The 142,300-nt window shown below is 50.9% G+C and overlaps 2 protein-coding genes across 3 annotated transcripts; one reads left to right on the top strand and one right to left on the bottom strand.

The window, feature by feature from the left end:
- The first annotated feature begins 24,750 nt into the window (after positions 1-24,750).
- Positions 24,751-70,159, top strand: PTPN1 (protein tyrosine phosphatase non-receptor type 1). 2 transcript variants are annotated; one of them, XM_080924774.1, is made up of 9 exons: positions 24,751-24,919; positions 53,330-53,420; positions 55,602-55,702; positions 58,360-58,458; positions 62,678-62,815; positions 65,150-65,359; positions 65,704-65,865; positions 66,328-66,551; positions 67,461-70,159. In XM_080924774.1, exons 1-9 carry the CDS (start codon positions 24,857-24,859, stop codon positions 67,672-67,674), a joined length of 1,302 nt encoding a protein of 433 aa, XP_080780900.1. In that variant the 5' UTR covers positions 24,751-24,856; the 3' UTR covers positions 67,675-70,159. The 2 variants fall into 2 exon arrangements, with proteins under 2 accessions (XP_080780900.1, XP_080780899.1); XM_080924773.1 differs by having other exon boundaries at positions 66,322-66,551.
- Positions 70,160-71,626: 1,467 nt separating this feature from the next.
- On the bottom strand, positions 71,627-135,676 carry RIPOR3 (RIPOR family member 3). The gene is made up of 22 exons (XM_080925335.1): positions 135,541-135,676; positions 96,074-96,192; positions 89,396-89,542; positions 87,203-87,281; positions 84,509-84,532; positions 84,204-84,257; positions 83,106-83,255; positions 82,956-83,019; positions 82,638-82,681; positions 82,392-82,517; positions 82,169-82,314; positions 81,030-81,159; positions 79,295-79,846; positions 77,088-77,218; positions 76,297-76,420; positions 75,768-75,903; positions 75,175-75,336; positions 74,386-74,547; positions 73,688-73,890; positions 73,420-73,503; positions 72,020-72,110; positions 71,627-71,733 (listed from the first exon to the last, which is right to left on the bottom strand). Exons 2-22 carry the CDS (start codon positions 96,181-96,183, stop codon positions 71,636-71,638), a joined length of 2,817 nt encoding a protein of 938 aa, XP_080781461.1. The 5' UTR covers positions 96,184-96,192; positions 135,541-135,676; the 3' UTR covers positions 71,627-71,635.
- Between the last annotated feature and the right edge of the window lie 6,624 nt (positions 135,677-142,300).

The following is a 142,300-nucleotide window of genomic DNA, read 5'->3' as shown; positions in this document are numbered from 1 at the left end:
AGATCCAAACTTCTCTCGCTCACACACAGCAACTCTTTACCCCCCCCCCCCAGCCCCCATAACATCTTCTAACAAAGGGGCATGTAGAACCAAGCCGTTTTCCTCAGGCCAACTTTTAACTCAAGTGACTTTTCCCGGAAAGCCTCCCAGCGGGAGAGAAAGGCGCTGCTAGAGACTCAAAAGCCTACCCTGAGGACTCCACTCCGTTCCAGTGAGAGTCACTTTCTACGAAATGCAACAAAGGAGCCCCTTCGAGGGTGAGGGCGAGGCTAAGGACGTGGGAAAGCAGGAGTGTGTTAACGGAAAACACCCTGGCCTAGACTGGTTGTGTGTGTGTGTGTGTGTGTGTGTGTGTGTGTGTGTGTGTGTTCACGTGCACGTGCATGTCCGTGTCTGAGCGCATGAGTGTTTGTGTGTGTTCATGGGGTGGAGGGGTGTTGGAGGGGTGCATGCTCACGAAGGTTAGAGGTCAGTTGCTCCCAACATTACTTTCTAGGCAGGATTTTTTGAACCTGGAGCTTACCTATTGGACTACTCCAGGTGAGTAGAGGATCCTCCTGTCTGTCACCCCAGCACTGGGATCACAGGTATGCAGCCCCATGCCTGGCTTTCTCCTGTGGGTACTGGCCATCCCGGTTCAGGTCATACTGTGGAACAAGCACTCTGCTCGCTGAGTGATCACCCAGCCTCATGCTATTCTTTCGGACAAAACTACAGCAGGGTAAGAGGACGTGAAGAGTCTCCAACATTGGACCACTGAAGCAGGAAGGTTGAGAGTTCAAAGCCAGCCTGGCTGCCAGTGAGACCCCACCTCAAACACCCACAGTCTTTGTAGTTCCCTCTAGCTGACACCTGGCTTGGCTGAGACCCCCAGGTGTTGGTAGGGTTTCCCTCCGCCTCCAGTTCATTCAAGGCACAGGAAGACAAAACTCCAGTGGGGAGGACAGCAAGCCGCAGAAGGCAGGTGCCTGGCTATTGGGCAAGTTATGGTGGTAACCAGGTCTCAGCCTCCTGCCTTGGGGGTCAGGGTTGAGGGAACTTCCACACTGGGTAAACCGTCACCTCACAGCTGGAGGGAGAAAAGGCTTTTCTTCTGTGTTCTAGGCCATTCACCCCAACAGTCAGAAAGAGAAAGCAAAACACCATCTCAATACAACAAGACCTTCGGCAGAAAGGGGCAGGTGCTAGAAGGTGCCGGGCGCACACACACCTTTGATCCTCGCACTTGGCAGGCAGATGAACTCAGGTCTCTGTGATTGGAGCCAGCCCAGTCCACAGAGTGGGAAAAAGAGAAGAGGCAAGAAGGTAAGAAACCACCATTTCAGGTACTTGGCATTGTGGGCACAGTGAATTTCGTTGTGTGATTCCCGTTTTGCTGATGAGAAAGCTGAGGCATGCAGAGGGGAGAGTAAAGGGGCAGGACAAGAATTTCCACCCAAGAGCCATTCTTCTCTTCCCCCCTTTCTTTCCCCCTTTTCTCCCTGCCCCCTCCCCTTTCTGCTTTTCTTCCTTCCTCCTTTCTTTTACCCCCCCCTTTACCCGCTCCTCCTGTCTCTCTTCTAACACATTTTCCCCCAAATAGCATTTGAAAACTTGTGAAGATGGAAACAGATGAGCTTCTGGGGTCCTCGGATGAAGGACCCTTCCTAACGAGCAACCTCATTTAAGCATATTTATTAAGCACCTGTGATAGCCACAGACCGAGAACGGCTCAGACACAGCCTGGCCCTCAGGCCTCACGCCAGATACAGGATGGAAGAGTTGGCAGCCAGTGGGGGGAGGGGCGGGGTCAGAGGCAGAACCCAGATCCCAGGTTTCTGTGGGTTTCTAAGCTCAGCTCTGCTGACCTTGTGACCTGCCTAAATATTTCTCCATGCTAGAAACTGACCTGTCAGTGACAGGAAGTTCAACAATGTCCGAGGCCTTCACTCACTGGAGACCAGTACCAAATCCCTGACAACCATTATAAACGAAACATCTCTCAGACATTGCCAAATGTTCTCTGGGCGAGCCTCCCCAATCTGTTGTAAGAACCAATTGAGAAAGGCAGAGGAGAGCATTAAAAAAAAAAAAACAGTGAAAAGGGTTCAGATCCCAACCTGAAGCCCATTTGACATCAGCACACAGACAGTGTGAAGAGATGCTTGAGTGTAGACAGCATGTGCAAAGGTCCTGTGGTGAGATCCAATGGACAACGGCAGCCAGAGAGTGGGCTCAGTCATACAGGGAATGGAGTCTGGGTTGCAGGTTTTAAATGTATCCGTGGTCACTTTTACCTGCCGAATTGCTTTCTAGATGGTCACCTGTAAATGGCTGGTGATAGTTGTCAATCTAGAGTCACCTGGAAAGAGAGTCTCGTCGGGGGTTATCTAGATTCGGCGGGTCCGCAGGCTTGTCTATGTGAGACTGTCTTCCTTAGGTATTTGATGTGGGCAGACCTACCTGCGACGTGTCCCAGGCTGGATGAAAAGGAGACCGTCAGCTGCGCGCCAGCCTGCATCTCTGCTCTTTGGCTGTGTATTCGATGCGACCAGCAGCTTTAAGTTCCTGCTGCCTCAGTCTCCCCTCGGTGACCCATGTGACCCAGAGCTGTGAGCCAGATAAACCTCTTCTCCCTCACGCTGAAATGAAGACAGCTTCTTTGGAAGACACCTCAGGAGACTGGTGGTTTTTTGAGACAGTCTTGCTATGTAGCCCAGGCTAGCCTCACACTTGCCTTGCTGCCTCTTTCAAGTGCTAGGGTTATAAATGTGCACCACCTCAGCCAACTAACTCTCTGTTTCTTTTTAATGAAGTTAAAGCATGCAGACCACGTGCCCTTCCCCCAACACACATGCAAATACTTTTTAGAAAGATGGCCAGACATGATGGTGCACACCTTTAATCCCAGCACTTGGAGGCAGCGGCAGGCAGATCTTTGGCTTGAGGCGAGCCTGGTCTACAGAGTGAGTCCCATGCCAGCTAGAGCTAGTGAGATCAGTCTCAAGAGAAAAGAGAACAGTACAGGAAGGCAGCACACACTGACCTACACAGTGCAAGTGAAGGAGTGACATCAGAGTAAAAGTCTGCAGTCGAGGAGCCAGGCCTGGTAGTGCATGCACAAAACACCAGCACTCGGGGCTGGGGCAGGAAGACCAAGAGTTCAAGACCAGCCTTTGCTACATAGGGAGATCCTACCTCAGGAAGGAAGGGAAGGAGGGAGGGAAGGAGGGAGAGAGGAAGGGAGGGAAGGGAGAAAGGAAGGAAAGAAGGCAGGAAGGAAAGAAGGAAGGGAGGGAGGGAGGAAGGGAGGGAGGGAAGGGAGAAAGGAAGGAAGGAAGGCAAGAAGGAAGGAAGGAAGGAAGGAAGGAAGGAAGGGAGGGAAGGAGGAAGGGAGGGAGGGAGGGAGGGAAGGGAGAAAGGAAGGAAGGGAGAAAGGGAGGAAAGAAGGAAGGAAGGAAGGAAGGAAGGAAGGTAGGAAAGAAGCTAGCTCTTTATAGGGCTTCGTCAGTTGTGTGCTGAGGGAGGGAGACCTATGAAGCAAACATCAACCTTGGTTAGGGAGCTGGAAAGCCAAGCTATGGTCAAACCGGACCTTTGGGGCAGCACCCACCAGGAAGCTACTGGAGGGGACTGCAAGTTCAGGATGCATAGATATTTGCCAAACACGGCAAGGCCAAAGCCCTCCGGGGGGCCTCGGGGCCTCGGCGACCTTTCTGAGCTCAGAAGACACACAGCCTGGCCAAGGGAAAGAATCCTGCTTGCTCCGGTTCTTGGATCCCTCTCAGATGGTCATATTTAATTCTGACTCTTGTCTTCAAACCTTCAGAGACTTTTCTGAAGCTGGAGACAAGCTAACAGCTGAGGTCCAGGCAGGTCATCCACAGGCCCTGGTCCATGTGGTCCCTGGAGCATGCTGGATGTCATGTCTACTGAGGGAAATCTTTGGTGGCATTAACAGAAGGGAGTGTTGGATCAGCCAGCACCCCATGATTTCAACACTGTGGTTTTCGTCTTACAACTGTGGGGACTTCCATAGAAGTTCCAATGTCACTACCAAGAAACATGATCAAAGAAAACGGGCCAAGAGAATGGGCAGAAACCAGTGTCTCGTTTCCAGGAGTCCCCATGGTATTTCTCAGTAAAAGCTGTGGATGTCAGGCCTCAGCCCTTAGCTGCTCTGTGTCCCCAGAAGGCCCCAGGTACCTCTGAGCCCCAGTTCATCAGTTTCTCACCTCTACCATGAAGGTGACACCCCGCAGGCCAAAAGGCGGCAAACAGCTGCTACTCAGGCAGATGGTCTCAGACACTGTGGCTTAAAGCCATGGTGCATAATCTTACAGTCATGGGAGCTGTGACCAGCAAGGTGGGTACATAACCATTGTCTTCAAAAGCCAAGCCCAGCATCCTCCGGTCTCTAACTCTGCCTTCTTCCTCCTATCACCTTCTCTGACCTTGACCTCCATGCCTCAAATTGCAGAATTACCTTCATCACTTTGGTCTCTGGCCATGTCTGTGCGAGGTTGTCTTGATGGATGATTGACGTGGGAAGGCCCAGCCCACTGTGGGCGGCACCATCCCTAGGCAAGTAGGTCATGGCTGTATATAAAACATAGCTGAGGGGCTGGAGAGAAGGCACAGCTGTTAAGAGGATCTAATGCCATCTTTTGTCTTCTGCAGGCTCCAGACACACAGACAGTATGCAAACAGACACATAGGCAAAACATTCATACACATAATTTAAAAAAAACAAAAAAGGGTCTGATCATGTGCCGGTGAGCGACCTAGTCAACGTGGTTTCTGCTCCAGATTCCTGCTTGAGTATCTTTCCTGGTGTCCCTCAGAAATGGGCTGTGACCTGGAAGTGTAAGACAGAAAATTAACCCTTTCATCCCCAAGTTGCCTTTGCTCATGGTGCTCATCACAACAACAAAAAATCAAACTAATAGAGAGGCTTAAAGCCCACAGCTTAGCAGAGGGTGTCGCTGGTCTACAGTCACAGAACTCAGAAGGCTGAGACAAGAAGTTTTCAGTCAGTCCTGGGACGCTAGACTGGCCTGTACAACACAAGAGCCCATCTCCACAAAGAAAAAAAGATTCCTCGGTACCACCCACTGTTCTGTGGGTCATCTGGGCTCAACTCGGGGACTCTCGGATTTGGGAATTCTGAGGCTGGTCTTAAGCAGGTGGTCAAAAGACATGACATCATCGGGATCTAGACTGAACCTCACACATGGGGTTGGGAACTGGAGTTCAGAACTGACCCAGCACCAGCCCCATGGTGCTCTGTTTGTCCTAATGAAGTCAATGAAGGCTGGCCCAGTTCAAAGCTGTTGAAATAGACTGTTCGTCCAGGGAAATTGTTGTGCCTGTGGTGGGAATGAGTGACAAAATCCTCATGACCAGGGATGTGATTCCACAGGTAGAGTGCCTGGAGCACTTGCCTAGGATGCTCAGAGCTCTGCTTTCCAGATCCAGCACCATGGACCTTGGTGTGGTGGCCCAAGTCTGTCATCCCAACATTAGGAAGAGAGAAGGAGGATCAAGAGTTCAAGGCCGGCCTCAGCTATGTTAGAAATTTAAGGCCAGCCTGGAGTACACAAAGACATGGTTTCTGTTAAAGGCTGCAGAGATTGTTCCGTGGTTAAGACTGGATATTGTTCTTACAGTGAACCTGGTTTCAGTTCCCAGCACCTCCATCAAGAAAAGTACAACCGCCTGTAACTGGAGCTCCCGGAGATCTGGTGCTTCTCTGGTCTGTAGGTATGAACACATAAATAAGAACTTTATAATATATTTTTTAGAATGTGGCTGAAGAAAAATTTGACTGGATGTCTGGCTTGATGGCTTGATGTTCAAAACTCTCGAAGAGGACCTGGGTTTGTTTCCTAAAGTCATACCTGGTGTAGCCAACAAATGTGGGATATTTAATCACATTGTGAACCTCAAGGTTGTGTTATTTACTGAAAGAAGAAAAAAAAAAACTGCTTTTGGTTGTGGTGTGGCTCACCCTTAGCACACACCTTTGATCCCTCTGGCTAGAATACAGACATGCCCTTAGTACTTACCTTTAATCCCCAACAAGGAAGGCAAAGTTAGTTTGTAGAGAAAGCACACCTTTCAAAGTGATGTCTAATTGGGTGGCAGAATCTGGAGTTCTCTGTAAAAGTAACATTTATTCTCCTGTTACAATTACTGTCTGCTAGTCTGACAACCTAGACCTGGTCCTGGAAGCTTCTGGTCTCCGTACAATCTAATCTAGGCCGAGAAATGGTCTCGGCCTCTGACAGTTAATGCTGAGTATGCTCACCAAAGTGATGAATCAGAGAAAGATCTGACAGAATGAGATCTGCCCAACTCTCACCAGAAGAGAGAGGAAAGACAGCACAGAGAGGGAGAAACAGGCAGGTTTACCAGGACAGCTATACAGAGACAGGTCACAGAGAGAACAAACTAGACACAGGTGAAGACAGGAGGAGCCAGAGAAGGAGCCAGAAGATTAGAAGAGATTATCGGAGTTAGTTTGAGGCCGTGCAGAGCCATTCAGTGAGAAACTGAGAGAAGCCAGGTTGGAGAGAAGTTTGAGCCAGAACAACTGATTTGAACCAGCCAGCCAGAGCTCAGAAAGAGCTAGAAAAGGTGAGCCACAGGAGAATGTCACTTTTGCAGAAAACTCCAGATCTAGCAATCTGGCGCCCTCTTCTGGCCACCAGCAGCGCCTGCATAGACACGGTGTACATCTATGCACATCAGGTACACACACAAAGCAAATAAGTAACTTTTAAAATCTCCATATACTAATATTAGAGTGTCTAAAATCAAAACCAAGGGAGCACGCCCACTCACAAAACACACAACAGCCATGCCAAAATAATGAGAGAGAAGTTAAACCGTGTGTTTCGTTTTGCTTTCTGTTAGTGTGATACAACACTGACCAAAAGTAACTCAGAGGAGGAAGACTTATTTTAGATCTAGGGAACAGTGCATTATCGGAGGGAGCCAAGGCAGGAACCCGGAGACAGAGCCTGAAGCACGGGCCACGCGGGACGCTCTTTACCTCTGGCTGTCACTCTGCCTCTGCTCACTCTCCACATGCCAGGTTTTTAGGGACGGTGCCACCCACCGTGTTCTGAGCCTCCTACATCAGCCAGTCAACACAGTTCCTCACAGCCACAGCCTCAGGCCAATCTGATGGAGATAATTCTTGAATTTAGGCTTCTTCTTCCCAGGTGACTCTTGGTTGTATCAAATTGACAATAAAAACTCACCAGGACTAAGGAAGCAAAAGATCTTTATAATAGCATGTTGATGACAGGAATTGGGGAGGACACACACACACCACATACACCACACACACACCACATACACCACACACACACCACATACACCACACACACACACACACACACCACACACACATGCATCACATATACATATTCATACACATGCCACATACACAGTACACATATACACATACCACATAATACACATACAATACACACACAAACACTACCAATACACATATATCATACACATACACACTACATACACTCATACACCATATACATATATCACACAAACACACACATCACACACATGCCCATATACCACATACCCTACATATACACTACATACATGTATGCATATACACATACACACCACACACACATATATATTACACACACACATACACATATCACACACATATAGTCACACATACACACATACCACACACACATACACACAGCACACATCACACATACATACACATACCACACACATATAGTCACACATACACACATACCACACACACATACACACAGCACACATCACACATACATACACATACTACACACATACACATATACACAGCACACACCAAACACACATACACATACCACACAAATACACCACACACACACAGACACACATACACATACCATAACAGCACACAGCACACACACATATAGACACACATACACATACACAACCACACACACACATTTACATATGCACACATACCACACACACATACACATATACGCACCGCACACACATACATATATACACACCACATACCACACACACATACCACACACATACACACAGCACACACACACACATCACATTTACATATGCACACACAAGAGAAAAAACAAGAGGAAAGAAGCTGTAGCTGTGGAGACAGACTCACTCCAGTAGGTTTAAAATAATCTCACCATGTGGCCGTGTATAAAAACATCACATAGCCTAGCCGATACTTAAAATTTTAACATTTTCATCTATCAATTTAAAATAAATTTCAATTAAAAAATTTCTTCAGACTGAAGAGACTGCTCAGCGGTGAAGCACTGAGTGTTCTTCCGGAGGACCCAGGTTCAATTCCCCGCACACACGATGGTAGTTCACACCTGTTTTAACTCCAGGATCCAACACCTTCACACTGACACACATTCAGACAAAACACCAATGCACATAAAATAAAAATTATTTTTAAAAAGTCTTCCCATGTTTGTCACATGCTCCATCAAGCTAAAACCCACCTTGCTGTCTTTTGGATAAGGGGTTTGGGGTGTACTAGCTTAAGGTAGTTTGGGACCAGTGAGACCTCCGTAGATTGGAGGACTTATGGTAGCAGGTGCCCTTATACTCTCCACTGGACATTTTAACAAATGACAACTTGTTATATTTAAACCTCACAACCCCAGTTAGGAGCAGGAGCCACGGGAAGTGGCTTCTGGGTAAAGCCTCCAGGTAGACTGTGGAGGCCTTGGCTTCCCAACTGCTTTCTCTCACTTTCAAATCCACCAGCCTGGGTCCTGCCCTTCCAAACAGCCTTGGCTGAGTTTTCCCATGCACACACACCCCAGTCTATCCTGGGCAGCTGACCTCGGAGAACTCTATTTAACAAACAAAATCAAGATTCCTCTGGGAGCCAGGCTGTGGTGGTGCCAGGCTGTAGTGGTGCCAGGCTGCGGTGGTACCAGGCTGTGGTGGTACATCCCTTTAGCCATTACACAGATCCCTTTGAACTTTGTGAGTTCAAAGCCAACTTCGTCTACAGAGCTAGTTCCAGGGCAGTTAAGACTACATGGAGAAACCCTATCACAAAACAAAACAGAACAAAACAATCCCCCCCCCCCCACACACACACAAATTCCCCAGGACATGTCACAAGGCCTATGTCTACTTCTTCTCAAGCTTGGTTCTAGAACATTCTCATGTGTACAAAGCTCATTCTAAAAATATTTTGTCATTCTAAAAAACTCCTTTCCATTCCTGTTATCCAGAGCCAGAGAAAAGTGCAGTGAAAAGCACTGGAAAATTCTTGTTGCTCTGGCGGTAAATTTCGTCATAAGATGCCAGACTTCCTACCTGCCTCTCTACCATGAGCTACAGGGAAACCTGTTTGCTGTGCCCAGCATCTGCAGCTCACCAGGTGCTGCTGCCAAAGCCCACAGGGAAGACCAAACCTAATGGGAACAGGCCAGGGAGTAAATCAGCTTGGAACACATATTTTTTAAAGATTTATTTGTTTTATGAATATGAGTAGACTATAAATAAAACAGACTGACTGTCTTCAGTCACACCAGAAGAGGGCATCAGATCCCATTGCAGATGGTTGTGAGCCACCATGTGGTTGCTGGGATTTGAACTCAGGACCTCTGGAAGAGCAGTCAGTGCTCTTAGCCACTGAGCCATCTCTCCAGCCCTTGGAACATATTCTAGGGTCGCATCCATGTGTGTGTGTGTGTGTGTGTGTGTGTGAGAGAGAGAGAGAGAGAGAGAGAGAGAGAAAGAAAGACCGGGGTTTCTTTTATCTCAGGCTGGTATTGAACTCACCATGTAGCAAAGATGACCAGGAACTTCTGCTCCTCCTGCCTCTGCCTCCCCAGTGCTGGGACTAAGGATGTTTACCACCACACCACCTTTGTTATGCAGAGTTGGAGATGGAACTCTGGGCTTTGGGCACACTAGGTAAGCCCTCTACTATTGACATCACAACCCGGCCCATATCCTAGGTAGCACCACAAAGGGACTGTGTCACTAACAGCTACATGGGAGTCAACACTATCACCCCCAAGAACCAAAAGCCCCGCGAAGAGATGAGAATTAGGCAAATGGGAAAAACAGCCTGGCACCGTTGGGGGTCACCCGTGTTCCTGGCTGCAAGCATCCTTTGTGGTCCTTTGTGGTCCTTTGTAAGCTGTGACACAGTTGCCTCATTTTTCAAAGGAGAATCATTTTAGCTTCTCGGGGGCGAATGCAAACCTGAGCAGTAAAGACGCAGGTCTGACTGGATCACTGATGTGTTTCAACTCGTGGAGTTGATTTCGTTTTTATAGTAGTTGGTACCCAATATTCTCTGTTGAAACCTCTGCCTTCCCTCTGGGCAGAAGTAAAGAGAGTAGGAGTTGGGGTGGCAGAAGCTGACACAGAGCAGCTCCTGCACAACTCTCCGCCCTCACCCGGTCCTCCATGAGCTCAGGAGGAAAGACTCAGTATTTGTCTAGATCTTACAAACCCAGAGCCTGGAGTTCGTGAGCATGCTCCAAGACAGGCAACCTTGAGAATGAACTTCCTTCTACTTTACTCAGATTCCACAACCTGCCAGGTTCTCCAGACACAACTCTGAAGTTTCCAAACTGTGGGAGAACTAGAGAGGTGGCTCACTGGTTTAGATTTGATTCCTACTTTTCTAGAGGACTTGAGTTCAATTCCCAGCTCCTACACTGAGCAGCTAACAGCCCCTGTCACTCCAGCTCCTGGTGATCCATTCGATGCTGGTTTCTGGCTTCTGAGGGCACCCACATACATGTAGCTTACAGACCCACACATACTGGTTACATTAGCAGACTCAGTTTGCAGAAAATTTCAAACTGTGTATTAATATGTGATATGCCATACATATATTAATATGTACACATATACATATTACCATGAGATATATACATATATAAATACACATGTATATACATGTTTCTATATGTTCTTTAATTCAAGAAAGTATTTCCAGGGTTGGGGAGATGGCTTGGTGCCTGCCTCGAACAAGCCTGATGACCTAGAACTCACATAAAAAGTAAAAGCTCAGTAGTACAAGCTCCTAGCGTCCCAGTGATCTTACAAGAAAGCAGAAACAGGACAATCTCAGGACACTTGCGGGCCAGCTAGCCTGGCTTACGCAGAGATAGAGACCCTATCTCAGAGAAGGCGGAAAGGCAGTGACTGACACCTGAGGGTGACCCTCTGACCCCAGTGAGTACACCATCCTCATTCACACCAGTGGAGCTATGCATACACCTCTACAGCACACATCTCGCACAGGCAGAATTCCAAGCTTGAAGCCATCCCGGGCTACACTGGATGTCCAGGCCTGGTCCTCAGCTACAGGACCAGCATGTCAAAGGAGAAAATAAAATCATTTGAACATGATTGTCATTTTGAATTTGTTTTTCTTTGAGAAGTACTTGAGTCTTAGACTTGGTTCAGAGTTTGTAGGCTGCCTGCCTCCCCCTCTCCACTGTAGTTGGACTGCAAGGGGTGGAGAGGCAGCGGACAGCCCTGCCCTCACTTCTCAGAGCCACATGGAGGGAGCAGGTGGAGAGTCTGCTTGATGACTTCCCGTGGGCCCTGCAGGGAGGTGGCTGGCCCCGCTGACCTTTACACTTAGCCTGGGGAACTCCAGGGACCGCTCCCAGAGGAGGCGTCATAGGGCATCCGGGGTGGGAATCTCAAACCTCGTTTAGCTCCAGGACTCGATGCTGCTATTTTAGAGGGGGATGGGAGTGTTTGGGTTCTGAGTTCCAAAGAAGACACTTCCGTTGGACAGCTTGGTTAGGGGAAAGATAAACCTGCAGCCTTCTGTCTTCTGCTGAGGTCCTTGGAGCTGTGTCCTCTAAGGCAGGACTGGATGGGAGGACCCTGCCTGAGGCCCCAGTGGTGGCAGTGGTGGGAGATATTGAAGGAAGAAAGAGACATTATGAGTAGCTTCTCATTGGTCAAATTTAGCTCAGTTCATGAGACTTCCCTGGTCACCTGTCTGAGTTCCTATCCTTTGCAGCAGGTTGGTAGGCTGGTGACCACCCCATCCTGTGCCTGCAGCATTGGATGCTATGGGGTGTTCCTGGTGGCTGAGTCCCCACTCTCCTGTCAGGGCCCTAAGGATGGAGCAGGGTCTACTCCGGGGCCTGAGCAGGTAAGTGCCCAGCCACAGAGCTATGGGGAAATTGCTGAGGGCTGCAGGTAGGTTAGCTGCTGCATCAGTGCCCACCTGGTCCTGCATAGCTCATTCTGCAGGGAAGATAAGCCCCAGGTTGTGGGAGCTGCTGACAATCCAATGTAGCCGAAAGTAACCCTCTGTCATTATCTTTCTCAAGACCAGGTCTCAGGTAGTCCAGGCTAGCCCCCAACTCAACCTATCCAAGGATGACCTTTAATCTCTGATCTTCTGATTCTGTCTCCCAAGGGCTCAGATTACAGGCATGCCTGGCCTGGCCTGGCTCACATGGTGCCGCGGGCAGGACTCAGGGCTTTCCCACTTGCTAGACAAGAGCTCTGCCAACCAAACTGCATCCTCGGGCCCAAAAAGCATTCCTGAGAAGGGCAGAGGGAGGCGGAGAGTGAATCAGCCACAACTCAGGGCAAGAACAGACAAGTGACAAGCAGTGCTCAGGGACAATATATCCAGACTTCTCAGAAATGCCTGTGGGGAGACGACTTGTTTTTCAGTTGTGTCCAAAGATGGGGATTGGACCACACAGTGTGGTTGGTGAGGAGAGGGCAGACCAACCTCTCTGATGTCTGCTGGGGACACACACACATACACACACAGAGAGAGAGAGAGAGAGAGAGAGAGAGAGAGAGAGAGAGAGAGAAAGGGAGAGGGAGAGAGGGAGAGAGGGAGGAGAGAGAGAGAGAGAGAGAGAGAGAGAGAGAGAGAGAGAGAGAAGGGAGAGGGAGAGAGGGAGAGAGGGAGGAGAGAGAGAGAGGGAGAGAGGGAGAGAGGGAGAGAGGGAGAGAGGGAGAGAGGGAGAGAGGGAGAGAGGGAGAGAGGGAGAGAGGGGCAGACAAACAGACCAGACAGAGAGACAGAGAGAGGAAAATATTCCAGGGTTGGGGATGTATCTTGAGACAGGTGAGGAATCAGGAATCCAGGACAATGTTGAAACAGGCTGTCACCTCAGCACTTGGGAATCCGAGGCAGGAGGACTTGAGTTTGAGTCGTCTCTGGGTTTCACGATGAGACCTAGTGTCAACACATGCTCACCAAACTGTCAGCGTGGACTGCAGAGGAGGAGAGCACACCGGGCGTCTCCCCTGCCCGAGTTCCCAACTGTCATTGTATGTCACACTGCAATCAGAAAGAAAAACAAATTAAGAAAACAAGACACGCCTAACCTCAAAAGGCTGGAGGCTCGTCCATGGTCTCCAAGTCCCCTTCCAGCTTGCCTGCTTCCTTTGCCCAGGATGTCCTGGGTCAGGGCTGGGTCAGCTGTGGAGGACGGGTGTGGGGGTTGGGGTTGGGGGGGGAGTTCTAAAGGGATTGGACCCTGGAGGTGTGCATGATGTCACTTCCCCCTGCTCATTCTCCGAAAGAGCCATCTTGTCCTGGATGACGCGGGAGGGTGGTGGGGTGGGAGACCAGCTGTGTTCAGGGACTCATTAAACTGGGTCTGGATGACTCATTTAGTGTGTTCCTTCAGCCCGAACTCGGGAGATGCCTCCTCTCACCAGACCCTTCCTGGGGCCCTGAGGTGTGTGCCCACAGAGTTGTTGTCTTCCAACAAGGCTGAGTCTTACCTCCAAGAGAAAGGGTTGTGGGAACAACCGAGGCTCCCAGGAAGGCTGGAGTTTTGTTTTGAGGCCTCTCTACCCGGATCTCCTGAAATGAAGAAGTCAGAAGTGATGAGGGAGATTCTGACTTAGAAAGGCGGAGTGACAGGGTGACTCGGGTTCTTTCCAAATGAGTGTTCTTAACTTGCAGAACCAGGGATGGGGGGGGTGCGGGGGAGATGGAACGCCCGGAGGAAGGTATTGAGAGGCCAAAGACAAAAGTCACAGGGGATTTGGGCTGGGCCTTAGTTGTTGGAGAGCTTGCCTAGTATGTACAAGGCTCTGGATTCCATCCCCAGTACCACATAAACCAGGTGTGGTAACACATGCCCGTAACCCCAAGTACTCAGGTACCGGAGACAGGAGGGTCAGAAGTTCAAGGCCATTCTTGGCTACCTGGGACCCTGTCTCAAAAATAAATAAATAAATAGTCATAGGTCACTAGCATGTTGCCGGCCACAAGTAAGCAAAGAACCAAGCCCATGGTGCAGAAGATGTGAAGAGGCCATGGTCTCCACCAACAGGACAGTGGCTTTGCTCTCTGGTGTTTTCTTGGCTGCAGATGTTTCCTTCCCTCTCCCTGTCACGCCAGCATCCCTCCTGTTCGTATGTCTCTTTTACAAAAGGGGCAACGCTCTCAAGAAAGCCCTCAGCAGACTGCCTCCCGCCCCCGCCCGGGCATTGCCCAACATGTCCAAGCCCTGATGCCAAGAAGCCCTGGAAAGGGGCCACTTCCCTTCTCCAGCCTCTGCTAGGATGCTGCTGTGGGCGAGAAAGGTGGAAAGACAACAGAGAAGATGTGGGCAGCCAAGTCGGGGGTAGCCTGTTCCAAGCCAAGCTGCCCCCCCCCGAAATTCCTTTAGTCCCTGATCCCAGGGCTCTAGGACCCAGGTGCAGTCAGGGTCTTTCCCCAGCTGCTCAGGATCTCAGGGAGGTTGACCAGTCTTATTTGGTACCAGACACCGTTGCTGCTACAGGCCCTCTGCCTTTGTCTCCCATCTCTTCACCTTTTCCCCAGGGAGCTCCTCGAACCCCCAGAACCCTGTGGCTCGGGTCACCCGGCTCCGGAAGCGGTACCCAGCCCTTTCCTTTGACCAGCTATCATCAACGTGGCCGGGGTGGGAGAATAACACGGGTCTCACTACCATGAAGCACCTGAACAAAGGCCATTGTCTATGTCTCTTTGTTTGCTTATGTGCCTGGATGTTTTGTGTGTGCCCGGTGCCCATGGAGGCTGGACGAGGGCATCGGATCCCCTGGAACTAGAGTTACAGACTTGCGAGCCGCCATGGGGGTGTAGTGAATGGAACCGAGATCCTCGGCAAGAACCACTGAGCCCACTCTCCTGCTGCAGCAGAGGTCACTGTGACAATGAGGATATACCTGGAAGCCCTGGGAGGCAGGGAGAGGAACGAGGCTCGGTGGCTGCGTGTGGGTCCTTTGGACTTTGCTCTTACATAAGCAGCTGGGTGTGGTCCGTGTGAGACTGAAAAAGGTCTTCCTGTCCATCCTCCCACTAGGTTGTTGTCTGAACAGTTCAAACTCGTGCTCAGTATATTATATTCCAAGAAGAATAATGGGGGGAAGGTAAGGAAGAAATGAAGGGATAGCTGGGCCCCCCATATCACCCCCCACGCTCGTCCCCGCACCATTAGGGTCTGGATTTGGAAGTGGCTCACACGAAGTTCTCTCACGGTCTTAGTACCAAAGCGGCATGTTTAGCAGCAAAGGATGCTGGGAGTGTAGTCTGTAACTGGATGGGCCAGCATCCAGCTTCAAACCCATCTGTGTGAAAGGTCCAACTAGGATCTGACTCAATAGCTGGGATGAACTTATGGCTGCAATTGTCTGGAGCTATCAGGGTGGCACCAGGTAGATAAAGGAGCCGCTGCACAGTGAAGTTGTCCACAGTTCCATCCACAAGGTCGCAGGTCCCGTCTAGGGCCATGTTGTGTTTCCTGCCTTCCTGCAGGCCTCAAGTTCCCAATATTAGCTGATAATTTGTGGCAGCCAGTCTGTGTCTTAGAGAGACTGCTCTAAGCCCCCTTCTTTCTCTCTGTCTCTCTACCCTCAATACAACAAAAGCTCCTACCCTGCCCGCTAAGAGTCTGGCTTCCTCTCCTACCTCAGGTCATGGGCAGCAGGGACAGCCAAAGCCCTTGGCACATAGCTCCTGTCTTACGTGGTTCTTTTTCTGCAATCTGGGTGAGGTCATCTGGAGTGTTACAAATACATTCCCCAAGTTCTGGTCCTTCTGTCTTCACCTATCCCACATGAGAATTCACTGTGGCTTCCTCCATCACCAAGGAATGCAAATTGTACTCACTGGGGATCTCGGACAGGAGTCATCTCCATCTCCAAATGCTCAGAGCTGGGCACGGGCACACCCATCTGTGATCCCAGCACCGAAGAGGCTGAAGCAAGAAAGAAGCATCAAGAGTTCCAAGTCTGCCAGGCAGTGGTGGCTCATCCCTTTAATCCCAGCACCCAGGAGGCAGAGGCAGGGGGATCTCTGAGTTTGAGGCCAGCCTGGAATACAGAGTGAGTTCCAGGACAGCCAGGAAAATCCAGTCTCAAAAAACAACCAAAACAAAAGAACCCCAAACCCAAACCAACCATCAACCACCACCAAGACAAAAAGCTCAAGGTCATCCTGAGCTTGGACTGAGGGTGGAGAGGAAGACACTGTCTCAGAATAAAAGGCTGAGAAGATGACTCAGTGCTGTATCTTGCCAGCATGAGAACCTGAGTTTAATCTCCAGAACCCAGGCGGTTGCAGACAAGGGGGCGAGAAATGCAGGCCGAGCACTATGCTTTTGTAATTCCAACACTGGGAAGACAGACAGCCAATCGCTGACCTTCCAGCCCTGACTCCTTGGTGTGTTCCAGACCAGTAAGATGCCTCCGGGACAAGGAAGCCAGCTGACACCCAAATTTCCCTCGGGCCTCCACCACGTGCCCACCCCTGGACATGCACACAAACAGAACAAGGGCCCAGGCCGACCACAGGTCTGCCCATCCCCTTGCTACCATGTAACAGAAGACCCATCACAAGACAACACCAGGCGCCAGCTTCCTCCCACTGGCTCACTGCAGAGAACTAGAGAGCGGCTCACTTAGCCCTGAAGCTGGCCCGAGGTTTATGCCCAGTACGTGTAGCCATTCCAGTAACAATTCTTATTCCTGGGTCAGTTAGACTGCACTGTGGGTAAAGGCACTGATGACCCGAGTTCAATCCCCAGGACCCACTGACTCCTGCAAGCTGCACTTCTCTCTTCCAGAATGGCAGGGCAAGACTATTCTATTTTCAAAGACAGAAACTCCTCCAACAGTGTTCTGGTTTGGGGTTCTAATAAAATGTCCCCCAGAGCCTTGTGTGTTTGGACACTTGGCTCCCAGCTAGTGACGTTATTTGGGTGTCGTGGGACTGGGGAGATATAGTCAGACTGGTGAAGATCAGATGTGGGGTGGGCATTGTGGGTGTCATATATAACTTGGCCTTGTTTTAGGTCCTGTCTCTGTTTCCTGATTTGCTAAGAAGTAAGAAGCTGAACTCCCATTGTCCAGTATGAAGCCACTTCAGGATGCCTCTGCTGTTTTCTTTCTTGGAATCATGTGCCGCAAATAAAATAAAATAAAATAAAATAAAATAAAATAAAATAAAATAAACCACTACCAACAAAACCTCTCATGGCTCTTAAATTGCTTCTGTCATGTGTTCTCTCTCAGAAAAAGAAGAGTTGCTAAGACAATACCTTTCAAAACCATGACCATTAGTCCACCCCTCTAAAACCAGCTATTTGAAGAGGGATAGTGACCTAGCTTAGTGGGATTGCCCTTGTGTAATGTGCACAATTCTGAGTTCAATTGTCCAACACTGGGGGTTAAAACAAACAAACAAACAAACAAACAAAAAAAAAACAAAGACAAGAAACAATATATGATTTATAATTTCAAGGCAACGAAAGTACAGTCCACCAAGGCTAGGGGTGGGGCTGAGCATTTGCACAGGTTGCATATACACCCATTGAGCCTCCCCCAATCCCCCCAACTTCACGTGCTCGCCAGGATGTAAGGTATAGCATACATTAGGACCTAGCCGACATCCTGCATGCTTGATATCATAAGAACCCAATTTATGAAGCCTTTGCTGCTAACTCGAGAGAGCAGAGCACTGGACACGCCTGTTCATTTAACTAAATCCTCCTCGCTTACGTAAGCCAGAATAGGGTGAGAAACTGGCTTGCCCAAGAGCACTCTTGCACAAGCCATTCAGGTTCCAGGATCCGGACCCAGAACCACTGTCTCTGGGTGGGGAAGTGCCCTGACCCTGACAGGGAGGGTGGGGAAGTGCCCTGGCCTCTAGCAACCCTCCCAGACTTGCTTTTGCTGAAAGCGTGAGGCCAAACCTCATTTCCATCTCTGGGTTCCACTTCTCTCCTGGAACCCCCCCACCCCCCATGCCTTTCTGCAGCTTTTCTCAGCACACACGTGACTCCCCCAGTTCCCCTAAATGCCGCCTCCTCTCGTCTGTTCTTACGAGACGGCCAGCTTGGGATTATATTTGTGTGTTTATTTATAATGGCTTGGAATCAAGTCTGAAATGTTTTCCGGCAGTGGTGAGGTGGGAGAGTCTCTTTTAAGAGTTTGAAGAGCCCAGCGAGGACGTGAGCGGGGCGGAGCTTCGGGTAGCACCGCCTTCCTTCCGGAAAGAATGCAGAACTCACATTCACTGAACTTCAGAACCAGAAGTTCAAGTCCTTTGCAATTGTGGGCAAATTGCTTAACTTCTCTGTGCTGCAGTTCAAATGGGGTACCTAATAGTGTAGGCTTTCACAGTGTTAGGTTAGAAGATAAAATAACATAAAAATTTCAGGCAGGGTCTCATGTAGCTCAGATTGAATTTGAACCCTCTGTATAGCCAAGGATGACACCGAACCTCTGGACTGTCTGCCTTCACTCCCTAGTTCTAAGATTACAGGCGTGTGCCACCACGCCTGGTTTTTAAAGTAATAGGTGTCACCATGATTGGCATTTTCAGGGCCTCTTGTGCTATTTTTAGAGCTAATGGGACTTTCTGGGGAGACTGTACAGTGTCCCAGAGGAGGGCACAGGTACTTCAGTCAGATGTCCGTCCACAATCAAACCCTGTTCTACCCTTCCAGCTACAAGGCCTTTGTTAAGTGATTGACGCTGTGAGCCTTGATTGCTTCTCTTGTCTACAGAGAACAGCTTAGAGAAGGCATGTGTCCTCCCTCCCTCCACAGGACTTAGGAGACTACACATCAGGACATCTGCTGGAAGACAAGCATGCTGGGCTATCCCTGTTATCTGCAGGAGAGAGCCTTCCCAGGACCAAAGCCAGCACAGGGGAAGAGAAAAGGGGCTGAGGCTATACAGAGTGACACAGACATTGCTTGAGCCCCTAGATCACGCCATGCCTGAATCAGGCCGCTTTTAGATGTCCTGTTTTCATCAGCCAATAAGCTTTCCCATTCTGCCAAAGCCACTTCAGTTGGGTTTTCTCAAAGGAGATTATCTAGGCCAATGCTGAGAGAGGTTAAGCAAGTTGGTACAGGCACACAAGCTGTCAGAGACAGACTCTGGGCTCGGTCTCTGAAGTAACAGCCATGCACGTCTCTGACCCAGGCCCGCTGTTGCACCGGGACGTGCAGATTGTACCTCTTTATCCTCCCTGAGAAAGTGAAACAGTTCAGAAAACTCAGAAGGACTCTGGAGTTTAATTGATGCCCAGGCAGCTGCAGGCTGAAGCCCATGTCTCCTGCTGCCAGCACTCTGGCTTCCCCGGACTGGACAAGGTCAGCAAGGTCAGCAAGTGGCCTGGACAGGGACGTGGGTCTATGAGTAGCAGTTCTCAGAGCTAAGAATCCAAAGTAACTGATGAGCTAGGATTCTAATGTCATTGCATCTCTGGGACTGGCCAGCCAAACAGTCCAAGTGCTTGAATGTGGCCAGGAAATCCAGTCTTGAGGTTCAGGGAGATGAGACCATGCCCTTCCTGCCTCAGGGCTCCCAGCACTGGGTGGCTGAGCTGTTTGTTCCGAGGGGCTCAGTTTATGAGAGGCTAAGAAGCCCTTGTCATCCTGACTCCTAAAACCTCCCAAGGACTGGTGGGGGTTTGGGGAAAATGACTTGCAGACTTCCAGCTCAAGGGGTGGTGGTGTTGGGCAACACAATCCGGCCCCACTTATTCACAAAGTGTACACTTAATGGCCAAGAGGTGACAAACAGGTCACGCAGACATGTGGTGTCATGGCACGTAGTAAAGGGATGGGGTAGGGGTGGGCATTATCAGGAGAGGAGCGGGAATGTCCCAGATGGAGTGACATTAGAATCCTAGCTCATCAGTTACCTTGGCTCCTTAGTTTGGAGATATGCTACTCATAGGCTCATGTCCCTCCCTGTCCAGGCCACTTGCTGTCCTCGTCCAGTCAGGGGTCAGCAACAGCCCACGCTTTGAAAACAGCTGCCCCATTCTATCTGCAAGTCCTGGGATGATTACAAAGTTGGCTGATCACTGATTTACAGTATTGACTTCTCCTCTTAGTGCAGTGGCTAATTCTGTGACCCTTTAATATACTTCCTCATGCTGTGGTTACTCTCAACCATCACATTATTTTCATTGTACTTCATAACTAATTTTGCTACTGTTATGAATCCTAATGCAAGCATTTCGGTTTTCCTATGGTCTTAAGGCGACCCCTGGAAGGATTGAGAACCGCTACCTCAGTAGAACCTACAAAGAGAAAGTCCAGAACCTGAGTGAGGTTGTTGGGACATTTCACAGGCTTGCCTGGCCACCCATGGCTGCCTTGTTTACTTTTTAATCAGTCACGGCCATAGTCATGTTTGGGGAGCCTCCAGGGCAGGCTGGTTTTGTCCATAGGGCTTGGGAGTGGGGGAAGCTGACACTTAGGTCATAGCAGTCTCTGTTCTCAGCAAATGTCAGGTGCTTGGAACATGGGGAAGGAGAGATCCTGCTCTACTGGAACAGGGCTGCCAGCAAACAGGCACAGCAGAGGACGACAGGAGACTTCCCCTCCCCAGGCAGGTGACAGTCACAGGAGACTTGAAGGGAGAGAAGACGCACAAACAGAGGACCCTGGTCAATACCGGATGGCACACAGAGCCTATGGCAGAAGTCAACCACACATACTGGGAAGAGAACCAAAATGGAGGGAGGCAGACAATGGAAAGAGAGGGAGGAGAGGCAGATGGCCAGTCACCAGGGTCATCTGGGTATGGGAGCCAGGGCTAGGAATGGATCTTTATTCTTTTAAAAAATATATACGCATTTGTTTATTTTAACTGTTTTGTGCACACATGTGGCATGTGTGTGCATGTGTCTGAGTGTGTCTGTTTGTGTACCTGCACCTATTTTGGGTGCGCATGAACATGCAAGGGCACACCTGTGTGCGCAAAAACGCATATGTGCATGTGAGTGGTGTGTGTGTATGTGTGTGTATTTACCAGTGTGTTCACACGCATGCCTGAAGAGGCATTGATCCCCCAGAATTGGAATTACAGATGTTTGTGAGCCGCCTTGTGGGTGCTGGGGACCAAGCTGTGGTCCTCTGCAAGAACAGTAACCACAACACCATCTCTCTATCTCCTGAGCGGGGCTTTTTTCTAAGCAGAATGAGAAAGCCAGTGTTTTCCTCTGGAAGGCATCACCATGTCCAGTGCTGATATATGGGCAGTGCATGTGAGACACTGGTACTTGGCCTCATCTTCAGGGCTAGTACTTCCCATGGGGTTTCACTGTCTGCCCACTCAGAAGTCACATCACCAGATCCTATTTGGGGAAATGGTCTTGGCAAATGTCATCGACTCAGAGGCCTCAGGAGGAGATCTGGATCTACTGGACGGGTCACTTACATCTGGGACATAGTGACAAGCATTCTTACAGAATAGATAGGTTTGTCAGACAGGAGGAGCTAGAAAGGCCCTGTGAGGGTAAGGCAAGGGTGATGAGCTACAGCCAAGGAAAGACAGCCTGTCAGAGCTAGGAGAGGCAGAGAAGGCCCTGGTGCATCAGGAGTACCACCATGTCAGTCAGCCCTGGGGCCTTATAGACAATGACCAGTTGGGCCTGGTGGCACAGGCCTGTCATCTCAGCTATTCAGGAGGCTGAGGATCAAAAGTTCAAGGTCGGAGGAGGCACTTTAGTGAAAGTGTGTCAAAGAAAAAAAAATAATAAAAAGAGGTGCCAGGGTATGAAGCTCAGGGTTAAGTGGCTGCCAAGCATGCGGGGCCCCTGGGCTATGTCCTGAGTATGGGAAGAAAGAGAAAGACATGAAGGGGGTCCAGTCCCTGGAGGGGGGTGCGCACTGGGCAAAACTGAGTAACATTTGAGCTACTGGAACCCCATCTGCCCAGAGTTGCTTACAGAGGCACCTACTTCAGTTAGGCAGCCTCCAAATGTTGGGTCCCCACATTTTTCACCAGAATGGTCAACTTTAATTTTCTTAGTGGAGCACTCTATTTCTCCATTTTGCGATGTTGTTTAACAGACCAGCTGTCTTTATCCAGCAAGAATAAATGGGCTCACTGGGCAAATCTGCTTTGCAGCCAGATCTGGGGACTTGAGTCCGAGTCCCTGGGTCTCACACAGTGGAAGGAGACAATCGATTCTAGCAAGCTGTTCTCTGACCTCAAAATGTGTCCTGTGGTGCACATATAACTAATTTTAATGAGGAAAGAAAGAAATTAAATCTACCTACCTGTCTGCTGCTATTTGAAAAATGACTGAGCTTCTCCATACAGTAAGCCCCTCTTCTGAGGTAGGTAGTCATTTCTCTTTCACAGTGGAGAAAACCAAGATGCAGATGTTTAACAGGAATTCACCCCAGGCTGCATCATGGATCTTAGAACCTGAGGTTAGCACAACCCCCCATCCCCCTATGCAAAAGATCTTCTGGTGGTCAGACTGGAGCCCAGCCCTCCTTTCCATGTGCAAGACTGCTTTGTCTGTGGCTTTTTGAGACAGGGTTTTACTCTGTACTAGGAACTTACCAAGTAGACAAGGCTGGCCCCGAATTCTCCATGATCCTCCTGCCTCGGCTTTTCAAGTGCTAGGATTACAGACATGTTCAGATGCTAGCCCTGCTTGGGCAACGCTGCCTTAGACAAGTGCTTTGTCTCTGCGCTTTGCTCTTGTCAACCCTAAGACGGGAATCAAAATGACTCTGAGAGGGTGGTTGTGGAGAAGAAATGAACACAGGGCCTTTGCCTACCACAGCGTGCGCGCACACACACACACACACACACACACACACACACACACACACACACACTCTGAGAGCAAGCTGGAAGTCACTCCTTCACACGAGAAGCTAGCACTGGGCACAGGACACTGATCCACCTAAGTCTCCCTTTCAATTCCTACGGTGAGTCCAGAATGGATGTTTACAACTCCAAGTTCCAGTAAAGTTTCTCCAGGGAGGCAACCCCAGCTTTCACATATACTTCAAGGAGTCCCGTGCGTTAGAACCAACACTCAATGCCCACCCTGGGCAGTCTGAACATACCACCAAATTTGCACATTGAAGACTTCAGTGAGGAAGGGTTTTTTTTTTTTTTTTTTTTTTTTTTTCTTTTTTTAAGCATGATTTTTAGATTTGTATGACAGTTTTGTATGCATGTATGTACAGTAGCATGGTATCACATGTATACCCTGTACCCTTGAAGGTCAGAAGAGGGCCTGGAACTGGAGTGTAACTGGAGTGAGGACAGTTATGAGCCACCATCAAGCACCAGGGAAGATTTTCCTTTTTTGTTTGTATTGTTTGAGACAGCGTCTGACTATGTAAAACTGGCTGACCTGGAACTCACTATGTAGACCAGGCTGTCCTGGGACTCAGAGACTCCTTGCCTACATCTGGAGAGTAAAGAGTTTAAAGGCAAGTGCCACCACATCTTGTCAGGATCTTCTTCATATTTCGGAAAGACAGAAAACTAGCACAGGTCCCATCGGTTCATGGTGTCTGTGTAAAAAAAAATCTCTTGGCCTTCCCAAAGTTTCAGGAGATCAGAATGGGTAGTTGGATGTTGGCACTTGTCCAAAACTCAGGAGACTGAGGCAGATCCGGAGCTGGAGGCTGGCCTGGGCTACGTAGTGAATTCCAGGCTACCAAGTGATTCACTATCTAAAACAAACACTGCTTGCTGGGATGTGGCCCGAGTGCGTCCTAGCACGCATGGTGCTCTGGTTTATCCTCCACAATGCATGTCTGAGATTCCAAGACGTGGGAGGTGGAGGCAGGAGGATCATCCTCTGCCTGACAGCAAATAAGAGGTTATCCTTGGCCTGACAACAAGTGGGAGGCCAGCCTGGAATAGCGTGACCCTGAGTTAAAAATAAAGAACGGAGCCCGAAGTGATGGGACACACCTTTAATCCCATCACTCTGGAAAAGAGACAGCGGATTTATGAGTTCAAGGCCAGTCTTGGTCTACAGAGCAAGTTTAAGGACATCCAGGGCTACAAAGAGAAACCATGTCTCGAAAAAACCAAGACAAAAAAGAAAGAAAGAAAAGAAAACAGAACGGGACAGGAAACGACGCTCCCACTCAACCACCCAGCTCGAGGCCACGCCCTTGCCGCCTGACTCAACTGGCTGGCTTGAGGATCGAACTCAAGATACACCCCCAACCCCGCCTTGATGCCGCCGGTGGTCGCAGGGGCAAAGGGAGCGCGCGCGCCCGAGCGCGAAACCCGGGAAGCGGCGCGCGCAGCAGGTCATCTCCGCGGGCCCAGGCCTCTTCCACTGAGCCCCGCCCCCGCCCCGCCCCCGCGGAAGTGCCGGCAAGCCTCCTCGCTATCTGATTGGTCCTCCGGTACAGAGGGCGGAGCTCGCGGTGAGGCGGGGGTGCGTACTTCCGGCTGCCGGCTTGACATGCAGAAGCCGCTGCTGGGGAGGTTGGTGCTGCGGTGGTGGCGGGCGACGGGCCTCGAGACGCGGAGCGACGCGGCCTAGCGCGGCGGACGGCCGAGGGAACTCGGGTAGCCGTCCCGTCCCACCATGGAAATGGAGAAGGAGTTCGAGCAGATCGACAAGGCTGGGAACTGGGCGGCTATTTACCAGGTGCGGAGCCGGGGGGGCCCCTAGGCCGCGCCGTCTCCTCGACCCTCCCGGCTCAGGGGACCCCTGTCGCGCGTCCTAGCCGCCCTAAACCCAGCTTGGGGTTCGCGGCTCTTGCGACACCACCACTCACCTGTATCTCTCCGCGGTCCGTGTCTTCTCTGGGCCACCCCAACCCGACCCCAACATGGCCCAGCCACCCTTTGTCCCCGCTGGTCCACACCCCTGCCGCTTCCTTGTCTGGACCGGACCACCTCAGGCCCTCTTCCTTTGTCTCCTGGGGAGGAGAGTGGGCTCGCGGACATCCCCCACCCGCCCACATTTCACTTCCTCAGGCTTCGTTGTGCGATCGTGGAGGCCCCTGGATGACAGCCCCCTTACTCCTTCCTGCCCATTCATTTGTTAGACGTGAGCAGGAGGGTCTGTTCGGTGCTGGGCGTTGGAGATGGTGTGTGCTGAATGCCACCGTAGACCTATCCTACCCCCTAGAGAGGCTTATAGTCACCGAGACACTCAAATACTGATCATTGCAGCTGGTGACAAGTGTTAAGAGAAAGATCTGTTCTGGTGGAGAGTGACCGTATGCAAAGGGTCTGCTGCCTTGTCGAGGGACTCACAGCAGGGCTGCTAGGGAAGGATACTGCTCTTTGAATAAGACCAAGGAGTGGCAAGCCACGAGGGTAGACGACAAGAAGGGGACACAGAACCCATTCCTATAGCTGCCTGACCCTCTCTAAATGGCTTGTTTCTTGACTTTTATCCTTTGATCATAGGCTGAGATGGTTTCTGTTTTCTGAGATCTGGTCCACTTGAGGGGTTCTGGTGGTGCATAAATAAAGTAATATGAAGGTAGGGTGTCTCCCCCCACCATGTATGAAACAGTGAATTGGGAATGCAAAGATGCCTTTACAAGCAGCTAAGTCCTCTAAAGAAAATAAGTCTTCTGATTAAATGTCAGTGCGGGGGTTGTGAGGATTAACCAAAACCACACTAGCCAGGCATCTTAAATAAGCATGTGCAAAATAGATCCTGTTCCTTGTGTAAAGAGAGAGCACAGTTTATTCTGCTTTCAGCTCACGGGTTCAAAAGACAGCGGGTGAGACCCATCAGCTGGAGAACTGAAATCTATTTTGAGCTTCCCTTAGGAAAGTAGAAAGCCTCAGGCTGTTTGGTGTTCTTGACTGACAAACCTTTTTTGGGGTGGCCTTGATTTCCAGATTGCTTGACAGGATTCTTTCCTTGGGCCTTGATGTGGGTCAGCTTTTTGGGGGCTGATATTTATAGCCAGTGTAATCTGTAAGTAGAGCAATCAATAGTAACCTTTATATTGCATGTCTAGTCACTGAATTAGCTGGACAGATTCCACTTAGGAGTCCGATCTGTGGGCAGATTTTTTTATATCAGCTGAAAGGCAATGGGATCCCAGAGTCACAGCAGCACATGAAGATTGTCATGTAAGCCATTCTGAAGCGTGGAGGTTGTTGGCTAAACAGAGTATTCCTAGTGGAGGCAGTTGAATCTTTAATGCTGAAACAGACTGATTTGGTAACAAATTTGCATCATAAATAAGTTATGGTAGAATTCGGGTTTTTTTACGCTTTTAGGTCAGAGTGGCCTGCCCTGACATCTAAGCCTTGTTAAAGTTTTGTTAAGATTGTTGTTGGCTCAGAGAGGGGTTGGCTTTGAAATGTTTTCCTCGTTCTTCTCCAATTTCTCCTCCACACTTAAGCCCCACAAGTTAAGTAAAATGTTAGGGTCTGCACAGCCTATTCACAAGTGCTTGTACCCTGGGGCTTTCCTAGTATGACTATTTTATGTTCTCTCTCTCTCTCTCTCTCCTGTCCTTTGGAGACAGGGTTTAGCCCTGGCAGTCCCAGAACTTGCTTTGTAGAACAGACTGGCTTTGAACTCATGGAGATCCTCTTGTCTCTGCATACTGAGTGCAGGGATTAAAGGAGTGTGCCACCCTGCATATTTGTAGTTTCTGAGGTGGTTACAGAAGTGTTTCCTTGATTTTACATTTTAAATGTAGCCTTTTGTCTTACAATTGTGACTTGTTTATTGTTGTCCCTGTTTTATTTTGTCTTTTTGGTTTTTGCTTGAGATGGGGTTTCTTTATTTAACAGTTCTTGGCTGTTCAGGAGCTCGATTTGCAGACTAACTTGGCCTTGAACTCAGAAATCTGCCTGCCTCTGCCTTCAGAGTGCTAGGATCAAAGGTGTGTAAAGCCACCATGTTGGCTTTGATTGTGCCATCTTTTAAAACAGCATTTGAATAACCTTGAGTGAGTCTAAAGCTCATTTCTAACATAAAGGCTAATTTATCCACACCTATCCGGGTTTTTTGTTTGTTTGTTTGTTTGTTTGTTTTGTTTTTTGAGTTCAAAGAAATGTGTTTACAATTGGTGGAAAATAAAAAAATGTAAATAAAAGTTTGATAATGTGTCATAGTGGGCAGCATTATGAAAAGTCGTATTTGAGCTTGGCGTCATTAAGAGTGTGCAGCCTTGCTTACAGCTGCATAAGCGAGGCGGCAGAATTATTCCCTTATTCTAATTTATTTTCTACTCAGACCAACAAGGTCTACAAACTCCGAAACAAATGGGCAAAGAACAAAAGGTGAAGCGGATGTTGGTGGGGGGGTGTGTGTGGAAGGTGGCAGGTTAAGAAAAAATAACCCCAGGCGGCACACCTTCGGGAGGAAGCCTGGGTGTTTTTGAATCTTTCCTGTTAACAGGTGGCTGACTCTGCAGACTTAGATTTGTTTGCCCACCAAGATGACCGTGAGAACGGCTTTCTCTCCGTTAGCATTTGCAGAGGAACGGAAGGCTGCAGGAGAGTGTAGAGGGCTGGTCAGAGAGGAGATGGCTCACCTTGCCCAGGGAGAGAACGTGCTCAACCGGATGGAAGGGGTGCCTGGGGGACACTGCCTCCTTTGGGAGTGGAAGGGGGTGCTTGCTGCTCAGCCTTTACTCTCTATTGTTCAGTTCCTCGAATCTGCCACTTGCAGTGAGTGATTTGTTTCAGATAAAGAGCATCTCCTACCCCAGGAGCTCCTGACTGTACAGCTCTGCTGTAGATGGCTCTTCTAGCAGACGTGTTCTAGCTGTCTTCATTCTGAAATAGAACGCAGTACCTGACTGGGTTAAAGTCCTGTTATATCAGTAATACCCTGAAATTCCTTACTGGTAGAGAATTGATACTGCCCTGCTCCAAGAGATGCTCTTACCATAGTTAGACACCACTGCTTTCAAAGCAGGGAAGACTATATTTTGTGTAGAAGAGATGAAGAGAGCATGACTCATTTTGATGGGTGGGGTTGGAGTATATGGAGATTGGGAAGTTCTCATCTTGAGTGACCCTTGAGATTTAAATGTTCTTGCTTGCCCTGGTTTGCATGAACTAAATTTAGGCTTCTGATGGGCACTTTGAGGAGGTGTGAAGGCTTTTGAAATTGTCTGGGCTGGTAGGAAGTTAACAGAGAGTTCCAGCAGAGCTGCACCCCCTGTTGGCTGTCCCCAGTGTATTTATAGTAGCTGGGCTTTCTGGGAGTAAGCAGGACCCATTTGGACTGAATGGATACAGCAACTTGAGGTAGTGGGAAAACAGGGAAAGGCAAATAATTTTCTGGTTTTCAGCTACCAGATCCCTCTGCTGGGTGTCTGTCCTGTCTGTTACCTTTGCATTTTAGTAGGAACCACAGGACCTGGTATTTATTGAGTAATGGAATTAATTGCTGGTATATTGAGATAGAAGTGGATGAGAAGTTCCCTGCAGAGGTCTTTTGGATGATAAACTATTGAGATAATTGCTTTTTCTCTTTTTCTTTCTCTTTTGGTGGTACTGGGGTTATATACTGTACCACTGGGCCACCTCCTTGGCCCTTGGGTTTTTGTTTGCTTGCTTGCTGGCTTTTGTTTGTTTTGTGAAGCATCTTGCTGTGTGGCCCAGTCTGGACTCTGTTCTTCAGCATGCCTTCCTCCCTTACTGACCTGCGCCCCACCCCTGCCCTCTCCCCCTACTCCCATTATCCCTTTTCCAGCCTCTTCAGAATTCATGTTTGGCTTGTATTCATAAGTGCTCTGAGGCCTACTGAGCACATATGTATATTGCATAGCTTCCCTCCTTTCCTGTAGTGCTGTAGTGCTCATTCCCAGCAGCCGATAACACTGGGCATGCTCTAGAAACCTGAAATTCTACTGAGTCATTGCTTCTAGAATGACCTCTGCACCTGCAGTGTTCTCAGTGGGTTTTGAGTAGGTAGAAGTGCTTGGCTTTGCCCACCCAGCTTTGAGAGCCCCCCCTACCTCCTTTCATTGCTTGGTCACTCCATCACCCACCTCAGTGGTCCAAGTGCCCACTAAGCCTGCACTTACTTGTTGACATTACAGAGATGCCATTTATTTTATTGTGTGTCCAGTCTGAGTGTGCATATGCACCTGTGCACTGGGTGTTGGTCTTCCATCTCTCTCATCTTGTTCATAACAGGATGTCTGTGTCACTGCTGCTTAGACCAGGATGTGTGGCTCATGATGGTCCATGACTCCTGTCTCCCATCTCATACAGCAGTACTATAACAGGGTATCTATAACAGCAGTACCTATGACAGGTTATAGGTAGGCCTCCGAGTCCAGCTTTACATTGGTTCTAGGGGTTCTCACGCTTGCATAGCAAAGCACTTTACCCACGGAGCCGTCTTTCCAGCTTATGCTGGTAACTTCCTCACAAGGCTTTCTTTCTCCCCTTCCCCCCAACCCCCTAGACCTTTCAATTTATTGCTAATGTGCTTTTTTCCTTCAAGACAAGGCTTCTCTGTGTAGCCCTGGCTGCTCCTACTTCCCAAGTGTTGGGATTAAAGGTGTGTGCTTTGCTTGTTTTAACAATAGCTCTGAGCCTTTCACTTCTGTGTGACTACTCCTCCACCCTTTACACCCCTTCCCCCAGACAGGGTTTTTTTTTTTTTTTTATGTAGACCTGGCTATCTTGGAACTAGCTCTGTAGACCAGGCTGGCCACTAACTCATAGAAATCCACCTGCCTCTTGAGTACTGGAATTAAAGATGTTCTTTGACACCACCCCTCACCGTTGAGCCTGGATATTATGGGGTGTTATGAAAACATTAAAACAGTCAGGCATGGTGGTGCACAACTTTAGTTAGTCTCAGCACTTGGAGGGCAGAGGCAGGTGGATCTCTAGCCAGCCTGGTTCAAGGCCAGCCTGGTCTACAGAGGAGTTTTAGGACAACCAAGGCTATACAAACACAAAGATCTAACCCCAGGGGCATCCAGGTTGCCTTTGTCCTGCAGTGCCCAGGAGGGTTTCTTCATGCACCAGCAATCACACACACTTGTGTGCCCACCAGCTGGCACCTTGCAGCTCTGTCCTGGGTCTTGTGTACTACCTGATGTTGCCCCAAGCTTGTTAGAACTGCCTCTTTGTATTTTGGTCCATCCAAGAGCCCATGTGCCCTGTGGTCACTGACTATGGCACCCACCTGGCACAAAGTATTCTCACAAGTGTGGTGTGACATGGTTGCCAAAGGTATAGTGGCTGTGGTTCCCTGTACCAAGGTAATGATGGAGTCAGGAAGATTCGCACAGAGCGCCCAACAGCAGGGTCCTGTGGTGGAAGCCCTGTTTTTGATCCCTGATCCAAAGAAGTAGCTTAGTGTTGCCTTCATGTGGCTTCCCAGAGAAACTGCTGAGTGTGCTGCAGGGCTTGCTGCATGTGCCCACCTTACAGAAGCCTGAGGCGTGAACTTTCCCTCTGTGTGACAGGCTCCGTGTAGTGGCACCACAGCCTTCTCACTAGTCCTGCTGAGCTCTCTGATGTAGCCACTCTTGACCTGTTTAATTTTGGGAAATACGAAATGGTTGTCAGTCAACAACCTTACCAAGTCTTGTATTTCTCACAGTCCAGTCAGGAAAGGCAAGCATTGTTGATCCTTTAACTTGACCGTTTTAGTGTCGAGGGGAGCGGAACCTTCTGCTCTTTCATGCTCTTGGTGTCTGGCAGTGTCTCAGTGTCAGCTAGAGCTAGATGGCTGTCATCTTTCTGCTTCACTTCGTTCGGCACTCCCCTCTTCTCTCCATTCCTCTTGTAAAGTGATCATGAAACTGACTGTTAACTTCACCTCCAGTTGTAAGAGTCCTTCCTGTTCTTGAAGTAACCCTTGTAAACTGCAAGGGTCTGCACAGGTCTTACGGTTAGGTTCAAAAATTAGTAGGTCTGCTAGTGTGGCTAGCAGCTTAAAGAGTTGGGTAATTTTTTTCCTCAAGGGACATTCAAGATTCTCACTAAGAGGGCTTCCTGGAGTGAGTGACGTGGGAAAGTGAGTAGTTTACCACAGTTAGACACCCTCCTTGAGACAGTGCTTGGGTGGTTTTCCTGTAAAAACAGAGGAACTGACTCTCCAGAGGTCACAAGAGCGGGATTCAAGGAGTGGGGGCAGCTGCCCTTATGTTGTAATTTTAGGAGCCCACATCTGCTCTCAGCTTCACTGGAGGAAGATGAGAGCTTCTGCATCTGCCGGCCTCAGAGAAAAGTCCCTAAGTCCCCACCGCTGGACAGAGCCATTCACCCCGTGGAGACACTCCCACTCTCAGCCTTCCTTTTTCAGCAGCCTTTCTTTCCTGACAGGGTCACAGGTATCCTAGGCTGGCTATGTTTCAAGGATGACCTTGAACCTTTACCCTCAGTCCACTGCACTATTTTACAAATGTGAGCCGCGGTGCTGCATTTATTTAGTGTGTGGTGGGGTATGAAGTGCTGACCCTCTAGGCACTGTGCCAACTGAGTTGCCCCCATCCCAGTACCTTTTACTTTTTGACATAGGTTTTCATGTTTGTGCTCAGATTGCCCTAAGCTCACAATCTTCCTGCCTTGGTTTCCAAATTCCTGAGACTTCAGTCATATTCCTTCATGCTTGGCACATCCTTAGCCTTTTCTTACAATCTGTAGATTTTGAATGTCTGAAGACTGGCAGCAGGGCCATATGTCACAGGCTGCCTTTCCTACTCAGTAGTTCAGGCGTTAGCCTGGGTCTAACACTCCTGTGGCTTTGACACAGGTCACTATTGTGAGTGAGGGCCTCTCAGCCTTGTGTTTGGTGGTTCTCTTCTAAGTGCTCAGGATGCTGTCTAGTCTGTGACTGGAGCTAGCAGACATTCAAGACCTGAGCCCTGCTGTGTGCGCTAGCAGTCAGCATTAGCTTGCTAAGTGGTGGCTCTAGGCGCTCTTTGGGAAAACTACGTGTGTTTGTGTTCTTTTCATCCACCTCCAAGTCCATGCCAGGAATGCCTACTGAGTCACCAGAGAAGGGGCCTTGGGGACAAAATGGTCTCATGTCCTCAATTCTTCTCTCAGCCCAGAGCTGCTGTTCTGTTGAGGGAGAAGCCTGGGTTTCTCTGGCTTTTGTGGCTGAGTGGTAGTACTTGCAGAGAGGACAAACTGGGTTCCCGGAGTCACATTCTGAAGATGCATTGGTTGATCAGAGAAAAGCTCTTTGCCACATCTCTGTCTAGAAGTAGTTGTCCTGTACTTTTTTTTTTTCCTTTTTCACTGCATCTCTTGGTCACACCATTTCTTTTCAAACAAGTATTGTGTTTATTTGTTGTGTGTTCACCCATGTGTCAAGTCAGAGGACAATCTGAATACATTGGTTCTCCCCTACTTTAATAGGTCCTGGGGATGGAACTTGGGTCACCAGCTTTGGCAGCAGGTGCCTTTACTTACCAGACCATCTCACTGTCCAGCACACCGCTTCCCAGGGAGGAGGCTTACTTAAAAATGACAGAGTTCCAGTCACTAGCTTGCTGTTGTTCATCTTGAACCACTGGCCACTCAAGACATGTGCCTCAGAGATGCCTACAGGAAGGCACATGCCAGTGACTATCCCAAGTGACAGAGCTCTCTTCAGAGATGGGCTACCTAAGGGTGTCTCAGATAGAGTCACTTCAGAGCACAGCTTCATCCAGTTGAAAAATAAGCAAACTGCACCAAATACATGAGTTAACACTACCCCAAGCCAAGCTTTATTGGGATGCATTCCTCCCGTGTTGATTGTGTGCTGCTCTGCTATCCCAGTAGGGCATCTTTACTCCTTGCAGGATAAAAGCAAGATAGACCCTCCCTCCCTGAGCTAAATGTGTGTGGCCAGTTTTGCTGGCTTTGCACTTAGAGGAGGGCCTGGGAGAGAGCAGCCAATGGTGACTGCTGCTTTTTTAAATGAGTGTGTGTGTGTGTGTGTGTGTGTGTGTGTGTGTGTGTGTGTGTGTATGTGCATGTGCAGACTCACATACAGACCAGAAGAGGGCGTAGGATTCCCTGCTGCCTGAGTTATGGATGTGAGCTGCCGCTGGGTCTGGGGCACTGGACTGCAGTCTTCTAGGAGGGCAGCAGGTGCTCAAGTGCACCCTGTGTCTCTGTGAGGAGGGTGCTTTCTTGTGTAGTGATTACTTTGGTTGTTCTGCTGCTTGTGTTTCCACTCTGAGTGAGACCCTGCTGGGATTGCTCTCCTGTGCCTGATTCTGCTTCCTGCCACCTTGCAGGTGGGGTGGAGCCATATGCCACTGAGGAGGAAGCTATCTCTGTTGAGTTACATGAGGCCACATCCCTGTGGCAGCCCTAGTTACAGCAGGTAGTTTAGCCTCATCTGAGTACCAGCAGGTTCGTAATTCTCCTGAACTTGAGAATCCACAGTCTCTTGAAGCTGGGTTTTAGAGGATTCTTTGTCCCAGTCATGTGCTGTTTCTAGGCCTTCCTAGATTGCCGTCTTTACCAGGGTGTCCCCTGACAAGACAGCAGTGCCCAGTGTCTGTAAAGGGTGTGGGGATAAGCCACTGTGCAGACAGTTTTAGGGACCAGCATCCACTTTATTGCATGAGAGCAACCACTTACATAGTGGAAGCCTACTGACTGAGATTTTAGTACGTTTCCTCAGATTAGATAGTGAGCGCTCATAACACCAGGGTCTCTGCAGAAGAAGCACATTAACATGGTAGCTGTGGAGAGTACAGACTGGCCCACAGGCCAGCTACTGCTACTCACAGACCTCAGAATTGAGTGTTCTGACCTCATGAGAAGTGCAGTGTGCAAGGCAAGCTGGCTGCCAGGTCATGCCTGCACTGTATCTTCCTATATTTCTCTTGGGTAAATCTGTGCCCTGGGCAGTTTGTTACTTTCTGTTCACAGCACAGGGAACTGTCCACCTGTGCTCCCCTCCCTTTTCTTGAGCCTCGGGCCAGGGGCAGATGGTAGATTCTGTCTTCTTGTTTCATTCTTTGTCATCTTGAACCATCTCTCCTCACCCCAAAATAGACTCATCACAAAGTTAATCAAAAGCAGTTACACTACAGAGGAATTCGCTGTTGACAAGCAGGTGATGTTTGTGAAAGGCTGTTCTTCAGCCTGTCCTTCTTTGAGACTTGCCCCACCCTTGGTGGCATTACTATGGTCTTCCCAGTGACATTGTTGGAAGCTGTTGCCTTTGAAAGGTACAAGAGCCTGGCTTTAGGAGACAGGCCTCAGGAGGTCAGGGAGCATGGCATTTCCCAGCTTCTGTTGCCATGCAGCTGGAGATGGGTGTGGGCCATCTTCCACAACTTCCTGTCTTCAGTGGGAGGGGGTGGCGGTTCTCTAACCGCTGAAGAACTGTGTGGAACATGCTGTTTATTTACAGGGCAAATGGGCTCTGATGGCTGCCTTTGGCTACCTTCACAGTAGCTAATTGCCACCCTTTGGCAGTGCCCATTCAATGTCCAGGGGCCGGGCCCTTATGGGCAGAAGATGGGGAGAGCTGAGCTTTCCTTCCAACGTTTGCAGATGCCCTTCATGCTGGTCTTAGCTGTAGACCGATCATAAAGGAAATGATGAGTGTGTTCGTGGTCTGTGCTAATTTTAGTCTTCTGTTCACAGCTCAGTTTATGTCCTCCACCATTAAGGCTCAGTTTCTAGAAAGACACATTTTGAATGTAGGGCACTATCTGTGTTCTACCCTTGGCTCCATTTCAGGACTTGCCTTTTCAGTGCTCTGAGGTATCATGACCAGAGCCTCCCAGGTAGGACCCTGGAAGATTGTTTCGACACCCACTCCTTTGCTTAGTGACATTCTGCTTTTCCAGCAAGTAGCTCTGCTTTGTCTGAAGTGTGCAGCTCTCAGCAAGGGTGTACAGTCAGTGTGCAGTGTTCCACACACAGGCTCTGCTGGCTGGCTGAGAGGCCTGCCTTAGCTGCTCACTCATGGGCCCCACTCATCTTTGCTTCTGGTTACTCTTAGCAGAACTCTGCATGTCAAAGCTTTAGTCTCAGGCTGCATGGCTGCCCTACACCATCCACCCTGAGCGGGCACTTCCCAAGATACCGGGGTCAGGGTTTCATCCTGGCTGCTCATGGGTCTTTAAGGAGTAGTATAGGGTCCAGTCTGTGGCGTATGGAGTGAGCCTAACTGGCTTGACAGCACAGCCTGCATCTGATGCCCGCAACTCTTAAGTCACTTGAAGAGCTACAAGGGGTCTGGCATTTCTGGGAGAATGAAGGCAGTGTTGTGTCTGTGTTAGGTTTCACTTTGGCTGTGTCCTGATCCTGCTCAGCTATAAGAGGGACACAAACTTTAAATTTTTGCAATACCCCAGTTAAAACTCTAAGAACCTCTGTTTATCCTTAGACATAAAAAATGTCTTTTGAGGTTGTAAGTCAGATGTATTATAATTTACTGAGTGTCACACATGGTAAATGAAGTTGCTTTTGAGATTCTTGTCACAAGTGGGGACTGTTGGGTTTTGCCATCAGACTCCAGCTTTGGTCTGTCACATTCTGTTTGTCCAGCACAGTACCCCATGTCTTGAGTTAGATTTGAGCTCAAGTTCTATGCAATACCTTCACACCCCTGGGGCACTCTGGGTTGTACCCCAATAATAGGTCTGTAATAGGGAGTGTTTGCAGAAGACAGTTGGGTCATAGAGCCTCAGTGTTCTTCACCAGCTCCCCAGTGACTCCAGTCCACCTTCCCAGCTACTACTGCTGAGGCCATTGCCTGAGCTTACACGTGCACAGCCTCCCTGGGTCATTAGGGTGATTGGATTGTAGAGTTGACTTTTGCCTGGCTTTGTAACCTCCTACCTAGATGTCACGAATTGACCACCCAAGTACTCTGCTTTGTCTGTGTGCACTGTGACTGCTGATGAATTGGGAGGAAGCACCACATGAATTAGAAGCTGGGTCCTGCTGTGAGAACTGTCTTGACCTTCATCCTGGAGCCAAGGGTCAGTTTCTTCGGATGGACATGTCTGCATCTGTTACTTGCATGGACTTATACTGTCTTGGGTGCCATGTGTTGCTGATCCTTGGGACCCTGAACCTTTGGGGCAGGCTGTTTTTTTTTTCAAGTTTAGTGTTCGTGCTGGGATTGAAATGGTGTTTGGTTTGGAACGTGGTTAGGATGGTGTCACTAGCAAAATCAGAGCAGAGGGGTGAAGGAAGGCAGGAGGCCCAAGGGAGATCTGATGAAAAGTACAGAGTAAGACCACCCTAGGTAGGCCTGCTTTCCTGCTGCCTCATTCTTAGCCCTTTTTGCTTTAAAGGAAGTTGGAAGCCGCCATCACCATGTTTCCACCACAAGCAACTGAATGTGATTATATTTTTGTCCTGTGTTCAACTATTTCCAAGAACCTTTTTGTGTGTGCATGTGGCGTGTTTTATAGTTTCCTTGTGTAACCTCGCGTCTCCTTATCCCTCGGTCTCCCAGTGCTGTGACTGTAGTCCTGTGTACTCGACTTCCAGGAACCATATTTGATGACCAGGCTGGCAGTGAAATCCAGTGGGCCCCATGGGAACAGTGAAAAGAAAAAAATTTGCCCAAGTTTGCTTATACCAAGAAACAGAGATGCTTGTTTTAATGCCTCATTCTGTGGCTTGGTTAGGAAGGGTGCTACGTGTCCAGTGTCTGAGCAAGTGCTTAATGATCCTCTAGTCTGCCCTTTGTCAAGGGGTGAAGTCAGAGAGCCCAGGGAGACTTATATGGAGAGTGTTAAAGGCAACAACAGTCCCTTTGAGGGAATTATGGGATGGGCTTTCTCTGGAACACCTTTAACTCATAGAGATGTGTGTGCACAAGAAAAAAATGAGCCATAGTTTTTGGCTGTTCTTCATACTGGGAAACAGTTGGGCTCTTTGTCCTGAGCTTTGTAACTTCCCCTAGAAAGCTGAGTCCCTGAAGGACACAACCATTTCAGCACTGGAGCACTCCTTATGCTGGGCAGACAGCATGGGCACAGCTTTTGCGGTCATAGCTCAGGGCCAGGACTCTCTCACTGCTCCTTTCCTAGACCCAAGCCCCTGCTGGCCAGCATTTGTCAGGTGCCCAGAAGACACTGTGCCCCAACCTCTGTGCCAGGCAATAGGGATCAAGAAGTTCCTGACCTTTGGTGACAGACATTCCCAGGCCACAGTGAGAGAAGCTTTACTCCCACAGGGAGCCAATAACCCAGGTGGAAGATTACACCTGTCCGTCTCTCCCCATGTGTGTCCATACACATTTCTCTCATCTTTTTATCTGTTTCCTCTGTCAGGGTGATATGATGGAGGTTCTAGCATTTAAAGATGATGGGCAGTGTACATTACTAGCCAGGAGCACTGGTGTTCGTTGTGATAAAGTAGCCTCTCTTGCAGAGAATAAAGATGCCCATTAAGAAACAGGGCGGAGGGCTGGAGAGATGGCTCAGTGGTTAAGAGCACTGACTGCTCTTCCAGAGGTCCTGAGTTCAATTCCCAACAACCACATGGTGGTTCACAACTGTCTGTAATGGGATCTGATGCCCTCTTCTGGTGTGTCTGAAGACAGCTAAGGTGTACTCATGTGAAATAAATAAAGCTTTAAGAAAAAGAAAAAAGAAATAGGGCCTAAGGATGTAGCTGGGCCAGCATGCAGGAAGCCCTGGGTTTGATCCCCATCACTTTATAAACCAAGCATGGTGGCACATGCCTAGGATCTCAGCACTGGTGGGTAGAGGCAGGAGGAGCCTTGACTACACAGTGAATTCGAGGCCACCCTGGAATATGTACGTTCTTATTCTAAAGAAATAAGTAACAGACATTTTAGACACCAGCTGCCTTACTAAGAATAAGCTGAAGATGTTTGCCCAGCACCTGATCTGTAGTAGGCACTGAGAAAACATTATTTATTTGTGGGTTGTAAGGGATGTTTTTATGATGTTGGCTAGTTTCTCACATCATATGGTCAGTTGATTAGTAGTTCTTGTCATCCAGATGGTTTTCTTTGAGTGACTTTCAAGTCTAGTACCTTGTAAGAGGAATTAAGATCAGTGGTGGAGGTGGCAGACGACTTTGATCCCACTTAGGCAGAGACAAGTGGATATCTGTGAGTTCAAGGTAAGCTTGGTCTACAGAGTGAGTTTCAGGATAGCTGGGGATACACAGAAAAATCCTGTCTCAAAATAAATAAATAAATAAAAGGTCAGTGATAATCACCTTACTAATTTATTATTATTTTTGTAGTGTTCCACATGCTAGGCAAGCACCCTAGCCCTGAGCTGCAGCCCTAGCCCTCTTTCGACTTTTGTACTTGTGTGTGTGTGTGTGTGTGTGTGTCTCGAGTGCCTTGATGTGCTAAGCATTCTCACCAATGTCCAATTTCTGTATTTTAGATACAGAGTCTCATGATGTTGTCCAAGGTGGGCAGTTCATGATCTTCCTGCCTCAGCCTTTCAAGTCCAAGCCTCCTCCATGCCTGCCAGCTATCTCACTTTAAGTGGCTGACTCATAGACTTTATTTTTAAGCATTTAACCCTTCATATATAAGATTACAACTTGTGAGACTTTTGTGGTTAAGTAAATTTAAAAACAAAAATTATCTCAAATAGCTGTGGATAGGTCACTGCTTACTGCCTGTTTTTCCAGTTATATTCATTACATACCTGATTACAGAGAAATAGTCCAAACTAATAATCTGCAGACACCATCCTTGTGAAAACATTGGCTGTTTACTTTCGGGGTGGTGATACTGCTAGGATTGAGCCCACAGCCTCACACAGGCTAGTGCTCTGCCACTGAGCCGTGTCCTCAACCCTTCCTCCCTTTTTTTAATTCTGGTTAGTTTATGTGTTAGCAGAAGCCCCAGGTACAAGCCACAGGACATCACACTGTGTGAGTGTGTGTGCAGCACTGAAAATGGAGCCTAGGGCTTCTCCATCCCCGGTCAGCACTCCAACCACCGAGCCGCATGCTTGGCCAGCACAAGTAGTTTCTTTAAAGTAATTCTTGAGCTGGACATAACATACAGCTGTAGTCACAGCATTTGGGAGGCCGAGACAGGAGGATTGTGAATTTGAGGATCTTCTGGGTTACACACCAAGATGCCTTCTCAGAATGGCTTGATGTCCTCCGAGAGAGGGCTTTTCCTACGGGTGGATAGCAGCATAGAGCAGGCAGTCATGCTTTGCTTCCATGGCTGATGAGTCTTGGAAGTGCTGTCCTTTGTATGGTCGAGGATATCCTAAGGTACAATGGTCAAGCCCTTTCTTGTCCCAAGCCCAGGGACCTGGTTGTGGAGACACAGCTACCTGTGGCGGAGCGCTGGTACTAGACAAGTGTTTGTCGGAGAGCAGTGGAGATGAATTCGCACCATACCGCTGCCTCACTGAACTGCTCTGTCAGGAGAGGGAAACTTCTTGAGGTTGGGGAGCGCAGGTGTGTGCACCGCCTCTCACATGTGGTTTGGGGCTTTCTTAAATCGCTATGCTGGCCTTGTGTTACTTTAGCATATGTTCTCTGCTCCTTCCCTTTACCCAACTCATGGCCAGTCTTGCCTTTCTCCCCAAGACTGCTGCACCACCCTGGACCGTGTCAGACTGTTCCAGTCCCCTGGTAACTTCATGTCCCACATGTCCTGCCTTTGACATCCTCTAAGCCCAGACTGCAGCTCTCTCCCATGAACCTTACTTCTCTGCTTCCCTTTTCTTCTATCTCCAGGTTTCCAGCTGTTGCTTTCTCCCCAAGACCATAGTCAGCCATCATTTTATTTATTTTTTGAAAGAGGGTGTTTGTATGTAACATAAGTCAGACTGTCTTCAGTCTCGGGTTATACTGCAGGTCTTCCTGCCTCGGCTCCTGAGTTCTTTAGCTGCTGGGGTATTTTTGCAGTCAATTAGCACTGTACCCATTGTCCACCTTCCAGTTACTCCTTGGCACAAGGACTCTGGGGCTCATGTTCCCAAGCCACCGACATAATGTCTGACATGCAGCTCCCCTTTGCGAGCCAGCTTCCTCTTTGGTCAGTCCATGGATCCGGCATATCCTGAGTTAAGCAGTGGTTAGTGTGCTTGACCTGTCTCTTTGCTTGCTTGCTCGCTTTTTTGGTTGTTTGTTTGTGTACTTGTTTGGGACAAGGTCTTTTTATGTATCCCTGGCTATTCTGGAACTGGCTATGTAGACGAGGCTGGTCTCAGACTCATTTCCTCCTGACTCTGCCTCCAAGTGCTAGGGTTAAAAGTTGTGCACCACTATGCCCCATGATGTTCTTGACCATTGTCACGGGTCTGTTTGTTTGGTGCTGGGGAGTGCACTCTTCCTGTGTTCTGTGTTTTCTCTCGTGTGCATATTAGTTTAGTCCCTACCAAGCCTAGAAGCCCTTTCTGAGGGAGAACTGGGTAACACCTGCTGGGACTCTCACAGAACCTTGCATGTCTACACTTCACCTCAGAGGGCCTGTCCAGGCCATGTCGATGCTTGATGGGACTTAGTTCCTCCTTGCTGCTCCCCCTGACATGCACACGACCTTCCACTCTAGCTTTGTGTTACAGGGCGCTGCCAGGGGGAGGTGGCAGCAGTGGGAGCCAGGCTGAGCTGAGGGGAAGTGGAGGGGCTGAGTCAGGCCATCAGGCTGCAGGAAGCAGCTTCCTTAGCATATGATTCTGTGGCTGGGGAGAAGGGAGTCGTGTGCTCTTAGCAGTTAGGTCATTCTGACCACTCTACCTCTGTGTTTTCATTTGTTTGGTATTTCCTGAGATTCTGATCTTGTCAGAAAGTGCCCAACAGAAATTCTGGACAAGTGAGGTGTTTATCTACATTTGGTACCTTCACCCTTTCTTGAAATGTTGTCCTGGTCCAGCCCTGAATACCATTCAGGGATTGGTTTATTTGGACACCCTTTCCTCTTGGAGCTTATGAAATGAGTGGTGATTTGAATGGAGGGAGGAAGAAAGGCTTCCCAGAGTTTGGCTGTCTATCCTGGCCTGCCAGGCTGCTGCTCCTGTGCAGAAAGTTGTTTGGGGAGCTGGAGCCCGAGTGCATTTAACACAAGGGGCTCACTCCTGTGTGAAGGTGACTGAGTTTAGAACAAAGGCATTTGTGGTCTTCTGTGGAATGGGCAGAGCTCTGGTGAACGAAGACTTGAGACAGAGAAGACCTGCTGTGATCAAAGGGCTCGGAGCAGGCTTGTGGCCCAGGAGGAGGCCACAGCATCCCTGCCCAGCATCCTCCTCTGTGCAGTTCTGCTACTCTGGAGCTTCAAGTCTCCATTCTTGAGTTTGAAGGGGACACACTGTGACTAGGCTGCCCATGTACCCAGCCAGCAAGGCCAAGCCTGTGGATCCCCAGTGCTGTGTAAAAGCAGAGCTCTGAAGCACGGGGCCTGCCTTTCTTAGGACACAGGCTATGGGTTGGAGGTGGAAGAGATGAAAAGAGAGTGGCCACAGGGCTGGCATGGAAGCTGGTGGCGTTTCCAGTGTGTAGGGCTGGGCTGTGTCCATGCTACAGAGCCACGGTGGTGGCCGCTAGCCATTGCAGACACGGGGAGGGGGGTCCTAGGGCTGTTTCCCAAAAGAAAATAAGCATGTGACATGAATTGGTAACCCAGCTCTGGGGCTTCTCTCTGAGCATGTCTTGTGATGCCACACAGGCTGCAGGCATTCTGCTCTGTCATGGCTACTACCTGCCTGTGTGTTTAGGGCTTTCTGTAGCTGCCAGTGCCCATTGAAGAAGACAGCCCTGGAAGATGGACTATAGCAACCTTCAAACACTTGTTTGTAAATGTCTGGGTCTCAGTGTCCTGGGAAGCCTGGCTTGTGAGGCTCACTGCACAACCGCCAGGTGTGCTCGCGTCTCCTCACAGAGCAGTGCTGATAGACTTTCCTTAGCTGGCAAGGGCTCAGGATGGTAGCCATGCGTGAAAGTACAGACAGTTCTCCTCTATGGATGTGCCACACCTCAGGAGCTTGGAGATTGCTTGGCTTCTGGTTGTATTTTCCTGTAGAGACAGTGTAGGGAGTGGAAGTTACATACACACCCTGCATGCAGCTGTAACCCCTGCAGTTTCCCGGAGGGGCTCTGTTACTATTTGGAATTGGCCTGAGGCTTACGTCTGCCTACCCTTTCCAGGCTCCTGTGCCACTGGAGGCAGTTCTTCTTTTCTTTAAAGTCAGTTTGATGCTGAAGGATTCAGTAGTACAGGGTGAATTTGGGGCTCAGAGTAAGTTTGAACCCCCAGAACTATATCATTAGGCTGGAGTCACAAGGATTGGAGAGCAGACTGGCAGCTAGGGAGTCTACATGACTTCACACTCTCTGGATTCCCAGCTAAGAGACCAGTGGGTGTCTGCCTCTGCCTACAGAGTCACCTATTTCTGAGACACATGGTCTTTTGTAGTAAGTAGCCTGGTCCAGTTAAGTGCTCTGCAGGGTTCTCATTAGTAGTGCTGCCTGCCACGCGGCTGAGGAGCCCAGGTGACTCATCGCAGACATGCATGAACTCGGTGTCATTCGCATCCCTGGGGATCACGTTGCACAAGAGAGGCCATGAAACCACACAGGCACTTGCTAGCCACCAGTGCTCGAGAGCAGCCTGTGCCAAGACCGACTGGAGAGGTCCCTGGGCAGTACCTGTCCAGTGTGGGATGGCTCCATATAAGCTTCATTGGGCTGGGGAGTCGGCGCTTTGGGACAAGAACTGACAGGCAGCCTGTGACAGTTTGATTTGTCACTTCAGTGTTCATTGTCCCCTTCCTGCACCACAAATGACCTGTATCCCAATTGGCCAAGGAGTCTGTGGGGAGCCACTCTTACAGGTCATGAAATGCTAGTTTATGTAGCCATTTGGTCCCTGAATTGGCATCTGCTGCTTCACCGTGTCTACCCAGAAGGGGCAGGCTGCTGGCCTGCTTCTAAAGAGGCCTGCCTGGGAATGCTGCACCAACACGGGGGCCACAGAGGCTGGCAGGGGACCAGTTTCCTGGGAACATACGTTGTTCCTAAGCCTGCCTGGCACAGTGCAATGGAAGATTCTGGGACTTTTTCTTTACTTAATAGTTATGATCTCAGAAGGGGTTGGCTTAGTTGTGGAAGCTGCAGTATTAAACAGCTTTTAGCCAATGTTTCCGTGTCAGCCTGGGTCTTTTCCAGCTCATGCAGGTTTCTCTTTGAAAGGTCTATGGTCCTGAAAAATCACTCAAGAACCAAGCCTTTAACCTTGAAAACATCACACTTAATAAAAATATACCATAAGTCTCATGTCCATAAGATTTTTTGGTTTTTCAAGGTAAGGTTTCTTTATGTAGCCCTGGCTGTCCTGGAACTCGCTTTGTAGACCAGGCTGGCCTCAACTCAGGGATCCACCTGACTCTGCCTCCCAAGTGCTGGGATTAAAGGTGTGCACCACCATTCAGCTGTTGTGTTCTTTTTAAAAGTATGGCTTCAACCCTTTTATTTGGAGAGTGTTTTGTAACAGGGCAGCCTTTTAACTCAGTGGGTACTACAATGTTTCTGTCTAGCCTTGGCCATGGTGACTTAAAGTCATCATCTCTTCATGCATCCTCACTGCCAGACGGTGCCTCCTTCCAGCTTTCTCTTTGAAACTAATGCCTCAGCTGCACTGGTGCTCATGTTTGTGATCTTACACTGAGGAGGCCGAGGCAGGAGGGTTGTCACACGTGGATGATGCCATCTCAAGATACAAAGTAAGACCCTCTTCCAACACACACATCAAAATAGAATGAATATCCACAACTTCTGGCCTTCACTCCTGGCCGAAGCCCTTCCTACCTCTGGTCTTTAGTCCGTCTCAGACAGTGCAAGTCTTTGTCCCTGTCTATCATGAATGTGCTGTGTCGCTCACTGTCCAGACATTTTAGGGGCCCTGTTCCCCTCACATTCAGCATCCTTAACCTGCTCTGATGAGATGCCTGGAGCCTCCTGGGTAGCGGCCTCAATTCCTCCTAGCACATGCTGTCCCTATGGCAGTCCTGCCTGCCCTGCACTGAGTGGTATTTCTCTCAAGAGTTGCAACTTAACTTGCAGAAGCATCTTCCTTTTGGGGGTTAGGGTTTTAGTTGCAAAAAGAGCAGCTGCACTCTGATTGGCGTGGAGGGTGTCTTGCTCTCTATTGCCCATGCTGAACTCGCCAGAACATTTACCTACCCGGAGCTTCATTCCTCCTCCTCCCTAGCTATCATCAAGCTGTACAGGATCAGGGTTGTCTTTTGCTTTGGCTTTATGTCCTTTGCATCTGGTGCCCCTGCTGCCTGGCCTAGAATCCCCTATGGACTTGTCACCACAGGTAGCCGTCAGGTGTTAACTGCACACCATCCCTCTCCCTGTCAAAAGAAAAATACTTCTAATTGCATACTTGCCAATGCCACAGACAGAAGAACATTTCTACCACAGAAAGAAATGAGGCAGTTTTTCTCCAAGACGCTAAATGGTCTGAGGCCCCTAGCTGGCAGCTACTTTAATGAGGGTCTTGTAAGCCTAACTTCATTCAGTTTCCACCTTGTGACTCACTTTAAAAGTGCTGCATGTGAGATAGGGTACCTCTGTTTCTAGAGTCAGAGTGTCAGGACTTCTAAGAACTTTTCTGACAGTTGCTCTGAGTTGGCCTTTCCCCTCTCAGCATTCTCCCTGTCATCTGGAAGTTCAAGTGTGTATGGTGGGCTTCCAAGTCATTCACACTGCTCCTGACTGCAGTGGTTTGGCAGTGTGCTAACCCTGTGCTGAGCTCCATAAGTCACAGGAGAGATGGAGGTGGACAAGCTGCAGAGGTGGAGGAAGTCCTGGAAAGGAAAAGTAGGAAGTGTGTGGAGCGGCTTAGGCCTGTGCTGCTCTGAGGGACCTCCGTGCACTTCAGTGGTGCCTGGGGCGTAGAATGGTGCTTTTCTTTTGAAGTGGTTTCAAGTGGAGTCCAGGGAAGGAGGGCAGGCATGTAGCCTGAGAGTGTATCTCTGAGCGTTTGCCTTCTGACACACCACTCTTGGGAAGTGAAGTTATTCCTTTCTTTATCCAGATTTTTTAACTGCTGAGAGTTTTTCTTAGACTAGTTAATAGTTTGGGGTACAGTGTTTATATACCTCAAGTTCTGTCGACAGCTTTTTACCTCTGTTAGAAATCTTTATTTTTTCAGTCAGTTGGTGGTGGCATATGTTTTTAATCTCAGCACTTGGGAGGCAAAGGCAGGCAGATAGCTCTCTTGAGTTTGAGGCCAGCCTGGTCTCCAAAGTGTGTTACAGAACAGCCAGGGCTAATAGAGAAAGCTCTGCCTTGAAGACAAACCAACCAACCTACCTTATTTTCTTAGTAGACGTCACCTTTCCTGTGGAAAGAGGATAAACCTCCTTGGCTCCATCACTACACCACTCACTAGAGATATTTTGAGGTCACTGCAGATTTCTGTACAGCTTTCATACCCTTTCTCCACAGCCTGCATGTCCGTGAGACTGTCAGGGTCAGATGTGTGCATCTGTTATATTGTAGAGTTTCTTTTACTGCACCCTTGACTCCCTTATTAGCAATACATTTGTATTAGTATTTGAGATGCTCCCTACTGTAGCTCAGGTTGTCCTGGAACTCACATTCTTCCCTAGCCTTCTAGGGACTGATATTTCTGTACCCTCCCAGCCTGGCCTGGTGGTACATGTCTTTAATCCAGTGGCATTCAGGAGAGAGACAGCAATTACAAACTCTTAGCCCATCATCTTTCTTTTTGCTATGTGTCATCCTCTGCATCCCAATCCCCACCATCCCCTTGGCTCTTTCTGACATCATCAGACCCCACATATTCCCCTATTTCCCTAGGTAGCAGAGGGAAAAGCCTAATACCTGTGTGTACTGGTACAGACTGGGGTAAAGCTCACTGTCCTGTCGCAAGAGCCCAGAGTGATACTATGCAGCCCCTGAGCATGCTCAGGGGAGGGGCAGTCCTGGGTCCCTTGACCCTGTGCTCGAAGTTTCCATTGAGCAGCTGGACCATGGCATTTCATTGGTTTCCTTCACTGATGCCAGCCTCAGTCTGTAAGGACAGAAGACCTGTCACTGGCCCTCTGCCCACGAGGCTACCCAGCAGCCACTTTTAGAGGTAGTACTTTTGATTTCACTAGCCAACCATGAAGCCTTCCTTTCCACATAGTGAACTTGTGGCCACAGGTGGTCTACCCCCTCACCGAGAACAGGGACCTTGGCGGAACCCCCATCCCTTAACACTTGGCCTAACCTGAAGGCAAGGAAAGAAATTGGTGTCAAGTTTGGGTTCCTCATATATGGTTGCTCTGGTATCCCTGACTGGCCTGGAACTCACTGAGATCTGCCTGTTTGTGCGGTGATTAAAAAGGAGCACCGCCACTCCTCCCCACTTTACATATTTAATATCTTTTTATATTTTTCTATGAATTTCTACACAAAGACAGTTGAGATGAGGGCAGGAGCCACTGCCTCGCCTTCCTTCAGAATTTGGGGTTCAATCTTTTCACTTCCGGAATAACCATGCTACTCTATAGGGCATAACATTCTTTTTTCTTATGTGGACTTTGATCCCAGCATTTTGGAGGCAGAGGCAGGCAGATGTTCTAGGCCAGCCTGGTCTACACAGTGGGACCCTGTCTCAAAGCACCCCCCCCCCAATTTTTTCTTTCCATTAAATTTTTTTTATGCACATGGGTATTTTTATGTATATGTGCCTGTTGTGTGCACAGTGCCCTCAGTAGCCAGAAGAGGACATCAGACCTCCTGGAAGTAGATTTTCAGACAGTTGTGAGCCTCTCTGGGGTGCCAGAAACTGAACTGGTTCCACCGCAAGAGCAATATTTTAACTACTTAGCCATCACCCCAGCCCCCAGCTCTGCCCCACCCAGACACACAAGACAAGGTCTCATTAGTTGGCACTGGCAGTCCTGAACTCACTGTATAGACCAGACTGGCCTCCAACTCACAGAGACTCACCTGTCTCTGACTCCTGACTACTGGGATTAAAAGCTACACCAGTTTAAATTTTCTTGCATTTTAATATCCCTACTTTTCTTTATCTTTGATTTGCTAAAAAGTTGAAAAGAATGAACTTATTCCATGGTTTGGTTTGGTTTTGAGACAAGGTCCTCCTGTGTAGCTCATGAACTTGACATTCTTCTGTCTCCTTGTAATGTTGGATTGACTACATGCCTGACCTACAGCCCTAGGTTCTACCCGGAAGTGAACGGTCACGGGCACCTCTGCAGGCAGAGCAGCTGAGGTCTGAAGAGTCTGCTCCTAGTCTGGCACAGGGCCAGGCTGTATCTGGATGAGCTGAAGGAACACCTATGTTGAGCCTCATGCCTGCCTCCCAGCTTGGGCTGTCACTGCCTCTCAACCCCAGCTTGTGACTTTATTTTTGTGGCTTCACAAATCCATCCCTTCCAATGCTGTCATGCCTTCCTCTCTGTTCCTTCTTCATCTTTGGTCTCTCTCACAGCAGGTAGAAAAGTGTGTGGCCTCTAGAAGGTGCTGTGCAGGTTTCTGTGGCCAGTGAGTCCTGCATGTGCCTTCTCTTGGCCTGGTTAGCAGAGCCTTGCACAGCTTTCCAGGTACTGGGAAAATCTTAACCCAAATCATTTTGTTTTAATGAGCTGTGTTCTGCTCATTCTCACTGCTAAGTGTGCAGGGAGCATCCTTCCATTGTAATGGTAAGGAGAGCAGTATCATTTCAGAGCAGGGATGTCCCTGCTGTTCTGTGTGGCCTCTCCCTTAGGACCTCGGGAGGAGGAAACACAGTGGGCAGCCTGGTTCCTGCCAGGAAAATTGTAGATATTGCTCTTGCAGATGCCTGCCAATTCCTTGTTAGTCAACTGTCCCACTGTCCCCCGGCAGGCAGCCAGGAGCCAGCCGGGTGAGGTTCTGACTGGCCTGATAGAAAGCAGAAGGTAAACAAAACAGAAGTGAAAGTCGATTTTTTTTAGCCAGTTCTCTTACGGGAACAGTTCTGTGGTTCTCAGCATTTCAGTAGATGCTGGTTCCAATATGTTTGATTGACATCAATTACTGTAAGTCTGATTCATTTTCTCCCTATCGATTTCTGCCCAAGGCGGAATTCGTGACATTTAACAGAAAACATCAGTGATTTTTATATCAAGGGCTGTAAAAAATCGGGTCAAAGTCAGAGACACTTGAGAATCTAACTGTGAGCTGTCGTCCTAATTATTGGTATAATTTGTGTATAAGTGGCAGCCCCGACGCCGTGGCTTGCTGCTCTGAACTCAGAATGCTGCTTCTAAATGCAGTGTAAGGCCAGGTTCACTCACCAGCATTAAGTCTCTCATTCATATCCACCTTAGATTAGACTGTGCTCCTCCCACTCCCAGCCACAGTTTAGGCTCTCAAAGCTCTTACTCTCAGTGCTAAAACTACATCAGTCCGTAGGGACCCAGAAGTCATTGTTACTGTGATTATGTAAGTGGCTCTTCTTGTAACCGACTTGGAGTCATCAGCAGGGACAGGTCACAGGTATCTGAGAACTGGGTGTTTTGAGCAGCTGTACTGGCAGCAGGACTGTTACCCAGTGCCATGCAAGCGCTCACCCTGGACTCCATGCTGAAGCCTGAAGCGGCTGCTGTTCTGCAGTTTTATCACCACCACCTACACCCTCACCCACCCCTCTGCTGCTCCTCTGTGACTGCCTTTGCAGCCTGGGTATTTTGCCCCTGTAGTCACTCAGCCTCCTAAGCCTTGACTGTCTGTTGACTTTTCACTTCTGCCTTTTTGGTCCAGGGTTCCTTAGACTGTATGGAGCAGACCATATTGTAGTTGAAGCATTTGTTGTTGTCTGCTAAAGCAGTCATCTAAAGTCATCTGACACTTTAGCAGGTCAGTTCAGTGGGAGAGGCCGGGAGAGGGCCTGGGCTTTCTTGTCTGCTGCTTCTCTTCTGGGTTGCAGCCTAGACTATCTGTGGTTTTTCTTAATATAATTGACTGACACTTCAAAGTAGAGGTGTTTGTCCTGCTGTCCCCAACAGAGGTTCCTGTCCAGCTTAGTGAGTTAGAGTGAGTTAGAGTCAAGCCCAGGGCCTCTTGCATACTAGGCAGGTGTCCATTAAACTACACCTCACCATTTCCTAAGACTTTGCAGTGAGTTATATTGTTAGCTGGGAGTAGAGCTTAATTAGCATCACAGTAGCCTGGGTCCCACCCCCACTGCCCAGTAAAGGGTGTGCTTGTGTATACTCCCAGGACTTGTTGGCTGGGATTTTTTGTTCAGGGTCATTCTCTGGTTCTTGGGGAGTTTGAGGCTAGCCTAGGCTAAGTATCTGTCTCATAAACAAAACAAGGCAAAATATAAACAAAAAGTGTTGTTTTCCATTCAGAAGAGCAGTGTATTTTGATTGTTCTTTGCTCCATATAAATTATTTGTTCTCCTTTATAATGAGACTTATTTAATAAAATCTGCCTTGCATTCATTACTTTGAGATACAGCATCATAGGTGAGCCAGAGACAAGCTCCGTCTCTGCATGTTCTTTAGCCATGGCGGGCCCTGGCTTCCAGGAAGTGCCTGTCTGTCAGTCTCCACTGTCCAGGATTTCTGCCCTTGGTTCTCTTAGCTGACTGTTCTGAGAACTGGTACCTTCCCACATCATTAAGTGACACCCCAGCCCCTCAGCTCAGATGGCCATTTAGAAAGGAGCAGAGACTGGCCAGTGACAGGGACTTGAGTTCTACTCACATGTGGGCTTTCTGTTTTTAAGTTATTGATAGTTTCACAAGATTGTATTATGTATTTTGGCCACTTCCACCTCTCAGTGCTGCCTGGAAGTGTCTCCCCTCCTGCTTATTCACCTTCCCAGTAAGACTCCTCCTCCTATTTTCATGTTTTGGGGGATAGTTTTGTTTTTGTGGGTCCCTGAATTTAATTAGTGTTGCTTGCACGAGCCTGGGTGTGAGCTAGTTATTGGAACACTGAAGAAAATTACTCTCCGTTCTCTGCTTTAGTGTCTGTTTTAGTAACCAGTTTGGTATTATCTTGTCAGGAGGCTATGTGGGACATTTGCAGAAGCCAAACCAAACCCCAGGAGCCTGCCTTCTACTGCAGTTCAGATGGGCGTGATGGGTGTTCTCGGATGCATGTTCCCTCGGGGGCATTTTCATCGCTTGCCGGGAAGCAGGCTGCTGTAGACTCAAGGCTGTACACTTACGGTATTAGCATCGTCCTTTCATTGGTCAGCAGGTTATGCTGAGGGCCTAGCCTGGGTCTGAGATTAGGTGAGGCCTTCGCTCCTAGTGGCCACCTGACTGCTTTCAGGAAACTCCCTGCTCCTCCCTGTGACAGATCCCTTTAAACAAATAATGCCAACTACCTTTGAGCAAGAAGCAGTCATTTGCTGCATAGGACTAAAGCAAACATGTGATGCCAGGGCTGCTGTTTGACTCTGCAAAGTATTCTGTGAGATCATGGGCTCATTTCTGTGTGGACAGACTGGATTTTATGCTTGTTTATTCTCAAAAGAAATGGGACTTTCAACTTAAGCCCTGTCATCCAAGTTGATATTTCTGACTAATTGCACGTGAGAGATACTTGAACATGAACTTCCCAAAATACAGAAATATCATAATGCTCATTTTTGTGGTTCTGTTTTGAGACAAGGTCTCATTATGTAGACCAGGCTGGCCTCAAACTCAAAGCAATTCACCTGCCTCTGTCTCTGGAGTGCTAAGATGAATGGTGCGCACCCGGGTGCCTGGCATCATTTTGGGTCTAGCTGTAAGCTTGGGCTGACCTCATCAACGGCAGCAGTCTTGCCTCAGCCTCTGAGCACTGGCATTCCAGGTGTCCGTGGCCACCATGACTGGCACTTGGGCCTTTCTGTGTCCTCTCACCATGGTGCTAATACTAGCTTTGTGAGCAGTTCAGACTCTTAGTTTGGGCTTTCGTGGAGTTGTCCAACTGGAGGCCTCCCCTCTGCAGGTGGCTCTGGAGGTCTGCCATGGGCAGCTCACATGCAGGTTCTAGAAACCGCCTTCACGTTCATCTCAGTTGGAATCCCCATTGGCTAGATTCAGGTCTGTTTCTCGTTCCTTGGGTGTCTGACATCATCGCCAGTGTGCTGGAGAAGGCAAGCGGTGATGCTGCTGTCTTGTCCTCCAGCCTCAGTTTCCACGGAACTTCCCTTCACCATCATTTCCTGCTGTGTTTCTTTCCCTGTCTTTGATAGTTTCTCTATCTTTTCCTCACTTGGGTGGAAAAACATGCTGGCAAAGGGGGCATGTGGATGGTGAGGCTTGGCCGATGTTTTCATTGGCCCTTCTCACTTGACTGTCAGGCAAGGTACTGAATCCAGAATGGAAATGAGCATCCTTCAGACTGGAGGTTTGTTCCTCACTTGGTAGCTTACAGTTGGTCATGCTGTTCTTCCACAGTCCACAGAATGAGTTGTTTCTCCTGTTTTCATGGACACCTGATGGTCTGGGAGACTGGTGGAACTGTCTGTATTCTCCTTACCGTATTTTACTTTAGCTGATTTTATCTACTGCCTTTGGCTTTCCATTGGGGTGGCTGTAGGGGGACAGGAGTTCTCTATCTTTTCACTGAGCTTGTCATTTCTTCTATTTTGTTTTACATTACAGAAGACGTTTTAGTTTGTCTTAGCTTCCTGTTCTCGTTAAATAGGAGATCTGTTGTGATTCCATCAGTAGTATTTACTCTCAGTTTGTCCACCCAGGACCTCTTTCCCTGGCCCTTGTTTTCCTGTTAGACACTTTATGAGTGTGTCTGCCACCAGTGGCATCTGTGTCTGTGAAGAGAACAGAGGCCCTCGGGCAGATAGAGCCCTGGGTAAATGGGCACGCCCTAACCCTGGCCTTCTGTGCTTCCTGCTGTCTGGTCAGATCTTGAAGACTTGCACCTAGAGCGGAAGTGGTGCTGCAGCCCTGTGTGGGCTTCTGAAATGAACAAAGGCAGGGCCTGTGCTTGGGCTTGGACGGCTCATTCACGCCTTGAATGCGCTGTTGGCCTTGCCCTGGGCTTCTCTACAATTCAGCTAGTCTAGAGACCTGGCTGACTCTTCCAGAAAGTCATCCTTTGATTTCAACAGAAGTGAGAGTGGGCACAGCAGCTCAGAGGGAAGGCAAGTAGGGTGGGATGGCATCTGCTCTGCTCTGAGGGGGCCTCAGCCCCCTACTCCCGCTGGGAGTCTCTGTTGGCATTAGGACAGCTCCTACCCCCAGTAGTGGCACCACCCACAGGTGACAGGGACCTGGCATATCCATCACCATGGAAACAGTAAAGAATACAGGACATACCAGTTCAGAAGCCTACCTCCACCTGGGAGCAAATGTTACCACCCCCATAAAAGACCGAAACCCCCTCTCCTCCTCTCTCTCTTCTCCTCTCCTATTGACCCCAACCCCTGTCCTATCATTCTATTAAACCTCTCCACGTGGTGCCTTGTTGGTTTGGTGTGGTTTGTCTGGGCACAAGCCGAGAAATCTAATTAACAGCAGTCTCACCCTTCCTTCCAAGGTGACAGCTGCCCACACCCTGCATGTCTCTGGGGTCTGATTTCCAGCTTGCAGACTGCTGTCACCATGGCTCCCTTTTCTGTCCCCCTTTTTTACTACCAGCCCCAAAGTCAAGAGTTTAAACCATTTGTAGACATACAGTTTCCTTGTGGTGGTATATTCACAATGCTCATGTGCTTGTCATTTCTAATAAAAGAACAGATTGCTCCCAGACAGCTTCCTGAGACTGGTGGCATTGCAGCAAGAACAGGGTAGCCTGTGTGGTGCTCACACAGGGATGGGGTGTTTGCCTTCAGGACAGCAGTTGGGTGGTGGAGTGTTTATTGACATGTTCCTTTCCATGGCTGTTCCGACTCCCAGCTCTGACATTCCAGCACTTCAAGATCCGGCTTGCCCACCACATCCCACAGCCATCTGCCATTCTTCCCTGCTGCCCACTCACTCACTGTTCTGACATAAGCCCCTTGCTTCTGCTAGTGGGCCTTCCTAAGTAGCCCTTGTATGTACCTGAGCATATCACCTTGTCTCCCCACACTGCTCCGGCATCTTTGATGTCTTCTCTGCCCCTCAGTGCTTAGCATTATCTCTGGTGCTCCATTTAGTATCTGGATAGCTTTCTGCTGTAGATTACAAGAGAGAACTCTTTATTCTTTTTTGTAGGATATTCGACACGAAGCCAGTGACTTTCCCTGCAAAGTAGCGAAACTTCCTAAGAACAAAAACCGGAACAGGTACCGAGATGTCAGCCCTTGTAAGTACCCACTGTTCCCACTGCCCCTCTTACACTTCCCAGTGGCGGCCTGTTGTTGTCCTGGGTGGGGTAAGGTTCTGACCTCGTCTCCGCTATAAGCACAGGAGACAGTGTCACAGCTGCCTTTCACTGTTGCAGAGCACTAGAGCTTCGGTCTCTGGAAATGCTACTGGCTCAGGGTCCTTGTTTTTAGCTCTGTGTTGTGGTGAGTCATTTTCCTCCCTTGAGGTGGCGTGACTGTGACTTGGGCCTAGTGTGTAGCCTCCTCTGGATTACTCGGCAGCAATGCCATTGGCTGGTGCCAAGCCACAAAGATGCTCACAGTACTCACTCCACTCTACCAGATGTGCAGAGCCAGCCAGCCTTTGCCTTTCAGAACTTAAGACTGGCAGTGCCCACTGGTCTAAGCCTGTGCCTTCTACCTGGCATATAGACTGGAAATACCTTCAATGTAAGTAAGTGAATGTATAGAAAGAGTGGAAAGCAGGAAAAGCCAGAACTGGGCCTCAGGACCTAGGTCTATCATTAGTTCCAAGGTTATTGACTCCCCTCAACAAGGATGTGGCCGCTCAGATCTGCATGGGTGCTGGGGAGACATTGAAGTGTCTCTGTACCTCTTGGTCTGTCATGCTGGTGGCTCTGGTTGTCAGGATGTGGGAGTCACTCCACTTGCAGAGTGTGGAGATGAAGCAGCAATGTGAGCCTCTGAGCCAAGCGCTCCCTCCGGTATGTAGTTAGTAAGCAATGGCCAAGGTCTGAGACAGTTGTTCCTAGGCTGTTTGAAGTGCACTTGGAGGTTCCTTAGGTGAAGGGTAGCTGACCTCACCCCAGCACCTGCTGTTTTCAGCTTAGCCCTGGCTGAGGAACATCATACGTGCTGATGAAAACAAAGTAGCATGGTGAAAACCCCTCGTTGATTCTGCTGGAGTCCTGGCTGGAACTTAAGGACAGCAGTGTCACTGTATGAGACTCTGCCCCTTCTCCACTGCCAGGTGCCCTGGGATACTCACCAGCTGTCCTAGATGGGGGGCGAAGTTGTAGTGTCCCCTTGAGGAATAGGCTCATTTGACCCAGGCTGGACTCAAACTTACTAAACCACCAGAGTTGGCCGATCATCCTGTCTCCTCCTGAGTGCTAGGATCATAGGGGAGTGTTTACCACGTACAGGGACTCAGTCTGCCTGCCTGTCTATCTCCTCCACCCCTTTCTGCCTGCCTCCGGAGGAACCCAGGCAACCCCTGTCCCCACCACCATGGGAAATGGCAGAAGAGCTGGAGTCTTAAGCACAGAAACTGCAGGTTGTTGGTCTTAGTGCTGTTGTCTTCTTCCCTGGGATCAGGTGAAAGGCATGATTTGTCTTCCCAGTTTTCCCATGCTACAGCAGAGGACAGACTGCCCTGTGGCAGCTGCAGGGAAAGAATGAAGGCCCTGGGGAGCCACGCTCTTGTCACAAAGTAGTGAGTGAAACAGGAATAAAAGCTGCTGCTGGGTCAGGAGCTATGGCAGTTTTCCTGCTGACTTTGTCCCTTGAGTTACATCTGTGTCCTACTGTGTGAGAGGGTTTTTACTTCATTAAACTGCACCCCCAGCCCCTCTGACACAGAGTCTCACCATGTACCTCTGGCTGTCCTGGAACTCGCCATGTAGACTAGGCTGGCCTCGTTTACAGAGATCCACCTGGCTCAGCTCCCGAGTGCCGGGACTAAAATGCCAACACACCAAGTGTAAATCCCCTTAAGTCTTAACTGATCATAACATGTAGAGGATCTTGAGTCACTATTGCACATGTATGCTGCTGTGCACTAGGCAGATACTCTGTAGTGCAGAGACCTGGGCCAGGGAGCCTCATCGGTCAGCCACACCTGAGACGCCTCCATATGTCACGGCACTGAGACAGCTCTTAGTGAAGTGCTTCAGTTGACACATTGGAGACTTGACTCTGGGAACCTGTGCTAGGCATTCAGGAAGTGGGTCCTTTGATGTTCTCCTGTGATTTGTGGACTGAGGAGGGTGGTGATTGTCACTAGGGGCTGACCTGAGAACTAGTCACCCCACAGATGACTAGTGTCACCCTAACAGCAAGGCCCCAGCAGTGTGCATGCTCCCATGGGTCCCTCTCTGCTTCCCTGTAGAATGTAGGTCTTGGACCTCATGGCTAACCCAGAGCTGCTTTTCTTTCAGTTGACCACAGTCGGATTAAGTTGCACCAGGAAGATAACGACTATATCAACGCCAGCCTGATAGAAATGGAGGAAGCCCAGAGGAGCTACATCCTCACCCAGGTAACGGGCTGCCTAGACTACTGTCCATGTTCCCTGAAGAGCTTGAGAGCTATGTGTTCACATCAGATAAGATCACCGAGTCCTTGAGAAGTTCAGGCTTCTCATCAATCAAAACAGCAGCAGGAAAGGAAACATCTTACCTCAGGCTCTGAGCACAACACTGTGAGGTGACACTGAGCTGCTGGTGGGCTCTTGATGGGCAGGAGAAGTCCCTGGACATTAGGTCCACAGAGGCATGAGCCTCAGTATTGAGTGCTTCTGGCAGTGACTGAGAGGGCTAGCTAGCCCTCTGTTGGCTAGGCACCTCTGTCCCAAGTGCTAGTCAATGTTCCTCTGGGCCTCATTAGAAGATATGACGTCACTTAAAAGTCCCACAGCTCTGGGCTTCCTTCTAGAAAGCATAAGGGACCTCCTGTAACACTTCACTCTGTGTGACCAGAAGACTGTGAATGTCTGAAAAGAGGATAAAAACTTACTTTCAGTAATTTTCTCTAGTCTTAGCTTGTGACCTGCAAGGTCGTTTAGATGGCCCTGTGTTGTTATTGGGCTGTAGGGTGCTTGAGCATGATGGGTCTGCCTGCTTTTGGAAATCAAATCCTAATGAAGCCAGAAGCTCGGAGCGGGCACTCAGCCATCACAGCCTTTCTCCCTTTGGTCCTAAGCCAGTTTGCATGACCAGAAGCCCCCAGGCAGTGTGTATGGTATCAGCAGCTGTTTACGGTCCTGTGAGTGCAGGGCCAACCTTCCTAGGTCTCAGCCAGAGTCCTCCTGGCACCTCTGAGTTTGAGTGGGCGGTTGCACAGATTCCTCAGGAGGGCTGGGTCTCCTGCTGAGAAGCTGAGGTCCAGTAACCTTGAGGATCTGTGTATTGAAGTTAGCATTCTTGGCTTCAGCCATTCATCTGGAGTGGTGGTCTGGGAGATTTGATATGGCTGTTGACCCATCGTAGGGTGTGTGATGCCAAATGAGTCAAATGAGCATTTAGCATTTTCATTGAGTTGCAGCAGCAAACAGACAAACAAAACAACCAATGCTAACAACAAAAAGGAAGCATTCATTAGACCCAGGTATCTGTGATTCATAGCTGTGATCCTCGAACTTGAGAGGCTGAGGCAGGAGAATTGGCACATGATTGAGGCCAGTTTGGGAAACAGTGAACTCCACAGACCAGCCTGGGTTAAAGTTAAACCCTGGTTAGAGAAATAGAGAAATTCAAGCATTACTCTACCCACTACCCTGACCCTGGGCCCTGGCCATTTTGTGAGACCCGTGGTATTCTGCTGTTTAAGGCGGTACCATGAGCATTCTTAAGTGGCTTCTATATCCGTGTTTCAGATGAGAATCAAAACTGTCTAATCCCAAAGGAGTGTTTCTGACGGGGAGTCCCAAACTATTTCCAAGCCACAAATAAAGAACTCTTCCATTCAGTATTGTTCATTATGGAAACCACATTGTAGCCTCATCTTGTAAACATTGGAGATTGGGAAGAACAGAGGATGTAGGGACAGCCCTACATCCTTCCCCTCCGTCACAAAGAACAGCCAAGTCCTGAAAGCCACAGTGAGCTGGGGAGTGAGTGCTTGGGAACAGGGGTGACTAGTGAGTTGCAGAACACAGAGAGCTGCACCCAGGGCGGGGCTAGGCCTTGAATCTTAGTGTAGCACAGAGGATGAAGGGCCCAGGTAGCCATCAGGTACCTGGCATCTAAGCAGCTGTTACCTAAGAGGAAGAGTGGCCTCTGTGATGCTTCTGTCAGAGCTGTTGCCTCACACTTGCAGACAGAAGCACTCAGGGAAGAACGAGAAGATGCCAAGTGCTGGCACAAGGACGGGGAGTGAGCCGAGACCTAAGGGTAACGGCTTGTATGGAAATGGGGGAGAACGGAGACTTCTAGAAGAGCTTCCGACCCAAAGATGTGACCAGCCCTGGTATGGATGCTCTCCTGTAGTATGTCATGGGGCTCACAACTAAAGAGCAGACTCCAGTACTTGACAGTTGCCCATCAGCACCTACCATCACTAGGTGGGTCCGCCAGCACCCACCGGGCATGCCCAGGTCTTATGAGCCCCTTGGCTACCTCCGAGACCATCTGTGAGCCACATCTCTCGCACATTCCTTGGCTCAGCTCTAAAGGCTGTCCATATTTAGACTCACCAGTACTGGCTGTAAGAAGAGAGGCTCACTTTGTACTGGTTGCTTGCTCCAATCTAGGTGCTGTGCTGAGTCCTTCACGTTACTGTTATTTATATAACCTGAGAACGGTGCTGTTGTTAATCAAGTGGGCTATGTGGAAAAGAAGGCTTAGAGAGCTGGCGTGACTTGCCTGAAGTTGGAAGGTGACAGATTCTAAGAGCGGGGTCTAGAGCTGCCAGAGCACAGTAATGGCCCTGCTTGTGCTGCCTCACCCACATGGGAGCTCTGTCCTGGACTCAACCTGCTCATAGACAAGTTTAGTGGGGCCCCTCAGCCGTCAGCCCTGACCCAGAGTCAGCCTGCACCTCGGTGCAGAAATGACCCTTCAACACATGATGGGATGTAGGACTGGGGCACACAACCTTGGTGGCTACTCTGCTACACCTATTAACATTGTCACTGACTGACTGTGTGAAGTGCTTGTGTGTCCAGTGTTGTACAGTGTGTATCTTGTATGTTTGCAGGGTCCTTTACCAAACACATGTGGGCACTTCTGGGAGATGGTGTGGGAGCAGAAGAGCAGGGGCGTGGTCATGCTCAACCGCATCATGGAGAAAGGCTCGGTAAGTTCTCACCGTAGGGCCTTGTTGCTGCTGACTACATACACACAGTTCATAAAGTTCCTGTCTCCCCCGAGTGTCTGTTTTCTAGCACCTTTACATGACATGTTGTTTTAGAAAGTTAAACATTACATAAATCCACATGTATTACAGACGTGATTAGGGAGAGATGTGGCGGGCGAGGCCCTGTGGAGCCTAACCCAGGCAGGCGTTCTTGCTGCCTGTGCTTTCTTGGCACTGCCTGTGTTTGTGGAACTGAGTAAACAGTTGTTTCTAAAGCAGACTTAGTGTGTCTTTACCAAGTCCACCTTTGGCTGGCACCCAACTGTGCCATTTGGTGGCAGAGATGATTCTGCAGAGCTGTGGGAGACATTGGCTTCCAGATTTGGTGTACCGCCATAAGGCTCTGTCCCTTAGACCATCCTTGCCCCTCAGCCTGCTGTTTTCAGTCCCTTCTGTCCAGGATGGTCTGTGTCACTCGGGGTCTCACCTCTAAGGGTAGTCACTGATCTGGCCTGAGACCTGAGTCGCTGGACCTGTTACCAGGACCTGTCTCTCACTTCCCAAATGCTATCCTAGATCGGCCGGCCTCCTTGTGTTTCTACCCTGTCAGAGGTCTGAGTCACTGTGACACTGTCTCAGATTTAGGCTGCATCAAACAGCTAGCCTTCTTGTCCCTTCCCTCTTCTTCCTGTGGAGGACACGAAGACTGGCTCTCAGTGCTGCCCACAATCAGCATGGGGCAGACAGCGGCCTCTCTCTTCCCTCTGGACGTGGTTGGCACTTATAGACTGCCTAGCTCCAGAGGCTGAAGGCCCTGGAAAAGGTCAGCTGAAAATTGTTGGGAGCAACTGCAGCCATAGCCAGGAGGGAGACCGTGGTGTCCCTCGCTCAGCCTGGCCAGGTGTAGATGCTATGCTGTCTGTTGCTCAGCGGGGTGCCCTTCACTGCTGCCTGCCCTGCTTCCATCATGTTCTCAAGAACATGAGGTTGCCAGAGAAGCCAACCTCCCTTCCAGAGACAGTGGCAGTCACACACAAAGGCGAGAGCCAGGTGCACAGAGTATGGACAAGGCATCACCAGCAAGCTCACCCACCCACAGAGCACATGGTCCTGGTCACTCCTGTAGTCTCCTTGAGGCTACTTAATGTCATATTGTTGCCTGATTTCCACTTTCCACTTCTGTAGAACTGATAGTGGCAGATGCAGAGCCTGCCAGTGTGGTCAGCGGACAAAAGCAGAGCGTGGGATTAAATCAACCTATTACTAAGAAATCATTAGGGGCTGGAGCGGTGGCTCAGCAGTTAAGAGCACTGACTGCTCTTCCAGAGGTCCTGAGTTCAAATCCCAGCAGCCATGTGGTAGATCACAATTATCTATAATAGGACTTGATGCCCTCTTCTGGTGGGTCTGAAAACAGAGCACTTGTGCATTAAATAAATAAGCAAACAAGAAATCACAGACATGAGGGTTAGAGAGATAGCTCAATAGCTAAGAGTGTACTGTTCCAAGCACCCACATAGGGGCTCATAACCACCTATAATTTAAGTCCCAAGGGATCCAACAACCTTTACCGACCTCAGTGGACACCGGGTGTGTATGTGGTATTACAGATATATGCAGATAAAAACACCCATACACATTAAAAAAAAAAACTTTTTAAAAATGTCAGACTATAAGGAATGGTGTCTGCTCTATCGTTGCATGACTACCACTGGGTCTGGCTCTTGGCTTCCTGGGCTGATCATAAATAGATCCACTATGACCACCTTCCTGAAGATTGCTGTGTTAGCCATTGGAAGCACAGCTGGTTAGCTAGTTACTATTTCTCATGGCAGCATTGCAGGGGTCCTTTAGAACTGTTCTTCACTCAGGGCCACTGGGACAGTGCTTTGTGTGGGAAGAGTACAGGGTGGGAGATGGTCCTTTGTTCACCTAGTTCCGACCGTGCTCAGCCCAGCAGAGCTGGGTAGCATGTGCACTCTGCCCTTCTTCCTCTCAGACATGTAGGTGTTTACCTCCTGCCTTTGGTACATGGTGTTCCCTATGTGTAACTGTAGAAGTGTTTCTTACACAGTGGGAGGGAGCTAGGTGAATATAGTTTGCATTCCAGAATGCAGCCTGTGCCTCTCCTAAAACCTTGTGAGAATCAGAGTTGGGCTCTTGGTAGCCCAGGGTCCTGATCTCTGAAAACTTTTCACTTGTCCATATGAACCATCCTTTAGGGAGATGAAAACAAGCCACCTGTCTAAGAAAGAGAGCACTGGCTGTCACAGGTTTCTCTCAGACTGCCTGGCTCTTTGTTTTGGAAGGACTTGTGTGAGCTTCAGGCTCCATGGTTGAAATGACTGTTAAACCCAGGATACCAGCACACTGGCATCGCCATCTTCCTGTCTGCGGCTAGCCAAAGGACCTTGGTGTCAGTCCCGGCGAGGGCCTGCTCATATTCCAGTAAGAGCCAGACTTCCGCTCAGGGCGGCGTGTGGGTGCCATCAGCTAACTGGAAGTAGGCATCATATGCTCTCTTTGTTTGTTTTGTGTTTAAAGCAGAAATTTTTACGGGAAATGACAGAGCCAAACATGGTTCTATAGACATCTAATTAAATGTTGTTTGATGGACATTTGGCTGTGTGCCAGAATGCCTCTGAAATTGTAGATTTTTGCCTAGATCAGAGATCTGTCAGCCTTGTTCTGGGCTTTGGCTGTGGAAGTGAAGCTCAGAGCCTGTCTGCCCAGCCCCTGAGGTGAAAACACCCATTCTCTCTTCTGTACTGACAGCCCTTTGGCATTTTCTCTGCTCATGATGAATGCCCACCCTGGCATAGTAGCCTGGGGAACGACTGGGATAAGTGACCCATTCAAGTCTCTCCGTGCAGTTTGCTGGCACTTGCCTCTGCATTCTGATGTCGAGATCTGTTCCCATGCTGACAGATTGGCCCTAGTTGGGACCTCCAGCAGCTGCTCGTCAAAGGTGGGAGGAGGCTTGGGTTGAGCAAGCCAGACCTTGAAATAGAGATCTTGAGAAAGCCCACTTAGCTTCTTCCCTGGGATTGGAAGATTTCTGCTCCATGGGTAATGGAAGACCCTCACTTTGTTCACTGCTTTCTCTGTCTTTGGTATTGGTTTTGTGGAGGGCAGCTTTGGAGCCAGAAGAGTGACAGCAACTGCCTCTGCAGTCCTGTGTTTAGCCTCAGTTCCTCCCAGGCCATCATGAGAAGATATCTCAGGTTCCTAGTTGCCACAGCCTCACTGTGCTCTGGCCACCCTAGCCCTGTCTCCTGCTTTCCCTTGAGACACTGTCCTGTCAACCATCAAAATCTTCTTTGCAGAGAGCTTCTGTTGAGCTCTTTCTTCTCATAGCTAGCATGAGCTCTCCTTCTCTGAATCCCCGGGCCACATGTGTTCAGTGTCTCCCCCTGTTGTCCCCATCCACCTACCCTAGAGGAAGGGAACATCTCTCCACCAGACCGGGCCAGCCCTGGTACAGGTCAGGCATGTGAATTCTATGTGTTCTGTATCAGAGGGCAGCTTGCTACACTTCCTTGGTAGGATCAAGGTCTCCTAGGTCTCTGTCTGGGCACCCTGTCAGTCCTGCCTTGGAGACACAGAACAGCTGTCTGCAGCAGGAATGGCTGAGTACCTGAACTTAGATCACAGGGTCTGTATGACTGAATTCCAGCCCAATCTTTTTTTCCTAAATCCCAGACCAGATCTATTGGTTCAACAAAAGCTAAAATGAGCATTTGAATCAAGATCATCAAATGGTTTTTGATATTAGCAAAATAGAACATTAGGAATACTTTTCTGAACGGAGCCAAATCAGAATAGACGAGTGAGCTGCACCTGCACGTTGTCTTCCACAGCCCCTCAGCCTGCCAAGGCTCCAGCCTCCCACCCTGTTGCCTGTAGTTTCCTCAGGGGGCCTGGGCACACTGAGATCCTACTGAAGGCATCTATGAGAAGCACAGCTTCTATGTGGTGTGGTTTTTATCTCATGGCAAGGACCAGAGCTCACTGTGACATGTGGCTGGGTCAGAAGTATGACCCCTGCCACAAAGCTATTGGGTCAGGGTTCCAACTAACTCTGGTCTTACTAGGGTGAGAGCTGTACTGACTGGGAGAAGCCGGCCTGTGGGTTGTCAGAAAGATAGAAGGCAGTTTTCCAAGCCTCCTGTCTGTCTTATGGCAGGTCCTCAGTAATCCAGTGCTGTTTTCCCCACAGCTAAAATGTGCCCAGTATTGGCCTCAGAAAGAAGAAAAAGAGATGGTCTTTGATGACACACATTTGAAGTTGACACTAATCTCTGAAGATGTCAAGTCATATTACACAGTACGGCAACTGGAGCTGGAAAACCTGGCTGTAAGTATGGTGTGTGTGAAGTCCTTCCAGAGACTGTGACTTGCTTCTCTGATCTTAGTCCTTGGATGCTAACTTCAGCTGCGGCATTCTCAGAAATTATAAGCCCTGTACACAGTATGGCTTCATCCCGTGGTGAGTAGAGCTTGCTGTTGTAGGAGCCAGTGCCTGGCACCAGTGAAAGACAGGATGCAAGCCACCCCCTATAGTACTCTCAGCCTTGACACCACTAACACAGTTCCAAGGGAAGAAGTTAGTTTCTTACCAAAGAGTGGTTTACTCTGCCTGTGGGACTTGGTGGCTGAAGTGGTACCTGCAAGAGAAGTGTCAGAGAGCTTGCACCTTCCTCACTATCTGGACTACTGCAAAGAGGGCTTCCCCTCACTACCCGCTTTCCTGCGTCTGAAGCTTTCTAAGCCAGGCCTTAAATAGACTTGCTGTGGGGACAGTCACCTTGTCTGCTGCTTACTGCACTTGGAGAGACAGTCCTGGGGGATGGCAAGACCCTCTGAGAAGGAGCAGTGGGAGCTGCCCATGGCACAGAGCTGTGACCAAGGTCATATGAGTCTCAGGGGTCACACCAAGGGACAGCTCCCGGTGTCTTTACTTGTTCTGCTTTCAGACTAGGGCTTGCAAGGGTTCTGGGAGGTCAGGAGTGTGTGGGATTTTGAGGACACAAAAGAGATAGGGTAATGACTGCACCACTGGAATGAGGCTTTCCAGACCATAGGAAAGTGTCAGGATCTGCTGCTGGGGGACAGTCACATGTCCTTGGACCTCCCCATGGCTCCCTCCTTGTAGTGAACTAATTCTAGAATTAGCTCAGGTTGCTGGAAATAGAGAGGGGATGAGGCCCTGGCAGGGCCCATTAGAAGAGCCTAGAACATGGAATGAGGTCATTGAAGCTCTGGATTTACCACTGCATGGTGGGGTGTGGTTGACCCTTTCTGATGCTTTCCAGTGTCTGCCAGCCTGGCTTTAAAAGTGATGTCAGACAATCTCTGGAGAATGTCTGTTGATCGAGAGAGGCAGTTGAGGGCAGCACCAGAGGCTGTTGTCGGTTTGATGGCAGAGTGGGGACAGGAGAGCCTAGGCTTTGTCTGGAGTGGGACTTTTGAAGGGTGGTTGTTTGTATTAAGACAAGGTCTCAATAGTAGCCCAGGCTGGCTTCACATTTACAGTCCATCAGCCTCAGCCTCCGAGTGCTGGGATTGTAGACACAAGGCCAGCTCAAGGTTTCTAGTTGAACACCTTTCTGGGCCCTAGAACAGAGTCCTTGTGGAGGGATGGGAGGCAGGAGGAACGTGGTACGAGAACCCCATGCTCTATAGGGGTTAAAATAAGACTCTTCTTGAATACTTGATTCTAAGCCAGTTTTTAAAGTATATTTGAGGCACCTCCCACCTTGCAGCCAGTACAAGTAGTGTTTGGTTTTGCAGTCAGGTGGGCAGAGCTGCTGCAGGGTCTGCAGATGGATGGTCCTTCAGCTCTGTACCACATCCTGGATCTAGTGGCCACGCTGAAAGGGGTGGCCATGTCTTTGATGTGTGTTTGTCCCACAGCAGGGACCTCCTGTGCTTTGCAGAGAGATAGCAACTTGGTATTAGCAAGTCAAGCCTCAGGCCTTTGTGCCCCAATCTTTGCCTGGCGCAGGCTGTTGGCCCTCTCTGCATCCCTAGGACCCTGCCCTCTGAGGCCTGCAGTGGCCTTCTTTAATAATACTGAACCATGGAGCTAGTGAGATAGATCATGTATAAAGGTATTTGCCAGTAACCCTTCAAGTCCATCTGATAGCCCAACACGTGGTGCCCCTCACCCCAGTAAGTATCTTTAAAATACCAGACCATCTAGGAAAGAGCAAAGCAGGAACAGTACCAGGGGCGCTGTGGGCCACGGAAATGGGTGTGGTCCTTGAGGTGAATGATGGTGTGGAAAACTCACCAGCAGTCTGGCTGGAGTCACAGCTGATGCTTCACCTGTATGGCAGCCACATCATTGGCAGTCCTGTCTTTGGAGACTTTTCTTGAAAAGTAACACTTGTCTGACCCATCCCGCTGTTCTCCCTGGGTCACCCAGACCTGGTGCACACCCTCCACCCCGTCCCCCACGCACAGGAGGCTTTCTGAGATTTAAGGTGCCAGTAACATGGCGACTTTGAAATGATCGTGGCCATGTGTATGAGTGTAGAAGGAGCAGAAGAGCGAAAGGATTGTCCTGCTTAAGGCTGTGACCAGATCCAGCTGTATGCACTGAGGGAGGCTGGGCAGGAAGTGACTTGGTGCACACGTGGGTCTGTGTGGATAATGTGCTCTGCCTAACAGCAAGTGTCTCTTTCAGACCCAGGAGACTCGAGAGATCCTGCATTTCCACTACACCACATGGCCTGACTTTGGAGTCCCCGAGTCACCTGCCTCCTTCCTCAATTTCCTATTCAAAGTCCGAGAGTCAGGCTCACTAAGCCCGGAGCATGGCCCCATTGTGGTCCACTGCAGCGCTGGCATCGGCAGGTCGGGGACCTTCTGTCTGGCTGACACCTGCCTCTTACTGGTGAGAAGGGCTTTGCATGCCTAGGAAGACAGGAAACATGCTTGAACCCACCCTGTTGGCTAGAGTTCCTGCCACTGTCCACAGCCCCTTCCTTGGAGGACACCTTCTGTGACCTTTGACGTCTATAGTTTTCATTGATGATGCTTGTGCCTCTTCTAGCTTTGTTTGTGGGGTTCTCCCAATTGTTACAGGAGCCGGGGTACCCTAGAATGCTTTCCTAAGCTCTTTTAACTCAGGCCCAAACTGCTTCAAGTTGTTGTACTTTTCTCCCATTTCCTTGAGACCCTCCACCACCTACCCCTCTGTGGCTTTCTTCTGACTGACCCAGTGTCCCTGGCTTGCAGATGGACAAGAGGAAAGACCCGTCTTCTGTGGACATCAAGAAAGTGCTGCTGGAAATGCGCAGGTTCCGCATGGGACTCATCCAGACGGCCGACCAGCTGCGCTTCTCCTACCTGGCCGTGATTGAGGGTGCAAAGTTTATCATGGGCGACTCATCAGTGCAGGTCAGTGCTGCTCTGCTGCGGGACTGGGTGTTGCTATTGGGCTTGGTTCCTAGCCTGGGATAGACCATAGCGCCTGTGCGTGCTCACCAAGACTCTACTCTGTGAAGGAAACTCCAGTTGTAAAAGACCCAATACTGTTGAGGTCAGAGGAACTGACTCCCCTTTGTGTATGACATTGCTCGAGTCATTAAACAACCGCTCCCTTCTGCTTGCCTCGAGCTCTGCAGAGCCCTGTTCTAAAGACCATGCCTTGCAGTCTGTGAGCCTTTAGAGGTGGAGGCAGGACACTAGAAGTTTAGGGCCTGCCTGGTTACCTGAGCCCCTACCTCAAAAAGAACAAATTTACCTCCCAAATATTTGCCTGGAACCTAGGATCCCAGAGCTGCTGCTGAGCTGTCCCTGCTCACTAGGACACACCCAGAGCAGGCACTAATGGGGCTTCTGCTGCTCTCTAAGGATCAGTGGAAGGAGCTCTCCCATGAAGACCTGGAGCCTCCCCCGGAGCACGTGCCCCCACCTCCCCGGCCACCCAAACGCACACTGGAGCCTCACAATGGGAAGTGCAAGGAGCTCTTCTCCAACCACGAGTGGGTGAGCGAGGAGACCTGTGAGGATGAGGACCGCTCAGCCAGAGAGGAAGGCGGAGCCCCCTCGGGTGCCGCACACACGCACACCAGCATGAGCAGGTAAGGAGGCCTGCTTTGGGGGGGAGGGTATGGGGAGGTGAGAGAAAGTGGCTTGCTGTCCAGAATCACATGAAGGCATTGTGAAAACAAGAGGTGGTTCTGCATGCATGAGAAAAGATCTCTCCAGCCAAGCTCCCACTGGCCTGAATGTTCGTGTGAACTGACAGGTTATAATGGGGCTCCAGTGCTCCTCGTGGGGTTTGTCTGATTTGCTCAGTACCAAAACAAGGCAGGTAGGGGTTGCAGCTTGCTCACTCACCCTGGTACAAGCATTGTTGAGCACCCACTGATATCTGAGGAGTCCTTAGGTAACAGTAAAATGTGCCTAGAATCTGTGCTGCAGACCCTCCGTTTGGGGAAAGGACAAGCTCGTAGCCTTGTGTGGTGGAGCTGGGATGATGAGCAGTGTGTGCTGCAGGAAGCAGCACTGTGGTGACCCCAGTAGGAGTGAGCTATTTTCTGCATCAGCCGCCTTTTGCTGGAGGACAGTTCTGAGGTGTGGGCACACACAGTCTGCCTCTCATCAGTACCCACCCAGAGCTTTGCACACAGCGTGTAGAGGCCTAGCCTGGATGCCCTCATTCTAGCTTCGACATCGAAGGTAACAGCGCTGACAGTGTCCAGGAAGCCATGTTTCTCCTGCTGCTGGAGTGTGGGTCTAAGTGCATGTTTGCCTAGAGCCAGAACTTTCCACTCCTGGTTAGGCACGTTCACTGGTGGGCTGCGGACTGACTTGAATTAAACCCAGCCCTGGCCATGGATACTGCCCAAGGTCCTCCAGGGCTGGGAGATAAGCAGGCTGCTCTGTGTTGGGAGAGGAGGATTCATTTGTCCCGAATTCCTCCCTGGGAGACAGTATCCTTTTCTGTCTTCTCGGGGTAGGTAACCTGTCTCTTCCTCTCTCCTCAGCATGAGTCAAGACACTGAAGTTAGGAAACGGATGGTAGGTGGAGGTCTTCAAAGTGCTCAGGCATCTGTCCCCACCAAGGAAGAGCTGTCTCCAACCGAGGAGGAACAAAAGGCACACTGGCCAACTCACTGGAAACCCTTCCTGGTCAATGTGTGCATGGCCACGGTCCTGGCGACTGGTGCATACCTCTGCTACCGGGTGTGTTTTCACTGACAGACATGAAGCGTGGGCATGGGTGTGCTGGGCACTGCCCCTGCCCAGTTTAGGATTTGGTCTGCGGCATCTGACCTGGTGTAGAGGAAACAAGAGCTCGCAAGCCTGCGGTCGAACTGGAAGGGCCAGCCCCAGGAGGGGCATCGTGCACTGGGCTTTGAAGGAGCCCCTGGTCCCAAGAACAGAGTCTAATCTCAGGGCCTTAACCTGTTCAGGAGAAGTAGAAGAAATGCCAAATACTCTTCTTGCTCTCACCTCACTCCTCCCCTTTCTCTGGTTCGTTTGTTTTTGGGAAAAAAAAAAAAAGAGAGAGAATTACAACACATTGTTGTTTTTAACATTTATAAAGGCAGGTTTTTGTTATTTCTGGAGGGGAAAAAAAAGATGCTACGCGCTGGTGAGATTCTCTCGTGCCCTCTGGCGTGTGATCAGATTCATAATTTACGTTGATTTCCGGGGGAAGGATACCGCCAGTCAGGACTGTAAAGTACCTGCTGGCTTGGGCAGCCCCCACTGTGCACCCTGAACTTGCAGGTGCCCTAGAGCCCCGCCCTGTTGTGAGGACATCAGCACTGGCTGCCTCTGAACAGCAAGCCCGGCTCTGCTTAGCTCAGGTGTCCCTCGTGTTTCCATCCTCCTTCTTTGTGACCGCCATCTTGCAGATGGCCCAGCCCTCACCACCCCACCCCTGTAAATGGGTTTCCTGAGGGCCTTGCCTCGGGACCACCAGAGGTTTCCATTTCATTTAGAAAGTCATTACTACTCTGTAGAAGCCACTCCACTGAAGTGTAGGCAAGACTTATAAAGGAGGAAGGAGCCTTGGGTCCTGGAAGCTACTCCACAGGACCTGTACCAACCTCTGCAACTCTCAGTCCTGCTCCAGTGAACGTCCTTGAAGGCATCAGATGATTTTTGCAGACTGCAAAGACTTTTCCTGCATGGTGATTTTCAGAGTCTGGACTCTAAGACACCACCAAGTGCTTACCGCGCTGCTGCCGATGCTGGTATGGCCGAGGCCATGGGGAGTGGACACTGGGTGCGTCCAGCGCTTTTGTGCAATTGCTGTCCTGTGAGCTGCGGTGGATGCTTGTTCACTTGGAGCGGCCTTCCCAGGCCACACCTCTCCCTTCCTGCTTTACCCTTCTGCTTCCTTCCTGGAGTAGCAAGCCCATGACCATGAGGAGTGTGGGGAGCTGCAGAGGCCCCGCCCTCCAGAGGAGCCTCTCCACTGTTATTTATTCACTTTGCCCAGAGGCCTCCCTCCATGTCAGCCTGCACCCAAAACTGTCAGGTACAGCAACAGGTCAGGCCTGGGGTTGAGGTAGGAGTGCAGGACTGACATGAGCCACACTGTGGCCAGAGCAGGAACAGGAGCTGGAGGGTGTTAGGAGCAATCTTCAGGAACATAGGACAGTGGTGATGTGTACAAACCCTATGGCTACTGATGAGATGTGCAGGATAAAGGCTGGCCTTTCTCCCCATGACCTTCTAGATCCCGTTCCCGGCCTCTGCTTTCCCTGTGAGTTAGAAAACACACAGGCTTCTGTCCTGCTGGTGCCGTGCACTCAGCATGGGAAACTTAGGTAGGTAGACACCTCTCGTCCTCTGACCAGAAGTGGCCGTCGCTGAGTAAGCACCACCACTCAAGGCTGAAGAGCAATGCTGTCTAGTGCAGGTCCTGCCTGACTCCTGCCCCGCCACGCCCCGCTGGATCTCACATTCCACACTCACCTCATTCCCTGGACACTTAGGCAAGCAGGGCCCTTCCACCTCTGGGATCAGCCCCTCCATTCCAAGTTCACACTGTTCTGGAAGCAAGGCAGATTGTGAGCAGCACCCTCCCGGGAACAGTATAGGTGACAGTCCTTAGAGTCAGCCTGCTGTCATTGCTGGCCAGACGTGTGCGGCTCTTGAGCCCGGAGAGACTGATGGTGCTCATGACTCTTCTGTGAGGGGAGCTTAACCTCCACGTTGCGTGACTCTTTACACAGCGAAGGCAGCTGGGGCTCCAAACTGCCTCTTGCCAGCATTTCACATTTTGCCTTTCACCCAGAGAAGCCAGCACAGAGCCACTGGGGAACAGTGATGGCCTCTGCTGCAGAGCCTGAGGAGGTGGCACAGCCAGGGTCCAGGCTGAGAGCAGGCAGCAGTGGGCTGTGTCTGGGGTAGTGTGTGTACAGTAGCCTCACAGGTGGATATCCTGGAGAGCAGGCGCTCTCTGCCCTGTCGCCCCTGTTGGAAGTAGCAAGCTGCTGTATGCCTTAAGTCAATATTTACTCAGCAGGGCGCGCTCTCTCTCTCTCTCTCTCTCTTTCTCTTTTTAAATGGCCATAGAATAAACCATTTTTACAAAAATAAAAACCAACAAAAAAAGTTCTGGAATAGTAACTTTGCAGGTGTGTGGGGTGTCTCAGGGTCTTCTGTGACCTCACAGAACTGTCGGACCGCACCGTTTCCAACTTGCTGTCTCACTAATGGGTCTGCATTAGTTGCAACAATAAATGTTTTTAAGGAACGTGGATGTGAGGTGCTTTTATTTTATTGACAGACCTGGGCCAGGATGGTAGTCATTTGTCCCCTGGCAGCACGAGGCAGATGCTTGCCCTGCAGGGTTAGCATGCTGTGGATTGTGTGAGGACATCCTGCCTTTGCTTCAGAGATGTGGGGTCTCTACACTGTCCTTTCAGGATCTCCCCCTTTGGCAGCCTGGACTACCTTGAGACTCACAGGTCATTGGAATCCCTTTTCCAGCCTCCAGACCTCCCCTTGGCCAGCTGCCTGTCAGATACCGTGGTCATCACATCTCAGGACATCTGTAAACCTACATCTAATGTGTTTGACTTAGAAATGAAAATGAGACCCAAAGTACCATGGCCTTCCGTTCATGTACAAGACTAAATATTATAAGGCCCCAAGGTAACTGACTTCCAGTTTCAAAGTCACTTGAGGCTTATGCAGTGACAGATGTCACTCAGGTTCACAATTGGCTTGTTTAGCAAGTGGTCCCCGCTTGTGGTCCTGGCCACAGAACTGTGTGAGTGCTGTGTCCACTCAGAACTGGAAGCTTCAGATATGAAGATGAATTCTCACAAGAATATCAGTGTGCAAAGTTCACCAATAATAACTTTGGGATAAGTCCAGTGGGGTGAAGGCTTGACAAAAGTCTGGAGTGTCACCAAAATACTCCCAGAGTAGGGCAGCCTTACCATGAATGTAGGGAGGGTCCCCAGTGGGTCCTGCAGAGAACCCTGTGGCCCTGCCACCCCTCCCATGTTATGGCTGTACGGATGTTGTCTACTTCAGACAGCAAGGTGGCCATATGCTACAGAGTTTTTAATTGAGATTTCAGGAAAGGGACATGAATGAAGCAAATAAATACGAAGTCAGCACACATGGTCCACAGGACTGAGTCAGGGGTGACTAAGTCAGCCCTGAGAACCCCTTGTGGGCATCTCAGACACCAGCTTGGAGTACTTTATCTGCTTAGGTAGGAAACCCATTGCGGGTATCCATAGCCACTGCAGTGAAAACCTTCCCCAGTTCTGGCTATGGACCATCCTTCCAGTGGTGGGCGGCTGCCATGCACAGCAAGTGAACCTGCCCACTGGCTAGCTGCTGCAGTCCATGTGTATCAGACCAGTTCTGTCCAGCTGAGGGTGTGCAGGGAACTCATACTCCATGCACGTCTGTCTTGGAGCCTCACCTTTTCCTTAGACGGTGCCAGCTGGCCTGGCACTGTACCTCCAGGAAGGCAAAAACAGCATTTGGGAGAGGCCACAGCCTTCGAGGTCCAGCACACACTTCTGCCTGCTCTGAATATATCACTTATCCCCAGTCCCAGGTAACTATCCTGACCAGCTCAGGCTTGTGAGGGAGTGGCAAGGCTGCTCCATCCAAATCCTGGGCACTAGAGGCATGAAGGAAGAAAGATGCCAGACTTCAGCTCATTGATCACAGCTTCTTAAAAAATAGTGATTTCAACATCTGCTTCCTGACAAAAGGCTTCTTGTTCTGCGTGGAGTTTGTCCATCTTCTCGAAAGCCAGGCGGCCTTTCTCACCTGGAATGCATAGGTGTTTGTCACTGGCTTGTCACCATCTTGGCATTTCTAGAGGGGTAGAGCTTGGGGGTCCCCTGCCCTTCATTTGCCAAGGGCCATAAAGCAAGTGCAAAAAAAAAGTTATCCCTTGGCTGACAGCCTGCTGTAAAGGTAACCAGCCCTAGCCAGGAGATGCTAAGCGTAGGGTGGCCTGTAGCAGGGTCTCTGGCAACCTGGTGGTCTAAGCCATCTCCACTCGAACCCTGGGACCCCGCTGTGCCACACAGGCCCCTTGGCTGCACTTTACCAAATGACAGTGTTGCTTCCCGTGCTGCGATGCGCACAGCCTCCAGGTCAGACTGACACAGACTCACAATCTGCTCGATGCTTTCAATACCCTGTAAGGTCAGGAGAAAAAAAGGCTTAAGCAGCAGACAGACCTCACTGTCATCCCTGCAGGGCCAAACCCAGCACATCCAGGAGAGACCTCGGACCCTTCAGCACTTTTAAAAGTCTCTCCCACATCTCAGTGCAGGCCTGCAGGCAGAGCCACCAGCAGCTTGTCTGTGGGCACCATCTAACCACCCCAGCTGCCCTCTGGGACATGCTAACTGGAACTCTCCTCTTCAGGAGAACCAGCACCTGATGGCTACACTCGGGGCTCCCACAAGACCTCTGGCTCCTTTATCCAGCACCTGAGCCTCAGCAGGCACCTCCAAGGACCTTTTGGGTCATCCCTGAGCAAGTGAGGTGGGTGGGGTTCCCCTACATTGAGCCAGCTCCCATGTACAAGGGTCTTTGAGGCAGACCCCCAGCATGTGAGCGCAGAGGGAGGCAGTGGGGAAGGCAGGGCTCACAGGCCCTAACGCCCGTATCATCCAGTCTAGGAAACTAAGCTGGAACCCAGAATGGCTTTTAACCAACCTGTTCACAAAGTGAATTCTCAGAGTGACATTCAAGCTTTTTTTGAGATAGGGTCTCACCATTTGGCCTAGGCTGGCCTGGATCACAGGTATGTGCCAACACACCTGCATTTTTTCCCCAATGCATAAAAACTGTGTTTGTGTGTGTGTGTGTGTGTGTGTGAGAGAGAGAGAGAGAGAGAGAGAGACTGAAGAGATTATACATGTGCATCCCGGTGCACACCTTCACACAGTGAACAAAACCAGAGTGAACAGGTCCATCTATGCTGTGTTTTGGGACAGGGTCTCTCCTAGTGAGCTCCAAGGATCCCTGCTTCTTCCTCTACTGGATTTACAAAGTGTGTGCCTTCACACTTGAGTTTGGGGGATTCCATTTGGTCCCTCATGCGTGTAGGCACGGAGTCCTTGGCTCGCTTTAAAGTCATGTTTGATACCAAGGTTCAATATGCACGGGTCCCTGAGAGCACAAGGAAAATGCCCAAAGTGGTCAGTCACTTCTGCCAAAGATGATAGTCCATGTTTTCATTTCCATGTTTAATCTTCTTCTCACAAGAATTTGTCACAGTTCAAACACGCTCAAGGGCAGGAAGTCCCTAGGTGTGGGGACCTCTGCTGTTGGAGTCTGAGAGCAGGATGTTACTAGTCCTCTTGCTGCTAGTGAAACCCTTTACCATCCCATCCCTTGTCCCAGTGATAGCATTTCAAGCTGCTGATGCTACTGCTGCTGCTTTGGCCCTCACCCCTGGTGGCCTGCCTCCTGTCACTCCTAAGACTAGAGACTCACCCCGAGCTGCTGCAGGGCCATGCACGCCGCCTGCTGGAGTTTAGCGTCACTGTCATTTAAGGCATTGGTGTAATACAGCAGAGCCTGGAGAAAGAGACCAGGAGTGGATGGAACTGGCGGGGCAGGAGCAGGTCCCCAACTGAGTGGAGCACTCTGCAAACAAATGCTCCAGTGACCCGGACTCAGCCCTTCTCCAGACAAAACTTGGGGTGAGACCTATCCATCTGGGCAGCTGTATTGTTGGGTAGATTACTCCCAGATTGATCACCTTTTCCCGGAAGCGCTTGTTTCTGGCTGCGCTGGCCAGTCGAGTTCTGGCAGCCCGGCACAACCTCGGGGGTCCATCCAACTGCAGCAGGGCCCAGGCTTGAAGTGTCTGAGGCAGTGGCTGTAGCTGGCTTAGACGTTTCCCATGCAGCTTCCTCAGGGCCTTGGCTGGGCCTGCACAGTTCAGTTCCTCGATGAGAGTAACTGGAAGACAGGAAGAGGCAGGTGCCATCTCTCGAGGCTTAGCCACTTGAGTCACAAAGGGAACTCCACGACGGGTATCACCGCATCCTGACAAACACTTCCTACAAGTGGATCAGACATACCCTAAAAATGAGCAGACCCGCAGGCCAGCCTTGGCACAGGGGTACACATGCCTGCAGTCCCAGCACTTGGGAGGCTGAGACATGTGGATGGTGAGTTTGAAGTCAGTTTACCTACATAGTGAGACCCTGACTCAAAAACAAAACAAAACAAAAAAACCCAGAATAAGCCCAGCCGTCTAGGCCGCCTCCTCTCCCTGGAGCTGTTCTGAACTGCTCACCCCTCCCTCTTAATTTCCACTCCTCCTGGCTGTGGTCTCACTGGATCTCAGTTTCGACAGCTAGAAGGAAAGTTACAGGGGCTCTGGATTGTGGCCCGAGGTAGAAGGAGACGGAGTGTGCTGTGACTTCTGGGCCACGCCGCCATCAGCCCCACCTTCCTGGGTGAGCTGACTGAGGTGTTTCTCCAGGTCGGAGATGCTCCGCCGCTGCAGGTAGTTGTGGAACTGGAACCAGGTGACCATCTGCCCTTCCTGGAGCCCTGCTGTGGCCAGTAGCCCGCCACAGTCCAGCACTTGCTCCAGGAGCCTGCGACACACTGGCAGAGGGAAAAGCCATGAGTGGAGCCTCAGCTGGCCTCTCAATAAACAGATCTGTGTCAGACGAAAGAGACTCTGGGAAAAAAAGATCCCAAGGAGCCCCCTTCGCGTCAGCAGACTACCGGTTCTAGAACCTTCCCTAGCCCAGAAGTTGGTAGCACTTGCCAACAAGGTTCAGTTTGACTCGGCTCTACCTCTTTTCCTGTCTTAGTTCTTTTATTTGACAGAGAACAAGAGTGTGCCAGCGAGCCAGTACCCACCCCCATGGACTCTGAATCCCAGGCCAGAGTCTTGGAAACATATATGGGCAACAAGCAGCCCAGAGAGTGGAAGGAATTTGCAGACTGCAGATGCCACCCCCAGGAGCAACCTTCATTCGCTCCGCAGGAAATGCGACAGCTGCCCTCAGGAAGTGTCCAGCCTGAGATCGGGACGCCTGGATGGCACATGCCTGCACACCTCCCTCTAAGAACCCTTGACGGCTTGGTGGGAGGTACAGGGATTCACAGCCTGCTTTCCTAGGGGCAGGGGGCAGGGGGCAGGGCAGCGAAGACACGCTCAGAGGTAGGACCCCAGCTGCAGCCCTGCCATTACCCCTGGGACAGGACAAGTGAGAAGGACACTACCTATTTCCAGCTGGCCAGGGTACTTCCCTCGGATGCGATGCAGGAATGCCTTCTTGAGCTGGCTCAGGAGTGTGGAGGCAGGGCAGGCCAGGACTCCACCAGGCTGTGTGCACCCCTGCCACAGTGCCAGGCCACCCTTCCTGTGAGACACCTGTGGGATGACTGAGAGCCAGCAGCTGCTCAGCAGCCTGGGCGGGAACAACCATGAGCACCAGAAACCCCTCCACAAGGATGCAAAGTTGGAATTGAGGGCAGAAGACCCAATGCAGGAACCTCCTCTCAGGCCTGTGTCACCCCAAAGGAACAGTCTCCAAGCAACTTCCTAATCCCTACTCACAAGATGAGTCAGCCATTTACTGCCTTTCTGACTAGGAAGTTGGACTTCCTAGACAGGTCCACAGGAGGAGACAAGGAACGGAGGTGACAGCCATTCCTTGGAGGGGACCCCAGCATGTGGGTGGGACTGGCTTTAGTGAACCATCAGTGGTCTTGGCAGTATACAGAGACAGGCATGTGTGCAAGCCCGTGTAACCCACCCATTGGTGGGAGAGAGAGGGAGGCAAGCCTTGGGCGTGCACCTGGTGGTTACTTACTCTCTTCAACGGATCTGGCCTTGCTGACCTGCTCAAGGTCAAGGTCTGAGAGCACTTCCAGAACCTGCCTTTGCTGCACTGCTTCTTCTAGGAGGCAGTCCTGGACCATCCTTGACAAATTAGGGGAGGCCAGTTTCTAGAATCAGCGAGATACTTAGGTTACCCCGCATGTATTCCTCTGCCCACAACTCCCCATAGCGGCCCTGTCCCAGAGGTAGCTTCTAGACTGTGACCTAAACTCCTTCTCTTCACTAAGCTGAGCCCCAGGGATCTGCCCACCCAAGTCCAGCTAGACAGCACAAAGCAGTGGAGAGGCTGCCAGCCTGAGGCCCATCTCAGATACTTTCTGAGACTGAGCCTCTTTAGACTGGTGCGGTACCTTCACATATACATCAGAAGCACCCACTTGGTTCAGGGCTTGGTTCTCTGAGTTCCGTTCGGTTCCTCACCTCCTCTCACGGAGCCCCCGTGGCTCTCAGGGTAAGTTCCTCTTGCCTGACCCCACCCTGGCCAAGCCCCACCCAGACACCTGGAGTAAGGCTTTGCAGACTTGAAGGTGGACAGTGAGCAGTGTGTCCAGCTCAGGGGCACCAGCCGTGAGCTCTCTAGGTGACACCTTCAGTGATGGCTGTGGAGGTGGGGGGCTGTCCCTCCTGAGAAGACAAAAGAACTAAGTGACCATTAGCTTAGCAAAGAAATCCCTTCCCTGACACCTCCCCTCCCCTCAGCTCCACATCAGAGACCGGGATCCTCAGTAGAGGAAAGGGAGAGAGAAATTGCCTGGACATCCAACAGACGTGGAGGGCAGGCTTTCCCTCTGGGGTGGTTGCCAGAGCCTCGTTTTGCTCTTCTGTGAAGTGGGCAGAAAGCCTAGATTAAGTGTCAAGATGGCTCACAGAGCAGATATGAGTTGTTACCAAGGCCCAACTGGCACACCACACTGGGGAAAGTAGCAAAGTTGGAATCTCCCCGTGGGACCACTGGATTAGAGGAAGAGGTGGAGACTGTCCCCTTCTGTGATGCTGAGCTCTGGGGATCAGGTAGGTGGTAAGACAGACAGCAGTCCAGAGGGAGAGGTGGGCACGGCAGTTACTATGAAGACGGTGAGAATGACAGCCTCTGAAGTCAAGGTCAGAGTTTCGCTGTGAGGGGCTGATGTTACCTAGGAGACCCTCGGTGGCCATAAAGGCATGCTGTGGAGACAGGGCTGTGAAGAGGAGGCACCGGGCACAGTAAAACTACACATGATAGGAACAAGGACTCAGAGACTAGTATGGAGCTATAGCAGTCCTGAGGTGTGCGCATTTGGGGTACACTCACTCAAGAGCCTGGGAGCCCCCAAACAGAGACAGTTCATCGCTGGCAAGGTCGGCATTCAGAAAGGTAAAGCTCTCAAGAATACAGTCCATCAGACTCTGCGCAGACACGGGCTCCGGCTGCACCCCTCGGGGCTGTGGACAAGCACCAGGATGAAGGCTTTGCCCTCCCACACCCAGCCAGAATGTGACAGCTCCAGCCCCAGCCTAAGCCAGCCCAGTGATGGCTCAAGTCTCAGCAGGACGTGCCTGAGATGGGGCACTTCCAGTGGCAGGGACAGGGCTCCCCCACAAGGGGGCGCCACTGGATCGCGGCTGACACCTGCCCCTACACTGCAGCCCAATGGCTCATTCCTCAGCAAACCCAGAAACCTGCTCTGCACTCATGCTGAGGAGGTTCAGAAGCTGTGAGTGAGCTGTGGATGGGAAGACAGGAGCCACTGCCCACCACTGGTCAAGCCACCCAGAGACCCCTGTCTCCAAACCGGGGCTCAGAATCCCACAGGTACCCAGAGTACCAGACCTCAGACCACACCAACTGCCCATCAAGACTGCAAATGAAAAGTAGGTGCTCTCAGCTGAGCCCATGGGGGGAGGGTCGGGGGGGGATAGGGGGCAGGGTCTTTGACCAACAACAAAATGCTAAGCCTGAGCACAAAGACTCCCCTTCCATTAGTGAAATGCTGCAAGTATGTGTGTGTGTGTGTGTGTGTGTGTGTGTGTGTGTGTGTGTGTATGTGGTGTGCACAAGCACATGTGCTTGTCCAGAGGGTCCACATAAGGATGACCTTAGGTGTTATGCCTTAAGAGGTGTCCACCTCATTTTGTTTTTTGATGCAGGGTCTCTTACTAGAACCTGATAATTTGGCTAGACTGATTGCCACCGCCCCTGCCTTCTCTTTATGTGTGTGTGTGTGGGGTTAATTCAGGTCCTCGTATTTGCACAGTAAGAACTGACTGAACTGTCTCCCCAGCCCTGAGGACAGAGTATTTAGTAGCCAGTGCTGCGGCTCCCGGCAGCCCTCCACACCTCAAGGAGGCTCACTTAGCTCCACTCTCACCAGACCTGCCGGGGCTCTTGCTTGGCACCATGAGGCAAAACTCCTGACAAACGGCACAGGTGGTGGAACATGTGACAGTGACTTGGGAAAGGATGGCAGTCACAGGGACGACGAGCTGCCACTCACACAGAGTGTGTGTCTGTGTGTGTCTGTGTTCAAGTTCAAGGCCAGCCTGGGCCTCTTAGCAAGAACCAAAGTTGATGGACACTCTGTAGATGACTCCCCCTTAAAAAGTCAGGCTGAAGGTGGGACCTATCGGGTTTTGTTTTAATTGTTCTTAGCTGTTTTCCAGAGAAGAGTCTCTTTGGTGTTTTGGATGACTGTACCATCTCAGGGTCCTACAAAGTGCTTGTGACTCTTCAAAATACAGGGGTGTGACAGAAGCTGTGTGCCTGTGACCCAAATGGGTCCTCACATAAATGCTGAAAAGGACTAATAAAGGTGGTATTCTTCTCTTTGCTCCTGGCACAGGTGGGCAGGGTCTTTTTAAGGCGGCAGGCAGCAGATGCTTTGAAGACACTAGACAGACTATGAGAAGTGCCTTCTCTTGGCTGCACTGGTGTGAGCTTGTGAGAATCAAGTCAGAACAAAAAGGAAAAGAAATAAAGATTTTGAAGATTCCTGTGTCATATAGTTCTGAGGGGAAGAACAAAAAATGTGTCATACCCAAGAGTGGGCTCATCAGCACCTGTAGAAGTCGGTGTGTGGGGTCTACATTTTATTTATGTATTTAAAAATGTAAACAGAGAGAGCCATCCGTCCAGGGCCAGCAGCTCTGAGAGCCGCTGAGAGAACTCCTTTGGCTGGGCAGGGGAAGGTTCTGGATGGCTGTAGAGATGAGGCTGGCAGGCGGCTGCAAGGCCTTCCACAAACCGCAGCCTCCGCCCACCCGCCCACATCAGAAGATTCTCTATGGAACCAGGTTCTGGCTGGACACGGAGCCAGTTACTCACTGTGCGCTCCGGCCTCCCCTGGGTAATCGCCTCCGAGGCCTCAAAAAGTGAGGAAACTGAGGATGAGGGAGACTTGGCCCACCCAGGTCACATAGAGGCAAGGCTGGGATGCTAACCAGGGCTGGCTGGTTCCCGCACCTGCTCCCTAGCCTCAGGCCCGCAGCGAAGCGTTGCTGTCCAGTGTGTGGTGAGCATACCTTCAGCCGCTCCCTGAGGCCAAGGACTTGGTACTCCAGCTCCCTGAGCTGGGGCTGTGCAGGGTCTGCAGACTGTAGCAAATCCAGGACCTCCTGTACAGGCCCCTCCACTCCGTCCCCCACATCTCCATCCTCCTGGCCCTTCCGGCTCCGTGGCACCATGGGGCTGTGGGTGGGCGCATCCTGCAGCAGGGCCAACCTCTCTCCTCCCAAGTCCCTCCAGCCGGGCTGTTCTATAAGCACATCCCCGGCTGGGTGAGCCAGGCCTGGCAGCAGGCCCAGAGGTGGAGGCTCCTCCCTGATCTCCTCTTCTATGCAGGCTGTGGGACCCACAGGCATGGGCACGAAGCCCACATCTGAGGTAGTTGCTGAAGTGCTGGTCTCAGTGTCTCTGGGGTCCTCAGAGCTGAAGGAGTCCATCTCCAGACGCTCCTGGCTCCGGCTCCGCAGGCGGGGACCCTGGAGCTCACCGTCAGACAGGTAGCCGAGGATGGAGGTGGCCCTTGGCCCACCTAGCAGCAAGGCCTGCTGCATTGGCTGCTGGAGGACAGACTAGAAGGGGATGCAGGAGCAACCTCAGCAGCCACCCCAGGGACTGCGCTGCGACCCGTGTGCCCAGGTGCCTAGGATGATGGTGATCTGCCAAGGCGTTGGGCATCCAGAGGTGCTGATGCCCTGTCACCCTCTAGCTCTTCCTTCAGGCCTCAGCTCCATAGTTTCGTCCTTGTCATGCTCCTGCCTCAGGACCTTTGTGCTGTGTTCTCTGCCAGTGCGGAGTCTGAGCATAGAGACCAAAGCAGGTGGGGGAGGGGGGACACTGGAGCACTTAGGGTGTCCAGGATCTTCGGAAGAGGTGTGGCATCTGAGTTGGGACCCTCGGTGTTGAGAGCATGTGTGCAGGCCTGAGAGAGCTGTTCCCACTGAAGATTGTTTGTGACCTGCGGATAGCTACAGCCCAGCTCTGAAGTGACCAAGTACCCCGGCCGGCGCCTGTGGGACAGTGTGTTGGGGGCAGTGCTGGGGCCATTGAGAAAGGTCCCTGTGAGGGACCATACCAAGGACAACACCAAGAGAAATAATGAGGTGTCCATGTACACAGCTTCCAGTCCCCCACCCCCAAGAAAGGAGAGGAGGGTGGCCCTGGCTTCAGGGTACCATGCCCCCTGGAGGTCATAGGGAGAAAGTTGTGTTCCTGAACAAGGTTCCCAGTCACACCCCTGCTAGCTTTAAGTTTCCCAGCAAAGTGAGGCCAAGTCCATGGCTGGGTGGAGGAAACACACAAACACAGCACACACACACACACAACACAACACACACAACACAGCACACACAACACAGCACACACAACACAGCACATATACACACAACACAGCACATATACACACAACACAGCACACACGCACAGCATACACATACACACACATACCACCCACACAGCATACACACACACCACACACACACTACATACACATACACACACATACCACCCACACAGCATACACACACACCACACACACACTACACACACCACACACACACCACACACACCACACACACACACCACACACACACCACACACACCACACACACACACCACACACACACACACACACAGTGCACACACACAGCACATAGGTCCCAGACCAGCTAAATTCCCATGGCCTCAAGCAGCAGAAGAACCACACACACCCTGAAGCCCTAAAAGCTGAACCCCAAGCAGACCATTTCCACTTACCAGGTAGTATTTGTCCCGGAAGCTGGGGGTGCTGGGTGGTGTCCATGTATACAGGGAGCCCTTCCTGCTGCCCATGGAGAACCTGCCAGTGGGGCTCGGCGACACCAGCCGGCACGCAGAGTCCAAAGGGCTGCAGAGAAAGAGCAGAGACAAGCAGGGAATCAGGTGGGACCCAGGGGCCTGCCGTCACGGTCACCCCCCTCCTTGTCTTTCTCTGCGGCTCCTTCCCACAAGCCTTCCCACAACCCACAAGGGCTGGTGAGAGGTCTGTGATGGGGTTGTTTACATGGGATGGAAATGGTGGCTCTGAGACAAGGAATTCTTTGGGCTAACATCCCCTCCAAGAAGCAGAGTCAGAATTAAATTCTCCCCAATGTTCTCTCATCCCAAGTCAGCTAGGACTGGTAGTCATGATACTCTCAGGACTTAGTAGACAAGGGACAACATGGCCCTCAGCTGAGGATAGCACCAAACCCACCATTCAAGCCTAAACCCCAGAGACCTGCGGTACCTTCACCCGAGGGCGTTTATGGCTGGCAGGGCTCAGAACTTAAGAATGGCTGTCCTAGGTGGTTTACACATGGAGGGACCCTGGGTGACTGAGTTGGACTATGTTCTTAGCTCTTTCCCACCCTGCCACACCTGCTTTGGGGACAGGGAAGGGACACCCTGGAAAGGTAAGATGGCTCCACTACTGACAACTCTGGAGACCATGGCTCCTGAAGGTGGTACAGGATGGGGCCCCTAACCCAACACAGACCATTCTGAGCCTGGACCCCATCATGTGGGACCTAGTGGAAAGCCTCAAGGTGACAGCTCAGCCCTGGACTGGAAAGGACGGGACAGCCAGCCACAGGAGGCCTGCACGGGCAGAAAAGAGTTCCTCCGAGAAACTAGGCAAGAAGAAAAAAAAAAAATGCCTAGAAAGTGTCATGGCTCATCCGGAGCTACCATGTGTCCAAAATCCAATAGTACTGAAGGACACGGGAGACGTGGGGGAGGAGAGGACAGGGCTGCTGTAAAGGTCAGACCAGCTTGGCTAGGACAACAAGCTCTTGAGGAGCAGGCAGGATCACTTGGTTCCCCTGCACCCAGAGCTGGGGTGACCTTGTTGAGGACGGGGGCACAGCTGTTCTCACTTCCACAGAAGCTCCAGCTGCAGCTTGATGGTACCCAGCTCCGTGATATCCACCACCACAAGCTGGGGCCGGGCTGTGAAGAAGTCCGCGACGTCACACGTTACCGCGCCCACCACCATAGAGCCCAGGCCTCGAAGCTCCGTCACCTGGGCATGAGGGACAGGGCAGTCGTGTCTGAGCTCAGCACCCAGGCTCCAGGCCCCGCCCCGGGACCCTGCCCTACCTTGATCTCCAGGTTCTCATGCACTGTGGGCACAAAGACCCTCTCCTCCTCGTCCCAGGTCTGGCTGTCATCTGGTTCTATCCGGCCCTTCAGCCGCCACCGCTGACGGCCCAAGCGCATAAGCACCTGCAGGTGAGTCACAGAAAGAGGTGCAGAGGCAACCCCAGGGGAATCCACTCACTACCTGCCTAGAACCTCCCTCCCAGGCCTAAGGACCTGGCCCTCCCAGGACCTCCCTGGCTGTACCTCATACTGGTCTCCGGGACAGAGGCGCGCGTAGCCCACCAAGCCTGGAACACAGAAATGGGTTAGTCTCCCTCCCCTCCACCCCTGCCCAGGAACCATGGTGACCCAGGGGGTACGGGGATCTGACTGGACATTTGGTTTCAATGGTCAAGAGGGTGGAGATCGTACCATACCTCAGACATCAGTGACCCAACCTCCTGTCACAAATGCTGCCCTCTAGACCCTGAGACTCTGGCCACACTGCCCACCCTTGGCAGGCTCTCAGGGCACCTAGGAAGATCTGATACCAAGCACAGCATAGCCTGGCTTGGCGCTCACCTTTCATCTTGACATGGAACTCGCCCAGGTGACCTTCCAAGGCCCCCTCTATGAGGCACATGTCCTGCAAGGTCCACAATTGGATCAATCACTTGCCAGCCCCACCCTCTACCCAGGAGCCCAGAGCAAGGGCAGAGACGTGTGGCCCACCTCCAGGCACTCCTGCAAGCTTCGGCCCAGCTCCTGCAGGCTCTCGCGGGAGGCACGGCTCTGGGTGCCGTTGCTGAAGGCACGCTGCATGTTCGAGGCTCCATCTCGAAGACGCCACTGGATACAGTAGCCTTCATGGAGTTCATCCACCTGCAGCAGACATGCAGGAGCCTCACCAGCCCATGTCAGCCATCTGTCCCCACCCCATCCCCAGCCTTGCCGGTGTCCCTCATGGCTCTGAGCTCACCCACCTAGCACCCCAGCACCTAGGATCGCTCACACACATTTGAGCACAGTAGACCTAGTGAGTGACTATGTCACGCACTCTCTCTGCCCGAGTCCCAGCTGAGGAACAGAAAGTGAGCTGAGACAGCTGCCCACCCTGTGGGTCTGGGAGGAAGATGAGTTTATGAATATGTTTGCAAACTGACTATACTTTTAAAAAAAGCCTAAAGGAAGGTAAGAATGTGTGCACACGGCCTTAATCCCAGCACTCAGGAGGCAGAGGCAAACAGCTCTCTGTGAGTTCAAGTCCAGCCTGGTCTATATAGTGAGTTTCAGGATACCCAGGGTTACACAGTGAGACCCTGTCTCAAGAAGGAGGGGGAGGAGGGGGAAGGAGGAGGAGCAACAAGCCTAAGGGACTTGCTGGGGAACTGTGGCACATCCTTCCATTTTCCTGGCTACACAGGGACAGTTAGGGCCTTCCAAGACCAAGCTGTAAGACCTCTGTACCAACCAGTGACAGCCCGAAAGGCCCAGGGAGCGACACTGTCCACCTCAAGTCTCTGCACTATTCATGACCACCAAGCTCCCACTACACCTACATGATACCTACTACTTCCACATGACACCTACTATATCCACATCACACCCCCACAGTGCCTGTGACACCCCCACAGTGCCTGGTGACACCCCCATGGTGCCTGGTGACACCTCCATGGAGCCTGGCGATACCCCATGGTACCCAGTGACACCTGCATGGTGCCCAGGACATTACCATGGCTCCCCCCAACTCCTAAGAGATACCCACATAACTCCCTATGTTGTTCCCATCAACCCCTCCCCATAACACCCCACGATGCCCAAGCCACCCACCTTGCTGATGTGGAACTCCACCTTCCGGATGTGTCTCTCCACCAAGCGCATTTGCTTCTCCCAAAATAAGAAAAACTGCTTTAGAAGCGGCCAGGTTCCCACCACCTCACACCCTCCCCAGGATCAGGGTGCTGAGCTCAGGCCTCAGGGAGGCTTGCCTTGGGACTCAGTTTCTCTGCTTGTAACATAAGAGGAAGCTCAGGTGTTCTGCCCAGGTGAACCTGGGATGGAAGGCCACCCCAGTCTGGCTTACCCACCCTGGAGACCACACCCACCCTGGAGACCACACAGGGACATGGGCTCACCTTGTCCAGGTCATAGTAGAAGGCCTGCAGAGAAAAGGAGACTGTCAGTCTCAGAGACCTCTCACCACAGGGGACCTGACCTTCAAGGAAAAAGCCAATGTCTACAGCCTGCACCACGCATGGCCAAGGACACCCAGGGGAAAAACTAAATGCCTGCATTGTGGGCAAGCCAGTTCTAGGTCTGGCCCTACGTCCCTGTGTGTCCCAGGCAATTAATCAACCGCTCTGAACCTGTCTTCCTATGTAAAATAGGCATCAGTCATTGCAATGGCCAGACTGTCAACAGCCTGTATCTGGAATCACCTTAAAGACGATGGTGCCTGGGAAGGAGTTTCTAGATTTTGTCGACTGGGGTGAGAAGATGGACCCTAAATGAGTTTGGCGATGTCCCAGAGGTTGGGTTACTGGGCTACATAGCAAAGAAAAAACCAGCTAAATACCAATGTCCAACTCTTCCCTGCTTCCTAGCTGCAGCTGCAATGGGCTGCCTCGCCCTCTGGATGTCTTGCCTTGAGCCAAAGCTACAGCCTTTTCTCTCTAGGCTGTTTGTCCTGTCGCAAGGAGAGAAGCAGTAGGCACAGGATGGACTTCGAGATCACAGAAGTCAAAGTTCAGCTAAGAAATGAAGCTTTGGGCCAGCGGGATGGCTCATGGGTAAAGGTGACTGCTGCCAAGCCTGATGGCCCGAGTTCGATGTCTGGAACCCACAGTTGTCGTCTAACCTCCACAGGAGCACTGTGGCAGGTGCATACCTACTTTGCCTCCTCTCCTTCACATAAATAAATAAATAAATAAATAAATAAATAAATAAATAAATGTACCACATTAAAAATGGAGAGCTAGGAAGGAGTTAAGAGGTGTTCTAGGGCTGGAGAGGTGGCTCAGTGGTTAAGACCACTGACTGCTCCTAGGTTCAAATCCCAGCAACCACATGGTGGCTCACAACCATCTGTAATGAGATCTGATGCCCTCTTCTGGTGTGTCTGAAGACAGCTGCAGTGTACTCACATGCAGGAAATAAATAAATAAATCTTAAAAAAAAAAAAAATAGGTGTTCTAATTCAGGCTTCTTGGAAACCCACAAAAGCCTCCCTGTGGGGTTCAGGCACTCTGTCCTAGATGTGGGGTCTCCATCCTCCCCAACACCAGTGTGATCTAACATCAGGCATGGAGACTTCTGAGACAGGCCTCTTTATATGTTGTGTACTTGAGAGAACTTCTAGACCAAAGACAATAGAGCACGGCGTGGGAACAGCCCCTCCCCCTTGGGGTTAGGTGGTCCTAGGAATGGGTGAGGTCTTGGAGGTGCCTCTCCTCTCCCTCTGTGGCTCTCACTCAGTCGCCTACTGAGGGAGGCTTTACATACAGAGGCCTGCTTTCCCATGTGCCTGACACCCACACAAGACTGGGCTTTCCACCCCGCCCAACACCCTAGTCTTCCAAGTCAGTTGGATCTGGGACCCAGAGAGGACTGGTGCTACTTTGATATACAATCTGATGTTTTTCTCCCTTTCTGGGTTCGAATCCAGCCCATCCTGAAGTCTTTACACAAGCAAGGCTGAATCTGAAGGAGGGACATGGGGACACAGCTGGGAAGAAGTAGTCCAAAGCATGTGACAAGCCATACTAGCTTTGCTCCTGGTGTGTGAGCCAGGCAGGCTGGGTGACATTTCCCCCCAGGCAGCAGCTGGTGACATAAACTGATTTGAAGAGAGTCTAAGGAGACATGTGTGTCTCTGACTATCCAACTGCTGAAGCAATGGAGAACAGAGAAATGGAAACCTCTCAGGAACTGCATGCTGGGCCATGGAAAGGAACCGCAGTCTGATGTGAGGACCTGATTTCTCAAAAGATCTCACGGGCTTCTCCAGGATGACTGGAGCCCAGAGAGTGTGGTGGGCAGGCACATGCCTCCAGCCAGGACAACTTAGCTGTGCACAACTTTGGCCTCAATTTAAACTCTGACCTCACTCCAGGACCAGACTTTTGGGAGTGTCTCCTGGGTTCCCTTATTCCTGTTAACACATTGGCTAAGTCCCCCCTTTCTTCTTCCCACTTTTAATCTGGCTCTTCTGATGGACTTAGTATAGACAGGAGGCTGGACAGACCCCCAAATGAGGAGTGAGAGGGATCAGAGTGACTAGAGACAGGGACAAGGGATCCCTTGGTGGAGTGGCTGTCCCTAAGCAGGGAAAGCACAGGGCACATACTGATAACTTAAGCTTCTTACAAGGTCACAGGCTTAGAGCAAAAGAAGTTTTTGCTCGCCTGGAGATCAAATTTAACTGGGCATCCTGTCTTTGTGTTGTTTGGGTTGGTTGTTGATACACTGAGTGACAGACAACTCAGAGTCTGTGAGCCTACACTGGCCAGGGATGTCTGGCCTCAGATCACACCATGATGCCCGCAGAAAATCTGTCACTTTGGACATGTTCAGCTTGGGGAGGAGCAGGGCCTGTGACAGAGAAATGGCCACTTTCCTGAGTAACACGAACTGCCTGGTTCTGGTGTGTCTGATGGGCAAATCTGAGGTTCAGGACCACCAAGACGTACCTCTGCGGTCTGACAGCTCCTCCCAGAACCACGAAGAGGAAAGTTCTACCACAAATAAATACCACAGGTCTCTGGGTGGAGACCACTGACCCAACTTATGGCTGCCATGAGCCAAAAGCCATTTTTATCCCAGATACTCACCAGCCTGGAGCCCCTCTGGGTGTCCGTGTGGCGTCCACACAGATAGTCCAGTTCAGCCTGCTGCTCACACAGGTGTTCCCTGCAGGGGGTGGGGGGTTGAGCAGAATGTGGGAGTGGGCCAGCCCTCCCAGCATAAGGGAACTCTTCTGTTACCCCAGAACCCCACAAATCAGTCTAGCTGTTACTAGCATGTGATGAAGATGGTGATGTGGGTCCTTAAAGGCTAAGGAAGGCAAGGTGGATAGAAGAGGGAGGGGCAGGCCAGAGGCTGTGAAAACAGGCAGAAGGCTAACAGGGAAGAGAGAAGACAAGACCATGGAGGGGGGTGGGGGGAGGAGGAAGCAACCAGGAGGAGGGAGAAGAAAGGACTCAGAGAGAAGGAGGGAGAATCCAGGGGGAAGGAGGAGGAGGAGGGAGAACTCAGAGGGAGGGAGGAAGGGAAGGAAGGACCCAGAGGAAGGGAAGAGAGGGAGAGAAGACCCAGAGAGAGGGAGGAGGGAGGACCCGGAGGGACTCAGAGGGAGGGAGGACGGAGGACTCAGAGGGAGGGAAGACCCAGAGGGAAGGAGGAGGGAGGACCCAGAAGGAGGACTCAGAGGGAGGGAGGACGGAGGACTCAGAGGGAGGGAAGAGGGAGGATCCAGTCAAATGTTGAGCAGCGGAAGTAATGAAGACCACAGCTGAGGGTAAGTAGCACCTGGGAAGGGAAAGTCCCTGGAGTGATAGCCCAGGGCTAGGCTCACTCTGATGATGAACTCTGTCAGGGCAGCTAGCTGTCTGACCATACTAGCCTGGCTCTGCCCCTTCTCCCTGGTCCTGATAAGAGGGGACCCTCCAACCCAGATCCTAGGGAGCAGCAGAGAGCTTGTAGTGTCCTGGATGTCTCTGACAGGCATTAGGCTCTCCGACGCTGAGAGCCTCATCTAAGTTAGACTGAGAGTTTTTGAGAAACTTTCAGAGCACCTTCTGTCCTCCGTCTTCTTGGGTCAGGGTGCTCTCTGCTGTGACATCTGTATGTGGGAGATAACTCCAGAGGCCATGTAGGGCCAAGGTATGTCCTTCCTGCTATGACGGTTCCTGTCACTGGGACACAGTGACATGGTTCTCTCTGTCTCTCTCTCCCCTCTCTCAGTTTAATTATCAAGATCATCCCAGCAGAGGAAGGACCAAATGAGCTTGTTCATTTCGGTTCAGACATGTCCTGTGGGGACCAGACTCTCCTAGTTGGGACACCGGCGCCCCCTCCAGGCCACACATACCTCTACATCTATTCCTACTCTGAATAAACCCAAATCTCTGCTGCCTGCTGCTATTTTCACAGGTACCGCTCCCCTCTCTCCTTTCCACGCCCGTTCCTCCCCAGTCCGCTCCTGGCTCCTCTTCGCCCCTCACCACATGCAACAAGTCCACCATGAGTCTGCGGCTGTCACAGGATCCCAACCACCTCCTCACCACAGAACCTTCCATGGTTGTGTGATGAACAATGAAGGCCTCCCGCAGCTCCCCTGGCCCTGTACCATTGTCCCTTGAGCTAAGGTTCCTGCTCTCTGAGGCTTTGGGCCTTCCCATTATCTTCCTCCCCTGTGGCTGTGCCATGGCGGGGCTGCCCAGGGCCGTTTCTTTAAAACATGTTAAACTCCTTCCTGCCTCACCTGATTTCTCCACAGCACCTACACCACCTGACAGACTTCTCAATACCGCCGTGTGTCTATCTGTCTCCCACCAGGTTCAGTGCCACACAGAAGGGCTTTCTGGCTACCGTACTCCTTAAGCTCTAATAACTCATCATTTGTTCTTGCTTCTGCCCAGCTGATCATCAGTCCCAGGTCCAGGTTCCCCTGAGTGCCTGACCCGCGCCCCACCCCGATGCTGTGTGAGCTGAGATCTGAGATCAGAGCATAGGCTCCTACCCGGGGTCTCTGCATGTGCCCCCCCCCGTGCCATCCCCATGCCAGCCCCTGTAGATAGGATACCAGTCTCTGGAGGTGAGCACGGTGCTGTCAGCTTTGTCTTTCATATCATTGCCAGTCCCAGATCCCATGTGACAATCCACCTACCGTGAGACTGTCTAGCGGCTGACGTGGCAGATGTGACTACAGCAGCAGCCAGATGCCCTCCATGCCTCTCTGACAGACCCACCATCTCCACAAAGAGGGGGGAAGGGCACAAGGGGAAGAGCAGCTTCCCACTCACCTGAGGCCTCTCTTCAAAGCCTCAAAGATTTTCTTCACTTGCTGCGGCCGGGGCTCCAGACACAGCGAACCTTTGCGCAGTGTTCCGTAAGCCCTGGAGGACTTGGCTGGCAGCCGGGACCGCACAGAATTCCTGTTGATCGACTTTCTGTGGGAGGGGACAGAGAGTCAGGACAGCTGGCTGGGGTCCAGTTCCATCACCTTCGTGATGCATGGTCTTCAGAAAGTTGGGCTTCTTGAGGCCTCGGTTTTCTCATCTGAAAACGGAAGGCCTGGGTTTGACAATGAAGAGGACATCAAAAGCTCAGCATCACATATGAGTTTTCAGTGAGGATACAGGGAAGCAGCTGGACCCCATGAGTGGCATGCTCCGTGCAGGCAAAGCAGCAATGATGGGGCTGAATCCTAGCCCCGGGTTCCTGCAGGATGTACATAGAATCTCTGTGCACTGTGTAAAAGCACTTACCTGTTGATTAAATAAAAGCCTTTTGCCAATGAGCTCAGGCAGGAAATAGGAGGAGGAAGTTCAGAGAGAGAGAGAGAGATGTTCTGAGAAAGAGTCAGGCGTAGGAGATTCACCTGAACTCTGAGGAGACAGATGCCTGAAACTGAGAAGGTAACCAGCCATGTGCTACTCATAGAATAGAATAAATAATTGAATTATTGAGATGTGAGCTAGTTGGGGAACAGAGCCAAGGTACTAGCCTAGACATTTATATATGAAATATTACACTGACTGCTCTTCCAGAGGTTCTGAGTTCAAATCCCAGCAACCACATGATGGCTTACAACGATCTGTGATGGGATCTGATGCCCTCTTCTAGTGTGTCTAACGACAGCCACAGTGTGTGTGTGTGTGTGTGTGTGTGTGTGTATAAAATCTTTTTATATAAAATATCAAATCTCAGATTTATCATTTCAGGGAACTTAAGGGCAGGAAGGAAAAGGCCACAGTTACCGCAGGATGCAGGCCCTCCAGCTTCTCCTGTGGCCTTCCCTGAGGCACACTCCGCCTCCCCCCACCCCTGCTCTGCTTCTTCATTTGTGGTTTTAGAGAAAATGGCCTTGATGGTTAGTTGTAACTATCAAACTGACACCATGTATAAGCAATCACCTGGGAAGTGAGGACTTATCCAGTGGACATGCCTTGGGGGTGGGGTCATCTTGCTGGCCTTAATTGATATAGTGAAGTAAATGTGCCTTTCAGCCCTCATCAGACTGGGTGGTCCTCACTGTTCCAGCTTAGGGGCTATGATGTGACTGTGTCTAAAGCCAACACCCAGTTGGGTTTCTTAAAAGAAAGCCACTAGGCCTTCTCAGCAGCTCCATCCCCTCCAGGAGGCAGAAGCCAGGATGCTAGGAGCAAGGAGAGGCCATTGGCTGAGTAAAGTGAGGACCGAGAAGGGAAGAATGGGGCAGCCTAGAGGGAAGACCACACTAGCATTCGGACCCATCACTCATGGTTTCTGAACAGAAGAGATAAGAGCTCATTTGAGCTCCTGACTTCTTTACTCAAAGCAATTTCCCTGGTGCTAACACATGCCCTAAGCCTCCATCTGTCATCTGTAAAACGAGAAAGCTGAGACCCCCCCCCCACTTCCCCTGTTCTGTGACTGGTATAGGAAGGCTGGTCATTAGCAGGTGCTTTATACATGTGAGCTAACATGAACAGCTGCATCAAGTCATGTCTCTCCTGCACTGGCAATCCGGATAGTAGATGCTCATTTAACAGTGTGCTATCCCTAAGCAGGGAAGGCTAAGGCCACAGGGACTGGAGAACGAACATCAGGGTGGAGGGGCCAAGTCCCAAACCCTGCTCCAGGAACAGAAGGACCTGACAGGGTGTGGGGCACAGGGCACAGGGTGCAAGGCTTGGGTACAGGATGGTCACTCACTACAGAATGGTCATCTCAGATTGCAAACCCCTCCTCAACACGATGGACTTACAGGCCTTGAGGCTGCATTTCTGCTCCCTTCCCATCTGTGCTGCTGGCCCCCAGGCCACACCCAGGCCACAGCGAGCATTGCTGACCGCACGCTGTGTCCCTAAACAGCCCAGGAGCTCAAAGCCAACATGAGCAGATTAGTGAGATCCTACCTTAACAAAGACACAGCACGTCTCAAAAGACAAACCAATCCAAACAAAAAAAGATCGTCTCTTTGTCAGATAAATGCCCTCACATGGCAATCTGCCCCTGGGGTTCATTAGCTCTGGGCTTTTGGGAGTCACCTACACACTTAAGACATGGACTTTCTAATGTCTCTGGACTTGCTTACCTTCCTTCCTTTCTTTCTCTTTCTCTCTTTCTTTCTTTCCTTTCTTAGATAAGATCTCTCTGTATCACCAAGGCTGACCCCAAACTCAAACTCACAGCAATCCTCCTGCCTCAGCATCTCAAGTGTACTTTAAAAAGAACCAGAAACTCAGGGCTTGCCCATCACTGGGCATCCCTGGTGGTCCAGTCCCCCCTGGGGAGGTTCACAGGCCACAACTGGAGGCAAAGGATTGTGGGCTAGGGAACCAGGCAGAGGGGCGGGGCACAGGGACTTGGCTCTGCTCTTTCCTCAGCCCTGAGAAAAGCCACTAGGCTGGTTCCTGCTGGGTGAGATGCTGAGCATTCCACAGGTGGGAGACATGACAGAGACATGCAGCTTACTCAAGCTGTGTCTGCTTGTCACCTTATTTTGGGACCAACCCACACCCCAAGTCCCTGAAACACCACAACAACCCACTCTGACCCTGGGCGGGGGGGGGGGGGTGGAGGCTTTGCCCGTACTCAGTCCCTGTATTCAAACCTCAGCCCCATAGCTCCCATAGTGGCCTTTAACCCCCTCTGCCTCAGTTTCCCCTAACGAAGCTTGCCCCTTGACTGGTCTTGACAGTCAATCGGCAGATGCTGGTAGGAATCCCGGCTATACAGCAACCACCATTTCAGGAGCTAGGGCAGAACAGAGAAGCGACCAAGAGACACCTGCCCTGGGAGATACAGGCCAGCTGGTACAGTCAGTGTCTGGCTCTCCCAACACCAAGCTGTGTGGCCCTGGGCAAATGATGGAGGTTCTGTGGATTGCAATTGTCTCTCTGTGAAATGGGGTCCAGGGCCGGGAAACAGCAGGGACTATGAGCCTGTTGAAGCTGGAGAGAAGTTTAGAACAAGCCTGTCAGGTAGGACCCGATGCTGGGAAAGAGAACAAAGTGGGCAGAGAGGGGCGCTGGCTCCCCTGCAGTGACTGGGAAAGGGCATGTCACCATTGCCCAGCCCCTGAAGCTGATGCTCACACAGAGCTATAGTAAAGTGACTTTCAAAAGCCCCCCTCCCCCCCCCACTCCCCCGAGGCCACATCACCCACCTCTTGGACCGGGCCCTCCACAAAGTTGCCATCTCGGGCACGGGACAGGCAACACTGCACACAAAGGGCCAGGTAGGTTCTGACAGGCGCGAGTCCAGGCAGCCAGAGAGGTGGCTCTGGGTGGAGCTGCAGCTTCCTTCAGGGGTTCACGGTCCCCAACCATGTGCCCCTCAGCCCGCCCCTTCCCTCTGCCTCTCCCTGGGCTCCGGAGGCTCTGAGCCCAGCTCTGTCACTGAGCCTCTGAGGGCAGTGGCTCCGATGGCTGGCAGGGTGAAATGAGGCACGTGCTGCGTGGCTGGTGTCATGGGCTGGGAGCAGCTCTGGAGGTGGATGTGTCACCAGCCCCATGAGGGCTCAGTAAATATTAAACAGCCCCAGGCCTGCCAGACAGGCTTCCAGGCACGTGCAGCCTGGCGTCCGGTGTTCACAGGCTGTACACGCCATGACTGTCCTCAGCCTCGCTCTGACTGTGCCTGAACAGGGTCTGCAGCAGACAGGGCCCTGCGCACATGCTGAACCTGCCCCAGCCTCCAGGCAGGGTAGTAGTCCCTAAACCGACTGCATAGATTTCTACACATCAGCGAGGCTGGCCGTGGTCCTGCCCCATGATGGAGGGCAAGCACAGCTTCACCATTCCAAGGCTCAACTACGTGTGCTTCCAACCCTCATCCCAACTTTACTCCATGGCTCTTTGAGTCTGTGCCCAGGAACTGTCTAAGAACCAAGCTTAATGACCTGCCCTCATTCCTGGCTCCACAGTCACCTCCCTGACAGCCCTGGATGCCTGTCAATGGGAACTACTTGGTCAGGTCACCGTCATCACCCCTTCTTCCCCCAACCTGGCTTTATTATGGTAATCGATTACATCCTAGTACTAAATTCTATCAGATAACTTCCCCAAGTAAATTCTGTATCTGCGGGGTAGAAAGCCCTGGCTAGCCCAAGAGCCAGGATGGAGCAAGATGGTGTGCCCCACCCTGAGTGGAGCCCTGCTAGGTCATTTTGTGTCACCCACCCTGGTGCAGGTCTCTTACCTCTGTATCTCTACCTGGTGAGCAATGTGGAATAAGGGGCAGAGCTGAGGCCTGAAGCCAAGGGAGATGGACAGAGGCAGGAAGTTAAAAACAGTGATGCAGGGGCTAGAGAGACCACTCTCGGCAGGTAAGAGCACTGGCTGCTCTTGTGGAAGACCCGAGTCTGATTCCCAGCACCCAAGTGGCCGCTCAAATCTGGAACTTCAGTTCCAGGGGATCCAGCGCCCTCTTCTGGCCTCTGTGGGCACTGCATGCTTATTGTTCACACACACACATGCAGACAAAATTTTAAAAAATAAATCTAAAACAAACAAAACTCCCAACCATGCCTCTTCCCTAGTGCTACAGGTAAGCTTCCCCATCTTAGACAGGGGACTTGCCCAGGCTGAGGCTGGGTGGGGGGACACTCAGGAACTCAAGAGTAGCTAAGACCTAGCAATCTCTAGCAAGCCCAAGCAGGTCTGGAGAACGAGTTGGGGAATCCTTTGAAACTTTTTGGACAGAAGTCCTGATGGGGCTTGAGGGGATACATCCCATAGATACAGGGTGTTCTGAGGCCCAAAAGCAGCAGAGAGGAAATGTAACCTGTGTGCATCACCAATGGTTAGAAAGCATTTGTCTGTCACAGGAGCCAAGCACCAGCCTCGCGGTGGGCAGCAGCCCCTCCTCTCCTACTGAGCACACAGAGCCCTCTGTGCCTCAGTGGATCAGCTGAGAGATGGTCCCAGGCTGTGCTCCTTGGCCGGCTTACACACAGACCCCAGGGTGGAACCATGCCCAGCAACATTTATGCAGTGTCTACTATATGCCTTCCTCACGGTGGCACCAATCTCTCCAAAGCCAGTGACTACAGCCAATCACCATGGGATTTTGGCCAAACTCTCACCCATCCAGAACTTCCTCTTAAGCCTTCGCTGGTCCCTAATACTGAGGACAAGCCCCCCACAGTGTTCCCTGTAGCTCTGACCATGGCCCATGTGTCTCCACAGCCTGCTTGCTGCTCCTCATTACCTCGGGACCTTTGCACTTGCTGTCTTCCCCCCCCCATTCTCCATCACCACCATCAGCTTCTGCTGAATGAAGCCACTGCACCGCAGGCCCTCGGGAAGGCGCCACCCCCACCCTGCACCCTGTTCTGGGTCCAACATAGCACCAGCCATGGCCGAGTTGACTTGCTATTGTTTGCTTTCGTTCCCCTGATGGAGACCCAAGCAGGGCAGGGCCTGGGTCTCTGTCCACAGATGTCTGCCGAGGAAGGAGGGTTCCTGAGAGACAGGCATTTCAGCTCTGGTAGTACACTCCTCTGGGCAGAGTTCAAATGGGGCAGGCCAGGGGCAGAGGGCGGCCTGCCAACAGCCTTACAGGGCTGGGTGGACGCAAGGTGCCCATGGGCATGGGGTCCCCCACCCCCACCCAGGACATGCTGTGACAGCAGGAACTGGCCAGGGAATCTGCTGGGACACAAGGCATGTGCGAGGACCTGGAAGACCAAGGCCAAAGTAATTGGAGCACAGGGTGAGCTAATCCAGGACCACTGAATGGCCTGGCGGCAGGAGTGGTCACGGAGGTCTCTGAGCACAAGCACGGTGTGGTGTGTGACACTTGGAGACTGGTTGTCGATCAGCTGACTGACCAGCTAGGCTCTGCACCGATCTGTGCCGGTGCTGGGTGGGGCCTTTGGCTTTGGCATTTCCAGACTACCATCCAGGAGGTGGCTTCCAGGGCCTTGTTCAGGACACAACTAGGATAACAGGCCCTGGGGTGGTGGCCTCATCAGGACAGGAGGGAACATGAGGTGGAGTGGCAGGCAGAACCTAGTCCTCTTGGTCCATGTGACCCAGGCAGCTACTCCTCGTCAGAAAGCCACACACCCCCAGTGCCCTGGGTCAGCAGAAAGCCACACCCCTCCCATGTTCACGAGAGGAAACCTGTGCTCTGAGAGGTGAAGTCACTAGCCTCAGGTCACAGAGCCAGGACAGGAGGCCCCGTGTCCAAGCGACTAAACAGGAAGAACATTCCTTTCTACCTCACCCCAAGGAGGCTATGGTCGACTGAGAAGACATTTTGCTGTGTGCCCCTGGATGAGTGGCACACATCTCTGAGCCTGTTTTCTGATTGGCCGGTGGTGACAAACTCAGCAAACAGCCTGACTATGGAAGCCTTTAAGGCGGTGCAGATCAGGCCGGCGGGAAATGACAGCTTCTTACAGGCACAACACATACCCTGCATAGTTTGATGTCCCAGGCTGCTGGCTGGACTCTGTTGCCCCATGCCCCCATCCCCATGACACTTACGAGACCCTTCGGCTTTGTGCATTGCTGAAGCCGGCGAAGGAGGCGCTGCGGCCCACGGTCCCCACAGCTCCGGCTTCCCCGGGAGACAGGAAGCGCAACCGTACAGACATGGCTGTCACCTGAGAGGAGAGGACAGGAAAGTTAGCACGACTGGACAGTCTGCAACAGCGCCCAGAGCATACCGGTCCTGCTTCCACTCACCCAAGAGCAGGCTGGCATGAGGTGGGGGGACGTGGGGTAGCCTGGGGCAAATGGGGTAGCCTGGGGCGTGTCACTTGTGGGGTTCAAAGCCAGGCCTGTTTATCCTAATGTGGAGCCCAGTTTCACTAGTGCCTGCTCTCTCCTCCCCTGCTGTGCCTGCTTCTACAGAGCCAGCACTGAGCAACTACTGGATACAAACTCTCGACTGCACACAGTGCACCAGATGAGACAGCATGGGCAAAGGCCCTGTGGCACCAGACGACCAGCTCTGACCCAGAAACAAAGAAGGGCTGCAGCTCCTGGCAGAACCGAAGAGGCCACAGAACACCGGTCCCCAGAGAGTCAGGTTCCCCAGGAGGACTTTGGCTTCCTACTGGACAGAGGTAGCTGGGAGCCACTGCCTTGAAGCAGCAGTGACATTGAGGGCCGCTGTGGCCCTGGGCCCACTGTCTGTCTCGGATACCAGGCTGTAATGAGGCCAGCCCACAGAGCCCTGGCTGGCTTCTCTTTTTTCCAAACCATCTCCGGGATGGAAAAATGCCCCCTGCATCCCTGGGGATCACAGCACTTTGAGCTGGATCTTCCAGCACAGTCGGAAACTTCTTCATATCTAACCTAAATCTCTGCTGCTGCTGCTGCTGCTTCATACTTTGCTCCTTAGCCAGGGAGGTGCCAGCCTAAGGATTCCAGGGACCCTACTGCACACACACCAGCCACAGACATCTCTATCCACGGGGGCTCCTGCACTGTACGGGAACCCTGCCCCCACTCCGTCTCTTTCACCTCCAAACCTTGGTTCACGCTAGGGCGTCTGCCCACCGCTCCCGAGACTGCCCAATGTTGCATCTGCTTTAGAGTCTGTCCGGGGCCCACGGGCCCACGCTGTACCTCTGCCCTCCCGTGCACTTCTCCAAACCTTTCCCGTCTGTCTCCTACCCTACGGCACCACCCCACAACACAGCGTTCAGGAAAGTATAGGAAGCACAGGGCCCCAATCAGAACCTCACTCTGGGCCTCCATGGTCTCAGCTGTAAAATGGGCTCAGTGGTTGTCAGAGGGACCAAGAACAAGACTTGCTAGGAGTTACCTGGGTACAAGGGTGTGTACTGTGCGTGTGTGTGCACACGGTGACTGGGGTGAGGGGTGTTAGATGCATTGTGCAACTGACTCAGGGACCAGAGCCCTAAAAGTAATAAGGTCTATAAAAGTAACTTGCTCTAACGAGGAAGACAGTCAGTGTCTGCTGAGGGCGCTGTGCTTCCTGCACACAGATGGGTAAACTGAGGCAATGTGAGCTATGAAGCCCGATGATAAACATAAGATACAGTTTCTCATTCAATCCACACTGTCTTCCAAGGAATAGGAGCAACTGATGGCTAAACTCCACAAATGGGGAAACTGAGGCTTGGAGACATAGCTAGGACCCTCTGTGGACCCTAGTGGAGAAGCCACAAAGCCAGCTTGGAGCCTCGAAGAGTAGGTATCTCACCAAGCCCCCAAGTATCATCACTGGAGACATGGCACCCCATACACACCGGAGAAGAACCCCCAGCCCCTGCCGTTGGCTTGTGTCAGCTCAGGGAGGCGTTTGAGCTGCTGGCATCTCCTTCCTGGGCTCAGTAAGCTGCAGTGGAAATCACGAACACTCCCGCCTGGGCTGTCCCCACTCAACTAACTGTCACCAACCCACCAAGGATCTTCCTGCCCTCAGCCCAGCCCAGGATGCCTGCCGCCTTCTCCCACTGTTGGACCAGGGAAAGAGAAAGCCAGGAGAGCAGCCAGCCTGGGGTCTCCAAAGTCTTCCTTCAGGAATAACAGATGCTGAACAGTCAGTCCTGGTCTCTGACAGTGACAGCCATTGTCCCTTTGAGGGTTAGGGACAGGAGGCTGAGGCTTCCCACAGGCCAGTACTTGAGACCCCATGACCCCACTGATCTCACAAGGCATGGGGCTCTGAGGGGAAGCAGGGCAGAGGTCTGCATCTCACTCTGCAGTTGGCCCCGTGAATTGGCTTCCTATCCAGTCCCACCCTCTAGCCCCAGCCACCTCTCTGGGGCAGCCTTCTCAAATATCTCCAGTTTGGGAGTCTCCAGCTTTGGGCTGGGGTCAGACCTGTCTGTCCTCAGAATCCTCGGACCCTGCAGTCACACAGACAGACAGCGGGGCTTACTCTCCTCCTAGCACACACCTCATCGGGGAACTAAGACCCACAAGAGAGGCTGAGGCTACCCTCTACCACCCACGCGGCCCTGGAAAACAAAGACCAACCAGTAAGGCGAGCAAAGGGTGGACAGAGGGTTAGGTGGCACAGCCCTCTTTTCAGGCCACATGCATCTGCCACCATTGTCAGCTCAACCACTTCAGAAATAAAGGACACCTTATTGATTTCATTCCTCTTGTAGACACCAGCTTGGCATGGTACTGAGCCCAGGCCCTGAGGGCACTAGAGAAGCACCTTACGCACGGAGCCACACCCCCAGCCCCAGTCAGTGCCTGGGCCCTGCTGCAGACACGCCCCTGTGACTTCCACAACACACAGCCTCCCCCCACCCCCAGCCCACAAGCTGTCATTATCCTCTCAAATAAAGAAACTGAGGCTAGGGTTGGGGAGATAGCTCAATGGTTAGGGGCACTTACTGCTCTTGTAGAGGACCTGGATTCAGTTTCCAGAACCTACATGACAGCTGACAATCACCTGTAACTCCAGTTCCAGAGGATATGACACATTCTTCTCACACACCTCTATGGGCTCCTATGTGCACATGGTGCACATATGTGCATTTGGACACACACACACACACACACACACACACACACACACACGGGGGGGGGGGGGGGGCAGAAACAAATCCTTAAAAAGAAGAAACGGAAACTGTCATTTTAGTACCTGGGAAGCTGAGGCAGAAGGATTGCTATGACTTCCAGGCAAGCCAAAGCTAGAGTCACTGTCTCAAGCCAACAGTACAAAAAGTACAAAACAAAAACAAACAAAAAAACAAAAACAAAAAGAAACGGGCTGGGAGAGAGGATGGCTCCTCTGGGCTCACTGACAGGAATCTCCAGAGCTGGAGCTGGAACTGGGCATGCTGGCTCCTGTGTCTGACACTGGGGCCGACCTGTGCTCACCTCCCCAGGTGACCGATGAGCCCTCCATCTATGAACCAGCAATGGAGGGGAGGGAAGAGCCAGGACTGAGGCAGGGTTGGGGAGGGTCCTGGTCACAGAGCAACTGAGTTGTGAGGCAGCGCCCCCTCCTGGCCGGCGAGGTAAGGCTATTCCCCCAATCTCCCCAGGAGGGAGAGAGAATTGGAGCTGGGTCCCAGGACTAAGACAGCCCAGCTCAGGGTTTCACGAGCAGCTTCTGACGAGTCCCAGGGAATATTCTAGCATTCCTGATGTTTGCATTGGGCACGCACACAGAAGACAGCAAAAAAAAAAAAAAAAAAAAAAAAAAAAAAAAAAACCCTCAAAGCAAGGTGGGGAGGGAGACTCTTTGGCTCATCTAATCACCTCTGCTGTGTCTAGCATTAACCCCAAAGCTGCTGGATGGGAACAGGTCTGGGGTCCCTGGGGAGGCCCTGATTATGCAGGGAGAGCCTCAGTGGTAGCTGGCTGCCTGCAGGAAGCAAGGTGAGCAGTCAGGATGCTCTGGCCCCTTGAGTGGAGGAGTAGACCTAAGAGCTGCAGTTTCCAAACCTTTGATGGCAGTCAGAGGAGTGAGCCAGTGTCTTCTCTCTCTGTCCCCCTGCAGCCTGGCTCTGGTTGGCACCCGGTACCGCTGGGACCCTGCAAGCCAGTAGAAGGTGGCTTCTCATGGATCCGCTTCCCAGACTCTGAGGAACTCTGGGGACAGTCCTGGACCTCTGCCCCAGGTGAAACCAGAATAAACAGAAGTCAGTCTGGTCACAGTCACCCTGCATCGCCGCCTGCCAGAAACCTGCAATTTCACCTCATTTAGAGGTAAAGTGGCTAAATTTAACGTGGTGGGTTTGTGGGTCTGGGCTGCTTTTATGCCCGAGTCCTTTACTTATGGCTGTTTTTTTCTCTCCCCTAAATGCTGGCCAGGGCTTGAATTGTCTTTGGGAGTTTCTGAAATAGCTCCCTTGGTATAGCTGGAGAGGAGCTGGTAGATCAGACCCGGATGGGAATGAGTGGGGTGGGGCAATGGTCCAGCAGAAAGCCTGGAACCAGACTATCTGACCCAGAGGGGCCTGAGGGAGCCAACCTCTCACTTTACTGCATGCTCACGTGACCTGCCTGGAAGAGCCAAAAGAACTGAACTCCTCCCCAGCTGAGTGGATCCGCTGCCCCATCAAAAGCCTTCACTGGGGCTCCCACAGGGTTCCCTTCTGCCAGCTCCCCTCCCTTCCCCAGGGTCTTTCTCTAAGCCTTAGTGTCTCTTGGCAGAGATTGTCCTTGACCAAGCCCTGGCTGCCTCATCACTCATTTTACTAATGCCCCTCTGAGGACTTACTTGAGGACTGATATCCTGCATTTCTGCAGATCGGGGCTCATCACTTCCTTCATAAGAATTTCCACGCCCATCCTGGACCATTTCTGTTCCATGCATACCCCCAGGAGTGGCCTACTTATGACTGACTGACAGATATGTCTGAGATGCTTTCCCTCCATGTACTTGCTCAGTGAGCATGTGCTGAGCATCTACTGTATGCAGGCCCTGAGCCCCCCAGGAATCCTCCTGTCTCTGCCTTCGCAGAGTTGGGCTTACAGCCACATGCTGGTCTGCCTAGCTTCTGGGAGATCAAGATCACAGAAAGCAAGTCTGGTTCATTTATTGGTTGTGTTGAGTTTGTGGTGGCGGTAGTTTGGTACCATTGGGTTTCTTATCTGAGGTCTTGCTATGTAGCACTGAGCGGCCTCGGACGTACCATTCTCCTGCCTCTGGCTCTTAAGCACCAAAGCAGAGAGCATGCGCCACCACACCCGGCTGCTGAATTATTTTAAGGAAACCTCTGTTTAGAGCAGACCGTCTGTGTGTTTATGTCTAGCACGGGGTAAATGCAGGTCTGAGCACAGCACAAAGTTCCTGGCCCAGCCTTGCTCCTGGCTGCCCTGCCCTCCAGGATGGCAGTCAGGAGGACGGCCAGGGATTCCTCTGCCCAGCACAGTTCACAGCCCAGACACCTTCCTGCCCTGCTCAGCCTGGGTCCGACCCTGGGCTCTCAAACCTCACAGGCACACTCAGGGCCCGGTACTGTGGACAGATGGGCCCCCTCAATCGTTACTACAGTATCTTGTCCACTTTCCAGGATCTGGGCACAGCCATCCATGGGTAAACACGGACAAGTGAGAAAGGCCAGCCCATGGTTGTCCCGAAGAGGAGAATCATGTGGTCCTTGGAACATGGCATAGAGGGATGGTTGACAACAGAAGGAAGTGGGGCTGGAGAGATGGCTCAGTGGTTAAGAGCACTGACTGCTCTTCCAGAGGTCCTGAGTTCAAATCCCAACAACCACATGGTGGCTCACAACCATCTGTAATGGGATCTGATACCCTCTTCTGGTGTGTGTCTGAAGACAGCGACAGTGTACTTGTACATAATAAATAGATAAATCTTAAAAGATACTGAGTGGACTGGGAGCTCTGTGTGGCAGAGCTCTTGTCTCACACACGGGAGACCCTGGGTTCAGGCCTCACTGCCAGTAAAGAGATTGGGGGGGCTCCTAAGGTTCACCTCTAGTCTTCATACGTACGAGCACTCACACACATACCACACACGTGCACATACACACACACCACATGTACCTCACACATGCACACAACACACACATGCACAATCACAGACACTCACATATCACACACCACACATACCTCACATATGCACACAACACAAACATAAGCACACATTACACACATGCACATACACACACACCGACTGCTCTTCCAGAGATCGTGAGTTCAATTCCCAGCAACGATATAGTAGATCACAACCATCTGTAATGGGATCTGATGCCCTCTTCTGGTGTGTACTTATATATACTTATATATAAGTACAGTATATAAGTACAGTGTACTTATATTAAAAAGTACATAAAAATAAACAAATATAAAGCAAAATAACAGAAAATATAGATAAAACCACCCACCACGCTTGCTGCACCCAATCTGGACAAAAGACTTCAAGCAATCTCAACAGGAATTCACCGCAGTCCCTGAGAGTCTTGGGGAAGCCTTCTCCAGTGGGCGTCGCCTAAGGCGGAAATGCCAGTAATCTCCACTAGGGAGCGCAATAGAGCCTGGCTTTCTCCTCACACACGCTTACTATCATTTTACATGTGTGAGTGTAAATAAATTTACATATTTACACGACATATAAAAGTCCATTTTTTTTTGTGTATCCTGCATGCCTAGTGTCCGCAGAGGTCAGAAGAGGATATTAGATCCCGTTGACTGAAGCTACAGATGGCTGTAAGTCACTGTGTGGGTGCTGAAATCTAGGTCCTCCCAAAGAGCAGCCGAGCCACCTCTCCAGCCTGTTCCCCACCCACACCATTTTTGTTTCGCTCTGTTTTGGGTTTTTTGAGACAAGGTCTCTCTATGTTGCCCTGACCGTTCTGGAGCTTGTTCTATAGACCAGGCTGGCTTGCGTACTACCCCTACAATAACAATAATAATTGAAAAAAATTAAAATCTAGACTTAGAGGCTATCTTAGCGCAAATGACACGTGGTTACATTTGGCTAAGCAAAATAAGATGCTGCTTTTGTCAAAAATTCCTTAGGAACATTTTTTGACGTTAAGAATATGGTCTTTTACATCTGTTTTTATATAAACAAGAAATACAATTCTTCTGGTCTTTTCCTGTGCAGAGAATAAAAAATTATCGCGCTTGGTTTAGTCAAGGCACAAGGTGGGACAACGTGGGTATACACAAGGTGCTCACAGAAGGGGGTATTAATTGGGATGTGTGTGTGCGTGCATGTACACGTGCAATGATTTTATTGCCAAGTATATCAGTTAGGTATTTCTTTTTCCCTTTCTTTCTTTTTCTTTTTTTCTTTTTGAGACAGTGTCTCTCTACATAGCCTCAGTTGTCCTGGAACTCACATGTGGATCCATATAGACTCAAACTCAGAGGTCCTAGTGCCTCTGCCCTTCACGTGTTGGGATCAGAGGCTGGCTCCACCACTGCCCAGCCTTTGATTCGGTGTTTCTCATTATAAGAAGTTCGCAGGCCAGATGTGGGGATGCACAGCTGCCCGCACCTGTGAGGGAGAGACAGGCAGGAGCCTCAGCTGCACAGAAAAAAAATGAGAGCGCCCTGGGTTGCATCCAACCACAACTCAGAGAAGGGGGAGGGGAGGGGAGGAGGATGAGAAGAAGGAGGAGGAGGAAGAGGAAGGAGAAGGGGGAGGAGGAGGAAGGAGAGGAGGAGGAACCCCTTGCAAAATCAGTAGTGGGAAGACCAGGTTCTACAGTGACTCAGGACAAGACAGTCAAGAACTCAATGCCTACCACCCTATGTCCCTTTCTACTTCTAAAAAACAAAAACAAACAAACAAAAAGCCCCAAGTCACCAGCCCTGGGAAGACGGCTCAGCACATGTGGCTCTGTGCATGTATGAGGCCCGTCCTCAGAAGCCACATAAATCTGGTCACCACAGCACCTGCAACCCTAGTGCTTACTGTAAGATGAATTACAGAGGCAGGAGAGTCCCCAGAAGTTCCTCACACCCCTGCTGCACCCATCACCTGGCTCTCCAGCCCCAGTGCCCTGCTTCCCCATGCTCTAGAGCCCAGGGCTCCACAGCCAGACAGCTTGTTTGCTGACCAAAGCTGTTCACAGCCCAGGAAGTGGCTAAGGGTTCAACCAGAGATGAGCCATCTGGACCGTCCACAGTAAACAAGTCAAGAATTGAGGCCAGCCTGCTCTAGTTTTCCTGTCCAGGGAGATGTTTCTCTGTCATCCTGGGGGAAAGAGGCCAGTCCAGGACTTGGGCCCCAGCCCAAGAGCCACCCTGACCTGGAGCAATCTTCACAGGGAAGTGAGGAGAGAGGGGTCTTCTATCTCTCTTTTCTTGGTCCCTTCTCAGAGACTGTGCCGGGTAGTCAATTGCGTTCTCTCTCTCTCTCTCTCTCTCTCTCTCTCTCTCTCTCTCTCTCTGTGTGTGTGTGTGTGTGTGTGTGTGTGTTTGTGTGTGTGTGTGTTGCTTTTGGAGTGTGAGAGATGAAACCTAGAACCTTACTGGGCAAGAGTTCCCACTGAGTAGAACTGCAGCCAGCCCTTATAATTCACAAACCTCTATTTCCAACAAAGGAGACACCCATTGGTTACCTCCGGTATTGCCTCCTTGTTCCATCAGCAGGGACAAATGCCCACCCAAAGGAGGGTGGGGCTCGGTTCCCCAAGCTCAAGTGAGGTCAGTGGGTCCCAAGCACAGGACAGATTTGGGCTGAACAGTTTGCGCTGAAACCATCCATAACCCTGGAATTTCCAAAGTATTGCAGAACATTCTAGGCTGACACTAGAGTGTGGCTCATGAGCTGTTTATTAATTAGTTCCCTGTTTGCCAAACATTCTTGCCTGGGTTTCCCAGGAGATGCTTTGGTTGGGAATGCGTGGCAGCTGAGTGGAAATCAACAGAGGAAGAATGTTTGCTCACAGAGAGGCTCACAGAGAGGTAGATGCCGTGGGGAGAGAGAGAGAGAGCGCATGTGTGTGTATGTGTGAGTGTATATGTGTATGTGTATATGTGTGTGCATATGTGTGTATGTGTGTAGGTCAAAGGGCAATCTCAGGCTCAGCTCCTCCCTTCCACTATATTTGACACAGGGTCTCACTAGCGGGCTTCCACCTCACCACAGGAGTGCTGAGACGGTGACATTCACTAACTCCCAAAGCTGGCTTAACTTGGGGTCTGAAGGTCCAAGCGAGGGTCTTCACGCTTGTATGGCAAGTACTTAACCTTTCTTTTGGTGCCATCTCCTCGACCCCTGTACTGAACTTCGAGTTTCTGTGGAAGAGAAGGATGACACCTGGGGATAAAGTAGAATGTCTTTGAAGACAGCTGATAACTTGTGAGACAGGCACGGCCTCCTTCATCCACTGCAGGGCTGCCAGGAGACCCCCCCAGGTTACTGCAAAACTTCTCACATGAACTCCCAGCTGACCCACATCGAACTTCTCTCCCTGCAGCCCTGCACCAGAAAAAAATGAAAAAAAAACGAGGAGCTAGAGCAATGTCTGCCAGATTTGGGGGATGGCAGGGGGTGGGGTGGAGAGGTGAAAGGGGATGGGGGTAGGGGGGTGAGGGGGGAGTGGAGGGTGGGGGTGGAGGTGTGGTGGGAGGTGGGGTGGGGTGGAGGGGTGGCAGTGGGGTGGGGGTGGGAGTGGAAGAGGGTGGGAGTGGCAGGGGTGGGGATGGGGTGGGGGTAAAGGGGGGTGGAGGGGTGGGGGTGGGATTGGGAGGGTGGAGGGGTGGTGGGGTAGGGGGTGGCGAAGGGGTGGGGGTTGGGGTGGCGGTGGAGTAGTGGGTGGAGGCAGCAGTTTGAGGATGGTTGAGGGGTTTTGGGTTTATCTTACTATGAAGTCATGGAAGCCATGTAAACCCGGCAGTTTGTCCATATGTTTACTTTTACACAAATAATAATAAAATTATAATGAATGGCGTTCAGGGTGTGCCAGATCACTTTTATGGTTCCCAACACTAGGGAGGCTTTGGCATGAGGATTTTCCTGAGTTTGAGGCCAGCCTGAGCTGCAAAGTGAGACCTTATCACAAACAACAAATTAGCATGTCAAACTGTGTCTGGTAGCCCAGCCTGTGATCTCAGCTAATCCAGAGGCTGAGGCAGGAGGATCACAAGTGTAACAGTTTGGTAAGTATAGGAAGGCCCTGTCCCAGGACGAAGTTTAAAAGGTGAGCAGCTCTGAGCATTGAGGTCTTCCCGGCAGAATGCTTCCAGGAGACCCTGGACTCAGTACTTGGTAGGGGCCTGGAAAGAAGAATCAGGAGTTCAAGGCCAGCCTACGCTAAATGAGATCCATCTCAAAACAAACAACAAAAACCCCAATTAAAAGAGAAAGAAACAAAAGGATAAAGGAACGAATAAGGAAATAGAGGGAGTGTGTCTCAATTTGTCAGCTATGAAAACACAGGACAGAGAGAGTCCAGAGCTAGGCTGCTCCGTGCCGGCATTGGCATGTGACATATACCAATGTGGTATTGCTGAGCTCTAATGGTCCCCTCTGACAAGTATGGACCCTCGCTTGGGCCAGCACCCAACCCAAAACTCACTCCTGCTCTAGCCCTCCCCACCACACGAGGTCCTGATATCACACCCTCAACTTTATTGCTTTTCTGCCTACGGAAGGGGATCTGCTTGGCCCAGTGAAAGTTCCGGCAAATGCTGAGCTGAGCTGGAGTCTGGCTGCCTCAAAGATGGGTTTCCAGGGATGCAAGCCCTCGAGCCTCTGCTGGCTAGAAATGGATCCTTCCCTTCCAGGGAGAGCAAAGAGGGCCTGGCTTCTAATGAGAGGCAGGGCAGCTGTGGGTGCCAAGAGTCCTGGCCAGGGCCCTGAAAATCTGGGTCCCAGTGGCTTCACTCCAGCTGTCTGTCAGAGCCAGGCTCCTAGTGGGTGAAGTGGGGACAGAAACTGCTGCTCACCACAAGCCTAGGCTCTGTCACAGCCTCCCAAGGCTGCAGCTTCCCAGCTTCTTGAGTTAAGGACACTTTTGTTTTACAGTCATGGAATAAAGCCATGGACCAGACCCCAACAGAGTGGGTTCTACAAGGGAAAGAGTGACATTTGGACATTTGGGAAGAAAAATGATGAACGACTTTTCCAGAGGAGCCAGCCTAGTGGTGCATGTAATCCCAGCCAGGAGACGCTGCCAGTTCGATGCCAGTCAGGGGCTACGTGTTGTCCTGGGTGGGAGCCAGGGCGAGGGTTTGGAGAGATGGCTCAGTGGGTTTGACAACTCCTGAAGTCCTGCATTTGATACCCAGGACTCACTCATGTTGTGTTGTTGTTGTTGTTGTTATTGTTTGTTTATTAAAGCCAGGCATGGTGGCAGTGTGTGTCTATGATCCAGATGCTAGAGATAGAGACTGACTTACTGGGGTTTTGTGGCCACCAAAAAGACACATTGTCTGAAAAATTAGGGACAGCTGAGGTTAACTTCTCGACTCCACATGAATATGTATACATACATACATACATACACACACACACACACACACACACACACACACACACACACACCAAAAGCTAGGCTCACGCCTGCAATCCCAGTACTTTGGAAGTGGAGGCAGGAGGATCATGGTGACTCTCAAGATCACCTCCAGCCACATAATGAGTTCCTGGATAGCCAGAGCACACATGAATGCAGCCAAAAACACTAATACACATAAAATAAAAATAAATATTTAAGAAAAAAACCCACGAAAGCAAAAAAGACCATTTGCAACACACGGGAAAAGGACAATAAAAAGAATTTTCGAATGTGTCGTTTCACATCGTGGATATTGGCACTGGCCATGTGATAGGGCCTTCTGGCCAAGAAACAAACAAGCAAATAACCACGGTTCTCAGAGAGATGCTCCCTTCTTGTGACACTGGTTCCATTCAGGGATACTCCAGCCCCAACCACCCAAAGAGTCCTGACCCAGCACCATGACCCTGGAGAGTGAGGTCATTGCTACATGAACTGAAATTTCAGAGTGACTCAGACACTCAGGTGGTTCCAGGTCCCTGTTGTAGCAGACGGAAAGTTCATCTGACTCTACAAAGTTCTAAGCAAGAGTAAGAACAAGAAGACCCCATTGCTGTCCTCAGCTCTCCGCCCAAAACAACATGGAACTCACTCCCATGACCCGGCTCTCTACACCTGTCGTATTAGTCAGAGTTCTCTCGAGTCACAGAACCTATGGACCGTCTCTATATACTAAGGGAACTCATTGTGATGACTTACAGTCTATAGTCCGACTAATCCAACAACAGGCAGCTGTGAGTGGGAAGTCCAAGGATCTAGTAGTGGCTCGGTCCCATGAGGCTGGTTGTTTCAGCCGGTCTTCTGTAGAAGTAGGTTCCAACAGATGTGTTAGCAAGTAAATGAAAGATCGAATCCTCCTTCTTCCAATGTCCTTATGTAAGTCTCCAGCAGAAGATGTGGCCCAGATTAAAGGTGTGCACCCCCATGCCTGGATCTGGGACTTGCTTTATCCTAGGCTGACCTTGAACTCAGAGATCTCCTCACCTCAACCTCCTGGGATTAAAGACGTGTGCTACCTTGCCTGGGCCTAAGATTTTTCATAGCTGCTGTGCCTCAAGATCTCCACGCCAAGATCCAGGTCTGAAACTTGTGTCTTCCAGCCTCAAGATCTGGATCACAGGTGAGCCCTCCAATTCTGGACTACAGCTCATTCCAGATGTAGTCAAGTTGACAACCAGGAGTGGTCATTAATTATGTCTGTCCTTAGTGGCTCTGAGGTTATGACTCTTGAACTACAGGGAAAGAACAAGCCAGACAGAAGCGGTTCCATGGATGAGACCTCTCTCCATCCGTGGCTTTGGAAACCCAGGGGCACCGGCCAAGGATATGGGTCTCCAGAAAGTGAAACCAGCTATTGTGGCAAAGGGGAGTAGCTCAATTTCATTTCTGCTCCTGCAACAGGACACCCCGAGAAAAGCAGCTTGGGGAAGAAAGGGTTTGTTTGACTTAGAGTTCCTGGATACTGTCCATCTCTGTGGGGGCCCCAAAGCAGGGATGTCACACAGCTAGACATACCGCATCCAGTCAGGAGCAGAGGGAAAATACGCATGCCTGCCTGCTAGCCTGAACTCAGCTCTATTTCTCCATGCAAATGCTGCCTAGAGCTAAGTGTGAGCTATAGTGGGGCAGCCGGGTCTTCCCACGTCGACTAGTATAATAAAGACAATTCCTCACACACGTACCTAAAGGGTAATGTAGATAGAATTCCTCAATTCAGATCTCTAAGCGGGGGCTGGAGAGATGGCTCATCAGATAAGAGCACTCTGTTCTTTCAGAGGGCCTGGGTTTGGTTTCCAGCACCCACTTGGTGGCTCACAACCATCTGTAATGGAATCCGATGCCCTCTTCTGGTGTGTCTGAAGACAGCCACAGTGTGCTCACATATATAAAAAAATAAATCTTTTTTTTTTTTTTTTTAATTGCTTGGGAGGTTCACATCTGGCCTCTTTGCATGGCCTCCCCTTGGAACAATGGAATCTTAAAGCACCCTGCAGTCAAACCTATTTAGACGGCTGCAGCCAAAGTCTGAGGGACGAATGACATGGTCGTCTTCCAGCTCTTCCTACATGAAGCCTCTTCAGGCCCTTCCCACCCCAAAATCCATCCAGACCTCACGCTCCAAGGTCCTCCTGAGTCCTCCTCTCTTTCTCCCTGTGTGAGTATGGGGAGGGGGTCCACTAGATTGCGCTACCCCTGTGCAGAGCCCTAACTCAAACGCCTGGCTGCAGGGTGTGCTGCCTCCCTGCAGGCAGAGGCACCCTTTCATGCCTCAGGACAGCCATGTTTAAGACAGGCTATAGCAAATGTTCCAAGGACACGGAGCCATGAGACTCCCAAGACACCTCTGGAGAAACAAAACCAAGGCCAATGCTTTTGGAGTCCAGACAACTCAGAGCAAACAGCTTGGCCCAGCAATATACAAAGACCAACAGTGTCCACACCAAGCCCGCACCAAGCAGCCACAGCAGCCAAGAACAGGATTCCAGTGCTGTCCAGCTGTGGAGGGATGAGTCAGTATGGACCATCCATACCCCTGGCCAAGGTCCATCCATGTAAGGGCATAAATTCACAGGTGCTTTGTCAAGGCCGTAGGACTGGGGACATAGCTGCCAGTGAAGTTTGGGTGCCCACATAAAATTCAGGGTCCAGCAGTATACTCTGCCCCCCAGAGCTGGAGAGGAAGAGGCAGATGGGTCCCTGAAGCTCACTGGACAATCACCCTGGCTGAATCAGTGATCACAGGGCCCATAAGAGACTAACCACGGTGGGGGTACACAGTCCAACATGATGGCAGCAGCTTGCGGTACAGCTTGTTGTAGATTTATGTTAAGGGGGTACATGATTGGACAGTAGAGAGATAAGCGGAGAAAAGTTGAAGAGCAGAAATAGAGGCAGGAGGCGGAGAGAAGAGGCCAAGAGGAATCAAGATGGAGCTGGAGAAGGAGAATCTAGATCCAGGTGGACCTAATTGTCGATCGGCAGATTTAAATATTTTTAAGGGATTCTATAGGTCTTTTACCTCATATAGAACAGCAGTTTGTATCTTTGTCCATTGGATGTAATCTTACTGTGTAAAGGGTTTGTAGAACGAGAATTCAATATATAAACCTCTTTGAAAAGCTACTGGGCTTTGGAATCATGTTTGTGCCGGGCGAGGGAGGAAAGGAACATGCCGTATCCACCTGGGACAGAAACGGGCGGTGGAGTGAACTGCGTCTGAGTTCTTACAGGCAGGCTGTTGTGCCAAATGGTGTGGGGACCGCATGTGTCTGCTCGGCTTCACACTAGAGCAGCGGCTGCAGAGCGAGACCCCATGGGCCGACAAAAGGTTGAGCCATCCAGGCAATATTTACTTCAACAGCTTGTTCACAGGTTGGTGGATCAGGAAGCAAGGGCGGGCTGTAACCCTCAAACCTTGCCCTAGGTGAGCTGCTGGCAGTCCAGCCCTATCCCCAAAGGCCTTGCACCCACCCGGGAACTGTCTTTAAACACGTGATCCAGATGGTGGAGAATCTCGTCAACCCAGGGCACTTGAAGCTGTCACAAAAGACAACCAGTCACGTTTATGTGAGAGCCCCACCATGGGGTTATACATAAAAAGTGAGTGCCATCCAAGAAGGAGGAGGAAGAAAAAAGACAGTGGCTGTGAGAGTTTGTGGGGACAAGGGTGTCACCCGGGTGATGGAGACATTCTGGAGCTAGACAAAGGTCTGCCTCTGTGAGAATGCTACCCAATCAAGGGTGAACTGTAGAAGGGCAAAGGTCACATGAATCCCATCTCTCCGTTCTTTAACAAAGGTATTTTTGTTTGGGTGGAGGTTCTTTTAAAAATCTTTAACACATTATTTTATGCCCTCTGACCTTGTGTCCCCTGACCTTGTGTCCCCTGACCTTATAACCCAGTCTCAGCGCATGCTGCTTCTCCATCTGTAATAGACCCATGACTTCTCTTCCCACTCCATTGTTTATGGGGTCTCTCACTCTGTAGATGTATCCTGGCCTCAAACTCTCAGTGATTCTCCTGCCTCAGTATCCTGAATAACTGGATTCCCATTGTGTGCCACTATGCCTAACCCTGAGGTCCACCTGTGACAGTTCAAACTCCTCAGAAATGAGGGCCAGAGGTGGCCTCTGTGGACAGCCCTCCCTGTCCTGTCAGAGCAGGGACACAGCTCTGCTTCCAGCCACCGTAACAGGGGGCACCAGCCACAGCCTCCCTTTCACTCCTGAGCCAGGTTAAGACTGTAGCTACCTGAGGAAGGCCCCAACTGTCACTCACTTGGCATCTTCAGGGAAGTCCAGTGTAGCACAGGGCAGCACAGATCTTTTTGTTTTGTTCTGTTTTGTTTTGTTGTTTGAGACAGGGTTTCTCTGTGTAGCCTTGGCTGTCCTAGAACCAGCTCTGAAGACCAGGCTGGCCTCGAACTCACAGAGATATGTCTGCCTCCTGAGTGGATTAAAGGTGTGGCCACCAGTGTTGGATTGGGCAACACTGCTTTTTATGTCAACTCACTTTTCCAAGCTAAGTGTGTCCTGGAAGGCCACCTGTCTCTGCTGTTACCTGTCACTGCTGTCACCGCTGCCACCTGTCATTACTCCCACCTGCCACCTGTCACCACTGGCACCTATCACTGCTGACACCTGTCACTGCTGTCACCTGTCTCTGCTGACACCCGTCACTACTGTCACCTGTCTCTGCTGTCACCTGACACCTGTCACTGATGACACCTGTCACCCCTGACACCTGTCACTCCTGACACCTGTCACCACTGACACCTGTCACTGCTGCCACCTGTCTCTGCTGCCACCTGTCACTGCTGCCACCTGTCACTCCAGACACTTGTCACCACTGATCCCTGTCACTGTCGAGTCAGTACCTTCTCACCCACACCCTACAGCTCACAGCAGGCACTCACACCAAGCATGTATCCCAAGCACACCCACCCACCAGAGCCTCTGCAGTGTCAAAGAGGAGATGGGTATCCGAAGTCACAGAATCCACAAAGGGACTTTCTAACTTGCACAGTCAGGCCTGAAAGGGACTAGGGATGGCGAGTCACTGCTAATTAACGCCCTCCTACATCTCTTGAAGGCTGTACCTGAGATATCACTTTCTTCTGCCTTCCCTGGCTCTTATCTAAAAGTGTCACCACCCTGTCACAGCTGTCTTTCCTAATTTTTCGGTGTGCTGGTTTTGTTTTGTGTGACAGAGTCTCACTATGTGGCCCTGGCTGGCCTTGAACTCAGACAATGCAGGGGTTGGGGTAGGGGACCACAAGTGTGCACCGTACCTGGCTCTGTGTCCCTAATTTAATTTCCCTTTAGTGTTCAATTACATGGGACACAGGGAGGCAGGGCTGGCAGCCTTTCCCATCTTGTCACCTAGCCAGCCCAAGTCTCCATTTTAAATAGTAGAGGTGGATTTAAGGTGTGGCTCAGTCGGCAGAATGCTGGTCTTGGTAGAAAGCTTGTGTAGCTTTGCTCAGAAGCCTGGATTCCACCCCCCACCCATTACATACTGGGTGTGGTGGCTCACACCTGTGATCCTAGCATTCAGGAGATAGAGACAGGGAGATCGGGGGTCATCCTGGGCAACACAGTAATTTGGAGGCTAGCCTGGACCACATAAGATTCAACCTATCTTGAAAAGAAAAAGTTAGTCTGGGTTTGCCAGGAAGAGATAATCAGAGGCCCCCAAAATGGTGAGGAATTTAAAATGCTTAGAAATTGCTCCCTTGTGCCCCAAAACATGGTGAAGAGAGGAAAAACAGGGAAACAATACACTGCAGAGACCTGGGCACTCTAAATACACCAAGATTGGTGCACTGATGGCAGCCACTGGGAGCAAGTCTGGACTGAGTCTGGGTTGTTAAACTTGCAGACTTCGGGCTCTTCTCACAGGAAAAATATTTATTTCGCTGAGCCTGCTTTTGGAAAGCTGTGGCTGTAACAGCATACATCGATTTAGCAGAATTTTGGCTACGGCTGGGTTTTGTCTGCCTCCGGTCTCTGTCTGCGTGGGCTCTGTGTGTGTGTGTTCATCCACTGCACACATTCCCGGTAGTAAGCAATCAGCTAAAAGCAGCCAGAGCAGAGAGCACGCTGCTCCCTGTGAACCAGAGAGCAAGAGCTGGGAATTGAGCATGGTTTAGCCAGGGCCCTGCTGAGCTGTCCTCAGATGCCTGTAGACAAGCAGTTACTGTCACTTCTACATTTGACCTAATACACCGCTTCCCACCCTTCCCTTCTAACCCCACCCCCACACGAGGGAGGAAAGAAGTACAGCTGGGCTTGGTGGCACATGGCCTTAATCCCAGCCCTTGTAAGGCAGAGTTAGGTGAGTCTGAGTTTGATGGCAGCCTGGTCTAGGGGCCAATCAGAGATACATAAGACCCTGTCTCGGGGCTGGAGAGATGGCTCAGCGGTTAAGAACACTGGATGCTCTTCCAGAGGTCCTGAGTTCAATTCCCAGCAACCACATGGTGGCTCACAACCACCTGTAATGGAATCTGATGTCCTCTTCTGGTGTGTCTGAAGACAGCGACAGTGTACTCATACATATAAAATATAATATAATATTTAAAAAAAAAGAAAAGACCCTGTCTCAAAAACAAAACAGAAATACAGACAAGTGGGGGAAGTAAACAGAAAGCAGGGCCAGACTCACAAATCTGTAATCTAGCACTCTGAGCCTGAGACAAGAGGACGGGGAAGCCATGGCCAGTCTGCTCTGCTCTCAAAACTGTCCCCGAAGGGAAGGTCTCTGGGGACTGGATGGCCCACCATTTAAGAACACTTGTTCTTTCAGGAAACCTGTGTTCAGATTCCCAGCCCCCAACACAACGGCATCCCTAATCCAGTTCCAGAGAACCCAATGCCCTCTTCTGGGCTCTTCAGGCACTGCATGCACACATTTCATACATGCAGAGAAAAAACACCCATACATATAAAATAAATAAGTCTAAAAAAGAGAGAGAGAAAAGTCTGGGGCGAGCAAGATGGTTCAGTGGGTAGACATGCTTACAACCAAGCCAGGTGACCTGATGGGAAGAGAGAACTGATTCTGTAAGTTGTCCCTTGACCTCCACAGGAGCCAGGAGATCCACATACACACACACACACACACACACACACACACACACACTAAACAAACAAACAAATGCAGAAGTAAGGAAGTGTCTAACTGGATCTGGCAGCAGCCTGTAAGTAAATCTTATTGGCCTTTTCATTCTTGAAAGATAACAGAGCCAAAGTCCCCTGCAGAGACCCTCTGACTCCCCCTCCCCAAATAGCCAGGTAGAGAAGGTGAGGTCTTCTCTACACTGTGCTCAAAGACGCTGGGCCCTCACTGCCAAGTTCATGTGGCAAGCGGAGTCTCAGAGGCTCAGAGTTCGGCCCTTAATGTATCCACTCTGACCTTCTTGTGGGTTCTAAATTTAGCCAAACAAGTTCTTCCAGCCCAATCGATGACGCGGGCGCATTGCTACAGGATCAAACCTTTTTCCTGGTGTGGGAATAATAAAAGAATGCGGCTATTTGCAGAAGGCAGCCTGCTGACCGCCATCTGACATGGCCCCTCGGCCCCTCGTGGTGATGGATGTGTGGTTATTGACTGCCTTCTCAGGGACAGTGATTAAAGCATTTCCTGGACCAGAGTCTAAATGGCATTTGTGAGTGAGCCAGAAAATGAATTTCTGAGAGCTGGGCATGGTGACTCATACCTGTAATAACAACGCTTGGTGGGAGCTGCAGCAGGAGGATTGCCACAAGTTCTAGGCCAGTCAGGGCTACTAAAGAGTGAAATAGTGTCTCAAAACACTAAAAAGAGGGCTGGAGAGATGGCTCAGCGGTTAAAAACACTGACTGCTTTCAAATCCTGAGTTCAAATCCCAGCAACCACACGGTGGCTCACAACCATCTGTAATGAGATCTGATGCTTTCTTCTGGTGTGTGTCTGAAGACGGCGACAGTGTACTAAATATAATGAATAAATCTTTAAAAAAAAACACTGAGGAAAAAAAAACAGGAAAAAGAAAAGAAACCTTGGAATAAACCAAAACCAAGCTTAAACATCTCCTACAAATAAGGAAGATGATAATTCTGACTTGGTGAGCAGTCAGGCATCTCAGGACCCTTGGGGACTCCAAGCCTGCGTCTTAGGGGACTGACCTGTCTGCACCCTACACAAAGCCTCTACTAATCTGAATCCATTCACAGCCTTACCAGTCTAGTGACCAGCCTAGAGTACTCCTCAGTCACTGGACCATTCCACAGATGCTTGCTTTGTCTGCTCACAAGCAGCTTTCTCCTCTAATGAATGCTTAAGGCATGGTGCCGTCCCCCAGAACTGTGTCTTCCGATATCAATTAATAAGATAATCCCACCCAGACTTACCCACAGGCCAACCTAACCTAGATGATCCACCCAGACTGTCATCCCAGAGGACTCTAGGTCGTGTCATGGTGACAGCATATTAGTTTGACCCCCAGCACTCTAGGTTACGGAACCCACTAGTTCTTCAGATGAACGTTGCTGGGTTTTCTGGCCCTGCCTTAAATGTTTCTCAGTCTCAGAGGACTATCTGGGGCTCCATGAAATGACTGCAGCCCTTTTTAGTCTAAATTGAGTTCTGGGGTTTTTCTTTGTTGTTGTTGTTGTTTCATTTTTTTTGTTTTGTTTTTTCTTTTCTTTTTTAAAAAGATTTATTTATTTACATGAGTACACTGTCACTTTCTTCAGACACACCAGAAGAGGGCACCAGATCCCATTACAGATAGTTGTGAGCCACCATGTGGTTGCTGGGATTTGAACTCAGGACCTCTGGAAGAGCAGTCAGTGCTCTTAACCACTGAGCCATCTCTTCAGCCCTGTTTTTTGTGTTTTTTTTAATTTTATTGATTTTGATTTTTGTGAGCTTGCTCGTGTATACAGACCATGTGCATGCAGTAGCCATAGAGGCCTGAAGGGGCGCCAGATCCCCTTAAACCGAGTCACAGAGCTGCCTAGTGGGTGCTGGAAATCAAAGCTGGGACCTCCGTCAAGAACAGCCAATGAAACTGCTGAGCCATCTCTGTCAACCCTGGTTTTTTTTTTTTTTTGCTTTGTTTTTCTATTTTGAGACGATGTCTCACATAACCCAGCTGAGCTCCTGACCCTCCTGTCTTTACTTCCCAAGTGCTGGGATGACCAACATGAGTGAAAATTTGGTCTGAGCACATTTCTGACTCATGGGATGCAAACAAACTTCACTGATACCAGAAGATGTTCTCGAGTGTCCCAAGTGACCCGACGACCTCCCTCCGGGCGGCACTTGAAGGAGAGCCTCCAAACTGCTGTCAACATCGTCTCTGAAAATTCAGGACAGGCGTTGAAACTGAGCAGATCATAAGGTAATAGGGGTGTGCGGTGGGGTGATGCTAGGAGAGAGGAGGGTCTATTTTTCCCTGGGCTCATGCAGCACAGCTGTGGGCCATCGTGAAATAGTGAGCTTGCACAGGTTCACTGGACTGACACACAGGGCTGGGACTAGGACCTGGGTCTGCTGGGCCCTGGTGTGGCCCCTTTCCCTACACTCTACCCTACTGTCCCCCCTGCCAGGTCAGGCTCCTTCCATGGAGCCACATCTGTCCTTGCTTTAATCTTCCAACTGTTTCTCTCGTTACCAGCCCCCGCAGGCTTAGAGTTAGGAGGCCCCAGGAGCTGACTGTGGAGGCAGAAAAGGATCAGCCGAAAACTTGACCCTTTCTCCTGGCTCTTCTAGACCCCCAGGAAGCGTGGGTGGGTCCCAGACAACTTAAGAGCAGCTGCTTTGGTCATCAGAAGCCCCAAAGATGGAACTCTTAGGAAAGAAAGAGACACCAAATAGATTTGCAAATAAACTTCCTGGACCTGGGGCCAAAGCCCAGCCAAAGACACACTTAGCAGGAGAGGGCCTTGGCTCCCATCCCCAGACCCACAAAAAGAAGAAAAGTAAATTTCCACACGCAATCAACAATAATCACCACTGGCCACACCAGTGAAACTGGGGTGGGAATACCAGGTACCAGGCTATGCTAGAATTCCACTGTGGTTCAGCATGACTCAGAAGGGTATGCCAAGGCTCGGGGTTGAGGGGGTCTTGGTCACACTCAGGTCACTTCTGGGTTTGAATCTGGACATTAGGCCTCACAGGCAGACTATAATCCTGTCCTACTCTTGGGACATGCTGTCTCTGGCTTCTGTTGGCCGCATCTCTGCTCACCAGGCCTCTTCTCCTAGATGTACCCTGCTCTTTTCCCATGCTCCAATGTACCCCATTGGCTCCCAGGAGGTCAGCAGCACCCCCGAAGATCCCTACTGTGTGATTTGAAGATAGTTAATTCCCATCTGAGCCCCAGAATTGTCACCCACATCATGAGGAGACTTTTAGTTTAGTGCAGCGGGTTAGATGGGAGAGTGACAGAGACAAGCTTTGCTGTGTGACTTGGCCTCTGCAGCCCTGGCTTCCCTTTCTGGGGTGCCTCACCTGCCCTCGGGACTTCAGAACCTCCAACAGAGCTGCTGTGAGCCTAGGTGTCACTAATTGCCAGTGGCCTCCCCTCCCCCTCCCTCCCCTCCCCCACCCCTCCCTCCCCTCCCCCTCTCCTCCGTCCCCCAGGCTTCCACTGTCTCCCGCTGGTTGGGGGAGACCTGAGCAGGAGACTAGGAGTCCCATGGTCACTAGCAATTTGCATTCTCTTCAAGAAAATTGACTTCTCTTCCGTGGTGCAGCTGCCATGTTGCCCCCCGTTTCAGAGGGGGGGTCTCCCAGGGCCTTTGCTCCTGACCTCACAGTGAAAGAGGACATGGACGTGCCCAAGTCTGACCGCTTGTCCAGTGGTGCATCAGCCTGAAGCCTCAGGAGTCATGGAACCCCGACCTCCTGTGACGAGGACCAGGATTGTCCAAGTCCCCGGCACTTGTACACAGTACCCCCTCACCCCACCCCACAGACTCACAGCAGAATCACACATAGGTTTTGGTTCAAGTTTCTGCGCCAGCCAACAGACTGTCACTTCAGGTCTGTCGTGCTAAACTGGGTTCTGAGGCTGGCTTTGTAAGGAGTTCTGTGTTTGATTTGTAATGCCTTCCATACATTGAAGGGACAGTTTTGTTTTCTTTTTTTTTTTTTTTAAGACAGAGTCTCTCAGTCTATAGCCCAAATTGGCCAAGAGCTCACTGCGTTCGTCAGCTTGGTCTCCAACTCAGATCATCCCTCCTGCCTCAGAGTGCTACTGTGCCTGGCTATTAGGATGTATGGTCTTGTTGGTTGGCGTGTCACTGTGGGTGTGGGCTTAAGACCCTCGTCCTAGCTGCCTGGAAGTCAGTCTTCCACTAGCAGCCTTCAGATGAAGATGAACTCTCAGCTCCTCCTGCACCATGCCTGCCTGGATGCTGCCATGTTCCCATCTTGATGATAATGGACTGAATCTCTAAACCTGTAAGCCAGTCCCAATTAAATGTTGTCCTTATAAGACTTGCCTTGGTCATGGTGTCTGTTCACAGCAATAAAACCCTAATTAAGACACCTGGCCTCCTCTTTTAGACTTATGGGCTTAGACTCAATGGATGGGGAGAGAAAGTGTTTGAGACTTGGGCTTTGTTCTGCCATGAAGTCCTGGCCAGCTTACACGGCCACCCTCAGCTTAGGACTGCCCCTGTCCCCCTGTCCATCCCTGGGGAACTGTCTGCATGTCCATCCACAGGTGGCCTATCTCTTTGTTCTTGTGGCACAGGTGGGAAACTGAGGCTGGGTCTTTGCCCAGTTCCTATAGTCAGCTGACAGAGACTTCTGGCTACACCATCCTGAACCTTAGCTTTGTGGAAAAGGAATTCTAAGTGGTGGAGGTGATCCCCCCACAGCCAGCTCAGCCTTCCACAGAGTTGCCTTCCCCCATAGCCTATCCCCTGACAGCCTCCTCCCTGACAGCCTCCTCCCTGACAGCCTCCTCCCTGACAGCCTCTCCTGACAGCCTCCTCCCTGACAGCCTCCTCCCCGACAGCAGATAGGCAAATGCTCACAGGAGGGCCAGTACACTCACCCCTATAAGCACTCATGAGCACACATGCACACGTGTGAACATACACATGTATACACTTGAACTCACACAGGCAGGTAAACACACTTGCCTTGTCAGTCATCCACCGCTCACTTGGCCTTCAGCTCAGGTCCACCTCTGTTGACCCCTGGACTGTGATGGAGGCTCCACCATCACACACACGTGATTCTGATTGGTTCTGAGTAATAGGATTGTGGCAGACTACATACATGACAGCATCTATGACAAGTAATAGTTTGGACACCTGTTGTCCCCCCCCCTCTGGCTTTTCTGGGAATGTGGGACCCACCTGCCTGAGGGAGGTTTACAGAGCGAACCCCAGGCACAGCAGCGCTGAGTTTTGCTACCAGACAGTGAACTAAGATGTCACCACCAGGCATGACCCTGACACCTCCCCAGCAGCCAGAGACGGGACCTGAAAGCACTGTGGATAGAAAGGAAGCCTGGTCTTGCTCTCCCCGGCGACACATGTCCCTTGTGGTTAGCTTGGGGAGAATATGTTACACTGACAGAGGGGACATCTTCCTAGGGCAAGGAGCAAAGTGGCTGCAGCTTGTTGGTAGTGGCTGGCTGGGCCGTGCAATAGACAGGATGGGAGTGCCAACCAAGGCAGAGGCGCCAGCCAGCTCCACTCTGCCCAGAGAGTCCCCTCTCCTAGCTGCCACAAAGTGCAAATTCGAGACAGGAGACACACCTAAGGGAGGGCTACAAGGATCAAAGCGAGGTTGGGGGCGGAGCAAGACCTAATCCCAAAGGATGAAACTGACCACATTGGGTACAGGCTCACAGGTGATATCTGAGAGGTATCAGATGGATTACAGGGAAGAAACCAGGGAGAAAGGGAGGAGGGCAGGACAAAGGAAGTAAAAGATGAGTAAAGTCAGAGCCTGTGCAGGTGGGTGCAGGTGGGTGCAGGGGGGTGCAGGTGGGTGCAGGTGGGTGCTGGTGGGTACAACTAGGTGCAGGTGGGTGCTGGTGGGTGCAGGTGGGTGCAGGTGGGTGTGGGTGGGTGCAGGTGGGTGCAGGTGGGTGCTGGTGGGTGCAGGTGGGTACTGGTGGGTGCAGGTGCTCTGAGAAGCTCTGTGTCCAGCTGGACAGTGTGGCAGCAGAGAGAGGACTAGCCAGTCTCTGCTTCCACAGAGGGCAGGCTTTGAAGTCAAATGCTGGATTCAGGTCTTAGCTCTGCCCTTCAGTGGGTGGTTTCTGCATAGCTGCCAGTCAGTCCACCTCCTGTATACAATGGGTGACACCTAATGACTAGAACATGGCAAAGGTGACATCAGGCAAGGTCAAGTCGGAAGAGGCAATGACTTTCAAACAGGGTGCAGTAGCACATCCTATATCCATTTACTTTGGAGGCTGAGGCAGGAGGATTTCAAGCTAGAGGCCAGCATGAACTTCAAAGTGAGACACCTGTCTATAAATAAATGGGGCCTCAGGTGGATTTAGCAATAGAGTCATTGCCTAGGGCAAGGCCCTGAGCCTACCAGTACCGAAAGAAAGAAAAATAGGAGATTCCAATCTCTTGTCTCCCTGCTGACCCATGAAGCAGGAACATGTGTACTCATGTGTACTCATGTGCATGGAGCAGGAACATGTGTACTCAGCATGATCAAAGCCCTGGTTCTATTCCCAGACCCACAAAACCAGGCATGACTTTAGCACTCCCTTTCCTTCCCCTCCCCCACACCTTCTTTCAGACTTGCTCAACCGAAGGAAGCCAGAGGGCCAGGCAGAGATGGCCTCACGGCCAGATGCTAAGATAAGAGCACCTGCAGCCCGCATCCTACTGAAAGCTGAGCCCCATGTGACAGTTAAGATTGTCACTTGACAGGATCTAAAACCTGTCCATGAGACAAGCTTCTGGTGTGTGTACGGTGCCTGTGAGTGGTCATCTCAATTAGGTTAGAAGGTGGGAAGATCCTCCCTAAATGTTGGAAGTACCAATCCAAGGACCAGGGACCAGGGCCCGGACTGAATGAAAGGGAGACAGGAACTGGGTACCCGGTCTCCTCTCTCTCTCTCTCTCTCTCTCTCTCTCTCTCTCTCTCTCTCTCTCTCTCTGCTTCTTGGCTGTAGATGACACTGTGACCAGCCTCCTCCCACCAGGACACCGCTGCCATGATGGATTGACTGTGTCAGGAATGGTGACCCAGACTTGACCCATCCCTCCTTAAGTTAGAAAAAAAAAAAAACAAAACAAAAACAATTCTCCTTCAAGAGAGCTAAGACGCAGCACCCACCGATGCCTGGATACAGCCCATGAGAGATCACGAGAGCCCCTGAAGTGACATACCCAGAGCAGTCACGCTGGGTCCTTGTCCCACACAAAGCATGAGATAGCAAATGTGGTCAAAGCCACCAAGTTGTAGGGTCATTGGGTATTCATCAGCAGGCACACACGCCCTCAGCCCTGGAATTCCGGACCAGTCACCAAACCTCTGACTGAGTCACCTCATCTAAAACTGGGCAGGGGCTATAGCTCAGCAGGAGCATGTGTGTCCAACCTCAGAGCCCTGCAAAATAAATAAATAAATAAATAAATAAATAAATAAATAAATAAATAAATAAATAAATAAATAAATAAATCAAGCCAGGCATGGTGTAAACCCCTTCCCATATTATAGACTCACTGTTAGGATCAAAAATGTTCTTGGTCCATTGTTATTTTCATAAACATGGAATAACACATAATCGCATGGTGATACACACCTGTCATCCCAGCATTCAAGATTGAAGGGAGAGGAGGTGCTGGGGAGATAGCTCAGTGGTTAAGAGCACTGACTGCTCTGCCAGAGGTCCTGAGTTCAAATCCCAGCAACCACATGGTAACTCACAACCATCTGTAATGGGATCTGATGCCCTCTTCTGGTGTGTCTCAAGACAGTGTGCTCATATAAATGAAATAATAAATCTTTAAGAGAGACAGAGACATGGGGGAGACGGCTCCATAAGGAATAAACAAGAGCCTGAGTTTGATTCCCAGCATCCAGATAAAATCAAGGTGTATCAGACACACTTGTAACCCCAGAGCCAGGGAGGCAGATGTGGAGAGATTCCTGGGGCTCACTGGCCAGCCTGCCTAGCTTCATCAGCGATCCCCAAGGCCAATGAGAAAGGGAGCTCTCTCTAAGGAAGTCCTCCATCCCCGCTTCCCTGGACCAGCTCTCAGCTTCAGGGAACCAACGATGGATCTGCCTATGGCCAGGAGAAGCCTCAGAGGCCTGTAAAAGTCATGGACGGCGTGTGTCCAAGTGCTCTTGGCTAAGCCTTTCTGGGCTCTCCCCTCTCCCTGCACGATGTGGCCTGGAGCCCACTGGGGCCCACAAGCCTGTACTTGGCATAGTGGAGCCAAGCAAACCAGCAACATTGTACAGCCAAAACCTCACCCTCCTGGGGGTCTGTCTGTCTCTAATAAAAGACATCATTTAATTGGGGACGGGCGTTCAGTTCCAGAGTGTGTGTCCCAGAGTGTGTGTCCATGATTGTCGTGTCAGGGGGCTTTGCAACAGGCAGTCAGGCATGGAGCTAGAGCAGTAACTTAGAGCCCACATCTGTTCCACAAGTTGCAGGTATTGAAGGTAGACTCTGCCTGGTGTGGGTTTTTAAAACCTCCATCCCCCGAGTGACACACCTCTTCCAGCAAGGCCACACCTCCTAACACCTCCTAAACTGTTAGGCAACTGGGAACCAAAGATTCAAACGGGTGAGCCTTTGAGGACCATTTATTCAAACCTCAGGGTGCCAGCAAAAACTGGCCTAGGTTCCATCGCACAGCCGAGGGTCCATGAGTGTCAGGAACAAAGACCCTGTGATCCCCCAAACTAGGCTGAAGCCACCAAGCTGTCTGCACCAGAGGCCTCAGCTCTGCATCTCTCCTGCCCACTACCTACAGAACAGACCCGGCTGTGTTCATCCCTCTTCCTGCCTGCAGGTACCCGGTGGCATGCTTCTTCTAAGCAGAGGTGGACACAGGCCTGGGGGTCACCAGGGGCTTCCCCACATTCTACTGCCTTCACTCACAGTGAGGCTGTTGGGCTGCTGACCTTAGTACTTGGCTGCTGAGGGTCCCTGGGATGCCCTGTGAGGCTTCTCATAGGTAGAGCCTTAGACATAGCCACCACAGTCCTTGCCACCATAACAGCAGTTAATATTTAAGAGGACCTCACTGGGAGCCTTCATCTCATGGGGTCCCATTTGCTCACAGTCTCCAAAGGCCTAGTTGTCTGGATTCATACCAGGCATGTGGCTGGCTCCTGACCCACTTGCCAGCTGCCCCCAGCAAAGTCTCTGGGAAAAACTCATCTCCTTAGGGGCCTCCAGCCCCGTTGCTCCTCTTGCTGACACAGCATCTATTTCCTGGCCACAGAGTCCCAGCAGTTAGAAGCCTGCCCACCCAACCCCCATCCCAGCTCTAGCATCTCAGAACAGCAGTCCCGGCTTCTACTTCCATGCAGGATGGGAATTCCTGCCTCATCTGGTGGCTCACTCATTTATCTCTGTCAGGTCCCGCCTGGCCTCTGCCCTCGGAACCATCTCAAAGCAATGGCCACATTCTTCCAGGGCCTTCTCCAGACCTGCTCCAAGAAGTTCCTGCTGCTGATCTGGCAGAGGGGAATGCTTCAGAGCATCCAAGAGTATTGTTCCCAGAACAAACAAGTCACCTTTTGTTGTTTTGTTTTGTTCTGTTTGGGTGTTTTCTACATATATAGCCCTGGCTTTCCAAACTCACTACATAGACTAGACTGGCCTCAAATGCACATAGATCAACCTGCCCTGCCTCCCAAGTGCTGGAATTGATGGTGTGTGCCACCACACCTGGCCACAAATCACACTTTTTTTTTTTTTTTTTTTTTTTTTTAATTTTATGTACACTGTTGCTATCCTCAGACACCAGAAGAGGGCATTGGATCCCATTACAGATGGTCATGAGCCACCATGTGGTTGCTGGGAATTGAACTCAGGACCTCTGGAAGGGCAGTCAGTGCTCTAACCACTGAGTCATCTCTCCGTGGCTCACTCCAGTGAGTCACTTTGCACTGAGACTCCCCAGATGCTGCCAGGTTTCATGAGTGTGCTGCACACCCCTGCACACCCTACAGGCCACCACCCACATGGCTTCTTTCTTTCTCCTTTATTTCCAAAGGTTTATTTTAGCCAGCCGTGAGACTAGACAAGACGGAGAGCTGTGGCAGCGGTGAAATCTCACCAGCATGGTTGCCTGCACAGTAGCCACACCTGTGACTATGCCAGTGGGGATGGGGGAAATGTCTCCAGGTCTCGTCTCTAGATGAAGCGCTAGACAACCAGTGACAACGACAGTTTTCTACAGGGACGAGCGGCTCCATTAGGCTGGCCACTCCCCCATACGGGCAGACATTAAACGGATTCAGTCAGGTGTGTGCGCATACGTGGGATCCCTGGAGCTGGAGTTACAGGCAGTTATGAGCTGCCTGCGTGGATTCTGGGAAGTGAGTTCTGACTCTGCAGAAGCTCTTAACTGGGAAACAGTATCCCTCCACCAAGCCCCCTTAGCTTTCTCCCCATGGGAGGGCAGTAGGACTTGCCTGCAGTGGGAGGTATGTCTGGAGGGTGGTGCGAACCAGGAAAGAGAGAGTGTGTGTGCCTCATATGTGTCCAGGCTCCTGGGAGGCAGCGGAAGGGTCTGAAAAGCTTCAGGATCAGAAAGAAAAGACTTTCCCAGCTGTAGCATCTGGTGGCTGTGTTCACCTCTGTTCCTCTGAGATCATCATAGGCTCGTGAACAGCACAGAACGGTAGCAGAAGGGACCTGGACCGTGATGGCTAGCAGTGTATGTGAGGTCACAGTGGAAAGGTGGGAAATGTCAGGGGGTCAGATAAATTGTAAAAAAATACTGCAGACCAGTGAGTGGATTTGGAAATAGGTCTTTATAGATGTGTGGTAAAGGGGAGGTGGTCCTGGATTGGGGCCGGTGACCAGTGTCCTGGAATAAGGACGAGACACACTGAGGAAGGTAATGTGACTTCCGAGGTGAAGTGTGAGGCCAGGAATACAGTTTAGAGGTAGAGTATGCACCTAGCATGTTCTGGGTTCAGTCCCTAACAATGCCACAAAAACAAACAAACGAACACCTGCTTAAGGCCAAGGAGCAACAGGGCTCCTCCCACCACCTCAGAGACTAGGTCAGGCAGAGTTGTCTTTTGGGGCTTCTGGTATACAGACCTTTAAGAGGTTCAATGATGGGCTGGAGAGATGGCTCAGTGGTTAAGAGCACTGACTGCTCTTCCAGAGGTTCTGAGTTCAATTTCCAGCAACCACATGGTGGCTCACAACCATCTGTAATGGGATCTGATGCCCTCTTCTGGTGTGTCTGAAGACAGCTACAGTGTACTCTTATATATACATACATATACACACATACATACACACATACATACACACATACATACACACATACATACACACATACATACAAGAGCCAGCTCTGTGTGCTGAGCCAGGAGCCATTCTCTCATCCACATCTCCTGGTGACAGGTTCCCTGTTTACGTCCTGAAGACGAGGAGGAAGGAGGACGAGCGTGGTGTCACAGAGTGCCAGGCATCATGGAACTTGGGGATGGGCAAAGCCAGCTCTGTCTGACTCCGAGGCCTATGCCAGATCGCTCTGGGAAGCACTGGTGGCTGTGGTGGGAAAGCCATGGGATCCGGGTGGGGACACCGGCAGGCTATCCCATCTGCTCGTTAGCCCAGGACTTCCGATGGAGAGGCAGTTAGCATGGACGGCCCACACGAGTCCCTGAGCCTCTGGGTCCCCAAGCCCTGCCTTCTGTGCTCCCTCCAGCTGGGCAGCAGTGGGGACAGAGAAGGACAGAGGGGAGGCCAGCCAGTGTGTTTTTCCACCAGGAAGCAGTGCGGGTCATTTGAGTATTTTCACCCTTTGTCCCAAGATGCAAAAATGAGAGAAATGCTCAAGGGCTCTGTCGTGGAGGGACACAAGCTCACCCGTGTCCACTTCCTGCAAGGAGCGGAGGGTCAGAAGCTCCCTCTGGGGACTGGGTCTGGCTTCGGCTTGTCACATTCTTCCCCTGCAGTGGAAATGGATGAAGCCTAATCCTAGACGGTGGCTTCTCCACCTTTGAAATAGAGTGACCATGCCCTGTCTGTCATCTTAGAGACCATAAGCCACCTGTCCCTCTCCCTGTCCCTTTCCATCTCCATCTTCCCCTCCCTCCCTGTGTGTGTGTGTGTGTGTGTGTGTGTGTGTGTGTGTGTGTGTGTTTGAGACATGGTTTCTCTGTGTAGCCCTGTCTGTACTGGAACTCACTCTGTAGACCAGGCTGACCTTGAACCCAAAACTCTGCCTGCCTCTGCCTCCCAAGTACTGGAATTAAAGGTGTGCGCCACACCAATTCCTCCTTTATTCTCTTAAGACTCAACAAAGCCTGGAGCAGTAGTGAGACAGAGGATGAGACAGGAGGATTGCCAAGAGCTCTAGGACATCTGGGTTCCAGATGAGGGCCAGTGAGATGCTTGGCTGACAAAGGTAGGGGTTACACAAGCCTGGGAACCGGAGCCCTCCAGAGCCCACAGAGGGGCAAAAGAAATCAACTCTGAAAGGGTGTTCTCTAGCCTCTACACATCCACTGGGGCATGAGCACACACGTAAATGTATATAATAAATAAATAAGATATAATAACAAGGCCAGGCAGTGGTGACGCACATCAGGAGGAAGAGGCAGGCAGCTCTCTGGGTTTGAGGCCAGCCTGGTCTACAGAGCAAGCTCCAGAACAGCCAGGGCTACACAGAGAAACCCTGTCTTAAAAACAACCCCCCCCCAAAAATAAAAACCCAAAATACAAAACTAAACAGCAAAAACAACAAGACAAAATAATAATAATAATAGCAGTTGTAACAAATTAAAAATGAGAGTGAACAACATAGGAAGTAATCCATCCAGCCTGGATTATCCCTGGTACATTCAGCTCTGCCAATCCCCCCTTAGTATTCAGTCGGTGCCAACTGCATAGGTACTGGAAGGATGCTGGCAGCGTGAACATTCCTCATCCGTGTGCCGACAAGCCACGACTCGTTGGTGTTTGCTGGGACCAGAGCAGAATTCATCCTGTCTCATGAAATCTCATGCTTGCCCTGAGCGCTTGCTATGAGCCATGTCTGAGGATGTTCAACAGAGGGAGGATTCTGCCAAGACCACAGAGCCACCAATCTCTTCCCGCTCTGCCTCCTGCAGCCTGCAGGTCCCAGTGGCCCAGACATCCCCACAAGTGGGACATGTTCATTTCCTAGCACAAGTTTGGATTTCTCATGGTCCACGAGTGTTATGCCTCTGAGACCTGCCTGTGAGTCGTCCCTGCTGTAATAAACAGTTTCCCCGCTTTTTGGAGGAGGACATAAAGGCTGGGCCTTTGGGGGTGCAGGCACCAGAATGTCAGAACTTAAATCAGCAACTCTGTCCTTGAATTTCAGATCCTACTCTGCAGATAGGAGCATCTAGGTGTGTGGAGGGAAGGGGCAGAGGACAATGGGCTGTGGGGGAAATGCCCTGTAAGGATCAACATAGACTCATAGAAACAGCACTGGTTTCCTCTGACCAAACCACACGAAGGCACCTGCCAGGAAACGGGGCTCTCTGGCCCTGCCTGGCTCACCCTTCTGAAATGCCCAGTGGCAGCTCACTTGCCAAGGGACTTAGGAAGACTCTTTCCTGCCAGCCTCTTGTCCCACGCCACAGGCCTCTCTTGCATGCCAGGCAAGGCTGCCCGTGTTCTCCTGGCTCCCTGTCTCTCACATCCTGGGCTAAGGTTGCTGCAGGATTCACGCAGCTAAGCAGAGCACAGGAAGCTATGGGCACTGTTTGTAACCAGGGAAGATCTGAGCCACGCCCCACACACACACATTGCCACATCATACTACCCCGACCCCTACCGAGGAGAGCACAGCCAACCTGGGCCTATCAAATGGGAAGAACCAAGAGTCACCCTCAGACTCTGCCTCCTACCCCTCCTGTACACTTAGTTCCTTCCTCATTCTGGGTCAAGGGACTCTCAGCATTCCCTTACCATGCATTAACTAGGACACAAGGGGACAAGTCCCTTGTGCGAGGCCCCTGGCTGACAGCTTGGGTGTTAAAGTGTAATGCCTGCTTGCGTTTACCCAGTCCGGGGAGCAGATGACATTAGTACAGGCAGCCGGGGGCCTCCAGTCTGGATGATAGGAACCACACACACTCTCCGCAGACCCTGATGGCCCAGCAAGGCCATGGGTTTCTTCCTAGCTTCCAGGAAACCAAATAACCCGTGGGATGTCACATTGCCAGCGGCTGGCTTTATAGCTAAGCTGCAGTACATTGTGTGTGTGTTGGGGTCTGACAGGGTCTCTTAAAGTAAAGGACAACTTTGACATTTATTTGTTTATTTATGGTTTTGAGTTTGTTTTTCTTACAGCATATCTTTGTCTTGGCTGTCCTGGAACTTGTTTCTTACACCAGGTTGGCCTTGAGCTCACCTCCTGAGTGCGGGAGTCAAAGGCGGGAACCACCACTGCCAGGCCCAAGAGTAGTATTTTTCTTTTTCTTTTTTAAGAAAACAGAGATGGAAAGTAATCTTCTCAGAGACACACAGCACTGTGGCAGTTCCGGGATTTGAGTCCCCATGTGTGTGACTAAGGGCTTAGCAATGCTAGGCAGCTGGGCACTGTTATGAATGGCTTGAACTTAACGTGGGGTGAGCAGGAGGAGCTAGATACACACCCAATCTGTCACTTACAAGCCATATGACTCTCCCTCTCTGTGCCTCAGTCTCCATGTTTGCACAAACTGATTAGGGCAGCTCTGCTTTCAAAGGAAGGATTTAGAAGTATGTGGCCCTGTGCCCATCACAGAGAAAAAAACATATCCTGGTCCCACTGTGAGGCTCAACGGCAGAACTAGCTCCCATAGAGGCAGAGAGAAGCAGGCAAGGCTGGTGCCGTCGGATCCTAGTCCCTATCCTGACATGTCTGCCTGCACATTAACCACGACTCCCATCCCTCTGGTTCCACATGGACCCAGGACATGTGGCCAGCAGTGTCAGGGGGCCCTTAAGGGACAACAGGCTGGCGGTCACAGCCTCTGTGGAATCTGAGCCTATACTGTCCCTGCCTTGGATTCTCCTGGGATAAAGAGGTATTGTTAGTTGGTTTTGCTGGAGCTGGAACCCAAAGCCTCCAGCATTGGAGCCAAATGCCTAAGACTGAGCCCCTTTGAGAAGGCAGCATTTGTGCAAGGCCCTGGAGGGTCCCAGAGAGGGGCAACTTGCGAGGAGGCGCAGTGCAAAGGTCCTGGGGCAGAGCTGTTGCTGGCCTAACTGAGAAGCAGGTATGGGCATAGTATGTTGACCTGGGGTTCAAGGGATTTGGATCCTGTGGGCCTGGTGTTCTAAGTGACAGAAACCAGGCTGGGCAGAAAGAGGCAAGAATGTGTGTGTGTATGTGTGTGTGTGTGACCTCACTACTAGGAACCTACTATCTTCACAAGGGAAAAGAGACTGTCCAACTAAAAAAAAAATAACAAGACAAACAAGCAAGCAGGAAGGAGGTACTCTGGAGAAACCCTGATGGCTAAGAGAGGAGGCTGGCCACCTAGGCAGGTGGGACAGTGGAGGTGGCCGGTAACAATGGACTTCCAGACCCCTGTTGAGGGCAGAGCCCTTACAGTTCCGTTTCTCATTATTATTGACAAGTAAAAACTGCTGGAGTGTGCACAAGTTTGAGACCTACTTAGAAAGTGTTTGTCAAATGACAAACTATTTGACCTCCGTAAACCCAGCTTGGAAGGGAGACAGGCAGCATTGTGTGCCACTGTGTGTGTGTGTGGGGGGTGCTCACGTGTATACAAAAGTGGACGTGTGGAGCTGACAGTACAACTCGTAGGTGTTGGTTCTCCTCTACCTTGTAAGATTTGGTGGCAAGCGCCTTTCCCCACTGAGCCATCTCAGGCCGGAATGTTCAAATCTTTGTGTGAAAACATCCAGGATACACGATCAGTGTGAGGAAGAGGTGGGGAACACAGGGGTGGAGACATCTCTGGGCTCTCTCTCGAAAGCATGTGGTGCTGGGAATGGAATCCAGAGCCCACACGGGGCAGGCGAGCAGAGAGCTCTGCCCCGAGCTAAGTCCTGCCCAACCTGCTGTTGCAAAGTTCCCAAAGAAAGGAGGGAGGAAGAAGTGGAGAGAAAGGGTGGGAGGAAGGGTGTGCAGGGATGGAGGGAAACAAGGAAACAGACACTGACTTCACACGGGCTACCAAGCTGCTCAAAGAGTCCTAAGATTGCAATCAGGACTGAGGTCTTGGTGGGCAGCCATATGGACACCCTTGCTCAGACAGTCACACACACCCTCTCTGTACACTTCCTACATACCAAATACACTCTCGGAAACCAGTGAGGGCCTGACCCCCTTCCTCTACCACAGCCACACAGCTTAGCCAACACCCCCACCTGGGCCTCCTCCTTGGCAGGGAAGGAGGAGAGGCGGGACTTGGGCGTGAGAAAGATTTTCCTTGTGCTGGCCTGCTCCAGGGTGCCTGGAAAGGGCCCACCTGGCCCCTGGGGTTTCTAAAAATAGAGCACAGTCCTAACTCCTCTATAGGGCTGGCTTAGCTGTTCCTTTGAATTGTTCCAAGACATTGTTTCTATTAGCGCCATCCTTCCCTGCACGGAGAAAAGAGTTGGCAGGATCAAAGTCTGCAAAGGCATGGAATTAACCAGAAGCTGCCACTGACCCGACCCACTACGGAACTGAACACTGCTTGGATACAGAGACTGCAGGAACAAAGATGCAGGGACCACAGGTGCAGAAGCCTGGATACAAAGTTCAACGGGGCAGCAATGGCCCTGGCAGAGCAGGAGCCTGGATGTCCCCTCTGGGGATCTGTCCCCCAGGGTGGAGCCAGAGAGGTCAGGTTTGGTTGCTGAACCTTTTTCAGTGAAGGGAGCAGAGGACTTTGGTTTGAAACTTAGGGAAGGTGGAGCCTTTCCATGACAAGATCTCTGAGCCCCTGGGCAGAGTACATCAGGAATGTAGTGAAAGGTTTATCAACCAGCTCCCGGGCTCTGTGTTCACACAAACCTATATGGGTGTGTGCTCGTGAGCACGCAAACACAGCAATGCATGGCTAGGAAGAACGTGTATCATACACTTTACGAATGAAAATAAAATTTACAGGGCTGGAGAGATGCTCGGTGGTTAAGACCACTCACTGGCTGCTCTTGCAGAGAACTCAGCTTTGGTTCCTAGCACCCACTCGGTGCCTTATAACCAGTTCCAGAGGCTCAAGCCCTCCAGCGCCCCCTTTTGTTCGCCTTGAGCACTGCATACATGCGGCACACACATCATGCAGGCAAACAATGCAGACACACAAAAACACAAATAAATGCTTATTTGATAACTGGGTATGATAGTGCATGCCTTTAATTTCAGCACTTGGAAAGCAGATCTCTGTAAGTTCGAGGTCAGCCTGGTCAACAAAGCAAGTTCCAGGACAGCCAAGGTTGTTACACAGAGAAACCCTGTCTCAAAAAATCAAAATAAATAAATAAGTAATAAACAAAAAAATAAGACGAAATTAACATGGTCAAACGTGGTGGCATATTTCTTGTCTACCTCCAAGGAGGCTGAAGCAGGGGCATTGCTTGCTTTTTTTTTTTTTTTTTTTTTTTTAATTTGAAGATTTCAAACGATCAGTTCATTTGTGTGGAGCCTTTCGACAAGCTTTTAAAAAAAATCTAATATTTATTTCATGTACATGAGTACACTGTAGCTTGCTTCAGACACACAAGAAGAGGCACTGAACCACATTGCAGATGGTTGTGAGTCACCATGTGGTTGCTGAGATTTGAACTCTGGACCTCTGGAAGAGCAGTCAGTGCTCTTAACCACTGAACCATCTCTCCAGCCCCCTTTTGGCAAGTTTTATCCTGACTCCTGCACCTGACAGTAGATGAAGGAGCGTGGCCTTCCTGGAATCCTGGTAAGTAGCCCCCCTTACCTCAGTGAGAGAGCTAGCAGCCGAACAACAGTGTGTGGGAACTCACTGAGTCACTTAGAAGTAGGCAGCCCCATCCTGTACCAACGGCAGCAGAGGGAAGCAGGAAAAGACATTTGAGGGGAGCCCTTAACCCAACCCGGGACACTGTCTCAAACCCAACAGTACACAGAGCAGCAAAACAAGCCAAGAAAGACCCATGTTGGGCCTTTTGGCATTTTCCAACCAAAGCCAACTTTGAGCTTCCGAGATGAAATCACTGAACTCGGATTCGGGAAGGACTGTGCAGTGACCTGCCACCCTTCGGCGTTCCTGCCATTCAGATGTGACAGGACATAGCTTAGAGGAAATGGCACGGTGTGTTGTGAGAGGCCAGGACATGGCTTTAGTCAGACTACACGCTTAGCACCACTGAAGCCCCGGGTTTATTTGTAGCACAGAGAAAATGGTTTCAAAAATGAGGGCCGGGGAGCCAGAGAGATGCTCAGTGGTTAAGAGCACTGGATGCTCTTCCAGTGGATAAGAGTTTGATTCCCAGCACTTCCGTGGAGGCTCACAACCATCTGTAACCATCCCAGTTCCAGGGAACCCACTGACCTCTTCTGACCTCTAAGGACACCAGGCATGCATATGGTACATATAATGTGACCACAGGCAAAACACTTATATACATAAGATAAAAGGAAGAAGAAAAGGGAGTGGGGCTGGGGATGTAACTCAGTTGGGCAGAAGGCTTGTCTAACCAAGCCCTGGGTTCACCCCAGAGCCGTACAAATTGGGTGTAGTGGCAGGTGCCTGTCATCTCAGCAGTAGGCAGCTGACATTGAGAGTCTAGCCCATTCTATCTCAAAACCCCAAGAGCTGACAACACAGCTCATTAACAAAGCACTTGCCTGCTGTGTGTGAGGCCCTAGGCCTATCCCCAACCTCACAAGTAGAAGCAGAAGTGATAAGCTCTCCCTGCACTCCCTTACTAGTTTAAACAGAAGTCACTGTGCGTTTACATAGTTCTGGATTTAGCAACCAATTCACCTCATTCCTAAGAATCTGATGGCAGGCTTTCTCAGGACAGAGAGATTCCTTTGTCCCTGAGAAGGAGCCAAAATCTCCAGCAGCAGGTAAGGAAGAACACTCAGTGGGTGGAGTCGGTTGCCCTCACAAGCCTGGGGGCGGGGCTTAGCTCCATCTCAGGGACCCACAGGTAGCAGAAGCTCCAAGGCCGGCACCCACCTATGGGTGAAATCGCTAAGCAGGAGTCCAAGGTTCACAAGGTCAACCCCTGGGCTGTCAGGCCTGCTGCGCTGCTGATGGGTCAGCAGCCAATCCCCACCTACATTCCTGGCATCTCAGCCTCCCAGTGCCCTGGAGTCTTTCCTTCTCCCCACATCCTCATTCATCACTGGAGCAGGAGGATGGACTGGAAGGCCCAAGCCCCACCTACACCTATCGGAGAGCCAGCCCATGCTGGGCCGCAGGCAAGAGGCCTTGTCCTGACCTACAGTCCCGCCACACACACCCCCTGCCACACCTTACCCCACCACACCTTGGGAATGTCACTGCCCAGAGTCCCAGAATCCAGCCTACAAAACCTGGAGAGATTTTTTTAAATAAACCTATTACCCTGGAGATGAAGAAACTGAGGCTTAGAGAAGCGATGTGTTCAAGTCACAAAGAAAAAACAAAACACCTCCCCTAGGACGGATGGGGGTTTCTGGGACCACAGCTCAAGCCACCATTTACCCTCAAAGCAGCAGGTTCTGGGCCCCCCCAAACCCCCCCCGTAAGGAAAGGAGGCGTGGGTCCACCCTGGGGCTGCTGCCCAGTGGAACATTCCAAAGGAAGTAAGACAGGCCACATCTGGGTGTTGAGACCTTCACCTCTGGCTGGGAGCCTGGTCCAGGGGTGGGGGTGGGGGTGGGGGGGTCTTTCCACCTGCCGCCGGGGTCTTTCTAGCCTGGAATGTAACCGGACCTCATTCTGCGGAGTGCCCGGGCTAGCTCTGTCTGCAACCCACTCCCTGCCCACTGCCAGCGCCACGGCAGGGATGGATATGCAAATAGCCGGCCGCCGTATTAAGACGAGATTCCCCCCAGGGGAGGCGTGTGGAAAGTGCTGGTGTGTTTCACAATTCTGTTTTGTCCAGAGGAGCCGCGCGGGGGCCCCGGAATGATTTAAAACAGATTTTTTGAAAAGACAAAATAAATTTGGAACAAAACCTACTCAAGGCATGCGCCATGCTCCCCGCCCCCAGCTCTCACTCCCCCCACCCTACCCCATCCCCACGGCAGCCCTCTTTCTCCCAAGTCCCTGGGGATCCTTTGCCGAGGCACTGGCCATGGGTAGTTGTCCTAGCAGAGCGTGTCTGGACAGCTCTTGCAGCCCTCACCTTCCTGACAGCTGAAGGTGGCCTGGAGCTGAGGCTGACCACCTCCTCTGTCAACCTAGTCTATTCCTCCCACGCTTCCTCCCCTCCCCCCATGCCTAGAATAAGCGCTTAGTCAGAAAGACCCCGCTCCTCGTTTTGTCGATGGCACGGATGGGCTGTGTGACATCAGACAAGTCGCTCCATCTTTCTGGGGTCTGAGCGGAGACGAGAGTCTTACCCTCTACCAGGAAAGGGGAACCCCGGGGACCCCAATAAGTATTCCCTGTACCAAGCCACTTCAAAAGTGCCCAGCACTATGCCTGAGACACAGTGTCACACAAAAGCCCCTTAAAGATCTTCCGGATGACCACCCTATGTAAAAAGACTGACGGGGACACTCGGAGGCTCAGAGAGGGAAAAGAATTTGCCCAAGGCTACACAGCAGTGTTCCCTCTGCTCCAGCCCAGACTCCTTCTCGCGGCTCTGGTGCTCTAGGTGAGGGCGAGGAAGTGGCCCCTCCCCTCTCTACCTGCACGTGCCAGCCTGCTGGGGACGCGACGACACTCACCGTGGAGCGGGTCTGGACCTCGGGGACCGAGCTCCACTGCTGCCCAGCGCCGGCTGGTTGTCCCCGACCGCGAGCTGGCGGAGCTCCCACTGACCACCGCGGATGCTGGTTCTGGGAATGCACTCAGTGGCCCCTGTATCCGGCTGTTCCCGGCTCTGGCCGCTGCGATAGAGCTTATCTGGCGGGTGTCAGGGTTCAGCGGCCGAGGGACCGGGGTTCCCGGAAGCCTCCAGCCCGGGCCCTGCGCCCCCGGATGCCGCGCTGGCCCGTCGTGTCACCGCGCCGCGCGGACACTCCCCTGCCGTAGCTGCAGGAGGCCGCCTCCTACTCCCATCTCGGCTGAGTCCAAGTCCACGCAAGGCTCTTGGCCCCCGAAGACTCGGATTAATCACTCGGGATCCGATGCCTGCCTGGGATGGAGCGGAGGGGACGCCTTCAAGTTTCTGTTTAGTTTACTACGCTGCGCGGGGCTGTGGCTAATCACTCACAGACAGGGTCGGGCTCCCTCCCTCCAGTTTCTGCCTTTTCCCTCTCCCCGGCCTTAGCCCCTTTCCAAATCTTGCCACGGTCTGAGCTGACCTGGATTCCCAGCAGGAGTTCCCCTCTGCACCTCCCACTCTGCAGGATAGGGATTCAGAGGGAGGGTCTAAGCTCCTGTAGACCCATTGGGTTTTGTTTGTTTTTTGAGACAAGGTCTCATGTAGCCCAGGCTAGCCTCGAATTCACTATGTAGCTGAGAATGGCAGACTCAAGCCTACCATCATGCCCAGCTTTGCAGGAACTTTGAACAGCAGGAAGACATGCATGCAGATACATATACACACATACATACATACACACATGCACACACAGTAAGAATGAGTTGGTACAGGAAATCATAACAGCCAGTTGAATGGAATGGAAGTGAGCTGGACTTCAGGGCGCAGCCGAGCTGAGGCTTGGGGCTGTAACCCTGGCACTCCTGGCACTCCAGAGGCTGAAGCAAGGGGGTGATGAGCTGGAGGCTAGTCTGAACTACATAGCAGGACATACTCAAGTAACAACAGCATCAAAAACCTGTAAGTCAGAATAAGAACAGCCACAGGCCTGTGAGACTTCCTCCCTAGGAGGGGCTGCAGGATGCTCAGCTGCTCAGCGGGAAGGAGTTTCTCGCCCACATTAGGACCTAACCAAATGGAGGTTTTCAAGTCACTTGATTTAGTTGATTAGTCTCTTTGAGATTTGCAGGCTTGAACCAGAACCTACCACACACATACACACACACACACACACACACACACACACACATACACACACACACCACACACCACACACCACACACCACACACATACACACACCACAGCTGATATCTTAGACTAGCCTCAAGCTCACTGTTGTTCTGGCCTTAAACTTGTGCTTCTGCCTCCGCCTCTGGAATTACTATAGAAATACATTATGATAGTATTCCTATATATTAACTAATATAGGAATTGCGAAGGTTGTGCTCTTTTTTTTTTTTTTTAAGATTATGTGAGTACACTGTAGCTGTCTTCATACACACCAGAAGAGGGCATCAGATCCCATCACAGGTGGTTGTGAGCCACCATGTGGTTGCTGGGATTTAAACTCAGGACCTCTGGAGAGCAGTCAGTGCTCTTAACCTCTTGGCCATCTCTCCAGCCCCCTCACATTATGCTCTTAACACTGGGATCTTAAGCCAGACAAAGCGGCTCCCACAGCTAATTCCAGCACACACAAAGCTAGGCAGAAATACCGGGAGTTAAAGGTTAGCCTGGGCTGCATATGATCCTGGTTCTAAGTCAAAAAAGCTAAGTGTGGCAGGGGGCATCTGTAATGCCAGAACTTGGGAGGTGGGAACAGGAGGATCAGAAGTTCAAAGACATTTTTAGCTACATGCAACTTTGAGGCTAGCCTAGGCTATATAAGACCCTGTCTCAAAAAGAAAACAAAGACCAATGTTTTTTAGATGTTGCCCAAGCTAGCCTGGGCTCAAGTGGGCCTCCCAAGAAGCTGAACTACACTGTGTGGCATGCGTCCAGCCAATAGACTGTGTAGCATGCTCCCTGACACACGGATGAAATTAAATATGACTGGAATAAATATATAGAGCCAGAAAGAAGACCCAAGACCCGAAAGTCTGTAAACCAAGCTGAACGGCTTCCTCTTAGTACACATTCCTGCATACAGACAAATACTCATACACATAAAAGAGATAAACTCTTTTTAAGGCAAGACAAGCTTTAGGCTCCAACTTCACCTTGAAATGCTGTGAACTCTGGCCACCGGGAGGATGTTCAGGAACCTGAGCAAGAGTAAGTAAGCCACCCGCGACTGACAGCCCTCAGGCTGGTCACCCCAAGCGGTGGAGCCTCTTAAGAGACTTTCCCCACCACTAGATTCCATGCTGGGCAGTGGCCCCGTTTCCACAAAGCCACCCTCCCAAACTCATAAGCCATAGGGCGCATTAGAAGAGCTGAGTGCAAGTTCAGAGATCACAGAAAAGTTCTGGCAGTTTTGATGTGACACCCCTTCCCTTCCTCCCTTACTGTCCAGCTCCCTGATCCTAGCAATGCTCGTTCTGTGATACCATGGGACCCCTCCAGGGGGCGCTGTCCCATTCTGTACTGGGCAAATGTCTGCTGATGGTAGGAGCCCTCCTTCCTGCAGGGCAGTCACCACGGAAGGCAAATGACATGCTCCCTAGTACCAACCCCCAGCTCTGTCCTCCTGAGAAGAGAAGACTCCAGGTTCCCATATTAACCAAATGCCAGGGTGTATCCTGTCCGGGAGTCCCGCCAGGGTGGGGTCCATGCTGACACCGATATCATCTGACACGGTGTTGTCCTGTAAACTGGGGACTCACCAGCCCCGGATCTCCTGATGACAGAGGCATTTTATCCACAGGAAAATAAATCTCTTCTACGTGTCTATGGGATTGGCTAATGGAGAGACAGTGGATGTAGAAACAGCAGCCCTTGGGTTCCTACACAGAATCTAGGAGAAATCTAGAAGAAGTGGAGCAAGAAGTGTGTGTGTGTGTGTGTGTGTGTTTCAGAAGCTAGAGTCAGTTCTCTCCCTCCACCACATAGGTCCTGGGGATTGAACTCAGGTCATGGGGCCTGGTGGTGAGTACTTTTATCCACTGGGTCATCTATGGGTCCCCTACTTTTAATAGTTTAAAAATGGATCCAACTGACAAGGGAAATGAACACAGCCCCAAGGACACATGGGATTTAGGTAGTGACAATAGGTTCATAATTGTCCCTTAGCTGTGATGAGCATCAAACAGTGATGGAAGTGAACCACAAGGGAACAATAAAAAAATCTATGCAGAACCCTCCACACACACCAGCCGTCCTATAAATAAAATAGAAAAGCTGATGGGGTGTGGTGGCCATTGCACCTGGAGACGAGAGACAGGAAGAGTTCTAGACCATCCTCTGATACACAGTGAGTTCGACACCAGCCCCGGCTACTTAGTTTATGCCCAAATAAAACAAAACAAATGATCATTTAAGTTTTGGGGGCTTTTCCTCACCTTGGTTTTTGACTCGATTCGTAGCCCATGTTGACCTTGAATTCACTGTTACACGGGCTGCCCTCAAACTAGGGCAGATCCTCCTGCTTTGGACTTCAAGTGCTGGGATTAGGGACATACATTACCATACCTGCCCTAGAATGTTTCAAATACTTATTTAGTTCTCAGTGCTGGGGATGAACCTAGGGCCTCAAACATACCAGAAAAGGATGCTCACTGACCTCACCCCAAGCATTACAAAACATCTTTAATGGGCTCACAGTAGAGGGAAGTGTCTTTTATTTATTTGTTTGTTTATAGACAGTGTCTCCCTACATAGTCCTGAGACTCACTATGTAGAGCAGGCTAGCCTTGAACTCACAGAGATCCACCTGCCTCTGCCTCCTGAGTGCGGGGATTAAAGGCATGCGCCCCACATTGAAGCAGTCATGCATTTGAAGCTTTATTTACAGGATAAAATGGGGAAAGCAGTGAGCACATCAAAGCATCAACAACTGGTGCATCCATGGCCTGCAGATTATTTTAGATGCTGCCTTTTTATTTCCCTGCAGGTTTTTTTAATGTGTCGCAATAGAAGTTGAAGTGGGGCTTAGCAGGACTGTAAACCCAGCGCATGCGCAGTGGAGGCCGGCACCGTGGCTGGTAGGTCAGTCTTGGCAACGACGTATTAAGTTTGAGGCTAGCCTTGACCACATGAAATCCTGTCTCAAAATACCAAAAATCTGGCTGGAGAGAGAACTCGTGGTTAAGAACACCTGCTGCTTTTGCAGAGGACCCAGAACTCACTCACACAAAGTCTCACAAGTGCCTGTAACTCCAATTCTAGGGGAATCTGACAACAGAAGTCTTCTGGCTTCTGAGGGCACCTGCACACACACATGCTGCACACACATGCCCACACATGCTGCACACACATGCTGAACACACACACAAAGTAGAATAGATTGTTTTATAAAAAGAAACAAAAGTAACAAATTAACTAGAAAATGTAACTAGTTAGTAAATATACATTATCATCCCCTAAAACAACCTTTTTCTCATCTCCCAGCACCTGAGAGGAGAAACCTTTATTTTCAAGGACCCCAGGGCTTTGTGGGGTTCCATGCCTAATTCCTGTGGGGAGCAGATAGAAGCCAGGTGACGGGTTAGCTGAGCTCTGCGGTTTATCCCTTCCCTGTAAACGACAGAGACCAGAGACCGCCCTGTGAAAGAGACCCCTGCGGGGAGGGGCGGGGAGACAGCAACCAGGACGCAAACCCTTATCAACCTCTGGAACTTTCAGCTCTGACCTAGTCCCATTACCTGCTCCTCCCTGGAGATAAATGTCTAATGTATCGCCCCTGGCGACTCTGCGCTCTCAGTGTGACCCCTCTGGAGCCTCACTCCAGGCCCTTCTGACACTCCCCTCCCCCATGACGAACTAAGGTCCTGTAGCCCGGAGGCTCTGTTGACCCTTGAAAGCCTTTGGATTGACAAGGTCTACCTCTGGCGTGGACCAGAGACCTCACTTTAGCTTACGTGAAGCAGCCCTGAAATCTGGGAGCCTTATCAGCTAGGGGACGATTAGCAGAGGTCGGGGCCTGACCCTAAAGAAAGCCCTTTCTCCCGTCCCAGGGGGCCCCCAGCTCCCCCAGCTCCTGCCAGAGTTCAATCTTTGCAGAAACCCAGTCCGGTTAAGTAAACTGCTTCCACACACAAGCAGCCATGGGGCTTCTCTGGCGGCATCTGGAGGGCCCGTGTTTCTCCACGTGGTGACTGTCATCTCGTAACATACCCAAGAGAGTGAGCCCAGCATTCCAGAGATAACTCTAGCAGCTGAGGAATTCTGCTGGCCCCTGGTGTGCAGGACTTCTGTGAGACCTGTGATTCCCCCCCCTCCACCCCACAAGACCCTCAGCTGCGTCTTTCACGGTCTTCTGCTGTGTCCCTCCCCCTTCCCTCCCCCCCCCCACCCGCGCCGCCACCACGCATGCCTGTCTTTGCCACGGATTTCTAGTAAACTGCTCAAATATGCACAGCCTAAATTGAACCCTGATGGTGGGGCGCTTGCTCCCAGGCCCCCTTCAAAGCCTGCCGGTTGACAGGGCTCTGGAAACAACGGGCCAGCGTGCAGTTTATTTGGGTTGGCTGGTTTCGAGCCGCTTGGAATCTGCTTCGGGGGTGGGGGGTAGGACAAACCCTGCCCACGTTTAGATTTATAATTTCTATTCCAAGCACAAATACCTCATAATGGAGCTAGAAATGATAGCCAGCCACGAGCAGGCTGGCATAGTGGTGGTTACATTTCGGGCTGGCATTTCGAGTGGTGGTTACATTAAGGGACCCCAAACCGCTTTCTGTTAAGCCACCTTCTAAGACACGGGCCCATGCAGCAGGCGCAATGCTGGCTTGGCCTCTGGACCCTTGTCCCAAGCCAGCTCTTCTCAACTGGAGATGCCTGCTCTGTGCTCAGTCCCCTTGCACCCCGCACCTTCCCAGCTCCCATATGCATGAGCATGTATCAAAGGGAGGAGGAAGCTGAGACACAGGTCTGTGAAAGCCCACTCCAGCTTCTGGAGGCTTCAGGTGTTGTCTGTGGTGCTGGGGACCGAACCCTGAGATTTGAACTTTCTAGGCTAGGCTAGTGTTCTCCCACTAAGCCTCACCCATAGCCCTGGGTTTGTTTCCCTGAGACTGGGTCTCACCATGTAGCCCAGGCTGGCCTTCTACCTCATTCCCATTGCTGCAATTGTAGATATGTGCTTCCATGCTGAACTTCCAATAAGACTTTTCTATCAAATGTAGGCATGACCAAGAGTGGTGCATGCCAGTACTTGGGAGGCAGAGGCAGGAGGATCACTGCAAGTTTGAAGCCAGCTTGGTCTAGGTAGTGAGCTCCAGGCCAGACAGGGTTGCATAGCAATACCCTATCTTAAACAAACAAACAGGGCTGGAGAGATGGCTCAGTGGTTAGAGCGCTGACTGCTCTTTCAAAGGTCCTGAGTTCAAACCCCAGCAACCACATGGTGGCTCACGACCATCTGTAACTCTAGTTCCAGAAGATCCAATACTTCTACAAAATCATACATGCAGGCAAAATAGGCAAATGCACAAAAGAAATGAAAATAAATAAATTATAAAACAATAAGTAAGAAGGAAAGATGTTAATTAAGAAAAATAATTCTTAGTTATTTTATTGTCACCACAGCTAGGCAGTAGTGACACACACTTTTAATCCCAGC

This window comes from Micromys minutus (genome assembly GCF_963924665.1).
Source record: "Micromys minutus genome assembly, chromosome: 11".
Classification (NCBI taxonomy): Eukaryota; Metazoa; Chordata; class Mammalia; order Rodentia; family Muridae; genus Micromys; species Micromys minutus.
Note: the sequence above shows the minus strand (reverse complement) of the source record. Positions and strands in the feature narration are given on the sequence as shown.

Coding starts and splice junctions, on each gene's coding strand:
- RIPOR3 (XM_080925335.1), bottom strand. CDS start 96,183: ATGTCTGTACGGTTGCGCTTCCTGTCTCCCGGGGAAGCCGGAGCTGTG. Junction 81,160..82,168: donor CAGCTGGAGCTTCTGTGGAA/GTGAGAACAGCT, acceptor CTTTCTCTGCAG/CCCTTTGGACTCTGCGTGCC. Junction 71,734..72,019: donor GGAAGCAACACTGTCATTTG/GTAAAGTGCAGC, acceptor TATGCATTCCAG/GTGAGAAAGGCCGCCTGGCT.
- PTPN1 (XM_080924773.1), top strand. CDS start 24,857: ATGGAAATGGAGAAGGAGTTCGAGCAGATCGACAAGGCTGGGAACTGG. Junction 53,421..55,601: donor GTACCGAGATGTCAGCCCTT/GTAAGTACCCAC, acceptor CTTTTCTTTCAG/TTGACCACAGTCGGATTAAG. Junction 62,816..65,149: donor TGGAGCTGGAAAACCTGGCT/GTAAGTATGGTG, acceptor TGTCTCTTTCAG/ACCCAGGAGACTCGAGAGAT.